Raw genomic sequence first — 144,179 nt, forward strand, 5'->3', positions numbered from 1 at the left:
GTGGCCCACTAGGCTGAAAAGTCTGCTTCATTGTTGTATGTTTCTGCCACCACCTAGGAATAGAGTTGATAGATTATGTGAGGGATTTGTTTCTATAGCAGCACTGTTGTTAGTTTACCACAGGACACTGCACCTCTCTAGTACTCTGAATTGGATGGTATTTGTAAGGAGTTTTACTGAATACGCTTTGTGGACACATCTACAGTTTGTCCTGAATGTGGCCTAACACTCGGGTACTGTTCTGCAGAGGTGTCGAACGCTGGTTTAACTTGCGTCACTGCTCTGCAGAAACTGTCCCCGACTCTAGCAGGTAGTCCCAGAGACTGCCTGCTTGGTTGTTTAAACTGAGGGAAACTCTCCCACACCCTATTCCAGTTCAACAATTCCTGTCCCATACATTGATTATTACAGTAGGCTATTTCCACAGAGCCCTGCTTGCACAGATTTGTGCTGAAGCAGTTTTGTACAGATTTTATTCCATGCTATCTCTCACTGAAGCTGCACCTGAGACTTGACAGCTGGTGACACTTGTTCGATAGGAGTGAGGTGGCAGTCAAGGGCAGCCTTGTCTTCCCCCAACATCCATACACATGCTGCAGTAATGGGTTAATGATTGGCAGGAGGGATTCCAAAATATCTTCATTCTGCTCTGAGCCTAACTCCAGAGGTAGTAAGACCACCTTGCGGTCCCTCTCCTGTTGCCGTTTGATTCTACTTCAGCAAATTAACGGTGACTCGCAAGTCCTTTTATTGTTCAGATGGGCTTGTTGCGTAATTGAGAAATACTTTCAGAAATGAATGAGCTTGCAGTGCAGTATCACGAATATCCTCCATTACCATCTGCTTCCTGATCAAGGTTCCATTTTGGTTCATTTGCTTTCATTACCCAGATGATGGAATTGTTGCCGACATGGGTTTGCCCATATTTTTGCCCTGGTTGTACATTGCAACCATCTCCATTGTCTACATTCCAAGACATTTCCCCACCCCCACTCCCCACCTCCCCCCCCCCCCCCCCCCCCCCAACCTCTGCCCACTGCTTCCCTTGGAGTAATCCTCATATCATAGGAGCTTGCATCATGGTTTATAAAGATGAGGTTCTGCAGTGGGTTTCCCCTCTCTCCCTTGCTGGGCTGTTACTGGCAGAATATTATATTGCTCTGCATTGTCATAGAGATATCGACAAGTAACACTGAACACAACCCAGTTTTTAATTTTAAATTATAAGCAAAAAGAAAGTCCCCCCCCTCTCTCTCTCTCTCTCTCTCTCTCTCTCTTCCCCCTTTAGTAGGGACTTCATTGTTTGCATACCACACCCTGCTGAATTTTTTTTCTTTTGGATCTCAAGACTGTGTCTGGCTGCAGCCTAATGTGGCACACAGCCATAAACCATTACAGGCATTTCACGAAGCTGTGCCGAATTGACTCTCTCACTGTTGCAGCTGGTATGGAGTTTTATTTCATGGATATCCAACAATTTCATTAGTATATAGGCCCTGAAAGCAGGAGGTTCGAAGCTGCCAATGCCACCCGGCAGAATATATAAACACACAAAGCATGAAGCCAGGGAGATTTCCTTCTAACGTCTCTTACAGTACGTAATGCTAGTGTAGCAGAAGCAAGCTCGTCAAGCTGAGGGATTTTTCTGTGCATTGGGCATAGCAATGAATGTCTGGCAGAATGGATCAATATAAGACGGCCATTCTCATTGGCCTGCCGCCTGAGCTCTCTCTGCAACGCCAGTCCCAATTGGCTCGCCCGTTCACCATGTGCAGCTTTATGAAGGGAAATGGCCCTTTTTTAATCTCCAATGGCTGACAGCAAAATACTGCACAGTTAGTGTCTGAACATTTTATGGCATATCGGTACAACTGTCGTTTGATTATCAAGGTTATGAAGGAGAGCTTGTATGTTTTCACGTTTTCCCTGATATCTTCTTTCTTTGTCCACAGGTTGTTGAAAAGTGCCTTTACTGAAGAATCTGCTGCTTGGATTTCTATCCTGCTTTTCCCCTCTTTTTTGGTTTTACTTAAAGCAGCTTTGGAGACGACAATTCACCCATCCTTTATGTTTTGCTGAGCACCCAGTTTTTTTTCCTCTTCCCTGCCTTTTCGAGGTTCAACAGTAGCCTCTCTCTCTCTCTCTCTCTCTCTCTCTCTCTCTCTCTCTCTCTCTCTCTCTCTCTCTCTCTCTCTCTCTATCTCTCTCTCTATCTCTCTCTCTCTCTCTCTTCCCCCCCACCCCCCCCCTGCTCCATCTACATCTTTGACCGTTTTACGATCAGTTAATGTGTGATCTTGGGAACAGAAGCGAGAAATCGTCACCTCCCTCTCCCCAAGAGAAGCAAAGCTTTAACTGTAACCAGAAGCACGGACAACAACATATGCTACGAGAGAATTAATCAGAACCAGTTACTGGAGAGAACGGAATTTCACTGACAGGCTGCTGTCATTATTTGAGCAAGTTCTACCCTTGGCACAAAAGACGATATATATTTTTCTGCCAACGCATATCGAAAGGGGCTAACCCATTGATCAATGCCCACCAATTTGTGTGATGAATTATTTTTAATTTAAGATTAGCTCTTTGACCAATGTCATGAATCTGCACAGTGATCTGACTAACTGAAAACCTAAGTGCTGAGAAGAAAAAAAAGGAATATATTTTTTAACCAAAGGAACAAGTTTATTTGTTGAGTTATAATTTTAAATTACTTTTCTACACTTTTTTCTAAAACTGATACTGTTCTTGGGGGGGGGGGAGGGAGGGGTTGGGGGAAAACAAATAAAGTGGGGGGGATTTTGTTACCCACCTATCCTTTCAGTTTCCTAATATGGCTGTAAATGTTTCGATGATCCGTGACACAAAATGGCTGACTTTGGAAGTGTGTCGAGAATATCAGAGAGGAACTTGTTCTCGTTCCGATGCAGAGTGCAAGTTTGCTCATCCTTCACGCAGTTGCCACGTTGAAAATGGTCGTGTCATTGCCTGCTTTGATTCACTGAAGGTAAGAAGTTGATTAAGTCCAGTAATTTACTCATTTGCTTGCAGGTTAAAGCCACTGACTTGTGGGTACTGATATCACCTTGATTGTTTTCTGTCTTAAAACAACAATGTTGGTAATTCTGATCTTGCTCTCAATGGGTCACACAATATTGCAGTCTGCTTCAGTGCTGCTTAAATGTAAGGCAGACTTTTTCTATCACATGCATTTAAAGGAACAATTGGGACAAATTCCAAAAGCTAGGGCCTTGTGTTTGCAGTTTGGTGCATCAATTTGAGTTCAAAAGTGAAGTCCAACACAGAAGGGGCAAAAAAATTACTCTTAAAGGAACTCAGATTTTGTAAGAGATCAAAACAGATTACCCTTCCCAAGCACCAGCCCTCCCTTCCCCACATTGGGGTTTGCAGGTATTCATGAGCTGAATTTTTTTTTACCAGCATTGCAGTCTCGATCAAAATTGCCCTGCACATTTAAGATGCCAGCACTGAACCTTTCAGTTCCTTTGTGTTGGTGTTTTAGAGGTCTGGAGTTGCACTGGATGTCACCCTTTATTTCTTGGGGTCAGAAATAAAAGGTATGCTCCAGTTGAATGATGCATTGCATCGTACAATCAAAAAAATCTATGGCAGAGAAGGACGACATTCAGTCCAATGCATCATCCTAGCTAAAAGTTGAGCAATTCAGATTATTATTCCCACTTGTTTCTTGGACTTTGTCCTTGACAGGTTTTCAAATGCACACCAAGGTACCTTTTAAATGTAGTGAGAGTGGCCAATGTTTCCCATGCAAGCATCAAGTTCCAGATCCCTCCCTATGGATGAAAAATATTTGCACTTCCTTCCAAATTTTCAGCTTATTAACTTGTAACTCTGTCCATTTATTTATCAACTTTTCAGCCAAAGAAAATAGGTCTTTCCTGTTTATCCTGTTGGTCCTTTCATAATTTTATGCACCTCAAATAAATTGCCTCTCAGTCTAATTTATCCTAAAGAAAACAAATCCCAGTGATGTACAGTCTCTCTTCAAACTTGTAATTCTCCAGCCGTGGTCTCAACCTTGCAGATCTCTTTTGCAGTGCGGTGTGGTGTACCTTTGGAGTGTTGACCCAACATGGTTTACGTGATGTCTTTACCCCGTGTTCCATGTCCACCAAAATGTTAGAGGAACTCAGCCACTCATTTCAGCAGCGATAGGAGAAAAAGATGTATTGCTGATGTTTCAGGCCTGAGCCCTTCAAGGAAAATTCAGAAAAGGCAGAAGCAGGATGCATCAGAAAGTCTTAGAATTCAAACAATAGGGGAGGAATCTAGGCCAACAAAGGGTGTTCGTTGGATGTGATGAAGGACAGGGTGAGAATTTAATCATGTGTGACATGAAATTTATCCATGTACACTACCCAACATGGGTACCTGATGTCTCTGCCCCTGTGCTCTTGCATCAACCCCTTCATCTTGGGATTTGTGGCCCTGCGTCTTTCCAGTGAACTACCATTTATTTTTTATTTCCAAGCCTTTTATTCACCCCAAAGCAATTGCACTAGGTAATCTGGGATTTAAATTCCATTTGTCTCTCTAAACCTAATTTCACAATGCATTCATTTCTTCCCACATTCCTCAATTTTCTTTCTCACCAAAAAAAAACTTGTCAATTTTAGTGTCATCTTCAGACTTCTTACTAATGGACCCTATAATTTGAGTCCAAATAGTTGTTATGAACCACAACGATCCCTGCTGCTAAAACACCACTTGACTTTTACCTTATTCTTTCACTAAGCCTGACTTCAATCTTACCTACCTGTTTACCTTGATATCATTTGTTTTTTTTTTCCCTATCTGATCAAATTGTCCGTAGTCCTTGCTATATTAACACTGTTCAGGTCATCTCAAATGCAGTGCTCATCGATTGTATGTATTATCTCCTCATCAGTCCTGACCTCCCCACATTTGTCCTTGACAGCCCTGATTCTCTCTAAATGCTGATTTAGGCTGCCCTGCAGACAGCTTTTCCAATAAGTTGCCAATGTCATGCCTGTATTTATTTTGACCCTTCCTCCTTCGTTAAATATAAATTCAGAGAGTTTTATAGCAGGGAAACAGGCCTTTCAGATTAACTCGTCCATGCCAGCCACCTTGCCCAACTGAGCTTCTCACCGTTGTCTATGTTTAGCTCCTATTCCCTCTAAACCTATCCCATCCATTTGCCTGTCCAAATGCTTTTTAGACATTGTAATTGTACCACCCAACTACTTTCTTTTGCAGTCCATTTCATATGTCCACCACCCTCTGTGTGGAAAAAGGTATCCCTGAGGTCCCCTTTAAATCTGTCCTCTCACCTTAAACCTAAACATTCTCGTTTGAGACCTCTCCACCCTAACTAAAACACTGACTGCCCAATTTATCCATACCCATATGAATTATTTACCTTTTGTAAGGCCACCCATCTTATTCATAGACTCTCTTTGTACCCCAAGTCTTCCAGTCCCAGTAATGTCTCTTATCATCTTTTTTCCCCCTTTCCAGCTTAATGACCAGAACAATAAAACCACTTTGGCTATTTCTGGCACTCCAGCACCACAATTGTAGCAAAATTGGAAAATGATGGTGCGTCAATACTTTTTCTTCCCTTGGTAGAGTGTCAGTTTGTTTTCATTCTTTCGTAGAGTTGTTGCATTGAAAGAAAATCTATAATTTTGAAATTTAGACTTCAGCATGGTTACAGAGCCTTTTGGCTCACAAGGCTGTGCTGCCCAATTACAGCCAATTGACCTACAACCCCAGTACGTTTTGAAAGCTGTGTCATTGGCTGCCATGAAGGAGTGTTTTATTGGAGTCTGAATTATTCAATTTTAAAGGAGCTGGGTCCTATAGTATATCCTTCCTCCATACAAGTCTTATTCTTATTCCTAGATGTTGATGTAGTTAATTAGAACTGGGTAGAAGAACTGAATAGTCTATTGCTGTTGCCGTCATTGTGGATTTGCATTCTTAATGCTTTTATTCCAAAAAAAACCTCTTGTCCATTTTTTTTGGAATGTTGATTTCACTGACTTGGCCGGCATTTATTGTCCACCTTTGGTTGCCCTTGAATAAATGAGCTTGTTGTGCCATATCAAAGCTGATGGAAAAATGGTTGAAGCTAGACATCAGACAGATGCAGCATGAATTCAAGAATGGCTGGTCCTGTTTGATAAAAATTACCTGAGTTTTTAGAGGCTATAGCAAACTCGGGTGGACATTGTGTACCTGGATTTCCAGAAGGCATTCGATAAGGTGTTAAAGGACTAATCCATATGATAAGGATGCATGGAGTTGAGGGTAATGTGTTAGAATGAAGAGAGGATTGGTAAACCAATAGAAGGCAGAGAATTGGACTAAATGGATGTTTCTCTAGATGGCAATCAGTAGTGAGTGGAGATTTTGGTGTAGGGCCCACAACTGTTTACGATTTTTGGAGTGTAAAGAGTAACTAAAGCCCTTTTTCCACTGGCATCCCCGTTAACTGGCCACGCAGTGTCCCGGGATAGGAAGCTGTTTGTGCTGTTTCCACTGGGCTACCTTTAACCTGGACACTGACTGCTTTTCCACTGAATAACAACTCATCCCTGGTGATCGGAGAGTCCACCTTTGAATGGAATGGATGGAAGTTGCCCTTTTCCCTCTGGTTTAATCAGCCGATGCCGAAGATACGAGTAGGGGTCGAGGCTGTCAATCTCCGACATGATTTGACTCCAGTGCGCTGATTGTTTTCCTTTTCCATTGGACCTGTAACAGGTTAGTTCCCCATTTTAATTCCTGGGACAAGGTGCCAGTGGAAAGGGGGCTTGTGTTTGCTGATGACACTAAATTGATTGGAAAAACAATTGTAGAAGACTCTCTTCAGAGAGATTATAGATAAGTGAGTGAACAAGGGTCAGGCAGATGGAGTGCAATGCATGTTAATATGAGATCATCCATCATCGAAGAAAAAAAAAAGAGGACCAGATTACTTAAATGGTGAACATTGTGGCATACTCTTGTGCAGAGAGACTTGGGATTGCCTGGGTATGAATTATAAAAGTTTGGTTTCCAGGGGCAACTGTTAATCAAGAAGTCCAATGGAATGTTGACCATTGTTGCTGGAGGATTGAATTTAAGAGCAAACTGCTGCAATGGTACAGGGTACAGGTGAGGTTGCACCTGGAGCTCTGCTCTCCTTACTGGAGAAAGGTTGCACTGGCTTTAGAGGTGGTGCAGAGGAGGTTCACTAGGTTGATTCTCGATAAGAGGGTGTTAGTCTCTGATTGCGTCGTGTGGGATTATACCCACAGGAATTCAGAAGAATAAGGGGAGAACTTTGTTGAAACATACAAAATTATGAAATAAGGCAGTGGCAAGGAAGTGATTCTCACTGGCAGATGAAGCTGGAAGTAGGAACATTGCCTCAAGTTTCAGGGGAATAGTTTTAGGACTGAGATGAGGAGGAACTGCTTCTTCCAGAGACCAGGAAATCTGTGCAATTTTCTGCCCAAGGAAGCAGTAGAGGCTGCCTCATTAAATGAACATTTTGGTATTGGAGGTTAATTGTGGGAGGGGGGAGAGAATGGCAGAGCTAGCTCGATGGGTCAGAAAGCCAACCCCCCTACTCCCATTCTTTATGCTCTCATTGCTGGGGATTTGGAGTAACACAATTCCCAGACTAGGTAAGGGTGTGAGCCAGGTTTCAATGGGAAAAAAATTAAAATACCAATTAAAGTTAAATCCCACAGCTACAGTGAGGATTTGACCTGTTGTCGAGACATTGTAGATCCAATCCTATGAGTTACTAGTCAAGGAATTTAAATGTACCACCCCTGCAACACAATAGCATTTCGCCTTTGAAATCCATTTATGTTCCTTCCCTTCAACAAAAAAGCATCAGTATCCTTTCATGTCTAGTGTAACTTTGTGCCAATTGTATTTCCAGTCACAAGAATGCTTTATCTTAAGACTGTTAACCAATGTTTCTAATGGAGAGTACAGATCTGTGAATTAGGTAGATGAACACCAGGACCTGTGGTGTAAAACATTATTATCCAAAGGCATCAAGGCAAGAAGTTAAGTCATATTTCAGCCAGTTATTCACAATCTAAGACATAGGAACAGGATTGTCTTTTTGTCCTTCAGACCTGCCAAGATATTCAATGAGATCCTGGCTAAAGCACCTTACTTACATCTTCCTGTTAAATATACTTTCCTTGCATCACTTTGGAGCCAGTTAGTGATCACTTTCCTGAACTTGCGTATGGCTCTCTGCTTACGGGAATCCAAAAGTATGAGGTTTCTTCCTTAATCATTTATTTTGAAACTGTGAGCCCTGGTTTTAATTTTCCCAATCATTGGATACTGACTAGCATCCACCATGGCAACACCTGAAAAAAGGTCATTATTTCAATGTGACCATCTCTCTTTCTTATGAGCTTGAATAGACATGAAAGGGCAACAAAACTTGAGGACCATTCCACTCATCAACTTAATAAAACTGTTTTGGATATTCTCAAATGTAAATATCTCCTTCACCCAGTCGAGATATAGATTGCATACTGCGTTCCATTTCATGGAAATTTCAGATGGTTGTAGTGCAATTTTGCTCTTAAACTCCAGAACTTTTATAACAATAAGACTGAAAGGTGCAGAGAAGATTTACTAAATGTTGCCCAGACTTCAGGAACAGTTGGCATAGCGGTTAGCGCAACACCTTTACAGCGTCAGCAATTGGGACTGGGGTTAGAACCCCACTCTGTCTGGAAGGAGTTGGTATGTTCTCCCCATGTCTGCATTGGTTTTCCCAGGGGCTCTGGTTTCCTTCCACTGTTCAAAATGTACCTGGGTTGAAGGTTAATTGGGGGTAAGTTGGGTGGCACAGACTCGTGGACTGAAATAGCCTGCTTCCGTGCTATGTCTAAATTTAAATAAAAAAATTAACTGAGTTTCTGGGAAAGGTTAAACAGATTAGGACTTTATTCCCTGGAGCGTAGAAGAATGAGGGGAAATTTGAGAGAGATGTACAAATTATGAGTATAGACTGAATAAATGCACGTTGGCTTTTTCCACTGCGGTTAGGCAAGATGTAAACCAGAGAACATGGGTTAAGAGTGAAAAGGGAAAAGTTGAGGGGGATCTTCTTCACACAGAAAGTAGTGGGAGCATGGAGCGACTTGCCAGCTGAAGTGGTGAATGCTGGCTCGATTTTCACATATAAGAAAAACTTGGATAGACACATGGATGGGAGGGCCATGGAGGGCTATGAACTGGGTGCATGTCAGTGAGACTGGGTAGAATAAGAGTTTGACACAGACTAGACAGGCCGAATGGCTTGTTTTTTTCACTGTGATGTTCTATGGTTCTAACAAAGGTAACGTTCCATTGGCTGGACTGGAGGGCAATAGTTATAAAGAGGAGTGGTCACTGGAGGCTGGGGGTGATCTTACAGAATCATGAGAGGCATAAGGTAAGGTACGTGGTCACAAACATTTCCCCAGGTTAGGGAAGACAAATTAGAAGACATAGATTTAAGGAAAGAGAGGACCTGGGGAGAGGTTTTTCACATTTCTGTGATGAGGATAGGGAATGAGCTGCCAGAGTAACTGATAGAGATGGGGAGAATTGTAACATTTAAAATACATTTAGACAAGTACTTGGATAGAGGGAGATGGGCCAAACACAGGCACGTATATGGTGGACTGAAGGGACTCAGAGATTCTAACTACAGTACATGTATATTAACGTCCTGAGATTTGTATTCAAGGTCAGCTCTTTCCTTCATTTTATTCAGATTTTTCCAACTGAACTGGATAACTTCCCTTTTCTCCTTGCCTTAATCTGCCATCATTTTGCATGCCTTTGTGGGAATCATGGGTCATTCTTCCATTTGGCTGTAACTCTATTCCCTTGATACCAATTCTATCCTTTCTCCTGGCAACTATCAAAGCTAAAGGAGCCCATTACAGCTTTAGATCTCTGCAAGCAACATTTGAGATCCCTCATCCTCTCCTCACCAAGACCACCCTCCTTTAATAATCCCACTTCAAGCCACTCATAGCATGGAGGAGTCACGTGATGGAGTAGTGGCCGGACGGTGAACTCCAGCCCTCTCCAGAAAAGTCGGGAAAAACAAAGGAAAACACAAAGGCACAGAAATAAAAGTTACAGAAAAGTGAGTATAAAGGTGGAAAGAAGATGGCGACAAAAAAAGAAAAATCGAAAGCAACGGTAAGAAGAGAGGAAGAGAAGACAACGGAGGAAAAAGGTGAAGGCCTTACCTGTTCGAAGAGGCCCGCTGCGGAGAGAGAAACCCGCTCCCTCAGGTCGGTAAATAATGGACTACAAAAATGGCTCGCTGAGCCGAGTAAAAGTGCGCAACCGCGCATGCGCGATGCGAATGAAAAAAAACACACCAACGGGAGGGGTGACCAGCTGGGGAGTCGATCTCCACAGCCGGCAACGACAGCTGCAGAACACCTGCAGCAAGAAGAGACCACAAAAGACAATAGAAACAAGAAAGAAGAGAAGGAAAGGGCAACAAAGAAACAACAGATGGCCAACCCAGAGGAAGAAGAAGAGGAAGAGGAAGAGTACAGTGAAATAGAAGAAGAAAAGAAAGGCAAGATAAAGAAGGTACTTTCTCTTATTAAAGGATACATGGAGTCATTTAAAGAATGGCAAACACAGGAATTTAATGATTTAAGAAAAAGAATAAACAACACAGAAGAGAAAATGAATAAAATAGAGATGACCTTAACAGAAATGAGAAAGAAAATGGACAAGATGGAAGAGCAGGCAGTAGCAGCAGAAATGGAGGTAGAAGACTTAAAAAAGAAATTGGAGGAATCTAATAAAAAAACTAAAGAGACACAAGAACTACTAGCTCAAAAAATAGATACAATGGAAAATTCTTTTTTTTCTTTGGCTTGGCTTCGCGGACGAAGATTTATGGAGGGGGTAAAAAGTCCACGTCAGCTGCAGGCTCGTTTGTGGCTGACAAGTCCGATGCGGGACAGGCAGACACGATTGCAGCGGTTGCAGGGGAAAATTGGTGGGTTGGGGTTGGGTGTTGGGTTTTTCCTCCTTTGCCTTTTGTCAGTGAGGTAGGCTCTGCAGTCTTCTTCAAAGGAGGTTGCTGCCCGCCAAACTGTGAGGCGCCAAGATGCACGGTTTGAGGCGATATCAGCCCACTGGCGGTGGTCAATGTGGCAGGCACCAAGAGATTTCTTTAGGCAGTCCTTGTACCTTTTCTTTGGTGCATCTCTGTCACGGTGGCCAGTGGAGAGCTCGCCATATAACACGATCTTGGGAAGGCGATGGTCCTCCATTCTGGAGACGTGACCCATCCAGCGCAGCTGGATCTTCAGCAGCGTGGACTCGATGCTGTCGACCTCTGCCATCTCGAGTACTTCGACGTTAGGGATGTAAGCGCTCCAATGGATGTTGAGGATGGAGCGGAGACAACGCTGGTGGAAGCGTTCTAGGAGCCGTAGGTGGTGCCGGTAGAGGACCCATGATTCGGAGCCGAACAGGAGTGTGGGTATGACAACGGCTCTGTATACGCTTATCTTTGTGAGGTTTTTCAGTTGGTTGTTTTTCCAGACTCTTTTGTGTAGTCTTCCAAAGGCGCTATTTGCCTTGGCGAGTCTGTTGTCTATCTCATTGTCGATCCTTGCATCTGATGAAATGGTGCAGCCGAGATAGGTAAACTGGTTGACCGTTTTGAGTTTTGTGTGCCCGATGGAGATGTGGGGGGGCTGGTAATCATGGTGGGGAGCTGGCTGATGGAGGACCTCAGTTTTCTTCAGGCTGACTTCCAGGCCAAACATTTTGGCAGTTTCCGCAAAGCAGGACGTCAAGCGCTGAAGAGCTGGCTCTGAATGGGCAACTAAAGCGGCATCGTCTGCAAAGAGTAGTTCACGGACAAGTTTCTCTTGTGTCTTGGTGTGAGCTTGCAGGCGCCTCAGATTGAAGACACTGCCATCCGTGCGGTACCGGATGTAAACAGCGTCTTCATTGTTGGGGTCTTTCATGGCTTGGTTCAGCATCATGCTGAAGAAGATTGAAAAGAGGGTTGTGACATATGGAAAATTATAACAGAAGAAATAACATAAAGATAGTGGGCCTTAAGGAAGATGAAGAAGGCAAGAATATGAGGGAGTTTATAAAAGAGTGGATCCCTAAGACCCTAGGATGTCCAGAACTACAGTGAGAAATGGAAATAGAAAGGGCACATAGAGAATTGGCCTCTAAACCACAACCACAACAAAAACCAAGATCTATTGTAGTAAAATTCCTAAGATATACTACAAGAGAAAAGGTACTGGAGAAGACAATGGAAAAAGTAAGAGAGGGCAACAAACCACTGGAGTATAAAGGGCAAAAAATCTTCAATTATCCAGATATGTTTTGAACTCCTAAAGAAGAGAAAAGAGTTCAATACAGCAAAGGCGATTTTATGGAAGAAAGGGTATAAATTTATACTAAAGCATCCAGCGGTATTGAAAATATTTATTCCAGGACAACAAAACAGACTATTCTCGGATCCAGAAGAAGCACGAAAATTTGCAGAACAATTACAAAAATAGACTGAGGGAGGAAGACGGGTAATGAGAGTAAAAATGATCACAATTGATATGTATGTGGGTAAAGACAAAAATAGACTGAGGGATGAAGACGGGTAATGAGAGTAAAAATGATCACGATTGATATGTATGCGGGTAAAGAGGTATAAGAGTGAATAGAGACAATGTGCATACGTGAATGTATCTGTACTTAGAGGAAAATATAGATAGTATAGACAAGAATTAATAAGGGAAGGTAATGGAATAGAGAGAATAAGGAGGGAATTAAAAGAGTGACCTTTGTGACATATGAAAAGTGAAATCTTTTCTGGGGGGGCGGGGTGGGGGGAAATAGCAGTCACTGCAAAATCAGTTGACGCTTGCGAGTGGATTCGCAAATCCAAATGGAGAGGGGAGATGTGGTTGTCCGACAAGGGATAAAGGACAACTCAGGAGGGGAAGGGGAGATTGGGGATAAATAAGATAGAAATAGGAGAATAAGGAAAATGTTGGATGTTGTAGGAATGTTGTCTTATAAAGAGTTGAAAATAAGAAAACAGAAATGGAAAAGGAGGAAAGGTAATGATGGAAAAACGGAAAGAGAAGATAAACAAAATATAAAAGGGCTACGCTGAACTATATGACTTTAAATATTAATGGAATACATAACCAAATTAAAAGGAAGAAACTACTAAATTTAAATGAATAAATGTATTCCATTAGAAAAAATAACATATAGGTTAAGAAATAATATTGAAATATTCGAACAAGTATAGGAGCCTTACATTAAATACAATAGCGAAAACCTACCGGGGACAAACATTACCTAAGTTGATGGAAGGAGAAGGAAAGAAAAGAATGGACTCAGTAGAATTTCTGGTGTATTTTTGTTGAATGACAACATTGTCTGACTGGCTTAATGCAACCTAGATTGTATACCTAAAATGGATGAGAGGGGGGGGTGGGGGGGTGGCTTGGGAGGAGGGAGTGGGGGGGAGAAAAAGTCACTGTATATGTGTGAAAAAGAAATAGTGTATATCATGGCTAATGTGATTTATGGTGTGAAAAATAAAAAAAAAAATAAAAAAGCCACTCATAGCATAACCCATCAATCATTTCAATGCCCGCTCTCCCCTCCAGCATGGTCTTCCATCTCCCTCTCGCCAATATTTGAGGTCATTCAAAAATAAGCTACCTTGCATAATTTCCTCCTTTCTCATTGCCCCTCAATTTGCTCATCACCATCGGCTCCTTACCTAACAGCATCTCTGAATTAAAACCTGATTTTAGAGTCATGGAGGTAAACAATGCAAAACAGACCTTTCAGCCAAACTCAACCGTGACAGCCAAGCTGTCTGCCAGAGCTCATCCTATTTGCCTGCCTTTGGCCCATGTATCCCTATAAAAGCTTCACATCCACGTTCCTGTCCAAATGTATTTTAAACATCGTCATTGTCCCCGCCTCTACCACCTAGTTCTATGTACCTATCACTCTTGGTGTGCCTTTTTAAGTCTTTATCCTCTCACCTTGAATGTATGCCATTTGGCTTTGGACTCCTTTTCACTGGGAAATCAAATATGACCGTTCACCCATCCTGTTTCTGAAATCCCCTTCAGATGCTTTGGATGATCATCCCAACTTTTTTTTACACAGCTCCAACATGGCATCCTGATTTTCATGCTTATCAGTGGCAAGATTAGAGATGATAGCCAATCCCTACTTGGTGTTTGAAAGGGTGTATTTGGTCATTACTGTATATTTTGGTGTACAAGGTGACCTTAAGTTATGGCCTCTTCCATCACCCTTAATATTGATGGCCATGCCTTCATCTGTTTGTCTCTCTGTTTGTAAATGCTCGTGTGAAGTATGTTGGAGTGTTTTACTATGGAAGTTCTAAATGGAAGTTTAATTGCTTTCTGGAATGTGGCCTGATTTAAGCCTATAAAATGTTTCAGCCGTACTTTAGTAGAGCATTTGTTCTTGAGAGAAATGAAAATCACCATGGTATTTGTGCACTGAATCCAGTTGTCATTTGAGTCTTGTACATTACTGTCAGTTGTTTGCAAGGATCCAGGTGCCAACAGATGGGTGGTCCAAGTGCATCAAAATGCTCTCAACAGTTCACACAGCTCCCTGTTGTTGAATTTAGGCATCCAGCATAATCACAGGCCCTTTTGGCCCATGAGACCGTGCCGCCCAATTACATCCAATTGACCTACAACCCTGGTGCGTCATGGACGGTGGGAGGAAACCAGAGCTCCTGGGGGGAGAAAACCCATGCAGCCACGGGGAGAATGTACAAATTCCTTACAGACCACGCAGGATTTGAAACCCCAGTCCTGATCGCTGGCTCTGGAACAGCATTGCGCTAATCTCTTCGCCAACTGTGCAGCTGAAAAGTAGCTGGTTTCATTTTAGATGGGCATTGTAGTGCAAGCTCAGCTGGTGACAAACATTGAGACTCCAAAAGAAGTGGATATTTAATTTGAACTGTATGTTGTGCTCCAAGTGCGATCTAACCAATGTTTTGCACAACTCCAACATGGCTTATCAGTGGCAAGGTTATTTGATATTTCATCCCTACTTGCTGTTTGAAAGAAGATATTTAATAATTACTGTATATTTTGGTGTATAAGTTGACCTTCAGATAAGTTGGGCCTCCATTATCACTTTAATTAATGGTTTTATCCTACATTGGGTATATAAGTCAACCCTGCCCTCCCCCCCCCCCCCCAATTTTCTGCAAGGAACATGCCAAAGACTGCTGTCTGTGCCCCCTAACCCAAACTTTGTTACAACTCTGCAGTCGCCAAGTAACAAATCTGTAAATTAAACATTAAAAAAAATATAAATAAAAATCATTTATATAAAAAAAACCTTTTGCTTCTGGCTGGGAAGATGCCATACGGTGCTGAGTCCATGTCTTCAGCACCTGCTGCAGCCGGAGTAGGTAACAGCAACTCCATTCTCCACATCAGGTGTGGTGCTGTCCACATTGAAGAAGTCTCCTCGCTGCCCAATGGTGCTCGGTGCAGGAACCAAGGCTACGTGTTGGATAGGGGTGGGGGTGGGTACCGGTTTCTAGGCAGGAGTGGGGACCTTGGACTCTACAATTGTAAAATGTCTTGGTGGGTCATGGTGGCAGTGGGGAGGTGTCGGAGAGCGGCGGCACCAGTGGTGGGGAGATGTTTCTGGTCAGTTTACAAGCTGACCAGAGCGGTTTTTTTTTAGTTGAATTTAAGGTCCATTTTTGTATCTGGCATATAAAACAACCCCTGATTTTTTGACTGCCTTTTGAGGGTTTCAAGGGTCAACTTGCACTGAAATATATGGTAACTTTTTTAGTTCATTTGATGAATTGTTTTGTTGTGTCAGATGTGAAGGAATGAAAATATATTTACAATTCTTGTTGATGTGTAAATTAGACAAAAACATGAAGATGACGGTGGGATTGTTCTCTTTTCCTCTGGGAATGAGATTGCAGGTTTATCCAAAGAAGTCTTGGAAAGTTGCTGCAAATGTGTTTATAGATTGTAGAATGGCATGGTGGGACACCCTAGTGATTGATGGCTCTAATCAAGGGAACTACTCCACCTTGGAAGATTCAGCCTTTTTGGAGATCATGTTGGCAAATAACTGAACCTCTTGTTTTATCTGCTTTGGAATGCTGTTTTGCACCTGTTCCACTTTAGCCCCTTTTCCACTAGCTGTGCAGTGTCCTAGGATAGGGAACCCTTTATGCCATTTCCACTGGGCCACCCATAACTGAACACTGTCATCCCTGGGGATCACCCTTCAACTGGAAACGTGACTTTCTGCTGTCCCTTTTCCATTGGTATTTATCAGTATGCCAGCATTAGCAAATGCCTGGGATACGAGTAGGGATGGAAACATTTAATCCCCGGTGTGAAACAATGTCATTTGATGCCAGCATATGCACAGAGTTCCTTTTCCACTGGATCCTGACCCAGCAAATTCCCAATTAATTCCTGGGACAAGGTCCCAATGGAAAAGGGGCTATTTTGTCAGTGGTTTTCAAACGTTTTCTTTCCATGCACATATTACTTTAAGTAATCCCTATGCCATAGGTGCTCTGTGATTAGTAAGGTAGTATGTGAGTGGGAAGGGAAGGTTGAGAATCACTGCTCTAGACCCAATTATTACTGAAATATTTTATTTGAGAAAAATTGTCATTGGTCCATTTCCTTTGGAGTTATGAAACCATGCACATAGTGAGTCAATTAGGTACCATTAAAAGTGGTTTTGAAGCATTTTCTTTCCACTCGCATACCACTTTAAGTAATCCCTTACTAATCACAGAGCACCTATGGCATAGGGAATACTTAGTTTTCATTCCACTCACGTACCACTATTGAAAACCACTGGGTTAGATCATGGTTGAACTATTGTGTACAATTCTGGTTGCCACATTATCGGAAGGATGCGGTTACAGCGAAGTGAATGCAGAAGAAGTTAACCAGGATGTTATCTGGAATGGAGAGCCATAATTATATGGAGAGATTGCACATTTAAATAAACTAAGCATTGAATCTACACAAATCTTCAGGAAATGTACTTAAATAGACATTGTCACCAATTCATCATGAACAATGTAATTTTAAATCTTAACCAGGCAATAAATACAGTGAAGGACTACAACTTGCTTGCATTGTGTTGATAATGTCCCATCTGTACATCCAATTGCTGCATGGTCTGTTAAAATAAAGTGGGTGTATGCAAGCCGTTAAGAATTCCAGGTTGTGTGACTCCTCCCAGGCTTTGGTGATGCTCAACTCTTAGTGACATCTGCTTCATACTTTAACACCGCCTATTTGTTTGATCTTCAGCTTTTGACTTCACTTTTTTAAAAATAAAAGGCAGTTAGTAAATGAGTTTATTAATGACCCGGGAAGAGGTTGGAAGTCAGCTCGATGTCAATCAATTTGCACCTCCAAGTTCTCAGTGTATTGGGATAGCTCGAGCTACTGGTTTGGAAACGTTGAGTGGCAAGGGTAATTGAGTTAGAGGGATACTTGGGTATTGCTGACAGCTGTTTGTAAGGAGGTTCATCCCAATTTATTTGTAACTTTTTCCAAGGTAACAGAAGGGGTTGGAGAGGAGTGAGAAGGGAACATAGAGGTGGGAGGGATGGGGTAGGAAATGGACTGAGGAGCAGAGGATGGCATAGCTCTATCATAAGGATGGCTCCTTATTTAAACAGTCTCCTAGTTCAAGATTCTCTCTCGAGATGAAACATCTCTCCATATCCACTCTTATAGGTTTCAAACAATTCTTTTTCTCTTTTACACTTCCCCCTTATCCAGCTTCTTCAACCTTTTCTAATAATTGAACTGGCCCAGTGGTCTTGTCTGCACTGCTTCCAAAGCATTGACATCCTTCCTTGAGACAACCTCTATACATAATGAGAACAGAATGATCTCCCGCTCTATAACTGATACATAAACTCCCTACATTTGCCTTCAATTCCCCTTGCAATTATCAACAGCATTCTGTCAGCTTACCTAATTGCTTGTGGGAACAGTATACCAGCCTTTTGGGCATCATGGACAGGGACACTTGGATCCCTCTGCAGTCTCTCACCATTAAGATCTATTTTCAAACCTGTCAATATGAACTTCATAATTTCTCACATTCTACTCCATTTGTTCAATTTGCCCTTGACAATCCCTCTCTCTCCCTTAATCCTCTTTGCATCTTGCCACTCTCAAACAGATCACTCGCGTCCATAATCTTTCTATTCTCTGTCGCCAATGTCTCATGTTCCACATCCCCTACCCCTTTGATTCCCTGATCTTTATAGCCACAAGCTGCCCTCCCACCATCATGCTTGCCTGCTCAATCCCTGACTATGAATGGAATATACAGAGCCTGAACTGTCTTCCGTTCCTTTCCAATCATCCCTGGCTTGGTATCGGGTGACTAATTTTGAGGTACAAACACACCAGTATCATAGAGTTGTACACCCTGGAAATGGGCTTGCTTTGGCCCAACTTGTCAATGCTGACCAGGTTGTTTACCTGAGCTCATCCCACCTTTGGCCCACATCCTTCTAAACATCTCCTATCCATGTACATGTCTAAATGTCTTTTAAATGATGCAGTTGTACCCAACTCCACCACTGGCTCTGGCAGCTCATTCCATATACCTACTGCCTTCTGTCAACAAGTTGCTCCTCTTGAAAACAATTGGCCACTTGTGCCTGCTCTTTTATTCCTTCTGACCTTTAACCTTAGTACCATTCTTGTGCCCTAACTTCCATATCCATTTTTTTCTTAAATATCAAAAAAGCTATCATGTTCTTTTGAAGGCCTGTGGCTGTTTGGATATGGAATTCCAAAGAATCACTGAAGCATTTGATACTTTGTTAGAAATGGAAAAAGGCTAAAGGTAGTTGAAATTCTGAGTTAGACGTACAGCACAGAAGCAGGCCCTTTGCCCACCACATTCATGTCAACTTTTGCCCATCCACATTCATTCATATTCTGTCATCCCTATTTATGTTCCTATCCAAATGCCTCTTGAACAGAGTGATTGCATTGATTCCACTATCTCTTTCACAGACCAATTTAAATTAAATTTAAAATTTAAAGGTAAATTTAGACATAGAGTGCGGTAAAGGCCATTTTTCCCCACGAAGCAGTGCCACTCAATTTATACTCAATTAACCTACAACCCCCGGTACGTTTTGAAGGGTGGGAGGAAACCAGACCCCCTGGTGAAAAATTCCATGGAGATACAGGAAAATGTACAAACTCCTTAAAAGCAGTGGGGACTCAAACCCTGGTCCTAGTTGTTGGCACTGGAAAAACAATTGCTTTTTTTAAAGTAAAGCATTCAAATCCCTTTGAAAATTCCTTCCTCTCACCCTAAACCCATGCCTCTTATTTTTGATGCTTTTATCACTACTCTTGTTGGAAAAAGATGATGATAATCTTTGCCTCTCATAATCGAAAATACTTCTCAAGTGTTAACCAGGATAATGATTGTCATGAAGGATAAAGGGTGGAAAGAAAATAAGTTAGCTGGAGAATAAATGACAAAACAGGTCAAGGTGATGGGAAAGAATGATAAGCAGAGAAGAAATAGAGTTTAATTTTTAATTTAGATATACTGCATGGTAACAGGTCATTTCGACCCATGAGTCTGCTACCCAGTCAACCTACAACACTGGTACATTTTGAACAGTGGGAGGAAACCGGAGCATGGAGAGGAAAACCTATGCAGACACAGGATAAACGTACCCACTCATTGCAGACAGTGTGGGATTGAATCCTGATGGCTGGTGCTGAAACTCTAACCATGCTGCTCTAACAAAGTTATTCAAGAGGCTACAGATGCTGAAATCTGGAGCAAAATGCAAACTGCAGGAGGAACTCTGGACTCCTGGGTTGGGGGGGGGGGGGGGGGGGAGTGTGTCCGGGACCATCCACGGTGGTAAATGGACAGTCAGTGTTTTGGGCTGAGACCCTTCCTCTGAACTGAAGGAGTAGAGGAGAGATGGCTTGTGTAAAGAAGTAAGTGGGCAGAGATGAGGCAAGTACAGTCTGGCAAAAGATGGATCCAGATGACTAGCAGGGAAGGATGGAGATGGCAATAAGAGGTGATGAGTGGAAACAATTGCTGGCGAACTAAGGGAAGGATGGAGAGCGGATAGAGGCTAGGGGATCTGGTGGGAGGTCTGTATGAAATGGGAATGCAATAAACGTTATCTGAAAAATTAAAGTTGTGTCCTGGAAAATGTTGAACTTAATAGAGAGTCCAAAAGGCTGGAATATGCCCAGCATAAAAATTAAGTACTGCTCCTCAATCTTGAGTTTCTTTGAACATTGGAGGAGGTTGAGAAGAGGGAGTTGAATTGATGTCACTATCTTACTTCTGTCATTATTATCAACTGCTCCAAATGTCTGCAATACGTGACCTGAGGAACAATAGAGTAGTAGGACCTTGCTTGTCACTTTTATCTTTTGTTTCTAAGGAAAATGAGGTTTGGACTAAAAGTCATTGGATTGGGTTTTTGGATGACCAACTTAAATCTGTTCTGCATAATTTTACAAAGAATGAGAGGTTACCTCATTTTGAAAGCCTAGCTGATGGACTCTTTTGTCAGTTTGGAGAGTCCTAAGCAAAGGTAGAGAATTTGAGGATAAAACACTGGGTATTTCAAATTGAAAACTTGCTCACACTACTATGTAAAGAAGTAAGTGGGCAGAGGTTTTTAAAATTTAATTTTAAAGATACAGCATGGTAACAGACCATTTTGGTCCATGGGTCTGTGCTGTCCAATTTATACCCAATTAACCTACACCCCCCTGATACATTTTGAACAGTGGGAGGAAGCCAGAGTCCACAGGGAAAACCCACGCAGACACGGAGGAGAACATACAAATTCCTTACAGACACTGTGGGATTCGAACCCCAGTCCCAATGGTTGGTGCTGTAAAGGCATTGTGCTAACCACTGCACTAACCCTGCTGTCCTATAGTACAGTGGAATGGTAGAATGCTGACTAAACTCAGGGAATAGATTGACTGAGTTTTCAAGGCAGGAAAGTCGAGCTGAGGCAATCCCACTGTCACTGAAGGAAGGACTAGACATTTTCCTATCCAAGTCTCAGGTCCTTGTTTCACCAGGGGGACATGACCCATATTATGTTAATGCAGAGTCTGATGTCGGATGGGGCAAAAAATGAATTGCTGGCTACCATTTATGAAAGATGGAATTGAACTTGTTCAGATAGATAAAAGGTTCAAGAGCTTTCGATGCTAATTTTTAAATGCCAACCTATGGTGGTATTTCTGGGCTCATCTTTGACCTTTGCTAATTAGTTTATGTGCATGATCTAGGGAATGGAATGATCATCTATTTCAAAGTTACCAACAAGAATTCCTCCTTTTCAAACTTTTCCTGAATTTACCCACCACTCTTCCCCTGTCTCTTCCTCACTGACGATCAACACAGGCACATCTCAACGATGTGTGCTTAGCTACTGCTCTACTTACTATACACCCATGATGGTGTGGCCAGGCACAATGCAAATGCCATCTACAAATTTGTTTACGGCACTACGGTCATTGGCAAAATCACAGATGGCAATGAGGAAGTGTACGGGAGGGAGGTAGATTAGCTGAATGAGTGGTGTCACATCAACCTTGCCCTCGATATTAGCAAAGCCAAGGAGCTGAATGTGGGCTTCAGGAGGAAATCGGGTGAACACAAACCTGTCTTCATCAAGGGGTCAGCAGTGGACAGGGTCAAGAGCCTCAAATTATGGTCTGTCCTGGCTCTTTGTTGATACAAGCATGAAAAAGGCTCACCTGCAGCTATACTCTTGAGATGTTTGAGGAGATATCTATATCACCAAAGATTCTTGCAAATTTCTACAGGTGTATTGTGGAGAGCATTCTATCTGGTTGCATCACTGTCTGGTATGGAGGTGCTAATGCACAGGACAGATAAAATCACTAAAGTGTTGCTAACTCGACCAGTGACATAATGGATATCAGTCTTCACTCCATCGAGGACATCTACAAGTGGTAATGCCTTAAGAAAGCAGCCTCGAACCTCAAGGACCCTCACCACCTTTTCACTCTGCTACCATCAGGAAAAACGTACAGGAACCTGAAGGCGACAACTCAGCAGCTCCGCTTCTTCCCCCTGCCATTAGATTTCTGAATGAACAATGAACCACAGACACTACCTCACTTTCTCCTATTTATTTTTGAAATGTAATTTATAGCAATAACGAGAGGACACAGTCTCAAGATTCAGGGGAGTAGATTTAGGACAGATGAGGAAAAATAGTTTTTCCCAGAGAGTAGTGAATGTTTGGAATTCTCTATCCAGGGAAGTGGTTGATTAAACATATTTAAAATTCGATTAGATAAATTTTTACATGTTAGAGGAATTAGGAGATATGGGGAGAAGGCAGGTAGGTGGAGTTAGGTCATAAATTAGATCAGCCATGATCTTATTGAATGGCGGAGCAGGCTTGATGAGCCATTTTTGGCCTACTCCTGTTCCTACTTCCTATGTTCCTATGTAATGCTATTGCAAAGCAACACCTTTCGTGACAATAAATTCTAATGCTGCTCTTGGTGTATGCAAGTTGTGCCCAGTCTTTCAGTCCACCTTCTTGGTTTAAATGTAGGTCTATGCCCCATCAATATCCATGGTGCAGAACAGAATTTCCATTTAATTTGTTTTTTTTCCCTATCTCATTTCACAATCCCAGTTCATCACAGTTAACACCATACCTCTGAAGTGGCATCAATCTTGGCGCAAGTGTGGCAGCCAATTTGTGCACAGCAAGCTCCCATGAACAGCCATTCAGTCGAGAGACTAGGTCATCTCTTTCAGTGATGCAAACCGATTGCAGTGCCTGGTGAATCTTTGGAATTCCTTATCCCAGAGACGGGTGAAGACGAGATCATGGGTGGCAACAGCTAATTTTTTTTTTTGAAGATCGGGGCTTAAGAATATTAAGGATCTAGCACAAAGAAGTTGGCAGACCGGCGTCGTGATCCTATTGAAGGGTCGGGCAGGCTCAAGGGGCAAACGGACTCCTGCTCTTATTTTCTTGGTGATCTTTGTCAGAATGCTACCATGTGATCTTCTGCATTCACTCAGGGGAGCAGATAGAACTTCAGTGTAACGCCAAGTAGAACTACTGTCATGCCTGAGGCATCTCTCAAGTCAATGTTTAGGCGTTATGATTCACCACAGTAATCTCAGGAATGCAATATTGCAAATAAAATGAGAACTGAGATTGTATTTGCCAGAACCAAGCATGTTAAGCAGAGTTTTGCAAATTGTGAAAGGCTATTTTGAGTGAAAATGAAAACAAACAAAGTGACTGAGGGATGGATTTAGGGTGCAAAGATAACTCATCGAGTCACCTAGTTTGCACTGAAACTGACTTTGGTCCATCATGATCATGCTGACCTTTGTACTTGTCCACACTTAACCCAAGTAGGTGGCTTGGAGCTTCCTGCCGCAAGGTTGACGGTCAGCATTTTCAATGCTTTAAGGGAAAGTAGAGACGGTGATATGATTTAGATTTAAAGGCAGCCCGGTTAGTGTTGTGGCTAGCGCAACTCTGTTACAGTCCCAGCGACTGGCAAAAAGGGTTCAAGTCTTGAGCTGTCTGTAAGGAGTTTGGACATTCTCTCTGTTCTGTGTGGGTTTCCTCCCACCGTTCAGAAATGTTCCGTGCTGGCCAATTGGGTGTAATTGCATGGAATTTCTTTTAGTCTGTTGTAAGGCAAATAAAAATTTATCATCAGCAGAAATTTCCCAGCATCCCTTTCAGCCAGAGAAGGAGGAGCAAAAGAGGATCCCCTCAGAGTCACTGAGCGTCCATGGTTTCACCTCCAACACTCCTGCAGCTTCCACAGACACACAGCTTTCAGTCCAAACCATCAGCAATCCAAGCTTCTGACATGACCAGGAAGCCTTCAGCACCCTCTAACATCTGTGCCCCTTCAGCCAGTCTCCAGCAGTCTGCAGCCCAGTGTGAGTCAGCTGTAGGTTCATCGCCTCGAGTCACCAACAGCCCATCATCTTTGTGTTCTGCAGCCTCACTGGTCTGCCGCTGTGGTCACTGTCCCATGGGTCATCTCCTCTGCTTCTCCTTCTCAAGTGGGGATGGTCTTCCTGTTCTCCAATGCCCTGTGCCAGTCCTCCACTTCCTCGGAGCCTGCAACCTCTTGTGGCTGCTGCCAATTGTAGGTGCCACCATTTTGGGCACAGACCCCGGAGTCATGGGATTTTAAAGTGAACCACTGTTGGCTCCTATAACAGCCTGTACAGAGCTGACAGCAGTCGGACGGGTGGGGACGGGGGGGGGGGGGGGGGTTGGATCCCATGGCTTAGCACTGTGACTTTGCTCCCCTCTGTCCGCAGATCAACACCAGTGGCAGCGCTGCCCTTACAGCAGTTCCGGCAAGGGCGCTATTATTTAAAGAAATCAAAATGGTTAAAGGAGTAGCTGAGAAAAGGGGATGGAAATGGTGGTGAGGTGCAGTCAACACAGGCATAGCTGGCTGCTATGACCCTTCTTGTCTCTCCACTAGCTCTCTTCCCTTTTGCTCTCCTTCATGATGCCAAGTTGCATCCAAAGCAAGGAGAGACAAGAAGGCATAGCTGGCTGCTTGTTCTCTTTCCCTTCTGTGCATTAACCTCATGCATTTGCCCAAAGACTTGTTGGCTTGTATGGGGCACCCAACAATCATCTTGAGTTTGATCAGACATGTCAATGAAACTGATCTGATCCCACCAATTTCTACCTGGAGTGTTGCTTAAAGTGAAGGACAGTCTCCCCTCACTTCCACCTCACCATCCCATGATTTAATGTTACCATAATCATTTAACATGCAAACAGGCCCTTTTGTCTCATCAGAACAGTGCTGGCCACCAGCCATCTATTTACACTCATTCTGTCCTCCCCACGTTCCCATCACCTCACCCTCTAGATATGACCTCTCACCTACGCCAGGGAGATTTTACAATGAACCACCTAATAGATCCTTGGACTTTAAATTTTCTTAATTTTTAAAATTAAATATAGACATACACTCCCTGTATGTTTTGTGGGAGGAAACCGGAGTCCCCGGGTAAAATCCACGCAGACACAGGGAGAACGAACAAACTCCTTGTAGGCTGTGGGATTTGAACCCCAGTTCTGATCGCTGGTCCCTTAAAGGCGTTGTGCTAACCGTGCTACCCTGTGCCAAATGTTGGAGGAAGACTGAGCAATCCCAGGCAGAGCAGCGCCCGAGATCGAGATGGAACCCAGGTCTCTGGTTGAAACACAAAACACTAGTAGATCCTGGTCTCCAATAGATGCTGAAAAAACCAGCTGAGTTCCTCCAGCATTTTGGTGTGCTTTTACCAGGCCTCTGGCACAGGGATCAGCTGCACCACTTTTCCATTGTGAGAAATGAATTGTCATCATTTTCCGACTTGAACGAAGGGGCGCTTGGGTGTGTGTTGAGATGGTTTTTATGTTAAAAACACACTGAAATGTTGGAGAAACTCAACCAGTCTTTCAGTGACCATTAAAGTCTAAGTTATATTGCTGACGTTTATTCAAGGAATAAGCAGAATGAGCCATAAGCAGGAAATCTGAGAAAATCTCAGAATTCAGAGAGTGCCGGCTGGGGGAGGAATCCAGTCCATCAAAAGGTGTTCATTGCATGTGATAAGGGGAGAGGTGAATATTTATCATGTATATGCGAAAGGAGACAGGGAAGGGAGAGATGGAGCTGGGGGAAGAGGTGAAGGGAGGGTGGTGGATTTTTTTTCTAATGAAAGCCAGAGAAGTCGATATTAATGTCATCTGGTTGGAGGGTTCACAATCGGGTGTGGTTCCTCCAACTCGAGGCTGATCTCAGTTTGGCCGTGCATGAGACCACGGGCAGATGTGTCATCAAGGGAATGGGATGGGGAATTGAAATAGATGGCCACTGGGAGATCAACGCTATTGTGGCGGACAGAGCTGAGGTGGTCAACAAAGTGATCTCCTTGTCTACGCCCAGTCTCTCCAACATAGAGGAGACCACAACAGGAGCACCGGATGCAGTAGCCGACCCCTGCAGATTCACAAGTGAATTGTTGCTTCATTTGGAAGGACTATTTTGGTCCCCAGATGGTGGTGAGGGAGGAGGTGTGGGCGCAAGTGGAGCATCCTCTCTGTTCACAGGAGTAGGGGCCAAGGGGATGATTGGCGGAAAGGGAAGAGTGGACAAGGGAGTCGTGGAGGAAGCAGTCCCTTCAGAAGGCTGAGAGGGAAAGAGAGAGGAATGCGTGTTTTTAATGTTGCCCCATCTAAAATGAGACTGAGTTCCAGAAGTTCAACACAGCTGTTGTTATAGGTTTGCAGTTGTTATCCCAGCACCACGCAACTGGTCAGATCAGAACCCAATCAATGGATTTCTTGTTGCTGCTTTCACCTCCTGTCTGTGCAGAAACACCGGCAACTTCCAGAGATCACATTCATTTCATCCATAACATAACTGCTGGAGGAACGTGAGGGTCAAGTAGCCCCTGTAGGGTGGCGGGGGCGGGGGGGGGGGTGGTGGGTAGATGAATTGCCATTGCTTTGGATGCAACTTGGCATCATGAAGGAGAGCAAAAGGGAAGAGAACTAGTGGAGAGACAAGAAGGGGCCTGTTAGTCGGTGATAGGAGTTGTGGATGTTGGGCAAATGGAGGCATGTGGGTAGAGGGATGGGTGCAGGTGGAGACAGGCTGGAGTGTGGTCAGTGGAAGTACAAAAGCTCCCAATGCTGGAATCTGATGTCAGGAAGGTGATAATGAGAACCATTAGTGGAAAAAGTGATGGGCAGATGGAATCATTTGTGGGGATGATGAAATCTGTGAAACATAGAAAAGGGGAAGGCCGTTCAGCCCTTCAAGCTGTTACACCATTCAAGACGATTATGACTGATCAAATTATTTCCGTACCCTATTCCTGCTTTCTCTCCATACCCCTTGATTCTTTTTGCCCTTTAGTGTTTGAAGTAGTTGTATTATGAGCTCCCGTTTTAGTAAAAGGGGATTATCACACTAAGGGATAGTATAGACCAGAGGGACTGAATCATCAGAGTTAAAATTTCACACAAGCACAAGTCGCAGCCCAGCGATAATTTGATGCATTGAAAGAACTGAGGGAAGGTTTGTCACAGTCTGTTCCAGAATTCGATACATTGTGATATTGCAAAGGGAGAATCATTCTGACGGCTGAAGAGGAAGCAGCTCTTAGGGCCAGTTATTGTGGAATTTAGAGCAAAGCATGGTTTGTGAATGGACCTTTTCAATGGATTGACCTTGGGAGGCAAAGTGCTTCATTTTGATTGTGACTCATAGTGGAGGTCACTTGGAGAGACGGCTTCATTTTAAGTGTGACTAGCAGTGAAGTTACTTAGAGGGACCGGTGCCAGGTCTTGGAAGCTTTATAGAGGTCACCCAGTTTGAGTCTTGCCTACAAGAGGACCAGGAATGTTGCGACCACAGCTTGTGTGGGTGGACATTTCTTCAAAGGCAATGCAAGGAGAATTCATGAGTCTGTAGCTGCCACATCTCCAGTCTCCCCAACAATGTATATACACACACTCGCACACAATGTATATATACACACACCCGCACACAATGTATATATACACACACCCGCACACAATGTATATACACACACTCCCACACAATGTATATATACACACACCCGCACACAATGTATATATACACACACTCGCACACAATGTATATACACACATTCCCACACAATGTATATACACACACTCGCACACAATGTATATATACACACACTCGCACACAATGTATATACACACACTCCCACACAATGTATATATACACACACCCGCACACAATGTATATATACACACACTCGCACACAATGTATATACACACACTCGCACACAATGTATATACACACACTCCCACACAATGTATATATACACACACTCGCACACAATGTATATACACACACTCGCACACAATGTATATACACACACTCCCACACAATGTATATACACACACTCGCACACAATGTATATACACACACTCGCACCTGTGCAGAGTTTAAAAGTTAATACTATGGTTTAAGAGTTAGAAATAAAATTAGTGTTCTAAAATTAAACACTAGTTCATTTCTATTGTTGGTCATTACATGCAGTTCGTAACAGTGGATCGAAGAGGAGTGGAAGTGGCTAATGGGGGAGCTGGAGGAGGATATTGGAAAAGGGACAAAAATGAGAAAGCTGGAGGTGGCTCAAAATGAGAGAGAGGGGAATGCAGGAGGTAAGGATTACCTATAAAAATTCAATGTCCATACTGTTGGGTTATAGGTTACCCAGGCAGAAGGTGAGATGTTGTTCCTCTGGTTTGTGTTGTCTGTCACCCTGGCACTGGGGAGGCCAAAGAGAGTCAGGATAGTGTAGGACAGGTAATACAAATGCTGTACAATCGAGAGCTCAGGTTGGCTATTGCGGTCATAGTGCTGTAGAAACTGGTTGATTAAGTGTGCGCTTCCTCTTGCCAATATAGAGGAGATCATATTGGGTACGTTGAATGTTGTCGGTGAGGATGGGGGAGGGGGAGGGGAGAGATGCACATAAACCTCTGCCTGGCAGAGCTGTTTAGGTCCCCAGATGGTGATGAGGGAGGAGTGTAGGGACATGCATTGCACCTCTTGAGGTGGTGGGAAAGTGTCAGGGGCCATTGTGGGATGGGATGCACGGACCAGAGAGTCATAGAGGAAGCGGCCCCTGCAGAAGGCAGGAAGGAGTGGGCAGTGGAAGAAGTGGCTAATGGTGGGATCTCATTGCACCTGGTGGAGGCCTAGTGGGGTGAAAGGTGGGGACTAGGGGAACTGGAATGAGAAAGTTCATCTTGAGAACAGATGCAGCGGAAACTGGAAGAAATAGTGGGCATCCTTACAAGAGACATGATGTATTCCAGGCAGCCTTGGATGTCAGTGGGTTTATAGTAAATCTGAGTGAATAATTTGGCCTCCTCTGATGGAGACCGAAATGATCCAAGTGAACTTGAGAGCAGGGTGAAGTTAGCAGGGAAGTAATAAAATTGCTGAGTTCCTCACGGGGATGGGAAGTGGCACCAATGCAGAAATCAGTGTGGCAAAGAAATAGTTCAGAAGTGGTTCCAGAGGAGGTTTCGAACAAGGACTATTCCACGTCCCGAACAAAATGTTCCATGTCACCAACTGTATTGCAGAGTCATTTTGTTTACATTTCATATCTGTTTATAGTTCTTTATTTGTTTAAATGTGTACCTTGTGCACAGTTTTTTTGTACTACCAATAAGACTAATTCTGCCTGGCCAGCAGGAAAAAGAATCTCAGGGTTGTATGTGATGAAATGTATGTTCTTGGACAATAAATCTGCGAACTGAAAATAATCTGAAATTAAACCTTTTGAGTTTAATTTTTTTTGTGACATATAGCATGGTATCAGGCCCTTTCAGCCCATGCTGCCCAATTACATCCAATTGACCTACAACCCCTGGTATGTTTTTTTTTAACACTAGGAGAACGTACAAACTCCTTACAGACAGCGTGAGATTTGAACACCAGTCTAGATCACTGGTGCTGTAACACTGTTGGTCTAACCATGCTGCCCCAAAATGAGAGGCAAAAAGGGAACTTCTTCCTGTTAACATGACGTTCTGTGGGGAGGATGAGTTTGTTGGTGGAAAGGAAATTATTGGATCTTTGTGGCTGACTTTTATTCCACCTACACACTTCACCCACCAAATCCTTTCTCATCTGGTTCCATCTACCCTTCACCTCTCCTCTAATGGTTCCCATCACCACTGTCCTTGTATAACAGATTCCAGTACTGCGTTCCCGCTGATCCCTCTCCAGCATTTTTCTTCACCTATATCAGCCACCCCATTGTCTGACTCCTGCCTTTCTTTCCTGGTTTGCTTCCACCTGCCTCTGTCTCCCAATGTCACCTCTTCCCCACCCTCCTTCCAGCTCCCTCTGCCCATCATCCTTCTCTCATTCCACTTATCATCTACTGGCCCCTGTCCCAACCCTCCCTGTCTATTTATATTAGCTATTTACCTACCCCTTCCCCCCCCCCCGCCAACATCACAAATGCCGCTTGTCCCACTGAGTTCCTCCAGCTGTTTTATTTCTCCAGGTTCTCTGCAGTCCCTTTTCATCCACTAATGGCCGCCAACCGATGGCTGAAGTTGGCAAAAACTATCCTTTTCCAAGTAAGAAGGCGTACAAGTCCAGCCTCATTTTGTGACATTCGACCCTAAATAACAACTTGTGTCTCAATTAGATTTTTGGGAATCTGCTTGCTTAAAGCATGATGTGTAAACTAGTGGCGGGGGTGAAGTTGTCAATGTTACGCTGGAAATTATGCAAGCTGCTGCAAACATGGAACCTTTAGTGAAAGGGAACAATCTTAGTTGAATGGAGATGTTGCTTTCTCTCCTGTAATAGGTTTGAGAATTAATGACTCTAAAAATGGATTCTTCAGAAGATGCAGGTATTTTTCATGAGTCTTCTCCACCACTTATTAAGTGACTTGAAAATGTTATTATCTGTGCCATGAAGACATGAGAAACCTGCTCTTGTTCTTTATTTCTGGGCGGCCCAGTTGGTGTAGCGATTATCGGAACGCCTTTACAGTGTCAGCAGTCGGGACCGGACAGGGGTTCGAATCCTGTGCAGTCTGTAAGGAGTTGGTACGTTCTCCTGTGTCTGTGTGGAGTTTTTCCAAGGGACTCTGGTTTCCTACCACTGTTCAAAATGTACCGGGGGGTGTAGGTTAATGGGGTGTAAATTGGGCAGCACAGACTCGTGGGCTGAAATGGCCTGTTACCATGCTGTACGTCTAAATATAAATTTAAAATTTAAAACAGGGGTAAGAATAAGCCAATTCAGTTCTTCTGACCTTCTCTAGTGTTCAGTAAGGTAGAACCGTGCTGCACAGGAACACTTCCTTTGGCCCACAATGTCTACACAAAACACAAGATCAAATTAAACTAAATCTCTTCAGTTTACACACGATCCAGATCCTTCCATTCCCCGCATAGACATGTGTCTGTCTAAAACCTTCTTGGGTAATGGAGGATCTTTGACCTCAATTAAACTTTCCCACCACCCACTACGTGAAAAAACTGGCCCTCAGACCCCTTTTTAAATTTTTCCCCTCTCCTTAAATCTGTGCCCTCGAGTTTTAGACTTCTCTGCCCTGGTATAAAGACTGTGACCATTATATAATCATGCCCCTCATTCCTCAACCTCCTTTACTCCAGGTTAAATAGTCTCAGCCTGTCCATTTTCTCCCAATAATTTAAGCCTTCCGCCCATTGATGCAATCTGAGGAGAATGTGTAGAACCACAGGAGATGGACAACGGCTGACATGACTATTTCTCTTTTGAATTTTCTGTTGAGAAGTTCACAAAAGCTAAGGAATTCAAGGAAAGGAATAATGTCTTGAAATCTATCCACATTACAAAATGGTGGGTGTTGGATGTCTTAAAGTGCATAAAGGTGGAGACTGACCAAATGTCTGCTTGGACACTATGGGATCCCAGCGAAAATGTTGCAGGAACCTTGGCATCATTGTTAGCTAATGGTAAAGTACCAGGAGACTGGAGGGTGGCTAATGTTGTAAGTTTATTCAAGAAGATTGAAGGCATAAGCCAAACAACTGCTGCCTGCAACACTGGATGAAATACATCTGATCCCATCATCTGCCAATGGGAATTTTCCAAAAGGTGTCTGCAACCTTGGGTATACTACTTCAGAATCATGATTTATTGTCACAAACATGTCATGACATTGGTTGTTTCATGGCAGCATCGCAGTGCCTATGAGGTACCTTCCAATTTGAGGGTTGTGCTCACTTTGTGACAGGTCAGCAGGTTGATGACCCTCTGTACAGAAGGGAACAAGTGAGCAGGCTACCCTGGGATGTGGCTGGAGAGGTTGGCCCTCTCCCAGGCACAGAGGCACCATTCTAGTGGCCGGAGTGGAAGAGGACAATAAATCATTAAAAATGCACAGCACATGGCGACCTCCAGTGTGAGTGGATTTGGGAATAGAAGATTGCAGCACAGTACGGACCCTTCACACCACCATGTTGAGCTGACCCATATAAACCTACTCCACCATCAATTTAAACCTCGCATCCATAACCTTTCATCCATGTGCTTTTCTAAGAGTTTTAAATGTCCCTTTCGGACCAACCTTCACCACCACCTCAGCAATGCTTCCAGTCACCCACCATGATCTATGTAAAAATAAAATGCGTACTTCTGACATCTCCCCTGAACTTTTCTTCACTGACCTTAAATTGATGTCCTCTGATATTGGCTGTCCACTCTATATGTCCCTCATGTAATCTTACACATCTCTATTAAGTCACCTCTCCATCACTCGAAAGAGAAAAGTCCTTGCTCGATGAACCTTTCGCGTGTGAGGTGCCTTTCTGCATGGATGAAATGTACAACTTCATGGACATAAACATAGGAATTCAAGAAGTTCTTGCAGGCCCGGGCCAACTTGTTAGCACTCAAACCACTGCATTTTGCCCAACTTGTCCATACTAACCAAATTGTCCACCTGAGCTTGTCTCATTTGCTTGTAATAACTCATAACCCACTATCCCTTTCCAATCCATCTACTCTGAGAAATCTTTTAAACATTGTAATTACCATATATAAGTATGTAAAAGTCAATTCTGTGTAAAGGTTGACCCCCCCCCATGTTTGGGCCAAAAATCTGATATTTTCCATTTATCGTGTAAAAGTCGACCCCCCCCCCCCCATTTTTGACCCCAGCTGCCCACCCATCCAAGTTCCCAGCCCCCCAACCGCCTGCCCTCTTGAGCTACTGATGCCATGATCGCGGACTCTCACCTAGGCTCTAGCCTCCTGCCTATCTGAGCTCCCAATGCCACAAATGCACACTTACCACCCTGTGCCTGCTGCTCATCCAAGCTCCTGATGGCTCAAACATGGACTTGCCACCCAGTCCCAGATGCCCAATCCCCCCACCCCATCCAAGCTTCCAACACACCGAACACACAGGTAATTATCGTGCTCAAAAGTAGTATCTGTGTAATAGTCAACCCCCTAAAATTTACCCTTAAAAATTGGTCAACAAAATTCAACTATTATATGGTATCCCCACTTCTACCACTTCCTCTAGCAGGGCTTTCCATGCACCCACCACTCTCTATGTGAAATAGCTGCCCCTCAGGTTCCCTTTAAAACTTTCCCCTCTCATATTAAATCTGTGCCCTTGAGTTTTAGACTCCCCTACCCTGGGGAAAAAGACTGATTGTTTATCTTATCGATGCATTTCATGATTTTGTATGCCTCATTAAAGTGTTCCAACCTCCCAGCCTTCTATTCCCAGTCTATCCGGCTTCTTATAACTCAAGCCCACCGATCCCAGTAACATTCTCATGAATCTTTGATGCACCTTTTTCAACTTTATGGCATTTTTCCTTTGGCTGGGTGACTAGAAATGCATAAAGTATTCCAATTGTGGCCTGACTGATGTCTCTTCTCCGTCACTCAATGCCCCAACTGTGATGGCAAGCATGCCAAACGTCTTTTTCACCACCCTGTCTACCTGTGTCATCGCTTTCATGGAACGATGTACCTGTTCTCCCAATTCTCTGTTCTACAACGCACATTAGGGACTATTCTTCACTGTAGTACGGTATGTTAGGATCTCGGTTTATTTTGGGTTGGATGTGGACAGTTGACACTGCTGTTCTTCATGAATGGAGGAACCATGTTTATTGTTCTCCAGTCAACTTGTACCCCTTTTATGGCCACAGGAGATTTATCTTCTCTTCTTTAACAACCTCAAGTACCCTCCTTCAAGCCACCAACCATCATTCCATGGAATAAATCATTGTGAGGCACTGCCTCAAGAAGGCAGCCAAATTATAAAGGACCCCCCACCCTAGGCATGCTCTCTTCTCACAACTAATTTCAGACAGAAGTCAGACACTTCTAGGTTTAAAAAAAGTTTTATTTTCCAACAGCTATCAGGGTCTTGAACATCCCAAAACACCTGAACCATAGCACTATTCTAAGCCCACCTGACTGCATGCTTGAATGCTTGAAACAGCTCATTTCTCTTCACACGCCGCAATTGTGAATGGAAATCTTATTTGTGTAAGGTGATGCCTTGCACTGTGTAACTCTTCTCTTTAATACTACACCGTGTATTTTTGTTAAATTGGACCACTATGTTTTGATTCTTCCACTACTTGCTATCTGAGTTACGTTGCCTGGATAGCACGCAAAATATTTTTCACTACATCTCAATACACATGACTATAAACAATTCAATTTGATTAGCTTTCCGGCCCCTCCCCCCCCCCCCCCCCCCCCCACTTCTTATTCAGACGCACCTAAAGAAGGGCATAGGCCTGACGTTCATGGTTGCTTCATGACCTGCTGAGATTCTTCAGCATTTTTTTGTGTACTGCCCTAGACCAAGGCATCCACAGATTTCCTGCTTACCTCAGTTCAATTCAAACCTTGCCATAGTGCACAATGGTCACAGAGAGCCTGGCAGGTGAGGACCAATGGTTCCCTGCTGGTCTGCCCTTACACTTTAGTGGAGTCCTTCAAGTGGCAAGGCCTTCCTTGTGGCACATCTCAGTGGCAAATGGCTTCTAACGTACCAATCTTGGACTTTGTTCGATAATCTCCTTTGACAGCTCCAAGGACAGAGGGATTGCTACAGTGTGGGCCCTTCACCTTAGAGCCTGGTGTCTGCCTGACGCCTGCCAAACCATTCCTTGTGGCTGCACACTAGCTATACTTCGATGGGATGCACAGCACCTGTGAAAAGGCCGTTCATCAGTCCTTGCTGCCTGCCATTATCATGGGATGAAGCTAACTTAATTGCTGCCTTTGGACATCAATGCACATGACATTTGTCTTTAGTGACTACTGAAAGAGAGAACTTGGCAGGTCTCCAGCTGTGACTTGGAGGTAAAAAGAGTATTGAGGCTAGTGGTACCAGCAAAATGTGGCTACTGGATTTGACAAGGAATGGGTCATTTGAATTGAAATGTTTCTTGTCGTGTGTCCTAAGATGCAGTAAAAAGCTTTTGTTTTCCGTGCTATCCAGCAAGTCAGCTTAAACAACAGGTAGTGCAATATCAATAAATAAATATACAACCATGTCGGGAGTAGTACTACAATAATCCAGTTCAGGGCATCATGATTGGCAATGCCTTTTCAGCACCAGTGATCAGGACCGGGGTTCGAATCCCGTGCTGTCTGTAGGGATTTTATATGTTCTCCCTGTGTCTGCATGGGTTTTCCCCAGGGCTCCTGTCTCCTCCCTCAAAATGTATGGGGTTGTATGGATGTAATTGGCTAGCACAGGCTCGTGGGCCGAAATGGCTTGTTATCATGCTGAATGTCTAAATTTTAACTTCTAAGTCAAGTCAGGAAGGGAGAGCCAGGGGTTTACAATCGAGTGAACTTTGGGGATCAGAGGTGCAGAGGGTGAGCAAATATAAGTTCTTGGGAGTCACTATCTCGGAGCATCTTTCCTGGACCCAACACATTAATGGCATCAAGAACAAAGCACATCAGTGCCACTACTTACTCAGGAGTTTGCTGAGGTTTGATACGACACCAGAAACCCTGGCAAATTTCCACAGAGGTGTGGTGGAAAGTGTGCTAACCAGCTGCATCACGGTCTGGTATGGGGACACCAATGACCCTGAGCATAAAGCCCTCCAAAAGTTAGTGAAGACAGCCCAGGGCATCAGAGACAAAACCCTCTCCACCATCGAGGACACCTACAGGGAACGCTGTCATTGGGAGAGCAGCAGCAATTATCAAGGATCCACATCAACTAGTTCATGGTCTGTTCTCACTGCTGCCATCAAGAAAGAGATCTAGGTGCCACAGGGCTCACACCACCAGGTTCAGGAACAGCTGTACCCCTCCACCATCAGACTCCTCAACAACAAACTCAAATCCGGGACTCATTTAAGGAGTTTATTGATTTTCTTTTTATTTTCTCTGTATTGCACAGTCAGTTTGTTTACATTTATTATCTGTTTACATGTATATATGCTGTGTACAACTTTTTTACACTACAATAGTAGCGCCTGCAGAGAAAAGAATCTCAGGGTTGTATGTGATGTCATGAATGTATTCTGACAATAAATCGGAAAACTAAAGTTGTGTGGGGTAGAGAGGAAAGAACAGTTAAAACAGTGCAGGAGGATGTTTTTATAAAAAAATGTTTTTCCAAGAAGTTTCTGAGATCTGATGCAAGATCAATGGTGCATGCTCAGGGAAGTTTACCTCCCAGTTCCTGCGATCCTCTTGCCACCAGCCCTGTTGCCTTTAAAAGAGACTGTCATGGTTTTGCATTCATTGAATCTGAGTGGACAGATTTACTTAAACGATATCTTACCACTTGATCCTTGGGAAGGACGAAGTGCTGGGAACCAGTGCCTTGTTTGCAGCCTATTTCTGCCCACAGAATAGTTAACAGGGAGCCAGGCATCCGTTTCTGGAAGTAGCAGAAAATTTGCACAAACCTGCCCAAGTTAAAGAATCACAATGAGCCATTCACCTTGTTCGTCTCACAATGGCGAAGCTGTCTTTGACCTCGGATCGTGGAGGCAGAAAATTATTATCGGTCAGACTTGCAAGAAGCTCTCTGCCCTGCAAAGGTAGCTGTTTGCTTTTGATTGTTTACTTTGTAGGTAAGACCTTCAAGCTGTAACTGCAGCCACTGCTTGCAGAATCATCTGCATCGGTCAGCAGGGTAATTGTGGAAGTTTAGCTGAACATCTTCAGAACCTGTGAGAGAGAGCCAGCTGTTGTCCTTGAGGCTGTGGAACCTTTTTGGAATTCCACTCAACATTGCACTTTAATAATTATCCTTCCTCTTGGACTATGAATACAGTTTTAGCACAAGTGTAACATTTGCTCCAGTTGAACTGTTTCCTCTGGGTGGGGGAATCGAGGATCACCTTAAAGTGAGAGCCCCGTTTCAGAGTAATGGCAGGAAGCACTCTTTCCTGCAAAGTGTCATGGGAATTGCTGCATGAGATTGCAGTGTTAGGAAAGCAAAGCAAATGGAATAACCAGAATCAAAATGGCAGTACATCCTCACAGGTCAAGCAGTCTACACTTGTCCTTCACTCCAGGACCAAATCCTTTCCCCCTCTATCTCAAGCAGCAGCAGCCTTAGCCTTCATTAAGGGTAGGTTAAGACTGCAATAAAATAGCCACGTTATGGTTATAGCTGGTGGAATGAAGCCTCAACACTCTTTTATCCCCAAGGCACAGCTGGAGACTTCAGCCAAGTTCTCCCACTCAGCAGTCGCTAAAGACAAATGAGACGTGTATTGATTGACAAAGCCAGCAACTATGTCACCTTCTTCCCATGGTGATGGCAGAATTTGACACAAGGGCAGTTTCCACAGAAGGCAGAGACTGATTTCCATTCTTTAGAAGAAGACTCACCTGCGTACCGTGTTCTAGCATAAAGCTAACCCATTTCAAATTAAATCCGAGCTAAATAATTGCCTTTATGATCCAGCACCAATACATTCTGCCCTTTCAGATAAATAACTGCAAGGTATTAAGCATAGTTGAGAGTTACCATTGTGTTTTCATATCAGTAACTATCAGTTATCATATCATTGTTTGTACAAAAATTTTGATAACTAGTTGATTAACTCGTAGTCAAATACCTTTTTGTTATGTGCACTTCTCTATTCTCTTTTGGAAAGTTACTTTTGAGTCACTTCCAACAGGCCTTAAGTCAGCACATTGCAATGTCCAAAGTTCACTCCCATTTCCCCCCTCCTGTTGCATTGGTTACAATGCCCTCTGAACCACCCTGGCAGGTTGGGTGAAAAGATAACACCTTTGCTTGAACAAAAGCAAGTCTACCCCAGTGGAGCATCACAGAGAGGTGAAAAGAAAACACGCAGCAGATTTCATCACGGGTTTTCTTAATCTGGGATTTGGTGTCTGTGAGCCTGTTGCTGGTTGGTAGATCGCAAGCACCATGTTGACTGCAAGCCAGGATTGGCAATCAACGCCAAACTAGACTAGTCTTCATCACAACCTCAAATTAAATGGACACACTCTTGGAGTATTGTGTGCAGTCCCAGTCAAGAGGAAGGATTTTATTAAATGGGAAAGATTGCAGGATGGTACCAGGACTGGAGAGCTTGAGTTATAATGAGATGAGTAGGCTGGGCCTATTCTCCCAACGGTGAAGTAGGCTGAAGGGGGACCTTGTATAGAGATTTACAAGATCATGAAGGGCACAGTTAAGGTGTCATGATGTACAACTCCATGACTCTCTCAAGAAGACTGAAAAATTTAGGTTTCTGTAAGATCTTGAAAAGGTGCACATGAAGAGGATGTTTCATCTTTTCATTGTTTCCAGAACTGGGAGCCATATTGGAAGATAAGAGGATGCCTATTCAACATTGATTTTCTTTTTCTCTGTGGAACTCTCTTTCTGAAAGGACGGAGGAAGGAAAATCTGAAGTATGTTTTAGGAAGACAGGCAGATTCATGATCATTGAGAGGTGAAACATCATCGTGGGTGGACAGAAAAAAAAGGGTGTGGTTACAATCAGATCAGCCACAGAGACGTGCATGGTAAAGCAGATTCAAGGGTCAAATTACCTCCTCCTGCCCTAAATTTGTGAGTGTTAGAAATTGAGAATGAGGGCACGCAGTGGTGTAATAAGGAGAACGAAGGTTCACCACAACCAATTAAAGGAGAGGGAGGAAAGTTTAATCTGACCGTGATGCTCATCAGATGATTCTGGGCATTGACCCTGTGAACCTGTCGCTGAAAGAGTAGACTGGTATGTAGATCAGGATAACTCACCAACAATAACAGAGAGTCGGCAAAAAAAAAAAAATCCTTATAACCATTAGAACAATCTAAAACTTTATAAATCCAAGAAATAAGAGACAGGGAATGGAGTGTTCGAGGATTTTTAAAAAAAAACACACATGAGATGAAATGAGGACAACGAAGAGATTGTAGAGGCAGGAGGAAGGAAGAAACCCAGCCATCAAATAAATATACTGTACCCACAGTGAGTCTCAGTGAACATCACTGGAATCATGTCGAGATTTACATTAAAATCTTGGCACAGAGCAAGGCCACTTTCCACTAACACCACAACCACAGCAGGGCAGTTTGACTGTGCTGATTACCAACCACCCCCAACTCCCTTGCGCAGTGAGCTGAGCGGACCCTCCACAGACCTCGCCCTCACCGTGAGCAAACACGGGAAGATGCAGTCACATCGATTATTCTTCTTGTGACAAGATTCAGTGGCTGAGGGAAGACAAAGGGTGGGCTTAGGTCAGATAAATTAAATAATTAAATGCACATTTATTTCACAGTTTGAGCGCAAGTATATTGTTCTAAATTATGTGGTTTATAAGTAAAGTGGAGCCTCAGATATGATTGCAAATGCGTAAATCTCGGAGATCTGTGTTCATTAGTGTAACCAGACCTTGTAAGCTCGATAGGAATGAAAAGACTGCTCAGTCCACATGAGTGTTTTGAGCAGATTGTTGACATGCAAAATGACCAGATGTTGGAGAAGGTCAGGTCAACTTGAACTCAGGGCTCAGTTGTTGCCTTTGCATGGTGTGGATAATTAAGTTTCTAGGTGAGTAATGCAAAGGCTTTGGGTTAACGATGGAAATATGTGAATTCCCAAAGGCTTTAGTTAATAATCTGAGATGTAACAGTTCATGTCAGTAATGCTAACATCAAAACCTATTCCTATCATCCAAAAACAGTTGGCTGGAGGAACACAGAGGGTTGAACAGAATCAGTGGGAGGAAAAGAATGGTTAACACTTCAGATTCATCAATCTCTTACCCAGTTGAACAACACTTGGAAGAGAAGGACTGAAGGTAGCAAAGGCACACAGCTTGCTTTGAATGGTGGACTTCCATGTGCAAGGGTGGCTTCATAGAATTCCACTGAGCTAACTGAAGGGGTTAGTGACCACTCTCAGTTGCCATAATGCTACGATGAGCCCACACATGGGATGAGGCCACATGACCTTGTCCCCACCAATCCATTGGTGTGAGACGACTGCATCTGAAGGGTGGCTTCCTTAGACCACCAGCAGCAGGAATGTACGTTATCACCATCTGTAACCGTATGGCTCAGTGTAGCTTTCACTCCACTGTTAATCTAGCTGGTTAGTGGTGAATGCTAGGAAAAGCACTGCATAACCCTAAAAATGGGGAGCCAGCATAGTGAAGCTGCATGCAAAAGAGAAAAGCAATCTCATAACCAGTGGGTTCTCCCAAGCCTCTGTGTTTCAACCAGATCTGGTAGTGGTGGACGACGAAGCAGACTGTGGCAGCTGTCTCCAAAAACATCAGTGTCCTCAAGGTTGACACACTTGCAGTGGGTGATCCATCTTGAAATTCCACCATCCCACCAGGGACAGAGGTGTGAAATGGATACCAAAAGAAAAAGTTGGAAAAACCCATCAGGTCAGGCAGCATCCACAGAGAGAGTTAGACAGATAGTCAGATGTCTTATGTTTTCTTTTATACAGCAGAGAAAGAGGCCCTTTTGCCCAACCATGTCCACGCCAACCAAATTGTCTCCTTCAGCTTGTCCTGTATCCCTCCGAACCTTAACTATTCATGTACCTGTCTAAATGTTTGTAAAATGCTTTAATTGTAGTCACCTCTACCTACAACTTCTTCAAAGAGTGTGTCATGCATGTGTCTAATCTGCCAGAGGACTAGCTCAGGTGGGAAATTTGACCAAAGAGACTTTGTCGAGACTCATTTATTGAGTGCATTCAAGGGAGAAAAGCTAGCACAGGAGAGTGATGTCGAGATAAAAAGATCGATTATGATCTTGTTAAATGGTGGAGTAAGACAGAACATCTAACTTGTGTGTTCTATGTTCGTACATAACCAGAAAATCACCCTCTTATCCAATCGCTTTGTTTTCAGTTAGTTGGCCAGTCCTCAGTGCAGGATGAAATATTAATCCTGGTTCCATGAGGTTTGTTTCTAGGGAAGAATCCTTTGAGTGCCACCTTATGGAAAGCCTTTTGAAAATACAGAACTGCCACAAAGGCAAATGTGCACCCATCAGCACAAAGGAAGGTTCCTCTTGAACTTCCTCAACTGACAGGTCAGAAACAGTTAACGTTTCAGGTTCAGACCTTCCGGCAGAGCTGGGAAGGAAAGAGGAAAATGTTCAATAAGCTGCAGGGAGGGAGTATAGGATGTTGTGACAAGGTAATATTGGGGTGACCTGTGGGTAATGCTGTAAACAAGGTTATTTGGTCAATGAGTGAATAGGATCAGTTAGAGATAAGAATGTGGAAGTTGCAAAATAAAGAACAGAGCAGTTAAGGGCCCTTTGCCCCACCATGTCTGACTCTGATGGGAACTCCAAATAACCGCATCTATCTGCATATGATCTGTATCCCTCCACCCTCTGCCTGTTCATGTGCCTGTCTAAATGCCTCTTAAATGTTACTATTGTATCTGCTTCCACCATCTCCCCTGGGAGCACATTCCAGGCACCCCCATTCTTTGTGGGAAGAAAAAAAATGCCTAAAAGGCATCCTTTAAATGTTCCCCCACTCTCATTCAACCTGTGCCTTCCAATATTTGACAAGACCCTATCTCTGCCTCTCATAATTTCATAAATTTTTAGCGGATCACCCATTGGCCTTCAGTGGTCTGGCGAAAATAATGCAACCTCTCCATATAAATGCGGAGCAGAAAGTTGTCCAGCAATCAGCCTGGGCTTGTCCTCCACTTCCAGAGATATAAAAAAAAGTAAGGAGAAAAATGTAACTCTAGGTTCAAGAACAGTTTTTATGCAACGGCTTTCAGGCCCTTGAATCTGACCATACTGCTCTAACCCTAACCAAAAACTGCAAAAACCTGTTCTCATTGATAACCATCCCTATTTTTATGCATTAACTGCCCTGTGAATATTTATTTATCATTTTTTTTGTCTCTTAGCATCTTGTGGTAATTCGTTTCATACAATAGTTGGTGTATGTTGTGTACCCTGTACCTTATCCTCACATATATGACAATAAACTCTCAGACTCGAGCTGTTTGCAGCTGTATAAAATTTTGGTTAGGTCATATTTGGAAGATGGTTCGAGGTTCCTTTTTACTTTCACGTAATAACACATAAACTCCAATATACCTGAAAGAATTCAAATTTTGGCAGCCATAAGGCAAAGAAAGAATCAGAATTTATTGTCAAGAACGTCAGGAAATTTGATGTTTTGTGGCAGCATCAGAGTGCAAACATTCACATTATAAACCATCTTACAACTTTATATATAAAAAAAAATAACAATAATAGTGGACAAAAAGTGAGGCTGGGTCTTTGGTTCATTAATTATTCAGGAATCTGATGGCAGCGGGGAAGAAGCTGACCCTGTACCGCTGAGTGCTTGTATTCAGGCTCCTGTACCTTTTTCCTGAAGGTAGCAGAGTGAAAGAGGGCATGGCCTGGGTGCTGGGGGTCTTTGAAGATAGAAGCTGCTTAACGTAGACGTCTTCAATGGAGTGAAGTCTGGTGCCTGTGATGTCGCCGGCAGAGTTAACTACCCTCTGGAGTGTAGTTGTCCTGAGATTTGGTGCCTCTATACCAGGCAGTGATCCAGCCAGCAAGGATCCTGTCCACAATACACCTGTAGAAGTTTACGAGAGTCTTCAATGACATACCGAAACTCCTCAGACACCTCACAAAGTATAGCCGCTGGTGAGCCTTCTTTGTGATTGCATCAATGTGGAGGCTCCAGGACAGATCCTCGGAGATGTTGACATCCAGGAATTTGAAGTTCTTGACCCTCTCCACTACTGAGTCCTCGATGAGCACTGGGCCATATTCCCCTGACTTCCTCCTGAAGTCCACAATCATCTCCTTGGTTTTGTTGATGTGGAGCACAAGGTTGTTGTCTTTACACCATTTAACCAGCTGATCACTGCGAACATTGCCCGATGCCCTTAATAATAAGAGAAGGAGAACAAGAAGAGAGTCCCTTCAGAGATACAGTGTCTGGGAACAGTTCTTGTCTTTGCTTTACAGGAATTGTGACCATTGGGGTTTTGAAGAGGGTGCAAGATATTGCCTGGATTAGAGACTATTTGGTAGTTTCCATTGAAGAACCTCCCTGAGTTTCACAGCTTTTCGCTTTAATGGTAAAATTTTTAACCAAGTTCGACTCCTTCTCCCCGTTTTCATTGATTGTGGCAGAAATCTGCTTTTAACCTTATAAGGTCAACAGCCTGAAGCCAGTTTCAACCATTCACTGGTTGAGATTCTGTCAGCTCCCTGGCCAGCAAAACCTTTAATTTACAGTGATCAGTTTCCGTCCGCTCTCCCTCCAAGCCTTTCCAATCTCTGACTTTCTTTGGCCTAATGTCTTCCTGACATGCCTCTGCCCAACACATTCCCTTCTTTTCATGTTCCAAGCTTGAGGCTTTCTACTTCCTTCCATTTTGAGTTGAACTTTAAAACCTCCCTTTCTCTCCAAACCCTTGCTCACTGATCTGAGAAGAGTAAAGCTTCAGTAGGTTTAATGGGAGCATGGGATCCAGGTCCCCATTGTGTTTCAAGAGAGGGTGGGAAACAAAATGAGTCCAGGTTGAGTTGGTGGTAAAGAAAGCGAATGCAATGTTGGCATTCATTTCTAGAGGAGGATTGTAATGTTGAAACTTTGTAGGGCACTGGTGAGACCTCACTTAAGAGTTTTGGGGGCCTTATTTGAGAAAATGTGTGCTGGAGTTGGAGACGGTTCAGAGATGATTTACTTGAATGAGACCAGGAATGAAAGAGTTTGCATATGTGGAATGTTTGTCGGCACTTGGACTGTACTCATTTGAGTACAGAAGGATGAGGAGGAACCTCATAGAAGACATCTTGAATGCTGAAAGGCCTGGATGGAGTAGATTGTGACAAGGTTGTAAAGTATAGGACAAGATGGCACAATGTCAGAATAAAAGGGCCTCAATTTAAAACAAAGAAGCCAGAGGGTCGTGAGTCTCTGGAACTCGTCGCCACAGGTGGCTATGGAAGCGAGGACATTGGATGTATTTAAGCCAGAGGTTAACATGTATTTGATTAGTCAGGGTTACAGGAAGAAGGCCAGGGAGTGGAGGTGAGTGGGAGGATGGATCAGGTCATGATAGAATGCCCTACTTCTCTCCTATAACTTGTGATGAGATACCAAATTATTGACGGTGGATTTTGTGCAGCTGGATAGCACGTTTTGCTTGATAATGTTTGAAATACCTCATGGTATTGTACTGCATTTGAAGTTATGTGTATATTATATCTTTCTTTTGGCTTGGCTTCGCAGACGAAGATTTATGGAGGGGTAATGTCCACGTCAGCTGCAGGCTTGTTTGTGGCTGACAAGTCCGATGCGGGACAGGCAGACACGGTTGCAGCGGTTGCAAGGGAAAATTGGTTGGTTGGGGTTGGGTGTTGGGTTTTTCCTCCTTTGTCTTTTGTCAGTGAGGTGGGCTCTGAGGTCTTCTTCAAAGGAGGTTGCTGCCCGCTGAACTGTGAGTCGCCAAGATGCACGGTTTGAGACGATACCAGCCCACTGGTGGTGGTCAATGTGGCAGGCACCAAGAGATTTCTTTAGGCACTCCTTGTACCTCTTCTTTGGTGCACCTCTGTCTTGGTGGCCAGTGGAGAGCTCGCCATATAACACGATCTTGGGAAGGCGATGGTCCTCCATTCTGGAGACGTGACCTACCCAGCGCAGTTGGATCTTCAGCAGCGTGGATTCGATGCTGACGGCCTCTGCCATCTCGAGTACTTCGATGTTGGAGATGAAGTCGCTCCAATGAATGTTGAGGATGGAGCGGAGACAACGCTGGTGGAAGTGTTCTAGGAGCCGTAGGTGATGCCGGTAGAGGACCCATGATTCAGAGCCGAACAGGAGTGTGGGTATGACAACGGCTCTGTATACGCTAATCTTTGTTATATACGCTAATATATAACCATATTATATATATATTATAGATATATGCAAACTTTTGTCTTGTGTAGTTCTTAGCAAGGTGGAGAATCTATTGTTTAACTTAGTCAACAAAAAGATCTGGTCTCAGGGTTAAAATTAATTGGGCTGGGTGCAACAAGACAAAAATTGATTGTTTATGGGATGTGTTGGATTAGTTTACTGGCTTATTAAGGTATGAAATAGGATATATTCCATGATATACCAATATTTCCATGCAAGCCTGAATATTTTCTAGTTCACTGGCTTTATTCGGCTGTCCCATCGTCGAAGCCACGAAGCTGGGTTCTGCTTATCCCTCGTGACGCATAAAGTCAGCACCTGAATGACTACCATGCCTCGACAGACAAACTCTGCCCTCTTCTAGTGATCAAACAAGGTGTTTCATAATGCTGTGGACATTGCATTCCAGAAATGCTGATGTACTCCGTGATTTAATCTTCAGTCACTGGTTAATGCAAACAAATTTCATGCATTTTTTTTATTGGTGCCTCCTATTTTCTTTATGTTCCAATTCCTGGAAAGCATATTTAGGATCCATTTTGGGCCGAGGTTAGAGTGGAATCGCAATTGTGTTCGTCCCATTTGCTGCATCATCTTCTGCACCACTGATCCTGCTCCTGAATCCTGACTCAGATCATTTTACAACACTATTTGTTAAAGGGTGTGGAGTGTGGGTCATTTTCTTCCTTAATTATTTGTCCATCATACATCACTGAAAAAGCAAATCACCTGCTTATTAATACTCCCTAAAGCACATAATGGCCTGCTGCATATCCCATATAACAGATCATTGTTGACCTTGGCAAGTGGTCTCTCTCTAACTTGAAGTTGCCTTCAGAAGTGACAGAGTAAAAAGCTTTTGGGAGCACTGAGGACTTGTGTATAAATACCTTTCTTTTTCCCTTCCAAAGAGCTTACCATTTTGAACTCAATTCTTGTAAAGGTTCACAAGATCAGGAGGTTATCTCATATCGAAGCTTCAATGAACTTAACTGTGCCGCCCTGCCTGTTGCCTTTTGGGGTAGGGCCCCTTTATATATGAATGGAGAGTTTGTTTCAGCTTCAGATTTTCCATCCATATGTCATTCAATAGGAATATTGGAGCTGGAGTGCTGAGCAAATCTGAGTGGGATGACCTTTTGATCAGCCCAGAGGTTGACAAACTGTTGAACATGACATTGTAATTTGTCCTTTGTTTATCAAATAAGGTGAATAGTTATTCCAAGTTATTAAAGAAGATTATAATAACACTGCACAGTTCAACAATCAAGTCAATTTCTTCTTAAGATTTTATTATATGGCCACATGGAATTTCGGCAGTTCATGTCACTGCCTCGCAGACCAAAAGACCTGAGCTTGGTCCTGACCTCTGTCTCTGTGGGGAGTTTGCTCATTCTCCCTGTGGCCATGTGGGGTTCTCCCGCTGCTTCCACTTCCTCCGGTGACCCAAGGACATGTGGGTTCGTGGATTAATTGGCTTCTGACAGTTGTCCCCTGCAGCTGACGTGGACATTACCCCTCCATAAATCTTCAACCGCGAAGCCAAGCCAAAGAGAAAAGAAGAAGTTGGGTGCAGGAGAAATTTGGAGCAATAGATTCGGGTCCAAGTGAAAAAATATGTAACTGGGGTGAAGTAGTCAGCAACAATGCAATGGGCCAAAGGGCCTGTTTCCGTGCTATATCACTTGGTGGGTGCGTCTTAAAGTTAGGATGTCAATCCAAGTTTCTGAACTTGCTCTAAGCATGTCGGGAAACCTGGACACAAGGCAGACGAAATGTTGCAATCCATTTTTTAAAATATTATTTTATTGCAAGTAATCAATGGGCAAATTTAAAACAACCGGAGCGGCGTGGTTTGCGTAGCGGTCAGCACAACACCTTTACAGTGTCAGCAATCGGGGTGAGGGTTTGAACCCTGCTCTGTTTGTAAGGAGTTTGTAAGTTCTCCCCATGACTGTGTGGTTTTTTTCCCCCTGGGAGCTCCGGTTTCCTCCCACCCTTCAAAACGTACTGTAGGTTCATTGGGTGTAAATTGGTAGCACGGACTCGTGGGCTGAAATGGCCTGTTTATGTGCTGTATGTCTAAATTTTTAAAATTTAAATTTAACATTCAATAAACCATTCACAATAGAGAAGAATATAGATGGTGTAAAAAGAAATGCAATTCCTGTTATTTCTTGGCAATAGTTTCAGATTAATCAAGTTAGATCAAGGGATGAGGGATTTACAGCATAGAAGCTTCAGGAATGGAGGGTCTTCAGGACCGTGATGGCACTTGAGAGGGAAGGCAGTGAAAGGTCTTTTTTTGTGCTTAGTGAGTGAGTGATGTATGAGCAGTAAATGGGAATCATAGACTGAAGAGTGAGAGGGGAGGTTGGAAGAGAGATTTTCAAGTGGTGGATTTTCTGAAATGTTTCCACTTTTAAGTGGTAAGGGTGAGATTAACTTGAACAGGGAGAGGCAGATTCTGGGAAAGGAGACAAAATGCAGCTAATAGAGATACTGCCTCACAGCATCGGAAACCAGAAGGGTGGGGGGGTGGTGGTGGGGGGGGGGGGGGTGTTAATTGACTGCTGTAAATTTCCCTAGTATGTTGGTGAGTAATAGAATCTGGGGGGAGTTGATAGGAATGTAGGATGAAATACTAAAAGAAATGAGATTGGGATACGGTTAGTGTAGGCTGGTATTTGTTGAGGACTCGACGTTGTTTCATTCTGTCTGAAGCAGGAGAAAATGCAGAATTGTTGGGAGCGAGTGGGGCAGTGCAGTTACTTTTAAGTTTCCGAAAAGTAATCATCCCCAGAACAATTGTCCTAAAATGAGTTTTAATTAATATTAAAAGCAAGAAAAATCTCTGTCAATAAACTTTCTTGAAAGCTGCAAAACTCGAGAATTCTGTTAGTCCGTCTGCTTTCATCTGTGAAGATTTCCATTCCATGTTTTAGGCAATATATTTCTTCTAAGTTCTCCATTGCTTAAGCTGCCTGCCTTTTGTAGACTGCTGTGAATTTCATTTTCTCAAGAGTTTTTATGCAACTAATCCCTATAATCTGCAGGGCTGTGGCTCTCCTGCTTGCCTAAATTGACAATGGGTCACAACTGAAGCATTGTTACACGTGCAAGTGTCCATCCCAGGGATTGAGTAAATGACAGCAGACAAGAGTTGTTTATTCTGTGAAGATATCCTTGGGATATGTTTGCAAGAGCAACATCTGGAACTACATGTCTTCCCCCTCCCCCCCCCCCCCCCCACCTCTCCCTCCCCTCTACCCACCTTCTCATTACTACCTCTGATCTACAATAGATATCACACTGGGGTCAATCCCCTGACAATCAAGTGAAGCACAACTTCCTGTAACTGACCAGGTCACCCTTCCCTGAAAGCTGAGAGACTTTACTGTTATGGCAACATCTTGCCAGCTGTTACCTAAATCCCAGTTGATTTTTCACTAAATTTTGTCCTCCTTCCTGTACATCCTCACATATTGGCTCCCTGGAGCTGAATGGGAGGCCACCCAAGAGCAAGTGACGGCAATGTTAACTACTGCTGAGTCAACAGGCGCGAACCTCATAGTCATGGAGTCACAGTGCCATACAGCCCATTAGCCCATCACCTCAATGTCACCCTGTTTCCCCAAAGACATCCAATTCCAGTTGCCCACACATTATCCTTCTATCTCTTAACTATTTAAGTACCTCTTAAGCATAGTTATCAGTGGGCTGATAACGCCTCAAACCGTGCATCTTGGCGCCTCACAGTTTGGCGGGCAGCAACCTCCTTTGAAGAAGACCGCAGAGCCCACCTCACTGACAAAAGGCAAAGGAGGAAAAACCCAACCCCAACCAACCAATTTTCCCCTGCAACCGCTGCAACCGTGTCTGCCTGTCCCGCATCGGATTTATCAGCCACAAACGAGCCTGCAGCTGACGTGGACTTTTTACCCCCTCCATAAATCTTCGTCCGCGAAGCCAAGCCAAAGAAAGAAGCATAGTAATTGCATTTGATTCCAGTACCTCCTCTGGCAGCAAGCTCCAGATAACAATCTTCTCTGTTAGAAAAACATACCCCTCAGATTTAAACAAGAAAGTCTGCAGACGCTATGATTGTAGTTCAATACACAAAAGAGCTGGAGAAACTCAGCAAGTTACACAGCATTCCTTATGTAGCTAAGATGTGCAACCAACCTTTTGGGCCTTAGACCTTTGTCAATATCTCTATCAGATCCAAGCTCTCATCTGAAATTGTTTCCCCCTTTTTGCTTTTAATAATCCTACCACGGGAAGCGAAGCTTGCTGCTCAAGCATCAGATTAGCAATCCTTTCACAGAATATGAAATTGGTTCTGATATTATCATTGATCTGCACTTGCAGGCCCTTTGAACCCCCACCCCCTACTTTGTGTACATTCTCTTCTTTCAGGTAATTGGTCAGTTGGCAAGTATAAAGCATTTCCAGGTGGCAAAAGCCAAATGATGTGGGGAAGGATGAGGGGGTTGACCATTTAAGGAATCGGGGTCAAGTGCAACGAGTGGGCAGGACATGGTGAGGGACAGGATGCATCAGAAGAATTTTGAAAGGTGTGAAGTTGAGAGTGGGCCTTGAACAGAAGAATTTTGGAGTAATTGATGAAAACATTTTTGAGGGTTTGAATGACAAAATTAGGAGTTGATAGGGGAAGGATTATATAGAAGGTGGCAATTATTGTGATGGGAAGGACATGGATTTAGAAGGTCATTTGGATGAAAAGAACATTTCTCTGCAGACTGCTCTGAGCTGAGGCACTGGCCAGGATAGACCTGGGAGTCACATGAAGCTCATGATAGAAGTTAATAGCTGTTCATTTGTGTAGCTGTCCTCAATATCATAATCAAACTTCATCCCCAGTGATGTCATCCATTAACCAGAGTTCCCTAGGGTGGCTTAAACATGATAGCTTTTCCACTGACCTGGTCTTAACTTGCCTTCTTGGAACTCTTGGATTGAGGGGGTGGATGGAAAAGGCTGGCCATGGTGGACCATGCTTATTTGGTGCAATGATGTGCCCAGTGAGGTGGGACATGCTGATGGGGAGGTGAAAAGATCATGCTTTCAACCCTTCTGTTAGTTTCGTGTTCTTGTCCTGACAGGGGCGTTGCACTCGGGAAAACTGCAAGTATCTCCATCCACCGCCGCACTTGAAAACCCAGCTGGAGATCAATGGAAGGAACAACCTCATCCAGCAGAAGACTGCGGCAGCCATGCTGGCGCAGCAGATGCAGTTCATGTTGCCTGGCACGCAGCTCCAGCCTGTGGTGAGTAATGGCACCCTCGTTCATCCTCACTGTGGCCACACACTCACACATCCACAGTCCTGACTCAGTCAACTCTCATCCCAGGCTTTTATTGCCTCGGTCCAGTTCATTAAGCCACAGAGATGTAGCAGGACGGAAGCAAACCTTTAGGCCCATCTCATCCTTGCCAGCCAGATTGCCTACCTGAGCTTGTCCATTGCTCGAACACTTTCTTAATTTAAAAAAAATCTTTAAATTTAGACATACAGCACGGTAACAGGCCATTTCGGCCCATAATCCCGTGTTGCCCAATTACATCCAATTAACTTATGACCTTGGTACATTTTGAATGGTGGGAGGAAACCAGAGCCCCCAGAGAAAATCCATGTAGACTTGGGGGGGATGTTCAAACTCCTTACAGACAGCACGGTATTCAAGCCCCAGTCCCGATCACTGGCACTGAAACAGAATTGGGCTAATCGTTACACAAACTGTGCTGTCCCTGCATGTCTAAATGTCTTACAAGCACTGCATTTGTACCTACTTCCTCTGGCAGGTTGATCCACATACCAACCATCCTTTGCGTTATAAAATATCCCCAAAAAAAAAACCGCCTTTCGGGTCCACATGAAATCTTTCCCCTCTTAATCCCTTTGCCATCTAATTTTAAATTCCCCTTTCTTGGGGAAAAAACTGAATGTTCACCTTATCTCTGCACCTTATGATTTTATAAACCTTTGGAAGGTCATCCCTCAGCCCCCTGCGCTCCGGGGAGAAAAGTTCCAGCTTCTCCTTGTAACTCAAGCCCTCCAGCTCTGGCCACATCCACGTGAGTCTTTGATGCATCCTTTCCAGCTTGCTAAAACCATTCTGGGGCTCTTTGCCCTCTCATCTTCCATCTCTGAAAAGCAAAGTCCATGGATCATGACCCAGTGGATGCCGAGCCCTTTTGCTCCCATCATGGTGATTGGTGACGATCATCATTTCCAATTGCTTCTAGATCTGTAACCTCTTGTAATCCTCTGACCATTCTGTCCTTCTCCTGTGCTCACCTCTCAACATAAGAGGTAGGAGCAGGAGCTGGCCATCTGGCCCGTCGAACCCACTCTGCCATTCAATAAGATTGTGTCTGATCTGGCCGTGGACTCAGCTCCACTTGCCTGTCCTTTCCCTTAATTCCCACATATTCAAAAATCTAACCATGTCTTTCATGAGGGCAGCCTCCACTGCTTCATGAGGGAGAGACTTCCACAGATTCACTATTGACTGGGGGAAGCAGACCCTCCTCAGTTCTGTCTTAATTCTATCCCTCCCCAACAAACCTTGAGACTGTGTCTTAGCTCTAGTCTCATCTGTCTCTTCCCTGCTCCCTTTCTACCTTATCCATTCTTTCCATAATTTTACGTTTCTTTAAGATCCCCCTTCATGCTTTTAAACTCCAATGAGAATAGAGCTAGGTCACTCGATTTCTCCTCATAAGATAAGCCCGTCATTTCTGAACCTGCTCTTCACTGCCTCCAAGGCCAGTGTACATCTTCACTCGACTTGTGAGTACTCCAAGTGCAGCCTCATCACTACCCTGTACAGTTGATCTTGAAAGTTCTTTGTTCCCCTCATTCGTGTTACGATAATAATTGATAAATAAAATGTTTATGTTAAGGGATTTGTGCATGAAGGAGAAAGAAAAATGGAAAGTTAGAAAAGTTAAGGGAGCGTTTATTTTTAGTGTTGTTGGGAAATTTTTCAGACTTGGTGGCTTAATGCTCCACCTTTCCAGGGCTGTATGTTGTATGTGTGGTCATGTATGTACTCTGACAGTAAATACGCTCATTCAATTGTTAACATTAAATTAGATTTTTGGGGGTGTGGGAGCTGAAGTGAAGAGACCGAGGAAGGGGCTGTTGGCGCATAAGTAGATTCAGCTGGAAGAGAGTTGGTGTAGAAGGATTGGAGCCATTGGGATGAGTTGTAATACAACAGGGACACAGACTCAAAAAACCTAACAAATACAGGGCTAAAAGTTTTTGTATTTAAATGCACACAGCATAAGATATACAATGGATGACCATGTAATACAGCTACGGATTGGCAGGTGTGATGTGGGGGCCATCACGGAGTCGTGGCAACAGGATGGATGTCATTGGGAATTGAATGTCCAAGGATACACAGTGTAACGAAAGGAAAGCAGAGGGAGGTAGCACAGCTCTGTTGGTAAAGAATAACATTCTTTGGCTTGGCTTCGCGGACAAATATTTATGGAGGGGTAATGTCCACGTCAGCTGCAGGCCTGTTTGTGGCTGACAAGTCCGATGCAGGACAGGCAGACACGGTTGCAGCGGTTGCAAGGGAAAATTGGTTGGTTGGGGTTGGGTGTTGGGTTTTTCCTCCTTTGTCTTTTGTCAGTGAGGTGGGCTCTGCGGTCTTCTTCAAAGGAGGTTGCTGCCCGCCGAACTGTGAGGCGCCAAGATGCATATTTTGAGGCGATATCAGCCCACTGGCGGTGGTCAATGTGGCAGGCACCAAGAGATTTCTTTAGGCAGTCCTTGTACCTCTTCTTTGGTGCACCTCTGTCTCGGTGGCCATTGGAGAGCTCGCCATATAACACGATCTTGGGAAGGCGATGGTCCTCCATTCTGGAGACGTGACCTACCCAGCGCAGTTCGATCTTCAGCAGCATGGATTCGATGCTGTCGGCCTCTGCCATCTTGAGTATTCAATTTTGGTGATGAAGTCGCTCCAATGAATGTTGAGGATGGAGCAGAGACAACGCGGGTGGAAGCGTTCTAGGAGCCGTAGGTGATGGCAGTAGAGGACCCATGATTCGGAGCCGAACAGGAGTGTGGGTATGACAACGGTAACATTAAGTGATTAGAAAAAGGTGACAGAAGATATAGAATCACTGTGGGTTGAGTTAAGAAATGGCAAGGGTAAAAAGACACTGTTGGCTGAAAGAAACAGACCTGCAAACAGTCGGGGTTTACAAGTTGCCACTTTGGTAGGTTATCTACCTGTGTGCAGGCTAATTGGTGGGCAGAATTTTTTTTAAAACTGCATGGGTAGGCAAACCACCTCGGAGGTGGATTATCTACCCATGTACACACACCGTGTAGCTGCTGCTGGTCAATTTGTAAGCAATTGATGGTTGCCAAGGTAGAAAATGATGTCAGCACTTGCGTGCAATGGCTGTCTTCCTTACCCATAATCCCCTACGCCGCTGGAATGCCAAAATGGTTCCCCTGCAGCATGGGGGATTATGCGTAAGAAGGATAGCCATTGATCCTGCCCCAGATCCACTCCCCGCCGGCCCAACAGCTTTTGCCCACTGGCCTGAGAACATGTAGGCAGAAGATGGGTAACTATCGGCCAGTTAGCTTAACTTCTTTAGTTGGGAAAATGCTTGCAGCTGTCATTAAGGATGAAATAGCGAGACATTTAGAATGAAGGGGTTCCATCAGGCAAATGCAGCATGGATTCAGAAAGGGCAGGTCTTGTTTTACAAACTTGCTGAAGTTCTTTGAGGATATAATGGGTGCGGTGAGTAGAGGGGAACAGGTTGATGTTGTACATTGGATTTCCAGAAGGCGTTTGATAAGGTGCCGCACAAGAGACTTATCAATAAGATACAGATGAATGGAGTCGGGGGAAGTATATTGACATGGATTGAGGATTGGTTAACTTTCAGAAGTCAGAAAGTCAGGATAAATGGGTGTTTTTCTGATTGGCAGACAGTGGGAAGTGGGGTCCTGCAGGGGTCGGTGTTGGGCCCACAGGTGTTCACCGTTTACATTGATGATGTGGAAGAGGGGACAGAGTGTCGTGGAGCCAAGTTTGCGGGTGATACTAAATTGAGTAGAAAAGCAAATTGTACAGAGGATATGGAGAGGCTGCAGAAAGATATAGTTCAGTTAGGTGAGTGGGCCAAGGTCTGGCAGATGGAGAATAACATTAGTACATACAAGGTCATCCACTTTGGCAAGAAAAATAGAACAGCAAATTATTATTTAAAAGGTGAAAATCTGCAGCAAGCTGTAATGCAGAAGGACCTGGGAGAGCTTGTGCATGAATCACAAAAAAAGTTGGGTTGCAGGTACAACAGGTTATTAAGAAGGCAAATGGAATGTTGGCCTTCATCACTAGAGGAATTGAATTCAAGGGCAGGGAGGTTGTGCTGCAACTATACAAGGTACTGGTGAGGCTGCACCTGGAGCTCTGGTCTCCCATACTTGAGGAAGGATATTCTGGCCTTGGAGGGAGTCCAGAGGAGGTTGATCCCGGAGGTCAACCCCTCAAACCTACAAGGAGAGACTAAATCGTCTAGGATTATACTCGCTCGAATTCAGAAGAATGAGAGGAGATCTTATAGAAACATATAAAATTATGAAAGGGATAGATAAGATAGAGGCAGGAAAATTGTTTTCATCGGTAGTTGGGACCAGAACTAGGGGACACAGCCTCAAGATTCAGGGCAGTACATTTAAGATGGAGATGAGGAAAAACTGTTTTTCCCAGAGAGTAGTGAATTTGTGGAATTCTCTGCCCAGGGAAGCAGTTGAGGCGACTTCATTAAACATATTTAAGGATCAGTTAGACAGATTAAGGGATATGGGGAAAAGGTAGGTAGGTGGAGTTGAGTCAATGATCAGATCAGCCTTGATCTTATTGAATGGCGGAGTAGGCTTGACGGGCTGGATGGCCAACTCCTGCTCCTATTTCTTATGTTCTTATTTCAGTGGAGTAAAGGGAATTATGGTGGCATGAGAGTAGCTGGCCAAAGTGAATGGATGGGGAGAGTAGTAGAGAGGATGGCAGAACAGCAGCGGATGGATTTGAGAAATGAGGAATGTGCAGGATAAATGCATGCCAAAAAAGAAGAAACATTCAAATGTAAAATATCACAACTGTGGCTGACAAGGGAAGTTAAAGCCAATGTAAAAGCAAAAGTGAGGCCAAACAAAGAAGCAAAAAATAGTGGGAAGAGACAGGACTGGGAAGCTTTTAAAAACTTGCAGAAAGCAACGAAAAATCTCAAAAGGAGGGAAACGATGAAGTGTGAAAGTAGTCTAACAAATATATCAAAGAGGATATAAAACACTTCTTCAAGTGTATAAAGAGTAAAAAGAGAAGTGAGAGGAGATATAGGACCACTAGAAAATGACGCAGGAACCATAATAATGGGAGGCATGGAGGTAGCAGAGGAGCTAAATAAGTATTTTGCAGTAGTCTTCACTGTGGAAGGTATTAGCAATGTGCTGGATGTTCAAGGTTATGAGGAAAGGAAAGTGAGTGCAGTTACTATGACAAATGTGCTCAGAAGGCTAAATGGTCCAAGGGCAGAGAAGTCACCTGGACCAGATGCATTGCACCCTTGAGTTCTGAAAGAAGTAGTTGTGAAGATTGTGGAGGAATAGGTAATGATCTTTCAGGAATCAATAGATTCTGGTATGGTCCTAGAGGATTTGAAAATCACAATTGTTACTCCATTATTCCAGAAGGAAGGGAGGCAGCAGAAAGGAAATTATAGACCAGTCAGCCTGATGTCAGTGGTTGGGAAGATGTTGGAGTCGATTGTCAAAGTACTTGGAGGCATATCACAAGATAGGCCACATGGTTTCCTTAAGGGAAAATATTGATGATGAACCAATTAGAATTCTTTGAAGAGGTGACAAGCAGGGAGGATAAAGGAGATGCAGTGGATGTTGTGTATTTGGATTTTCAGAAGCCATTGTCAAGATGCTGCTCATGTGGCTACTTAACAAGATTAGAGCCCATGGTATAATAGGAAGCATACTAACATGGGTAGACCATTGCCTGACTAGAGCCCATGGTATAATAGACCAAGATTAGAGCACATGGTATAATAGCCCAAGATTAGAGCCCATGGTATAATAGGAAGCATACTAACATGGATAGACCATTGCCTGACTAGAGCCCATGGTATAATAGACCAAGATTAGAGCCCATGGTATAATAGGAAGCATTCTAACATGGGTAGAGCATTGGCTGACTAGAGCCCATGGTATAATAGCCCAAGATTAGAGCCCATGGTATAATAGCCCAAGATTAGAGCCCATGGTATAATAGCCCAAGATTAGAGCCCATGGTATAATAGCCCAAGATTAGAGCCCATGGTATAATAGCCCAAGATTAGAGCCCATGGTATAATAGCCCAAGATTAGAGCCCATGGTATAATAGGAAGCATACTAACATGGGTAGACCATTGCCTGACTAGAGCCCATGGTATAATAGACCAAGATTAGAGCCCATGGTATAATAGCCCAAGATTAGAGCCCATGGTATAATAGGAAGCATACTAACATGGATAGACCATTGCCTGACTAGAGCCCATGGTATAATAGACCAAGATTAGAGCCCATGGTATAATAGGAAGCATTCTAACATGGGTAGAGCATTGGCTGACTAGAGCCCATGGTATAATAGCCCAAGATTAGAGCCCATGGTATAATAGCCCAAGATTAGAGCCCATGGTATAATAGCCCAAGATTAGAGCCCATGGTATAATAGCCCAAGATTAGAGCCCATGGTATAATAGCCCAAGATTAGAGCCCATGGTATAATAGCCCAAGATTAGAGCCCATGGTATAATAGCCCAAGATTAGAGCCCATGGTTCTAATAGGAAACATACTAACATGGGTAGAGCATTGGCAGGAAGCAGAGTCACAATACAAGGATCACATTCTTGGTGATTCCAAGTTGCTATTGGTGTTCCCCTGGGTCTGTTTTAAGACTGCTTCTTTTTTTTCAATGACTTAGATTATGGAATGAATGGCTTTGCCGTCAAGTTTGCAGATGATAGGAAGATTGGTGGAAGAGCAGGATGTGCTGAGGAAACAGGGAGGCTGCAGAGGGCTTGGACAGATTGGGAGAATGGGCAGAGAGGTGGCAAATGAATACAATGTTGGAAAATGGGCAGTCATGTATTTTGGCAGAAGAAATATATGGGCAGACTATTTTCTAAATGGGGAGAACATTGAAAATATCCAGATGCAAAGGGACTTAGGAGTCCTCATACAGAATAGCCTAAAGGTAAATGTGTAGGATAAGACTGTGGTGAAGAAGGCAAATGCAATGCTGGCATTCGTTTCAAGAGGAAGAGAATACAAGTACAGGGATGTGATGTTGAGGCTTGAGAGGACACTGGTGAGTCCTCACTTGATGTATTGTGAGTAGTTTTGGGCACTTCAAAAAGGATGTGCTGTTTGTTAGAGAGGGTTCAGAGAAGGTTCACAGAGGTGATTCTAGGAATGCAGGGGTTATCATATGAGGAGTGTTTGACAGTTCTTGGCCTGTACTCATTATTTCTGCTCCTGTGTCTTACGGTAGTATTTGTGTTTGTGATTTACAAACCCTGTTCCACATTCTGCGAAAAGCAGCCCCTGCATTGTAATGCCCATGTTGCATTCTCCACAGCCTTTCTAACATAAAATTTAACTGGAAAAAAAAACAAATTCCTTTCATAAAATCTTGACCATTTAGTCATTTTCCGACTATGTCATTCTCCATTAAGAGGAAAAGGGAACAGTCAGCTGGCGAGCAGCTCATGGAATTCTTGCATTTCAAAAGAGAGGTCAAAGTAATTCAGGAACAAGAGACTTGTTAGCTCAGTATCAGTCAGTGATTCTCCACCATTTTTTCCACTCACATACCACCTTAAATAATCCCTTACTATTCACAGAGCACCTACAACATCCTATCTCATAGGTGCCCTGCGGTTAGTAAGGGGTTACTTAAGGTGGTATGTGAGTGAAAAAAAAGGTTGAGAACCACTGATATTACAGTGTGTTTCCAATTAACCGAAAAACGAACAACTGAAATTCCAAATAACCAGAAGTTTTCTTGGGTGAGACATGATGTCACAATTTGAAAGTTAAAAAAAATTTCCCCACCATGCTCAAGTGAGACTATAGGGAATTAGTTTTACAAAGGAGACACATTGACGGGAAGGATAGCACTGATTATTTATTTATAAGTTGGCATTCTCAGAATTTGAATTGAATATCACAATCTCTCCCCACATGCCCAAGCCACGCTCTCTCTCCACTTCTCTGCCTGAGATGCGCTCTCTCCCCGCTCACCCACCTGAGCTGCGCTGCCGCTCTCTCTGCTCATTTGCCTGAGCCGTGTTGCCACTCTCCCCACTTGCACGCTCGCCCGCCCGAGCTGCACCCTCTCCCCGCTCGCCCACCCGAGCAGTGCTGCCGCTGTCTCTCTGCTCATTTGCCCGAGCCACGTTGCCGCTCTCCCCACTTGCAAGCCTGAGCTGCACTCTCTCTTTGTTCACCCAAGCCGCTCCCTCTGTCAAATACCCTTTCAGGGGATTGCTGAAATTCTGCTGGACTACCATCCCTGTGCAATCTTCTACCACTTGGGGGTGAGGTGAGACCTCGGGCTCCTGGGCAGGAATGGAGACAGCGGTGGGGAGGTGTTGGGGATCGGTGACAGCAGATATAAGTATTCTCCTGATGCTACTGGGCTGCTTTAGAGAAAATTCAGGAATATCCAAAAAATCCACTTAACTGAGATAGGTCCGGTCCCAAGCATTTCAGATAATCGGAAACATACTGTGCTTAATCATGTAACCAAATGTAGAACAAAAAAAAGTAATTCCAATGCAAAAGCAAAAGTTGGTAAATGGATCTAATTCTTTGAAGACGTAATGGAAAAAGTAGACCAGGAAAGCAACATATATAATATACTTGGATATTCAAAGGCGGTTGCTACATGAGACACATTACAAAATGTGAATGGAGCACCCCCATTGTTTCCTGACAACACAGGAAACAAGTTAAAGGTAATTACTCAGACAAGAAGAAGGTGAAAATTCCCACAAGAATCAGCCTGTGAACAATGTTGCTCATCGATATAGATGACTTCAGATTGGGAGTGTAACTAATAACGAGCAAGAATGCAAAAACAGATGAGATGATTTATTAGGGTTGGAACCATAAAGCAAGGTACTGCTTGGAAAATAAGAGGAGCAGAATGAACTTGGGATTCAGATACACAACCTACTCAAGATGGGGATGCAAAGTAGTTAGGTTGTACAGATGCTCCCAACTGACAACCATAATTCGGAACAAAGGATTGGTCGTATCTCGGAATGGACATATGTTGGAATTGCGTACATTTATTTAAAAAAAAAGTAAAAGAAAGAATTTACAAAGTTTATGTTGTATTTGACAAACTATAACAGGGATACAGGGCATGGAAGAGCCAAAATATGCCTACTTACTTTGTTAGTCAGTGTCCTGGTCTTCCGTTGGCGCACATTTGGTGGGTTCGCATATTGGAGTTCAGTTGGCACATGCGCAAGAGTTAAGCGCCCTAACGATATTGAATTCATGCCCTTAACTTTCGCACATGCGCCAACTGAACTCCAATACGCAAACCGCGCACAAACCAACCAAAGACTTGCGCATGTGGATAGCAATCAAGATGGCAGCCTCAAGCCTACAGACCCAGGATGCTGACTAACAAGGTAAGTATGCACATTTTGGCTCTTACATGCCCTGCATCTCTATTATAGTTTGTCAAATACAACATAAACAGAGTAAATTTTAAATTTTTTCTTTATTTTTTTAAACAAATTTTTGGTTGTATGTGCAGATGGTCGCAAGTTGAGGAGTATCTGTAAAATGACAAACCAAGAACTTGGGTTCCTAAATTGCTTTGCTCTTCCCTAACTGGGTAACCTGCACCACTTCAGATCTCTCCAACTCCGGTCCTTCTTCAGTTTTTCATTTTCCGGCCTTACGAGCATCTAGGTCCCAAATGTTGAAAGTCCTTTTCAAAGATTTTTTAAAATCTATTGTCATCCTTTTAGCTAATCCTTCAAACCTATAATTTTGACGATGTTGCTTGTCTCAATGTTTCCTTTGTAAGTGTGACAATTCTTGACTGAGTTCAGCCTGTGGAATACTGTGAGTTATTTTACAAAGTTAAGAGGTGCTATCTGGATGTATGTTATTGTCATCCCTTGTTTTTCATGTCGATGTGTCTACATCGTGAAAGAATTGCAGAGAATTATGGTGGTGCTTTTACAGGAGCAGGTTACTCTTGTCATGGCCAGTTTAGCAGCCTGTGGTCATAGCTCAGCTGAGCACATTTAGAGAGTTATTGCCAACACTCTGAGGCTCACAATTTATAACAAGGTGTCATGATGCTCTTGGCAACCCTTCAACAAGCAACCCTGTTATTCTGCCCAAACCTCACCACCAATTTCCTACTCCAAGCCTCGCCACTTTCCAACATTAACGTCTAGATGTTTTTGCGTATTTTGATCCACACTGGAAACAATATTCTCCCTTCTTCCTTTTCCTAGTCTGTAGCAATGGGATTTCCCACTGATTCTTATTCATGGGCACGAGCCCACATTTTCAGTGATGCAGATCAGATTTTGGGTGAAGGAATCTGCCATGGGGGCTATTGAACATTCCACCTGCCCAGTTTTGTTGTGGTTGTGAAGGTCCAATCCTGACCATACTCTGACTGCAGAACCAGGGAATCCAAGTCCCTAATGTTTTTTGGACTGCAATGTCAGGAAAATCACTGAAACAAATGAACATAATACTGCCCTTGTGGTCATTCACACTGGGTGCCTTTATAGACTGCAAGTACCTGAGTGGTTGGGCGTGCAGTTGAGTAGATGACTGATAACGAATTTTTCCTGTACAATTTACACTACAGGCTTCCTCCAAAAAAGTTGTTGGGATTCTGCAGGATAAATCGCGGGACAGGAATTGACACAAAATTTCTGCACATTCCTTCTTAGACGGCCCACGTAGCGGCGAAATTCCTAGACTCTGCCGTTACGTGCCTGTAGTCTAAAAACCATAACTGCCGTCGTCATCTCATTTTTGCAAGATTTTAGGTGAGCAAGTTAGTATTGTAAAGCAGGTTAATGATAAAAAGAATCTGATTAAAACAAATAACGGATTAATCAGGTCACCTGGACTAGTTTTGATCGAGTCGAAGTACGAGAAGGGAATTTCCCATATGCTTCATTCGTGTAGGCCTGGTTGTTAACTTGGTGTCATGGCACCCTCAAGCTCATTTTGGATGGAGGGGCTTTGATGATGTACGCAGTGGGACAACTCCCTTACGTCTGTGGTGTGTTTGCAAGTTCTTGCTGTGACTGCATTAGTTTCCCACAGGTCCTTCTGTTTCCTCTCATATTGGTAGGTTGCTGTCAGTTACCTCTGGTGTTTGCTGTTTAGTGGCATAATCTTGGGGGCAGTTGGTGGGAATGTATGTGCAATTAATGTAACTTGATGGTAGATGTGTACTTGATGAAGTACACTATCATTCATAGATTCACATAGTTGTACAGCCCAGAAGCAGGCCCTTCAAACCAACTCATCCATACCTACCACAATGCTTATCTATGCTAATTCCATTGGCCTGCATTTGGCCCATACCCTTCTAAGCTTTGCTATCCACGTAGCCATCTAAATGTCTTTTAAAAGTTGCAACTGTACCCACCTCTACCACCTCCTCTAACAGCGTCTTCCATAAACCATGTACTGTGTGAAATAAACTGTCCATCAGGCTCCCTTTAAATCTTTTTCCTCTCACCTTAAACCAGTGGTTTTCAACCTCTTTCTTTCCACTCACACACCACTTCAAGTAATCTCTATGCCATTGGTGCTCTGTGATTAGTAAGGGATTGCTTAAGGTGGTATATGAATGGGAAGGTTGAGAACCACTGCTCTAGATCCAAATGTAACTGAAAAATTGTTATTAGCCCATTTCCTTTGGAGTTATGAAACCATTCACATAACGAGTCTATTAGGGATGATTAAAACAGCGATTTTCAAACTTTTCTTTCCACCCTCATTCCATCTTAAGTAATCCCTTACTAATCACAGAGCACCTATGGCATAGGGATGACTTAAAGTGGTATGTGAGTGGAAAGAAAAAGATTGAGAACTACTGCCTTAAACCAACACCCTCTAGTTTTAGACTCCTCAACCTTGTGAAAAGGACTGTAATGATCTATCCTGTCAATGCCCCTCATAAATTTATAATTCTCTATAAGGTCCCCCCGGCTGCTATAAACTCTGACTCCATGACTTGAATTCCGTAAAAAGTTGATTGGTTCAACAGTAGTATTATCATAGAGTTATACTGTGCCATAGAGCCATACCTTCATGAGTTATACTGTGCCATAGAGCAATACCTTCATGAGTTATACTGTGCCATAGAGCAATACTTTCATGAGAGTGATGATGCAGTTGGACAGAGTCAGGTACAAGACGTATGAGTAAACCATAGGTTAGGCCTCACTTGGAGTATTGCAAGCAGTCCTGGTCATTCTATTAGAGGGAAGATGTGATTAAGCTGGAAAGGGTGCTACGTACTTCTAATCTTTTCTGCACCCTCGATCTCCTGAAGATATGATGCATCTTAGCACTTATAAATTTGGATAATAAGAATCAAATTCTGATGTGCTATAAATGTGTTTTCTTTTTGCTTTTATCTACAGACCACGTTTCCTGTAACTCCATCTTTAGCTACAAATCACACAATGGGTCTCAATCCCTACCTGAGTCACATGACCCATGGGATGGGATTGGTTCCAACAGAACTTCTACCAAACACACCTGTCCTGGTGTCAGGAAATCCCACTGTTACAGTTCCAGCAAACACAGCTTCACAAAAGTTAATAAGAACAGACAAATTGGAGGTACCTGTGTTTTATATGTCTGCATGTTTTAAATGCATATGCAACAGAAAAATAGCTTCCTTGAATTCAACTATTACAATTATATGTGAAGTACAATAATAATCTTATGTCTCATCATTTTGTCAGCTTTTTCCATTATAAATTTAAATTTAGATATACAATATGGTAACAGGTCCTTTCAGAACATAAGCTTGTGGCGCCCAATTACATTCATTTGACCTACAACACCCAGTGTGTTTCTGAAGAGTGAGAGGAAACCAAAGCCCCGGGGAAAACCCACGCAGACACGTAAAAACTCCTTGCAGACAGTTCAGGATTCGAACTTCGGCCCCGATCGCTGGCGCTGTAACTGCGTTGCGCTAATTGCCACGCCAACCATGCCGCCCCTATAAATTCCCATGTCAACATTCACCACTTGACATGCTGTAATTGCTCATTCCCACCATTAGAGGCAAAATGCAGTGCTGTGACTGGCAGGAAGGTGTAAACGCAGGCTGGTAACTTTCCTAAAGATGCTTCTGTTGCAAACACATCTTTACTCAAAGTTTAGAGAAACCCAAGTTATTCTGTAATTATACCCCTCTTGTAGAACAAGTGAATCTGTAGAAAAAATTGTTGGATTCTTGTGTATTGTGTTTACATTCTTAATTTCCATTATAAGTATTGACAGAATAAATTATCGAAAATAATGGAACATTAAGGGCAGTGTGCACAGCTCTTGTGCAGCTCAATGCTGAGGTCCAATTATCCTTTGGCCAACATGAGTGACCATTCCTTTGCAGTCTCTTAGAGGAAAGCAATAATAGCTCACTCAGCAGGTTTGTGTCTGACTTCTCCAAGAGAAAGAGACCAACTAGACTGGGCATGGCATATGAGGAATTGAACAATATTGGGAGGAGCTGTCTCCTGATCATCATAACATAACATAACATAACAATTACAGCACGGAAACAGGCCATTAGGCCCTTCTAGTCCACACCGAACCAAACACCCCTCTCTAGTCCCACCTCCCTGCACAATGCCCATAACCCTCCATCTTCTTCTCATCCATATACCTGTCCAACATTTTCTTAAATAATACAATTGACTCCGCCGCCACTATTTCTCCCGGAAGATCATTCCACACGGCTACCACTCTCTGAGTAAAGAAGTTCCCCCTCATGTTACCTCTAAACCTCTGCCCTTAATTCTTAACTCATGTCCTCTTGTTTTAATCTTTCCTCCTCTTAACGGAAATAGTCTATCCACATCCACTCTGTCTATCCCTTTCATAATCTTAAATACTTCTATCAAATCCCCTCTCAACCTTCTACGCTCCAAAGAATAAAGACCTAATCTGTCCAATCTCTCCCTATACTCTAGATGCTTAAACCCAGGTAACATTCTGGTAAACCTTCTCTGCACTCTCTCCACTCTGTTTATATCCTTCCTATAATTAGGCGACCAGAACTGCACACAGAACTCCAAATTAGGCCGCACCAACGTCATATACAATCTCAACATCACCTCCCAACTCCTATATTCCATGCAATGATTGATAAAGGCCAGCATACTAAAAGCCTTCTTCACCACCCTATTCATGTGAGTTTCTACCTTCAGGGAACGATGTACCGTTACTCCTAAATCTTTCTGCTCTTCTGTATTCATCAATGCTCTCCCATTTACCACGTATGTCCTGTTCTGATTCTTCTTACCAAAATGAAGCACCTCACACTTATCAGCATTAAATTCCATCTGCCATTTTTCAGCCCACTTTTCTAAGCAGTCCAAATCCCTTTGCAATCCTTGAAAACCTTCTTCATTATCCACTATTCCACCTATCTTAGTATCATCTGCATATTTACTAATCCAATTCACCACCCCATCATCTAGATCATTAATGTATATAACGAACAACAATGGGCCCAATACAGATCCTTGAGGCACACCACTGGTCACCGGCCTCCAACCTGACAGACAATTATCCACTACCACTCTCTGGCCTCTCCCTTTCAGCCAATGTTCAATCCATTTGACTATCTCAAAATTTATACCTAAAGACTACACCTTCCTAACTAACCTTCTATGTGGTACCTTATCGAAGGCCTTACTGGTCCATATAGACAACATCCACTGTGCTACCCTCATCCACATTCCTAGTCACCTCTTCAAAAAATTCAATCAGATTGGTCAAACATGACCTTCCTCCCACAAATCCATGTTGAGTGCTCCTGATCAGACCCTGTCTATCCAGATGTTTATAAGTACTATCTCTAAGAATTTTCTCCATTAATTTACCTACCACAGACGTCAAACTTACAGGCCGATAGTTGCCAGGCTTCCTCCTTGAACCCTTTTTAAATAACGGAACCACATGCGCAATGCGCCAATCCTCCGGCACTATCACCATATCTAATGACATTTGGAAAATTACCACCAGAGCCTCTGCTATTTCCTCCTTCACTTCTCTCAATGTCCTGGGGAAGATCCCGTCTGGTCCCGGAGACTTATCCACCTTTATATTCTTCAAAAGCCCTAAGACTACATCTTTTGTAATCTCTATATTCCCTATATTTACCCAATTTGCTTTTTTTATCTCACATCTCCCAATATCCTTCTCCTTAGTGAATACCGAAGAAAAGAAACTGTTCAATATCTCCCCCATTTCTCTAGGCTCCACACACAGTTTTCCCCTCTGATTTTCTAAGGGACCAATTTTGTCTCTAGCTTTCCTTTTACCATTAACATATTTGTAGAACTCTTTTGGATTAGTTTTCACCCTGCTTCCTCGTACCTTCTTTTAGCTTTCCTAATTCCTCTCTTAAGATTCCTCTTACATTCAATGTATCTTTCAAACATCTCCTTAACTCCATGCTTCTTATATCTAATGTACGCCTCCCTTTTTCTTCGAACCAAGTTCCCAATATTCCTTGAAAACCACGGCTCTCTCAAACCTTTTGCCCCTCCTTTTAACCTAACAGGAACATAAAGCTTTTGCACTCTCAAAATCTGATCTTTAAAAGACTTCCATCTCTCTACTACATCCTGCCCATAAAACAAATTGTCCCAATGCACACCCTGCAAGTCCTTTCGCATCTCCTCAAATCTAGCTTTTCCCCAATCAAAAACCTCAACCCTTGGCCCTGACTTCTCTCTTTCCATAATGACATTGAAGCTGATGGCATTATGATCTCTGGACCCGAAGTGCTCGCCAACAGTAACCTCCGTCACTTGACCCATCCCATTTGCCAACTGTAGATCTAACACTGCTCCTTCTCTGGTCGGCACCTCTACATATTGTTGTAAAAAACTATCTTGCACACATTTCACAAACTCTAACCCATCCAGTCCTTTCACAAAATGTGTTTCCCAATCTATATGTGGAAAATTAAAATTAAAATCTCCCATAATTACAACCTGGGGGGGGTGGGGGGGGCAGATTGAGACATCGGAAGGCAAAGAAAAATGTGGAAACTGTCTGATGTTCAGTGGATTGCTGCAATCCAACTCCTCTGAAGAGATGCACTGAGAGACTGTTCTCTGAGAGCCGGACAAGGTGCACCCCCTAACTCTTTCCTTGCTTGGATCACGATACATAGTTACTCATAATATAAGTTAGTGGAAATGACCTCATCTGTGACCGCAGGTTGTGAAAGAAGTGAGCTCGGGTAAATACAAAAGAAAATGGATTTTAAATTCTCCATGGTTGTTTTCTGAAAAATTCCTAGGCATTTTGTCCACCACTAGCTTTTCCCACTTTATGTATTTTAGCTTTCGACTGAATATTCTCTTTGTAACAAATGTCAACCATCTGTGGTTAACAAAATAGTCAAAGTCCCTCCTTAGCAATGGGATAAATTTTTGTTGAGTTTTAGGAAGCGTTTCCTCAACCACTGTTCAACGACTCTCCTTTCCTACAGTCTCTTTAAGCCACCTCTGGACAACTCTTCAGTTCCAGTTTGTAATTGCCCTTATTTAAGATGAGGACACTGCTTTTGGCGCCAAGGTGTGTATCCTCAAACTGGAATTCTATTATTCCCAAAGAGTACTCATTATCATACCTCATTATATATTACCCAATCTGAAATATTCTTTTCCAAGGTGACTGTAATTTATTGTTCTGGGAAATATTTCCAGATGGGGGTACCAATAACTCTGAGCCGAAAGCCCTGCAAATGGTAGTGGATGCAGCCCAGTACATTACAGGCAAAAATCTCCCCACCATCTACAGGGAGCACTGCCATTGGAGAGCAGCAGCAATTATTAAGGATTCCCACCACCTAGCACATGCTCTGTTCTCACTGCTGCCACCAGGAATGAGGTAGAGGTGCCACGGGACTCATACCACCAGGTTCAGGAATAATTGCTCCCCCTCCACCATCAGACTCTTAAACAACAGACTCAATCAGGGACTCATTTAAGGACTCTTCCTTTGCACTTTATTCATTACTGAATATGTACTTTTTCTACAGTTTGTTTACATTTTTTCCTTTGTTTACATTTCTCTCTTTTGCATATATATCTTCTTTCCTGACTACAGTGTCGTTACTGATAAGTAGAAATTCTACCTGGCCCGCAGGATAAAGAATCTCAGAGTTGTATATGATGTCATGCATGTTCTCTGACAATAACTGAACTTTGAGCAGATACACTCCACAATTTCCTCTTCCAATATACCCTAGTTAGTTTAATTAGTCTAATCAATATGTAGATTAAAATTACCTGTGATAATTACAGTTCTCGTCTTAAACCTCTTTGATAACTCCCATTTATGCTTTGTTTTCTTGTGAGGCAAAACTTTGGAGGCTCTGAGTTCTGTCCCCTGCTATTCCTAATATCTACCCAAACTGATTCCGCATCACCATCCACTGCACCTACCTCATTGCTCACTGCGACATACATTCCCTGAATATCAATGCCACCACACCTTCTTTCTGCAGTGTTGAATGACATGGAATATTGAGATCCCAATCCTGCTCACCCATCATCCCAGTCTCGGTACAGGCTATATACTATCAACTCTTCCATCACTTCATAATGCTGCCCACATTCAGGTCAAGGACTTTAAGCTTTCACTTTTTACTCCAGTTCCAATTTCTCCTGCATCCTTTGTTACATTTTCCACCCTTTGATTTCATTCCCCCTTCACTACCCTGCGGCACTGTGTCGGTCAAGCTCACCTCCCACTCGTCAGTCGAAGGTTTTCATTACTCTGTTACTGATGAGACGTCAGCTTTTCTGTTAAAGTCTGACAAATAATAGTCATAGCATGAGGTTTTGACTGAAATCTATCCAAGCACGGGTTTCATCTTCAGCAAAGACCAGGAGAGTGTAGAAGGTGGAGTCTGGAATAAAATAAACCAATCTACTCGAGGAACTCCAATATATGAATGGTTCTGAAATGTCACCCATTCTTTTTTGCCCACTGAGGCTACTTGATCTGCTGAGTTCCTCCTGCAGATTGGTTTCTCGCTTCGGCTTGAGTGCAGATTAATTCAGGACAAGGTTTTGACCCGAGATGTTGACTGTCCATTTCCCTCCGTGGATGCTCCCTGGCCAATTGAGATCCACCAGCTGTCTTTTTTTAATAGCTTCAGTTTGCCAACTGGGGATTTCAAATTTAATTGGTTCAATCAATTTGGAGTACAAGCCTGCTACCTGTTACATGGGTATGAAATTATTGTAAGGTTGTAAAACCCTTTGGATTTGCTCATGTCCTGGGGGAATAAATCTGCCATCATTATCCAGTCTGGCTTGCATTTAGCCCAACACTCTAGTTGCTTCTTTACTCCTCTCTAAAATGATCTTTGAGAGCCATTTAGTTGAAGAAGTGCCCTCCTAACATTAACCTTGGCAGCCACTTCCACATCTTGGGTTTCTCAAACTCAGCTCTTGACCTCAAGTCCAACATTGGAAACCACTCCACACAATTTGTCCAATGCACTGAAGATTGAGCACTACAGGCTCAATCTTTGATCCCTAGTCTATATTAGGTTAGGTTATCTCAATTTATCCAATGACAAATGGGTTGATAGGCTCATTCCCAGTCATCCTGGAGTTCGGTTGCATGTGCCAACGGAAGACCCCGGATGCCGACTGACAAGGTAAGTATACACATTTTGGCTCTCACATGGCCAAAAATCATAATCTTTACTGTGTGAGGAATTGTGTTAGATTTGGTCCCCACTGATTGATGTGTCATTATGAAACAAGTTGCCAGAGGAAGTGGTGGAGGCAGGAGCTGTTAGAAGACATATAGACGTGCTTGGATGGGAAATGTTTACAGTGAGATGGGACAAAACACAGGCAAGTGGGTCTAGCTCAGATGGAGTGATGGTTAACTCTGTGGCATATAACTGATTCATATTAAGGTAGGGAGTCCAATTTGCACTCCAGCAACATAACCAGGCACCAAGCTGTGAAAGATCATTTGCAGCAGTCATTTGTTTTTAAGTTACTTGATTGCATTGCAGCCTTTTCGTTTGAGAGAACAAACATGAATCCTCCATTGAAATCCGCCAGAGATCTATCTGAGAACAAACTGAACAGCCTGTCTCACTTTAGAAACAAAAATAGGAGATGCTGGAAGCATTCAGTGGGTTAGGCAGCATCTGTGTGGAAAGTTAATGTTTCAGGGGTTGAGTTGTCCCAGCATCTGATATGAAGCCACATTTGCAGTGATCATTTTGATCACTTTTGTTTGAGTCTGTCTCAGTGGGAGTCTGCAGTCTTTATGGTCTTGCTGGGGGATGAACCATGACTGAGAGGTTTCCATCCTTCCCCATGGACTTTTAGCAAATTGACAGTCTGCAAACTGGTGATCAACTGCCTCCGCCTCAACAGGAGTTGTGATATTCGGTCGTACAGCAAGGATCTGACTGATCAGGTCCTGGTGCTTGTTTGTGAGCCCTGGTGATGAAGCATTCTGCGAGGTGACCTGGACAGTCTGCACAGGGAACCATCCCACAGTATCCATTGAGACCTCATCCCGTTGTGACTGCAAGATGCTCTTTGTTGACCATTGTTTGATGGACATGATCAAAGGTGTTTGGAAGAACTTTCCAATGGAGGATAGGGACTGGCTGGGACATTGTGTGGCAACGGGGCCAGGTGCATCTGTTCCAACATCTCGGGCAGGTAGAACCTCAGCACATAGCGGCACTTGGTGCCCTCAAACCTTAGTACCACACACAACCAGATGCAGCCACACATGAAGGTGGTCATCTGAGAAAGAGCCATGTGGGGTACGCCCTACCCTCATTATTTCAGTGGAGTCATTCCATTGTGGATCCCCCCAATGAACAAGAGCACCTCACCCCTGATGATCCCATTCTTCCCTTTTATTGGGGAGAGCTCCGCTTCATAGCCCCAATTCCTAGTTGATCTTTACCATCTGTCCGGCTAATTTTTGTTACATGTCTTGCTCCTCCAAACCAGATCCCCAGCACCTTTAGGTAGTCAAATTCAACTATGAATGGGATGGTGAACCGGACAGACCAGTTACCAAAAAGCATTGCCTCACTTTACCTCAGGTTTAACCCTTGCATCAGATAGCATCTCAAACTGGCCGCAGATGCTGATCAATCTGAGGATGACTGATCACGTGACTGGACAGAAGATGGCGACGTCCTCCAGGTACAGGGAGGCTTTGGCTTGAGCTTCTCGCTGCCTGGCAACATCAGTCCTCATATTGCCCTGGTCTTTCCTGATGGATTCAGCAAAGGACCCTCTGTAGTGCACAAACAAGGCAGGAGAGAGCGGGCAACCCTGCCTGGCTCCCATCTTGATGGGGAAACTGTCTGCTTTCCACTCATTGATTTGAAATGCACCATGGATGTCTGTTTCAAGCAATTGAATCTAATTTCACATTTCCGCCCTAAAGAGTATAGCCATTGTGTGTTATATCCTGTTGAAGACCTTCTCATGGTTCAAGCTGACCATACATATGTATCTTCTTTCCTGACTACAGTGTCGTTACTGATAAGTAGATATTCTACCTGGCCCGCAGGATAAAGAATCTCAGAGTTGTATATGATGTCATGCATGTTCTCTGACAATAACTGAACTTTGAGCAGATACACTCCACAATTTCCTCTTCCAATATACCCTAGTTAGTTTAATTAGTCTAATCAATATGTAGATTAAAATTACCTGTGATAATTACAGTTCTCGTCTCTCTGTCCTGCATTTAGGTAATGGCATCCCTGAGCCAGAACTATTGTTTCCCGCACTCCATTTAAACTCACCGAGACCCTGCTTCCTCCACTATTTATTTCCCATACTCCCTTTAAACTCACTGAGAATCCTTTTCCCACACTCCCTTTAAATTCAGATGATTGCCTTATCCCATGCTCATTTTAATCCAACTAGAAAATTCATTGCAATACTGTGTTACATCTTTTTTTAAAAAATGAGTTAAAGTGTGTTTTGGCATTAATAAGAATTGTATCCAATAGCCCAGGAGTCTGGCATTCTGGCCCCATCAAAGCCTTGAGGGTGCCAGATTATCGGAGTCCAGGGGAAGCCTACTCAGCCAACTCCTGTGTACGTGCCCCGGTAAGGGTTTTGATTCCTGGGCGTACCACTGAGCGAATTGCTGATGACTGCTCTCATTAGGTTTGCAGGGAATTTCAGCGCGGAAACTGTACTCGGGGAGAAAACGACTGCCGCTACGCGCACCCAATGGACATGGGAATGATCGACTCGAATGAAAACACGGTCACTGTTTGCATGGATTACATCAAGGGTCGCTGCTCAAGAGAGAAGTGCAAGTACTTTCACCCGCCTGCACATCTGCAAGCCAAAATTAAGGCTGCCCAGCACCATGTGAACCAGACTGCAGCTGCTGCCATGGTAGGTGAATGAGATCCATCGGGGAGATCCCCCCTCCCACTCCCAGTCTGAAGCCTGTCTGAGATGCCTGGGTTCATTAAGACCAATTAAAATGACAATCTGCCCATGTTCATCTATAAAATGTGTGTGAGAGGATGATCCCTTTGCTTTTCTTTTACTGGTCAAAGAGGAGACACTTACACTCATGTTGGTCAAGCAAGCTCCTTGAGGGAATCATCCTTCTGAGCACAGGACTCACTTTGAGCACTGACTATATCACTGGAAAACACTGTTCTTTTGGCCCATCATGAGGACTATTAAACACTCATTTCTTTTTGCCCTAATCCTACCCCACATTCCCTTCCAATTCTTCCCGGTTTCTGCCGTTCATCTACGTAATGAAGGCAATTTACAGTGGCCTGGAGCTGGACTGCCCCCCTCAGTCTTGGAACAAGTGTGGAAACTGGAACTCCCAGGGGAAGCCCATGCTGTCACGGGGAGAGCATGCAGGTGGTGCAGGATACTACCCTTAATGCCAGGATTGAAGCAGCCCTAATCCTCTCAGAAAGGTCACCTGTCCCTTTGCGTTCAGTTTCATTGGGCCACATACCCACAGAGAAGGACATGGTGAAGGTGCCACTATACTTGCTCGTTGATTGTCTCGGGGATAGGATGCCATTTTCCTGTGAGCATCTCCAGAGTCAGGGGAAAGCAAAGGAGCCACAGCCAATTTCCCCCACATCTCCACCCCCACGTGGGGGAGCTGCATCATCGTTATGTGAGGTGGCCCATCCCCAAACCTGGGCAGAATGCTTCTCCCATTCAAAACACTCACAGAGAACCATAGAACATTACAGCACAGGAACAGGCCCCTTCGGCCCTTCTAGACTGTGCCACTCCATTTTTCTGCCGTCCCACTGACCTGCACCCAATCCATAGCCCTCCATGCCTCTCCCATCCATGTACCTGTCCAAATTCTTCTTAAATGTTAAAATTGAGCCTGCATTCACCACTTCAGATTCAACTCCGTACACACACTCACCACTTTCTGTGTGAATTAAGTTCCACCTCATGTTCCCCCTAAACATTTCGCCTTTCACCCTTAACCCATGTCCTCTGGTTTGTATCTCACCTACCCTCAGTGCAAAAAGCCTATCTCCATTTACTCTGTCTATCCCCCTCATAATTTTAAATACCTCTATCAAATCTCCCCTCATTCTTCTACATTCCAAGGAATAAAATGCTAACCTTAAGCAATCCCTTACTAATCACAGAGCATTTATGGCATAGGGATTGATTAAGATTGTATGTGACTTTAGGGGGGCAGTTCAAAATGAACAGAGATATTAGGACAGTGGTTCTCAACCTTTTACTTTCCACTCACATCCCACTTTAAATATTCCCTACATCATCGGTGCTCTGTGATTAGTAAGGGATGTGGGTGGAAAGAAAAAGTTTGAAAACCACTGTTTTAATCGTTCCTCATTGACTCGTTATGTGCACGGTTTCAGAACTCTAAAGGAAATGGGCCAAGGACAATTTTTCTCAAGCAAAATATTTCAGTAACAATTAGATTTAGAGCAGTGATTCTCAACCTTCCCTTCACACTCACATCCCACCTTAAGCAATCCCTCACTAATCACAGTGCACTTATGGCCTAGGGATCACTTAAAGTGGGATGTGAGTGGGAAGAAAGTTGAGACCCCCTGTTCTAGGAACAAGAGCAAACAAAAAGCTGCAGATGTTGGATCTTGAATAAGAATCGAATTGCTGGGGCACTCAGCAGGACAGATAGCATCCATGGGTAGAAACAGTCAGAGAGATGAGGAACCGAGGCAGGCCCCTCAACGCCTGGGCCTCACTCACCATTCAGTGGATTATGGCTGATCTGATTGTAACCTCAACTCTGCACCTCTATCAATCCCTGATAAACTTTGACCTTGTTTGTCAACAGCTATCTCAAAAATACCCAAACCCTCTGCTACTCCCATCCTTTGAGGAAGAGAGTTCAAAGATTCATAAGCCACTCAACTTCCCTCGCACACGTGGCCGGGTTGGTGTAGCGGTTAGAGCAATGCCTTTACAGCGTCAGCGATCAGGATCAGACCGAAGTTCGAATCCCGTGCTGTCTGTGAGGAGTTTGTACGTTCTCCCCGTGTCTGCGTGTGCTTTCTCCAGGGGCTCTGGTTTCCTCCCACTGTTCAAAAATGTACCGGGGGTGTAGGTTAATGGGGGTAAATTGAGCAGCACAGAATGTCTAAAATAAATAAAAAGTAAAAATAAAACTCCTTAACACCGGGACTAGACTAACGAACCGGTTCTTGTAACCAGTCACTCTAGTCCTAGAATTGGTCGTATAAACCTTCTCTTGAAATGCGTAAACATCTTTCCTTAAATAAGGTAAATACAGCGCTCCAGATATGGTCTCATTAATGCCTTATAAAGCGAGTATGACATGCATACTTTTGCACTCATTTTCTTTAAAATAAACAAGAGCATTCCATTAAATTTGTGTGGAAAGTTTAAGAGATTTGTGAGGAAAATTCTTTTTACATAGTGAGTGGTAGATAGGTGTCTGGAACAAGTTGACAAGGAAAGTGGTGAAAGCCAATATGATAGCAAAGAGACATTTAGGCAGACCGATGAATAGAAAGGCAGGGTTTGGATGGATATAGAAAATGTGCAGAGAGGTGGGATTCGTTCAAAATGGCATTATGGTTGGCTCAGACATGTTCTAGTTTTGGCCCTGGGGTAAGTGTTGGATTCATGCTATTCAAGAGACCACCCATTTTCATCTCTGTAACAATAGCTGTCCCTGTCTCTGTCCCAGTTCACCTGCTGCTTGATCTGCCAATCATTCCTTTGATACTTCTGGACCTGATTGCTTAATTCACCCTCTCATTCTCCCTTTGAAGTCATCCAAATCTCTACTGCTTGTCTTGCCTCCCTCCAAGGCACAGAAGGCCATTCTGTACATCTAGTCAATGTTAGCTTGGAGTGCAATCCAACTTGTTTCATTCCCATACTTATTTGCCTGGAAACTATCTCCTAGAGCAACCTGGAATAAATCTCATCTGACCTAGGCGATTTATCCATCTCTTAGATCCCCAAGTCATCAAGTACCGCCTCCTTATTTATGGAGACTTGCACTAGAATTTCACCATCAGTGTGTTCTTCAGCTACAAAATCCATTTCCTGAATGAATTCCGATGAAATATACTCATTTAGGACCACCTCGAAATTCAAGATTATTTTGTTGTCATGTAATAAAACAGAAAACGTGATATTGCACGCAATTTTCTTTAGTCTCCCATAAGACAAACAAAGATTGGCCATCCACAGAAATTGCCCGGTGCTCACAGTCCGAGAAAGAAAAGGAAAAGAGCGTCCATCCCAGAGTCACTGAGTGTCCGCGGCCCTTCTACCTTCTGCCTCCAAGCATGGTTTGAGTCTTAGTCCGTAATGGGCCCCACTCTTTTCTTGGCTATTCCATTGCCTTTACATGCATAAAGTACCTTCAGAATTACTCCTCCAGTGCTATTTGGTGACCCCTCTTTACTGTCCTGGTTTCCTGGCATCTAAGTGCACCAATGGCCATTTATAGCCACCTGGGATGTGGGAGGTAACTGGAGCACCTGGGAGAAACCCTTGCAGTCACGGAGACAGTGTGCAAATTCCACACTTTGAACCCAAGTCTCTGGAGCTGTGAAGCAGTTGCACTACCTGCTGTGCTACCTGGAAGCCCCTCCTAAGACCTCATCTCTCCAGTTCCATTCTGGTCACCTCATTGCAGGAAGGATGGAGATGCTTTAAAGAGGGTGCAGAGGAGATTTAGCAGGAAGTGGCCTGGATAGGAGAACATTTCTTAGGAAGCCAGGCTGACAGAGCTATGGCTTTTTTGGAGCAACGAAGGATGAGAGCTTACTTAATAGAGGTATGTAAGATTATGAGGGACGTAGATGGGGTGAACCGCCAGCACATTTTTTCTTGGGTGATAATAGCAAATAACAGGGGATATCTATTTAAGGTGAGTGGGGGAAAGTTTAGAGGAGATGTCTTTTACGCAGCGTGTGGTGGATGCCTGGAATGTATTGCTGGGCATGGTGGTGGAAGGTGGTAGAATAGGAATATGTACTAGACTCTCAGATAGGCACATGGAATCAAGAAAAATAGAGTGTTGTAGGTTTGAGGTAGAGAAAGTTTAGATTGTTGTGGAGGAGATTTACATAGGTCAGCATCACATCATGGCCAGAAGTAAAACATGAAAGTCTGCAGACACTGTGACTGAAGTAAAAACACACACAGCAGGTCAAACATGTCCTTTAGAGAACAAAGATAAAGTTAATAACCAATGTATACAAATATTATGTGACTTTATCTTTGCTCTATAAAGGACACGGTTTGACCTGCTGATTCTCCAACAGTTTTGAAAAAAATTTAGACATACAGCATGGTAACAAGCCCTTTTGGACCACGAGCACGTACCGCCCAATTACATCCAATTGACCTACAACCTGGTACATTTTGAAGAGTGGGAGGAGGCTGCTGCACCCAGAGGAAACCAGCGCAGGCGCGGGTAGAATGTTCCAGTTCCTCACAGATCGCGCGAGATTTGAACCTCGGTCCTAATCACTGGTGCTGTAACAGCGTTGCACTAACTGATATGCTAACCATGCCACCCGATTTGTTTTTACCATGGGCTGAAGGGCCTTTTCTGTGCCGTAAAGTTTCCTATCCTAATCCTACAATCCTCAGGCTTTTCCAATCATTGAATTGAGTTCGCCCTCCCCTCCTCTACTGGCGACTGTGGTGCCCAAGACCTTTGAGTGGGAACTCCCTCTTCAGGGCTGATTCTTTTTTTCTTCTTTAAGAAACTCCTTCCACCTCTAACTAGAGTTTTATTTTTGTATAGTTTTTGATTGAATACAAGGCCACGATGTTGGGCTGATGTATATAAATCTATGCCACAACAATCAAATCCTTCCCTACTTCACACCTTTAACTCTCTATTTTTCTTACATCCATGCACCTATCGAAGAGTACTTTAAATGTCCCTGATGTTCCAGCCTTCACCACCACCCCAGACTCTAGGACCTACCAGAAGATTTCCCTAGGATGACCCATCTTCTAATATTTCCATATTTAATATTCCCTAAATAATTAGCAAAAGGATCCAAATGTTGTTCAATGTGAAACCAAGAGGCAAGTACAGTGAAACCTTGTTAGAACGTGATTTGTTAATCGGCAGAATTACTTATAACGCGGGTGTCTGTGGACCCCAAACATTGATTTTAGGAGGCCAGGCTAACAGCCACAAACTCAAACATGGGCTCTTATGACTCATTTACATGATGTGTATGTTAATATGTGGAGTTTAAAGGTCTTAAAGGACTTATTACAGAGTTTGAGTCACAGTATTCTATTTCCTGGTTCCTGAATCATGACATAAATGCATCTGTTCCGCGACTCGGCTGTAACGCGGTATGAAATCTTAGACCACCAACTACCGTGTTCTAATGAGGTTTTACTGTACTTAGCATCTTGCACACAGATGCTCAGTGCTAAGGGTGGACTGATCATGGGCAGCATTTGGCCAACTGTGGCATTGAGACATTCCTGGGAATCAGAGGAAATCTCCCCATTTCCAAGAGTCAGCCCGTGGACAGAGGAAGGTGATTGCGAAGTCAGTCGTCCAAACCCCCTGCCTTCACTGCTGGAGTGGTTTAAGCCACTCTCCTAGACCCAGCTATTTCCCACTGCTTCATCAGTGATGCTCCCACCATTGAGGAGGGGGATCATTCACTTCCATCAGAAAAATTTACCAGTGGATGTCTGTCTGTGGACGACATTGCAGGAACCCAGCGCTGTTTGTCCACAAATGATCATCTCCATCAAGAGATGGCGTAGCCTCGTCACAGAGAGACTTTTCATCGCCATTCCAAAGCCCCAACCTCAGAATACTGGCTGTTATACTGACCAGAAACTAAAGTGGGCATATGAAATAAATCCATGGCTGTAAGAGAGAGTCAGCAGCTAGATATAGTAGAGTCACAGAGTGAGCCAGCATAGACACAGGCCCTTCAGCCCACTATATTCCTGCTGACCAAGTTTCCATTGATATTCTTCTTCTTTCTTTGGCTTGGCTTCACGGACGAAGATTTATGGAGGGGGTAAATGTCCATTTAAATCCCATTTAATCCCATTTAAAAGCACCTAATTTACCTTGGTGACTCAAGTGCTCATCTAATTGGTTCTTAAGTGTTGTGATAGTCTGGTTCCACCACTCCCTCAGCAGTGCATTCTGGTTTTCAACCATCCTTTGGGTGAAAAATATCGTCCTCTGATCCCCTTGAAATCGCAAGTGCCTCATCGTAAACCCAGACCCTCTTAGATATTTCTGCCATGGGGAATAGTTACCACTATCTACCCTCATCATTTTGTACGTCTGTCAGATTGCTCTCAGCTTAATCTCCTCCAAGGACAACGAGCCCAGCCTCTCCAATCTCTCCACATAATTGAAACTTTCCCTTCCAGACAATATGCTGGTCAATCTCCTCTGCCCTCTCCACAATGCCATCACATCCTTCTTATAGAGTGGTGATCTAAGCAGCACACCACACTTCCACAAGGCTGAAGTGTGAGAGAGTCTCTCATCCTTGCCTTGATTATGCTCTTTGGTAACACTTGAGAAACTTCACACCGTCCACACGAGGCAGAATATGAAGTTGCTAGCCGCTCTACCTTACACATTTGCGCCCTCTACCATTAGTGGACTTGGACTGCAGTGTGTGTACTGCAAAAGATCGCCAAGTTGCCTTCAATAACTTAACCTGAGTCCACAGCAAGTGCCACCTGCAAGAGCAATAACATCAGGTGTAAGAGAAAATGACCACCTGTAGGTTTTCCTGCTCCATCCTTCTTCACTTGCTCCATCATCCTCACTGGAGTCCACAGCCACTGCCCACCCTCTCCCCCAGCTAACATCGCTGCAGCTGTCCTTCGCAATAAGGAGTGGAGCATTTTAAGGCTCTTTGGGCCTAGATATTCTGCACAAACCAAAACCGTGTCAATGCAATGTTAGCCAATTTTATAGCGAAGTTAATGCTAGTTTTAATTTGGTTTTATCGTGCGAAGTTTTCATCCCCACTGACTGGGTAACATTACATTTCACCTTCCCTAAAGGCAATGAGTGATAACAACCAACTGACATGTTTTGCATATTCACAAGATAATATTATTTGAGGGTGGGATAAAATGTTTGCTCAGTTTCACCTGAAACAAGAGCCCAACGTCACGCCAATAAAATTGGTTGTATATTCTGCCTTAATGTAGAAATGCTTTGACCATTAAGCCCTTCCACACTCAATGCTTTGAAGTGTGCATATTGCATTTTAGTTTCACTTTAAAGATAGATTTCTAATAGCGATTTTAACCTTTGGTGCGGCCATGACCGGTATAGAGACTGTTGTAATTATAACCACTGGAGTAAACACCTTTAGTTATGCATGGTTCTTGTTTTTAAGATGTTGTATAATGCATTCCGATTCTTCTCTTTTTCTCCACCTACCACACTCATTGTTGTCCCTATGGCACACCTCTGCTTGCTGTTTTTGTTAATGCGCTTGAACCCCATTGGTCCATTGCCATCCATGTGCTCGCTGCCTGCTAATTAAGACTCAGCCAGCTGTCAGATCACTGAAGCGACCCCTCGAGTCAACCTTTGACCTGGTACTTGCACCTTTCACCTTCTTGCTTTGCACGGGGCCTTTTTTTTTGTGAACACAATGCTAACATGCATGAAAAATTTTCATTTGCCTGGTGGCGTAATTAACCCTTAAGGACGGTGCAGTTAGAAATTCCTCTCCTCAGAATGTGCAATTAAATATCCTGAGGGTTCAACATGAAGAAAGGTAGCCAAAGGGAAACCTGTTTCTTTAGACTGAGAATCTGGTTACTGCATTACCTCTGTGGGTCTAATTACAATGTGATTCACTTAATGAAGTGAGTGTTAGTGAACATTTACAGAAATTGGTGATTGCTCACGTGTGTGAGTTAGTTCTTTCTAACTTGGGTTGGAGCAACACAGAGCAAAAATCTTCCAAGAAATTGGAATCGGTGCTAGGCAAATTAAGCAGTGCATTAGATAAGGCGACTCTGATCAAAGAGTTAATGCTGTATCTAAAACAGGTTTGACTGTTGTCATGTGATGTTGGCAGTGAAAATGGGATCTTGTTACTTTGCATTAATTCCAACCAATAACATACTAACTTTTAATATAAAATCATAGTGCATTGTATCAACAGCACTGAGGTGCTTTGCCTGAAAGGATAGTGGGATCAGATTCATGATCATTTCTAAAAATGGAATTGGATAAATCTTTGAAAAGAAATCATTTGCAGGGCTATGGGGAGGTGGGTGGTGGGGTGGGGGGGGGGGAGGGGAAGGTGGTGGGGGGGTGAGGTTTAGAGAGATTGGGAAGGCGAAGGAATTGGAACTCTTGGCTATCAAAGGGTCGCCACACATCCTTCTGCTGAGCAGCCTTTTGAAACACTCAGTCAAACCCCAAAAAGTTACAAATTCTCATAAAATGCTGAATGTTTATTGTAGAAATCCACAATTCTTTAACACAGAGCAACAGCCATTACTCAGGTTGCAAGACATTCATGAATCTGAACTGCACAATTCTAACAGGGTGAGTTAAATAAAGGTGTCTTTCCTCTTTTACCCCACTTGCCATAATCACGTGTCATTTCAGTAAATCAGCTACCATTCCATGGGCTGAGAAATTCATCTGCACTGTGCCCAATAAAAATGTGTATGCAGACAAAATTACTCCTAAAGTTAGCCCATTTTAATGTTTATTTTTAAGGATGCCATTGCTGCTTCCTCACCTATCATCTCCTCCCAAATAGCATTCTAAAATTGATCTCAAGTGAGACATACAGCATGCTGCCCTGAGTCATGACTGATCTGGATCCCTCACTGTGTGGCCAGCTCTTCATGGTGTGGAACTCCCAAGGAGTAGCAGCCTAATTCTGCACCTAAGTCTCATAGTCCAAACACAATGTTATTTAGGTGGTCAAGCAAATTTCTCCTGCAGTCACACGCTGAATTCTCTGCCAAGTAGGCTGGCACAGATTAGGGTCAAGGTCATCACATCTTCAGGTGGATTCAGCAGGCTACCCCTTAAAAGTAAGTGGCTATATGGGAAATCCTGCAAAGAGAGATGTGGCTCCTTGTGAGAACTTACAACATCCGAGATGTCAGGTGGTGGGGAGAGAGTGCAAGTTCTTGGGAGTTGTCTATAAATGCCTGCACCCTGAGACCCTTACACTGGAGCCGTTGCTGTGGGAATAGAACTATCACAATCACTAGAAAACAGAAGGCTCCCTGCCTCATCTCTGCAGCTCATTTTGACTTCTTCATTGCATACAATGAGCAGCAAGATGTTTGATGCTCCCCCCATGTTCCCCAGCACGGAGGACCCAGAGAGTGGTGCAATTCCCTTAAAGAACGGCCAAAGTGCCCAGGGTTTGTTCGCTGGGCAACTTCCCCACCCCTTTTCACAAGTGCCCTCATCACTCTTAAGGAGTTAGTGTCACACTCCGAAATCTGACCACACGATCTGACAAGAGAGCTGCAGAGTGGGAGCCTTTCCACTGTTAGAGAGCGTGACTTTGCATTCAGAGCAGGAAAGGGCCTTTGTCTCCATTGAAGAGCTGCTAAACATCCAGGCATTCAAAGAGTGGCCTTACTGCCACCAGATGTCCGCCATGCCCTTCTGCACTCTCTTTGCCAGCTACTTCTGGGCAAAGATGCCCTTTGGTGCTGGGAACCTGCAGAGTGCCCTGTTCTTCAGAAACTGTGCCTCTGGCTGTCCACCACTCAAGACAGCATTGCTGTTATTGCCACTGCTCCTCTGCCACCCTCCACCATCACTGCAGCAATGCACTTGTTTCTTGCCAGCATTCCCCAGTGCCGGAGAAAGAGATGGTTGCAATGTGAGTATGACTCTTTAAGGTCTACTTCCTGATGTCAAAGCTATCCCCACCTTCCCCCCCCCCACCCCAAAATGCTTCTGGACCCTGAAACTGAATGGTGTTACCTGAGGAAGCCCACTTGTACTGTTTTAGAATTGACAAGTCAATGCCATAGAGTTTTAACGTGCACAAACAGGCACTTAAGCCCAATTACTCCATGCTAACCAGTTCGCGTGCCTAAACTGGTCCTATTTGCCTGCGTTCACCCAGTTCCTCTAAACTTTTCCCATTTATGCACCTGTCTAAATGCCTTTTAAATGGCACAGTTGCCTAGGTCACTTCCTCTGGTAACTTGTTCCATATACCCACCACCTCTGGGTACAAAAGGTGCCCCTCAGGTTGCTAAATTTTTCTCCTGTAACCTTAAATCTATGCCCTCTAAATTTGGAATGGCCCACCATGGGGAAAGATTGTGTCTATTTACCCTATCTCTGCCCCATTATCAATCCCACATTTGCCTCATCTATGCACCATTTCTCCTACTGTTCATATTCAAGAACAGAGTAACACATTTTAAAACTGGAAAATTGTCGCAGAAAAATTTCTGGTCCATGGATTTCTGGGAACAGCTGCTTTGTAATAGGCATTTATGTCTTTGCTTTATTTGCTTCCCAACACTTGTGGCTGCTTGTCAGGTTCCCATTGATGCAAACCTTGAATTTTGCTTCCTTCAGCTTTGCGAGGTTGACAAGGGTGTTGATCATGGTTTACAGCAGCCATTCTCATCAGGGGCCAAATAGACCCCTGGGGGCCAGAGCACATTTAAGGGGAGGCACGGACTAAAATCATGAACTATTTTTTATGTCATCAGTAGAAGTGAGGTGGGGGGGGAGAAACAACTAAACAACTGCTTCACAGGGAAAGGGTCCCATAAACTGAGCAGTGTCCTAAGGGGGGCCGTAGCCAAAAAAAAGGTTGAGAATGGCTGGTTTTCAGTAATTGGGCTTTGTGTGGGTAGTGAAGGGAAATACATTTGCATTAATCTTGAAAGCCACTTGTATTTAATTGAACGGAAGATACAAGTACCCAAATCCATGTGGGGGTTTTCGTTCAGGACTGTGATATTTTCAACATTTGTTTTAATGAGGTAAACCATGGGACTTGAAGCCTCCATGACTTTCCTATCCCTCTGCCAAGAACCCTGGCTTATGCTATTATTTTGCATGGCGTATTAAAGTCTTCACAACAATCCGCTGCTAAGCCAGGAGTGGACCACTTTTGTTTTCTCATTTCATAGCTGTGGATCTGCAGCCCACCCAACCTCCCGCATCTAATGCGCGATTAACTTTGACCCGCTCCTCAGTACCAAACGCTGTCACGTGAGTGTGCAGCTTCGCTCCTGGTTCTCAGAAAGCTTCACGCTGCTCTTGCACTCTGCTCACAGTGCCTTTAGTTTGCTTCAGTCACTGTCTTGCGTTTAGCTTTTGCAAGTCACAGGAGAATGGCAGGCCAGTCCTGAGTGTGAGTGAGTGTGTGTGTGTGTGTGTGTGTGTGTGCGTGTGTTTGTTCTGTCTGTCTGCGTATATGCACAGTTTTGGTGCATGCATCATTTATTTTCTACTTGTCTTAATCAATCCCTCATCCCTAGGCCCTCCAGCCTGGTGCTCTGCAACCTTTACCAAAGAGGCCAGCACTTGAAAAAACCAATGGTGCCACCACAGTGTTTAACCCCAGTGTTTTCCACTACCAACAGGCTCTAGCTAATATGCAGTTACAACAACCAACATTCATCCCAACAGGTTAGTCCATTATCACTTGAGCTCTTGAAGCATTCTTTTGTTTGCCTTTTGGAAGCCATAAGATGCCCCCAGTGTTGGGGTTCATTCCAGAAACATGCATTGCCTTTGTGTGTTCGAATGGTTGTAACTTTTAACTATGCTGCCCTCTTATTTAAGATTTTATGGTGAAATAATGTTCTGTTATTATATGCTGCACAGAGAATGAGAAGCTGGAGACACCTGTTGAGTCAGGCAGCATCTATGGGTAGAACTGGTCAGTCAACATTTTAGGTCGGGGCCCTTTATTGAGATGAAAGAGAGTGACATGAAGTCCATCAAGGTGGGAAAGGAGGGGAGGGGGGTGCGGTTAAGAGGTGATAGGCTATCATCAGGAAAGTGAAGGAGGAAAGCAATGTGAGAGAACTTCGCAGAACTCCCTTTGGAGAGAAGAAGTCATAGCCTGAGATTTCACAGTGGAGTAGTTCGGCAGAAGCCACAATAGGTACTGGAATCTTAGGCAAACAATGAAAAACTGGAGGGACTCAGCAGCTGTGTTGGCATTGCCCTACATTTTGTGGTAAGCCAGGTGGGTGGTGCTCGAGGCAAGAGGTTGGGCTCTTCAGGATTATGGCTGCTGGCAGACATTAGGCAAACTTAATTTTCACCGTTCCAAGAGGCTCCAGAACTAATAGGGAACTTCCTGAGGGCTGGGCAGGCTCTCTGATCACCACGGATTCAGGAATGGATTCATTGGGTGCAGGAAGAACCTTCCGACACTCACTGCCTGGGTGTTGCCCACTTACGTGGCTGAGGTCCCACAAGGCGTCCCATGCCCCTCACTCTGGAATACCAAATGCAGGGTCAGAAACATTCAGCTGGTTCTATAATTCAAATATCTTTACGGTCTGTTTGGGCATTGTGATACAATTTTCAGAAAACAAGTTGGATAAAGAAAATGTTGCAGCTATCTTTTGGGGTATATTGTAAAGTTTGCTTTTCAAGTCCCGTTTGCGCTAGATTTGATATTTTAAAGAGTGTTGGATTAGACTTGGCCTGGAATGTAAATGACATGGGACTGCAACAGGATTGTTCTATGCCCTGACTTGTGAGACAAAAAACAGTCCCGAGTCAGTACTCCCAACGAGGTCCGACTTAATTGCCTCACTCTCCTCTGTGAAGCTGCATGTATCTATAAACGTAGGAAGGTAATTAGACCTTGCATCCTCTGGGCAGGAGGCAGGATCATTCTACCGCTATGCTTGCTGAGGTGTCAGCCACTGATTCTTGCTTCACGTCAGCTTCCCAGTAAATTTGATAAGGTTGGCTAGATTGAGGTCCTCCTCAAAACTAAACTCTAACCTTGCATGTGCTGAGGTACTCAACGGAGCGGTGTGAGAATGTGTATGCGTGGGTGCGTGCGCGCGTGCGTGAGCACTAACTGTTTCTAACCAATGTTTTCTTTTGTTTATCCTCTCCATGCTTCACTGCATGGTCAGCAGGCTCAGTGTTGTGCATGACCCCCACTGCAAGTGTTGGTAAGGTTGCAGCTTTTACTCTCTCAAACGTTTTGACTTTTCTTTAACTCCTTCACTTTTGCAATCTGTGCTGTGCGTCTGTGTTTAAAAGTGTTGGCTTCATTCAGTATTTCAATTCATTTATTTCCTCACACAAGAACGTAAGGGACTGAAGCAGCAATAGGGCCATTTAGGTTCTGACTCCCCTTCTGAAATTCAGATGGATAATGGCTGATCTTTTGCCCTCAGCACTGCTTTCCTGCCTTAACCTAATCCAGAAAGAAATAATCAATGCCTAACATGGCTGGTAGAGCGACTGTCTCACAGCACCAGAGACCCAGGCTCAATCTAACCTCCAGTACTGTCTGTATGGAATTTGCACCTTCTCTCGAGGCCAAGTGTGTTTCACTCCAGGTCCCTAAGACTGCAGACTGGTAGGTTCCACAAACACTGTAAAGTGTGTGGGACAGGGGCAGAATCCATGGGAGATTGGGGAGTATAAATGTGGGATTAGCATAAATGGGTGGTTGATGGTCAGTGTGGCCACAATGGGCTGAAGGGCCTGTTTCCATGCTGCGTGACCCCATGGCTAATTACGGTGAGTGGTCAGGAAATCAGTCAAGGTCCACAAAATCTCCCTCAGTGAAATGTACAAGAGGGAGATTGAAGGTTCCATTGTGAAGGCTCATTCACTGGGAACTCGAGTTGATCAATTTAAGCTGTGCTATAAACTTGACTTTATCGAATCTGTGCTCTCATCATTGGGCTCACTGAACTGAGCTTAATGCTGAATCCAGCAACCATCCACTTTTTGGAATTGCAAGATCTGAACAGATGGCTGCAGGGTTAAGATATTAGGAATGTTTACATAGATCAGGTATGTTTTCCCTTGATTATGTTATCTAATTGAGGTATTGCAGCTCAACAAAACATTTGGCTATTGGATACATGAAGGAAAGCTTTTTCCTCTGTTAACAGGATTAAAAACAAGTCATGAAGGGAATTGTTAGGTAAAGGTAAAGGTTCCATTATTTTCATGTAGAACATAACATACATGAAATTTTTTAACCTTTGTCTACTGTAAGGCAGAGAGTCGCCACTTTGTCCAGCGCCCCTCACAGAAACCGACAACTAAGCAGTTCCTCAGGTGAAATGTCTTGCCTTGGTATGCGGGATAATCCCACAATCCACAAAATCTAGAGAGAGCCCACACCAAGACCACCAGGCCTCAAAAAGGTGAAAGCTGACTGCACAATCAGAATTGTTCAGCAAATGTGTTAAAGACCATTTCTGACAACTGTCACAGTCAAGGTCAATGCAGGGGGTCACTTCATTGAGCCAAATGAGAAGTCTGCTGATGCTGGGGTCTATATCGATTCATTGAACTCTCTTCTATTGACCTTTACCTATCCCTCCGTCTCCTTTACTCCAGCTCTCCATTCACGGCGTCATCCCTGTCTCCTGATGAATTCTCACTTTCCCCCTCTTCCTATCCTTCTCCAATTTGGTGCTTTTGCCTGTAGCCTGTCACTCCTGCCCTTCCTTCCCTCCTCCCCCTGCCCTTTCTTCCCTTCTCCCCCTGCCCTTTCTTCCCCCCCTCCCCTGCCCTTTCTTCCCCCCCTCCCCTGCCATTTCTTCCCCCCTACCCCTGCCCTTTCTTCCCCCCTCCCTCAGCCCTTTCTTCCCCCCTCTCCTGCCCTTTCTTCCCTCCTCCCCTACCCTTTCTTTCCTCCTCCCCTGCCCTTTCTTCCCTCCTTCCCCTGCCCTTTCTCCCTCCTCCCCTGCCCTTTCTCTCCCCTCCCCTTTATCTCTCCTCCCCTGCCCTTTCTTCCCCTCCCCCTGCCCTTTCTCCCCTTCCCCTGCCATTTCTTCCCTCCTCCCCCTGCCTTTTCTTCCCCTCCTCCCCCTGCCCTTTCTTCCCCCTCCCCTGCCCTTTCTCCCCTCCTCCCCTGCCCTTTCTCTCCCTCCCCCTCCCCTTTCTCCCCACTCCCCCTGCCCTTTCTCCCCCTCCCCCTGCCCTTTCTCCCCCTCCCCCTGCCCTTTCTTCCCCCTCCCCCTGCCTTCTCCCCCTCCCCTGCCCTTTCTTCCCTCCTCCCCCTGCCTTTTCTTCCCCCCTCCCCTGCCCTTTCTTCCCCCCTCCCCTGCCCTTTCTTCCCCCCTCCTCCTGCCCTTTCTTCCCCCCTCCCCCTGCCCTTTCTCCCCTCCTCCCCTGCCCTTTCTTCCCCCTCCCCCTCCCCTTTCTCCCCACTCCCCCTGCCCTTTCTCCCCCTCCCCTGCCCTTTCTCCCCCTCCCCTGCCCTTTCTCCCCCTTCCCCCTGCCCTTTCTTCCCCCCTCCCTCTGCCTTTTCTCCCCTCTTCCCCCTGCCCTTTCTCCCCTCCTCCACCTGCCCTTTCTCCCCTTCTCCACCTGCCCTTTCTCCCCTCCTCCCTCTGCCCTTTCTAACCCCCTCCCCCGCCCTTTGTATTCAGGCATCCCCCTGCTTTTTACTCCTACTTTGAAGACTGGCTCAGACCCAAAATGTTGATGATATCTTTACCTCTGTTGGACACAGCATGGCCTGCTGAGCCCCTCCAGCATTTTTGTGTTTATAATACAATCGCAGCCTCTGCCAACTTTTCTGTTTCACTCCAGATCGTCCTTGCATGATGCAATTCTTGCTATTCTCCTATTTGGTGCAAGCTTGTGGCCATTTAGATACACAAGATTTGGTCTATGATGTTTGGTGGCAGGTTTGAGTTCTTGGCCCAATGATTAGGGAAGATATTTGAAGGTTTGCCTGTAACCTTGACAATGGGAAAGAAACTCTTTCGAATCTCCCCTTGGTGACTCTCAAATTCTTCACCTTCTCCCATGTTTATTTTTCATTGTGGGAGGCTAATCGGCCCATCGAGGCTATTGGTAGCTCCCATTCTCATTCTCCCACTTATTTGACTGAAAAGTATACTTCTCACATGTCAAAAACTCACCTCCAATTCTCCCGTCACCCTTCCATGCACTTTGTGTGGCCAAATCTCCGCACTTTGTGAATGAGGCCCAACAGGGTTACCCGGTGGCGCACAGGGTCGAGCCACTGTCTCCCAGCACCGGTGACCCGGGTTCAACCCCGAGGGAAACTCATAGGGAAAACGTGCAAACTCCACATGCGGACCACACCCAGGGACGGATTGAACCGAGGTTACTGGAGCTGTGAAGCAGAGGCTTCTAGTAGATGCACTGCTCTGCTGCCCGAACCTCACTGCTCTGCCACCTTTGGAGATTCAGCACTAGTTGGTTATAATTACTAGTTATAGTTTTACTATATTCTTAGTTCCACCACTATTGATAATCAGCCATCTACTGTAATTACTGTAATTATACCAGCATCTTGAGTGTACGTGGGAGGTGCAAGTACATGTGTGAACCAGAGCAACGTAGGACGCTTCAGCAAAGAAACAGACCCTTCTAGTCTGTGCCAAACTATTAACCTGCCTAGTCCCACTGACCTGCATCTGGACCACAGCCCTCCATACCTCCCTCATCCATGTACCTGTCCAAATTTTTCTTAAATGTCAAAATCAAGCCCACATTAACCAAACCAGTTGGTAGCTCATTGCACACTCCCACCCCTCTCTGCATGAAGAGGTTCCCTTTAAACTTTTCTCCTTTCACTCTTAGTGAAACACAAAAGTCTGCAGACGCTGTGATTGTAGTAAAAATACACTGAATTTCTGGAGGAACTCAGCTGATCTTGCAAGTCTATAGGAAATAAAGATATATTGCTGACGTTTCAGGCCTGAACCCTTCAAGGAATAAGCAATTTTTTTTTAAACAGGAAATCTCAGAATAGAGACAGTGCTGGCTGGAGGAGAAGTCCAGACCAACAAAAGGTGTTAATTGGATATGGACTGGAGGAAAGGAGACGGAGGGAAAGGTGACGGGGAAGGAGGGTTTAATGAAAGCCAGAGAAGTTGATGTTAATGCCATCTGGTTGGAGGGTGCCCAGACTGAATATGAAGTGTTGTTCCTCCAATTTATGGGTGGTCTCAGTCTGACAGTACATGAGACTATGGACAGACAAGTCATCAAGAGAAAGGGATGGGAAATTGAAATGAGTGGGGTATAGAGCCAAAACTATCCTCTAGTTTTTATTTCACCTAACCTCAGTGGAAAAAAACATGCTTGCATGTTGCATCTATCTATTCACATCAAGATTTTTGATTCCACTGTCAAATCTCCCCTCAGGGGACTTTATCCAGGGGTCAGGGGATAAAGTCCTAACCTGTTTAATCTTTTCCTGTAACTCAGTTCCTGAAATCCGGGCAACATCCTAGTAAATCTTCTCTGCACTCTTTCTACCTTATTGATATCTTTCCTGTAGTTAGGTGACCTAAACTGCACACAATTTTCCAAATTTTGCCTCACCAATGTCTTATACAACTTCACATAACATCCCAACTCCGAAATTCAATACTGTGATTTGTGAAGGGTAATGTATCAAAAACTCTATTTACAACCCTATCCGTCTGTGATGCCACTTTCAGGAAATTGTGTATCTGTACTTCCAGATCCCTCTGTTCCATCGCACTCCTCAGTGCCCTACTGTTTTCTGACTATGTTCTACGTTGGTTTGTCCTTCCAAGGTGCAACACCTGACATTTGTCTGTATTAAATTCCATTTGCCATCTTGCATCCCATTTTTCCAACTCGTCCCGATCTCTCTGCAAGCTTTGAAAGCCTTCCTCACTGTCCACTGCACCTCTATTCTCTGCCTCATTTGCAAACTTGCTGATCCAATTTACCACATTATCATCCAGACCATTTATATAGATAACAAACAACAATGGACCCAGCACCAATCCTGAGGCACACCACTAGTACCAGGCCTCCAGTCTGAGAGGTAATTATCCAGCACCAATCTCTAGCCTCTCCCGTATAGCCAATGTGTAATCCAGTTTACTACCTCATCATGAACACCGAGTGACTGAACGTTCTTGACTAAGCTCCCATGCAGAGCTTTGTCAAAGGCCATGCAGATAACATTCAGGGCCTTCATCAAAATTCCTGATAAACTCCTTGAAAAATAAGATGGGTTAAACATGACCTACTATGCACAAAGCCATGTTGACCATCTCTATCAGTCCATGTCTATCCAAATATTTGTACATCCAATTCTTAGAACACCTTCCAATCACTGGCCTATAATTTCCCAGGTTATTTTTGACACCTTTTTTAAACAACAGAAGATCGTGAGCTAGCCTCGGGCCTATTTCGGATAAACGATTTTTTAAAAAACTGCCCAGTAGCAACAGTATCATTAAAATAATGTTTAATTCGTATCAAAAAAATGCTGGTCACTGCTGATCACCGACACTTCCCCACCGAGGCCCCGCTGCCACAAGGAGCCTGAGGCCCCACTGCTGCCAGGAGCCCGAGTTTCCCTGCTGCCACTGGGAGCCCAAGGTCCCCATTGCTGCCGGAAGCCCAAGGTCTCGGGTCAGTTCAGCTCTGAAAATTTTTCAGATAAATTCCTGATTGCTTGGGATATCCTCATTTATCCAAATTTTTAAAAAATTTTGGATAATTGAGTATTTTGGAGAATCCAATTTCAGATAATTGGAGTTTAACTGTATATAACAGCATTGGTTTGCCACAGGTTAGAAGAAAATAAAGAATACACTCGGTCCTTTCAGCGCACCATGAAGTCAAATTCCTTTATTATTCACTAGACACAACATTGCATTCTTCAACTCCCCAAACGCCAACCCGCTAAATTGATCTGACCCTCTCATGGGCTCACCGTCACACGGGTGATCCTGACTTTTCTCCTGACAAGGGTAAGTATGCGACTGGAACAGATATATTTGCCAGGGCCCCTGCAATTTCTGCACTAACCTCTCTCAAGGTCTGACAGAGTTACCTTGTCAAGCCCTGGGGATTTATCTAGCTTTACTTGCCTTAAGATAGCAAGCACCTCCTCCTCTTTAATCTGTATAGGTTTCTTGACCTCGTTGCTTGTTTGTCTCACTCCTTGTAGACCCTGTGCCAGTTTCCTGAATAAATAAAGATGCAAAAGATCTTCCCCCAGATCATTTGGCTCCTTAGGTAGTCGACCACTCTGATCTTCAAGAGGACCAATTTTGTTGTTACTCTCCTTTTGCCTTTAATATACCCATCGAAGCCCTTAGTGACCTTTTTGGCCAAAGCCACCTCCTGTCCTCTTTAAGCCTTCTTGATTTCTTGGGTTTTTTTCCCTGTATGTTTTATATTCCTCAACTATCTCTTTTTCCCCCTTGTTGCCCATACCTGATATACACCTCTCTCTCTTCTTCTTACCCACTTTTGCCTTTAATCCTGACAGGAACATACACCCTCTGTACTCTTAAAACAGTGGTGCCTATGAAACAGATCTTTCCCAATAACCTAGGGCATTTCAGAGACAGCATGGGGAATCGGCCCTGCTGAGACCATACCAACCACCAGTCATCCAGATATGGGTAAATGAGACCGGTATAGATGGACACTCGATACGATAGTCAGTATCGACATAAAGGGCCAAAGAGTCTGCATCTGTGCTGTGTGAGTGGGAAATGGCAGCATGAAAATGGTGACTGATAAGAGACAAAATATCAAGTGGAGTTTGAACGGGAGGTCAGGAGTCTTCGTATCTAACGCTCCCTACAGCGGGGAGGGGCAGGATGAAGAATCCAAACAGGCGTGACTTCTGCAGACTAGATGTGTGGCTGAGCACCCTTGATTGGGATTGGCACCTGCCCCTCTGATTCCACTCTTGCTGGATGTGCGCACCTGTGATCTGACACCAAAGTTGCTGGCTCAGTTCAGATATAATCTTGAGCTCAGTGCACATATCATTCCACCTACTTGCCCGTGATTTCAGTACCCAGATCAGCACTTGGCAATGGTCCTGTTCAGTTCCATCGAATGAGGAGCAATTTCAACTGTTCCCATCAGGAATATGACCTGGTTAGTGATGGCACTTCGTTTTATCTCCTCTGATAGTGTACTGAGCATGGTGTAGAGATGAACATGGCCCACCCTCATCTCACGTGTTCTCCTCTGCACCATGAAGCTCTGCACTGGAATGAGAGCCGTTTCTGTGACACAGTCACAGTGCCATTCAATGTGGAAATAAATCCTTCAGTTCACTATCAGCCACCCATTCATATTATCATATTTTATTCTCCCTGTAATCCCATTAACATCAACCCACCCCCAAGATTCAACCAGATACTAGGAGACACTTTACACTGGACAATTAACCCACCAGCCGGCTGTCTTTGGGATGTGGGATCACCGGGGTGAGAGACCCATGCGGTCATGTCCGCACGACACAGACAGCGCCCGAGGTCAGGATTGAACCCAGGGTCTCTAGATGCAGTTCAGGAATGTGCTTGGATATCCAGCACAGTGGAGCTGATGCAACCCCGCTAAAGGGCAATATATATTTCCAAGTTACATTGGTGGGTGACCTGTTGGGGAGAGGTGTGGAGGCTTGCAAGGATCAGTGTTCTGATGCACCCGCTGTTCTTGTCCAGCTGTGTTCTGGAGAATTTGGTAGAAACTCTTCCCCCACTGAAGCAAGTGGCCGTGTGGAATTTGGGGAGAGTGTTCATGGAAACGGACATGGCAAACAGGCAGAGAACCTTCACGTGCAGGAAAGGCAGGGAGCTCAGGAGATGCAGATGTTCCGTGACCTGCTTGGATATCTATGTGTGGGTGAGGGGGTCCGTGTGTGGGGGGGATCAGTGTGAAGGTGGATCAGTGCAAGGGGGGGATCAGTGTGGAGGAGGGATCAATGTAGAGGGGGAAATCTGTGAGGGGGGATCAGTATGGAGGAGGGAAATCAGTGTGGAGGGTGGTCAGAGTGAGGGGGTCATTGTGGAGGGGAGATCAAGTGGAGGGGGATCAGTGTCAGATGGGATCAGTGTGAAGGTGGAAGTGCAAGGGGGGGATCAGTGTGGAGGGGGGTCAGTGTGAGGGGGGATCAGTGTGGAGGGGGGATCTGAGGGGGATCAGTATGAAGGAGGGATGAATGTGGAGGAGGGAGATCATTGCGGAGGGGGATCAGTGAGGAGGAGGTTCAGTATGGAGGGCGGTTAGTGGGGGAATTAGCGTGGAGGGGGGATCAGCGTGGAGGGAGATCAGTGCGGGTGAAGGTTCAGTACGGAGGGGGGATCAGTATCGGGGGGATCATTGCGAGGAGGGGGATCAGTACGGGGGGTATCAGCACAGGTAGGGAACATCACTGGGGGTTCTGTGTGGATGGGGAACATTATGAAGGGGAGATTAGTGTGGAGGGGATCACTGGAGGAGAGGTTCAGTGTGGAGTGGGATCAGTGTTGTGGGGGTGTGGGGGGGTGATGCTCAGTGGAAACTGCACAGGGTAGAGCATGGATTTGTAAATTCAGGTGAACAGAAAATTATTCTGAAAGTAAAACAACTACAGATGGTGAAAGGTCAAAATGCAAACAGAAGATACTGGAAGTCCCCATCAGATCAGGCAGCATTCCTCGGTAGGGAAAAACAAGAAGCATTTCAGGTTCGTGATTTAATGTCATCTTAATCTGATTTTCTGATTCACAAATGCCTTGACTATTTCCACTCGCTGTTTTTATTCCAAAGTAATTCTGTTCATCTTGAACAGCACCACAAAGAAAGCGGTTTGCATTTGCATCACAATTTTCACACAATAATGTATTTACGGGGGTATTGACAGGGATATAGGAACGGCACCCAATGTTCTGTTCGAAGTGGGTGCTGTATGTAGTGGGGCTGGGGCTTGCAAAGTGAGAAATATGGAGAGGAAAAGCCAGAGTCTTGTGCCCAACGATAGACGGTGCAGCTCCCACAAGAAGGCAAGATGAAGAATGTTGACCTTGCATTGAATGAGGCTTGATTGTGTGTTTTGTCCAAGGTGGGCTTCTGTATGAGTGTGTGTGGAGAAGCATGTTTTTGAAAATGTAGGTGTGATTGTCCATGTGGGCATGTGTATATACAACTGTATGGTTGTGCATATGTGTGTGTATTTCTGTGTTTTTCTCTGTATCTGCATGTTTTAGTGTGTGTCCAGGTGTTTTGGTTATGTGTATGTTTGTGTGTGTAATTTTTATTTCTGCTTGTATTCATTTTGCTTGTATGTGTGGTGTGTGTGTTTCTTTGTGGATATCTACTGAATGTCTGCATGCAAGGAACAAGGGCAGTAAATAGAATAGCTTTATTATTCTCTAATCTGAGATCTATGGTTGTTTTGTATGTGTGTATGTTCAATGTGATTTTTCATGTGTGTGTGTGTGTGTATGCGCATGTGTGCTTGTGTGTGTGTGTGTGTGTGTGTGTGTGTGTGTATACAAGAGATAAAGAGAAAACAGGTTGGTGTAGACATTCTCTGACCTTCCATTGTTCTAATTTAGGATCTGGCAAAAATGGAACTAAATAGGCCCCTTTGTTTTGTAAGCAAACCCATTTCTCCCTTGCCTGTCCTGTGTTTAGTTCTGATGCATGTCCAGTGAATTGATTTTTAAACAGAACTGCCAAAGTGGATCTTTAATTATATTTAAATAATTTTAGACAGAATTTTTTCTCAATATACATGTTAAATACATTGCTTCAAAGTCTGTGTTTTATTTTATATAGTTGCACAAATGCATCATTATGTGCCTGATAATGTACAAAGTCTTTTAGAGTGTTTTAAGTTCTCTTTAATTATGATTGTAATAAGCTTTCTCTTTTTTTTTCTCTTCTGTTTTTGTTATTTCTTTCAATGCTGTCTTGCTATTTGCACCATGATTGCATGCTGGTATCACCCTTCATGATGATGTCACATGGCTTGTTGCTGTGATACCTGCCACGCCTGCAATCCACACCACATGTTGCCATGGTCACCATAACGCTACACCCTTCCCGTTTGTTGCTTCCATGGTGTCCCCTACTGAAAGTACCCATGATGCACGGCGCTACGCCCACCACTGTGTCTGCAACAACAACACCTGCCACCAACGTTCCCTTCGCAGCAACAGCCAATCAGGTTTGGCTCTTTAAATAGCTTTTATTTGACATTTCTTGCTCCAAGTGAGTTGTTGCATTAAAATCAGCGCAGATCTCAGAGTATTTCTGTTTGCAAAGTTTAAGTCAAGGAAAGTTGTCTTAAGTCGAGTATTCTTTGATCGCAACTTCAGTCTGTGTTACAATCTGGATGTAGCTTTGCATAATTCTAATGACATTATTTTCCCCTTGTTTTAAAACCGTCAGTTAATTCATTCACTGCATGCGGCTATTTATGTAATGTCAGTGCTAGGATGTGAAGATAATTCTGTTTAGGATAAGTTGTTTTTGAAAGACCAAATTTTAATTTTAAATCTTTTCTACCTTAGATGCCCATCTTATCAATCGATGAACTCAGTAGCAGCATGTTTGTTACACAGATGTAGACCTTACAAATAGAACAGTAAGTTTCCTTCAATTACTAATCTGGCTACTTAGAGCTGCCAATGTTTAAAAATGATCGTTTTATTCTTTCTGATGGAAACCAAGTAATTTATTACTTGAGAATTTGTGTCACAATGGTCCATTCTGGGACTCGCCTTTAAATCCTTTTTAAACACGGGATCTGGTATGTCAACCTGTTGCATGTAGTTGATATTTTTAATTGGCTGATACCATTTCATTGCTAGGCATGAATTATAAGGATGTGAGGTACACTGTTCTGAAGTAATTCTGTCGATTGTGCTTTGACCACACAGAGGTACGATCACATTCTGCAAAAACCAGTCCCCGGGTACTCTGATTTCCCTCTATGCATGTTGGTATAAATTGCTTCTGGTGTGGGTGGTGTGCAGGAGAATTGGAGGCAGTTGATTGCCCTGTGAGAGAGAAGATGTTGCATTAAAAGAAGTGGAGGAAATGGGACTGAGAGAGACAATGATTCCATTAACCTCCCAACCCCATAACTCAACTCTCATCGAAGGATACCACAACCAGGATTCTCCACTCACTATGACAGACCCCTTCTTCCTCCTCCTGGACACCTCGTTCTAGTCTTCTACCTGCTCTGGACCTTTACATTTCCAACTGCCACCAACACATCAACTACGTTGACTTCATTACTCCCCTCACTCGTTTCAATCTCACTCTTTTGGAACACCTGGCCCTCCACTCTCTATGCACTAATCCCAAACTCACCACCAAACCCACAGGCAGGTGTGGCACTATTATGGTCTGTTGCACTGACCTCTATCTGATTGAAGCCAGACGACAATTCTCAGACATCTCCTCTTACTTACCCCTCCACCAGGACCCCATGGAAACTCATCAAATCTCAGACATCTCCTCTTACTTACCCCTCCACCAGGACCCCATGGAAACTCATCAAATCTCAGACATCTCCTCTTACTTAAGAAATAGGAAACAAAGGGTTGGGGTAAGCGGGTCTTTTTCAGGATGGCAGGATGTGACGAGTGGAGTGCCGCAGGGATCGGTATTGGGTCCTCGGTTGTTTGTAATTTATGTAAATGATTTGGATGAGGGGATTATTAATAATTTGAGCAAATTTGCAGATGACACGAAACTGGGTGGCGGTGTGGGGTGTGAGGAGGATGTCAGGAAAATGCAGAGGGACTTGGACAGGTTAGGGGAGTGGGCTGCTGAATGGAAGATGACGTTCAATGTAAGCAAATGTGAGGTTATCCATTTTGGGGGCAATAATAGGAAAGCTGAGTATTATTTAAATGGAGACAAGCTAGGGAGTGGGGAGGAGCAAATGGATCTGGGAGTACTTGTTCACCAGTCACTGAAGACTAGCATGCAGGTTCAGAAAGCTGTGAAGAAGGCTAATAGCATGTTGGCTTTCATAAAGAGGGGATTGGAGTATAGGAACAGAGACGCCCTTCTGCAGTTGTACAGGGCCCTGGTGAGATCCCACCTGGAGTATTGCGTCCAGTTCTGGTCTCCAATTTTGAGGAAGGACATACTAGCTATAGAGGGTGTGCAGCGCAGATTTACAAGGTTGGTTCCAGGGATGGCGGGGTTGACATATGCTGAAAGGCTAGAAAAACTGGACTTGTATCCGATGGAGTTTAGAAGGATGAGGGGGACATGATTGAGGTATATAAAATTATCAGGGGGATAGACAGGGTGAAGTCGGATTACTTGTTCCCAATGATGGGGGAGACGAGGACGAGAGGGCATAGTTTAAGAATACAGGGTAGGCCCTTTAGGACAGAGATGAGAAAACATTTTTTTACCCAGAGAAATGTGAATCTGTGGAATGCTCTGCCACAGAGGGTGGTAGAGGCAGATTCACTGATTATGTTCAAAAGAGAGTTAGATAAGACTCTAGTGGGCAAAGGAGTTAAGGGTTATGGGGATAAGGCTGGAAAGGGGTACTGATGGTAGTGATCAGCCATGATCTGTAAAATGGCGGTGCTGGCTTGACGGGCCGAAGGGCCTACTCCAGCTCCTATTGTCTATTGTCTATTATTGTCCTCCACCAGGACCCCATAGAAACTCATCAAACCACTGTATCGTGTACTATCTTGGAACTCATTGCTTACAGTTATCTCACTAGCACAGCCTCCAAACTTATTGTTTCTCAACCCTGTACCACCCGTTTCTACCTCCTACCCAAGATCCACAAACTTAATTGTTCCAACACACCGCATACTCCTGCCCCATTGAATTAGTCTCCACTTACCTTAACTCTGTTTTGTCCCCTCTGGTCCATTCACGCCCCACCTACATCTGGGACACTCCACACGTCTTCTTATCACTTCAACAGCATCCAATTCCATTCCACATTATCAGAGATGTCCTCCTTCAAATAACACGGCTTTCCCTCTGCTACCATCAACTCAACCACATATCTTCCATTACCCACACATCTGCCCTGGCCCCCTCCATCCTCACACACAACAAGGACAGGATTCCTCATCCTCACCTACAACCCCAGCAGCCTCTGTGTCCAACATATCCTCTGCCACCCCTTCCGCCTCCTACTAGGTGATCCCACCACCAGACACATATCCCCTCTCAGCCTTCTGCAGGGACCGCTCCCTCCATGACTCCCTTACCCACTCCTCCCTCCCCACCAATCGTCCCCTTCGCACTTAACCCTGTGACTGCAGGAGAGGCTCCACTTGATCCCACACCTCCTCCCTCACCACTAATCAGGGCCCCAAACAGCCCTTCCAAGTGAAGCAACATTTCACTTGTGAATCTGCAGGGGTCATCTACTGTATCCGGTGCTCCCATTGTGGTCTCCTCTACATCGGAGAGACTGTGCGCAGACTGGGAGATCACTTTGTTGAGCATCTCGGCTCTATCTGATGCAGTAACATGGATCTCCCAGTGGCCACCCATGTCAATTCTCCATCCCATTCCCATTGCTGACATGTCTGACCATAGTCTCATGCACTGCTAGACAGAGACCATCCACAAATTGGAGGAACATAACCTCATCTTCTGACTGCGCACCCTCCAACCGGATGGCATTTACATCGACTTCTCCAGTAAGCCCGCTTCCTCCCCGTGGCCTTTCCCCAGTTCTCTCTCTCCCTCCCTCACCTTTTCCCCTGGTCTCCTTTCACAGAAGCAATTAATTCTCACCTTTCTTCTTGTATCCAATTAATGCATTTTGACTGTTGATCTGGACTCCTCCCCCACCCGTTCTTCAGTCTTTATTCAGATGCCTTCCTGTTTTATTTTTGCTTATACCTTGAGGAAGGGCTCAGGCTTGTAATGTTGGTAAACTATTTTTACCTCCTCTGGACGCTGCGAGACAGGCTGAGTTCCTCCAGCATTTCCATGTGTTTTTACTACAATCACATCTTGCTTTTGCATCAATGGAACCTTTAATAAAAACAAAGCTTTCTATCTATTATAAAGTCGCCACAGCAGTGTAGCCTATCCGCATACTTCTTTGATAATGCTTTATAAGGCATTGGATACATGATATATATAGCATATTGTAATATGTTAAAACAGGGCTTGCCAAACTTTTTTGCTCACGGAACCCTTTTGGGGGTCTCTTGGAAATCGTGGAACCCCATAGTTACGAACCAGGAGTGGTTGAATCTAGCCCAATTTAACATATTACAATATGTTAAATTAAATTATTTTTCTTAAACAGTTAATAATCTGAGGCAGTGCTTGCAAAATCCCATTTTTTCAGTATTTGATTATTTTGTTTCAACTGAATATTAACCAAATTGCAAATACAAATCTCACTGACCCCAGACCTCAAATGCCCACCATCATCTACCTTCCAGATTATTGAAGATTATTGGTTTGCCAGAAGGTATGGAAGAACAAGACTCTCTTCGTTTTTTTACAGAATGGATTCCACAAATATTGGGGCAGAATTTTTCTCTAGAGGTTTGGTATTGGAAAGAGCTCATAGAGCCTTAAGAAGAAGACCTCTGCCTGGTCAGTCACCCAGACCCGTGATAATTCGATGTTTGAATTATTTGGACAGAGAGACAATACTTCGTTTAGCAGGTTTCCAATGCCTCTGACATGGGTTTGCATCCTGCCCCTTGCTGTCCATAGGCCCAAGTTTACAACACCTCCATCACCAACCTCTGTCCCCGCCGACCAGGTGCTGTAGCTTCCATTGCCTCCGCCGGTGATCCCGACTGCAAACATACCTTAGCTCCCGACGCCTCTGTCGACACAGGTCCTAGTCCTGACCAACACCATTCCAGCAGCGCCCATGCTGTCTCCATCACTAGTTCCCACACCAACCTCAGCAATGGGTGGGGGAGGGGGAAGGTAGTGAGCAAAAGCCATTCCTGCTGAACTGCACACGTGGAATATCTTTCAGTTTAAATTTTTAAAATGTGGCCAGTCTCACGCCAAAAGAAATCTGAGTCTCATTGGTTGAAAATGGCATCCTGAGTCCTGACGTCAGGCCTCAAGATGCCATTTTGTTTTGTTAGGGTCAAGGCAACTGTTTGCTGCCGTATCAGAAATGCAGAGTTAAAGATACAGGTAAAAAGCAATTTAAAGAAAATCAGTTAGAACTGGTTATATTTATTACAACCCATTTCTTCCATGGACCGTTTGAGAAACGCTGTGTTAAAGTCACTGAAAATACAAACGAAATACCTTATATGCCATGATTTCTCATTAGACATTGATTCCATGGGGGGGGGCGTGGCAAGATGGCGTAAGGATCAAACGTGCCTTCCAGTCCTCTCCTGACTCTATCTTATTGTTTTGTCTAGAAATGCCCGTTAAAATTCTTTAAAAGTTTAGATCATTTCAGTGCTGTTAATTTAACTTATGATGGTACAATTGGTGGAAAAGAGCAAAAAAAAAACGACAACAGATCATCAAAAAACTACATTTTCCAAAAGTTCAAGTTTTGGAGCCTACCTACAGGAAAGACACCGGGACTCAGCGTGAAATGGATCCCAGGAGAGAGGTACAGTGTTTGGATGTAGAGCTCTATGTTACATCGGTAGAGCCCCCTAAAGAGGGTGCCAAACAGCCTTTAGAACAAAGAGTTACTCAAAGGCATTTGTCAACTGTAGAGGTGGCGCTGCAAACTGCATCTTTTGAGATAGAAGAACCTATACAACTTGATGTACTGGGAGAACTTAATACATTATGCACTGGGGAAAACCTCGGCCAGCGTCCTCCAGTCATTGCTGGAGAGGCTGTGGCTGGCGTTTCCACACGCAGTCATACTACAAGGAAGGCAACCAGAATGAAGGAAGGAACAGAAGATCCTTTGGTTATGCAGAAGAAGCAGGAATCTGTTGAGCCAAAATCTCTTCCAATTGAAAAGATTTTTGTGAATCTTGAATCTAAATTATCTTATACAATGCAGGGATTATCCAAGATTATGACTGAACTTGGTACTAGATTTAATACTCTGGTGAAAATACATTCTCAACAGATGGCTGAGTTTGGAGCTTTTAAGCTTGAAGTGAGAGATAAATTTAATTCGTGTGAAGAAGATATAGACGAAATACGGGATCAAGTTTTTGATGTGACCAAAATGGTCGAAGACTTACAAACTCAAAATAAAAATTTGGTGAAAAAGATTGATTATTTGGAAAACCAATCCAGACGGAACAATATAAAGATTATTGGTTTGTCGGAAGGTATGGAGGGACCAGACCCAAGAAAATTTTTTACTGAATGGATTCCGCAGGTGCTGGATCAAGAACATTTTCCGGAAGGTATAATACTGGAACGTGCTCACAGAGCCTTGCGTAGAAGACCTACTTCAGGTCAAAGTCCAAGACCTGTTTTGGTTCGTTGCTTGAATTATTACCACAGAGAAATAATTTTACGAGTGGCTATTAGAAATGCACAACAGAGAAAATCACCCTTGATGATTCAAAATAATCGAGTTTTCTTCTATGCGGATTTGAGTCAAGAAGTTATGTTCCAACAACGGGAATTCAATCCTGCTAAAGAGTTGTTGTGGAAGAAAGGTTACAAGGCAACCTTTAGATATCCAGCTGTTTTGAAGGTTTTCCAAGATGGTTGCCAACCAAAGTTCTTTGATTCTCCAAAGGAAGCTATAGCATTTGCTCAAGAGCTGCCAATTACTCAGTTTCAACTGAGACATAGTCCGCCGCAATCTCTAAGGAGACAAGAGATGGAAGAAAAGAGCCGTGCTCCAAGAAGGAATGGTTGTAATGGTGACTCGGCAGTTGGAGCTGATTAAAAGAAGAGTTGTCCTTTTTTTTTCTAATTTTTTTTTAAAAAAGGGATATTAAATAATGATGATGTTAGTTTAAGATGAAGTGAGAGTTGGGGGAGAGAACTGGATAGGCACTATTTCCTGAAAGTCATCTGCTACGTGTGAGTTATCTCACACCCATTTTTTTTTGAGAGTTACCGCATTGCGTGGTTTAGACGGGAGGGGGTATTTTTAACCTCCTACCCGTTTTTTTTCCTTTTTTTTGTATTATTAGATTAAAGAGTGAAGGGGTTTTTTTTTGTTTAAATATAAAAAAAAGCATAAGAAAGTATTTGATTGTTTAAAAAACTAAAAATTGATGTGGTTTTTTTTGTAAAGTTTATTCAGTAGATAAGGAATATCTGAAATTTAAATGTGAAATGGGATGGATAAGTTTTTTTTAATATTTTTTCTTTAACTTTAAGGTGAAAGGAGTGGTAATTCTGGTGTATATTATTTTGCTATTTTAGTTATAGAACGAAGGGAATAATGGTGAAAGTTATAAATTGAATTGTACAATTCTTAATGAGGCTTGAATTTTGTTTGTGGTTTATGCTCCATTTGTTGAAGATATAGATTTCGTTGTAGATGTGTTTTTATTATTTGGATACCTGAATTTTAATGTAATGATTGGGGATATTTAAATGTGGTATTGGAGCTTTTATTGGATAACTATTCAAGAGTAAAAGGGAAAAGTGGTGGAAGAGTACTAAAATTGAATTGTACAATGCTTAATGAGGTTTGAATTTTGTTTTAAGATGGTGGTTTATGTGACTAATATGATGATAGATGTGAAGTTAGTTGATATTTGGTGAAGGTTTATCTCTATAGAGAAAGTTTTTTTTCATCTTTTTTTTCATGCTACAATTTTTTTTTAAGAATTGATTATTGTTTAAGAATTTTTGATAGATAATGTTACTAACTTTACTATTTTTTTATATTAAGTTTAAGTTAAATATATGTTTCATCTTAACTCTGTTTGTTAAATATATGCATTTAAGTTTGATTTAAATATGTTTTTTAAGTCTGATATCTAGTATTAATTACTTTTCTTTTTGTTAGTATTTTAATCGGTTATGTTTTTGTTTTTTTTGTAAGTGGGTTTTTTTTCTCATATATTATTAACTTTATTAATTCTTCACTCTTTATTTTTGGGGGGAAGGGGGGGGTTGGAGTTTATTTAGATTACTGATACTGTATTGTAATTTTATTATTTTATTCTTAATTTTTTTTAAATGTAATCCTATATGTTATTCATGTTATAAAATCTTAAATAAAGTTTAAAGAAAAAGACATTGATTCCACTAAATGGATTTGCAGGTATAATCATACATGTTGGACTTGGGGGCGTGGCAAGATGGCGTAGAGTCTCAATGTGTAATCTCGACCTCTCTGGTCAGACTTTTAAGAACCCGTTTTTAACTCTTTGTTTTCAGGTTTAAATTTTTTTAAACTTAGTTTAAAGTATCAAGGAACTGTTTTGGCTATTAATGGTAAAAAAGATTAAACCTCAAATATAGAAGAAACTACATTTTCGGAGTGTTGAAGATTTAGGGCCTAAACAGTCTGCTGCAGTTTCAAGTTTGCTTTCTTCAGTCCCTAAACCGCAAAGATTGCCTGTGGGAGCTGATAAAAAAAATTACTACTACTCACCAGGAGGACATCGCTGGAATTACCCGTTCTCAGGAGGAAGGTGCGTGTGCCCCTGATATGGATCCTGATCCTGGCAGCCTGCCGACTTTAACGGAGGGAGCACGCAAGAAGACGACTCCATTGCTTAAGGGTTATGGGGATAAGGCTGGAAAGGGGTACTGATAGTAGTGATCAGCCATCATCTGTAAAATGGCGGTGCTGGCTCGACGGGCCGAAGGGCCTACTCCAGCTCCTATTGTCTATTGTCTATTGCTTGAAATGCCCCAGGAAGTGTTCCAATCTGAATATTTTGGCCTTTTTTGTGAGTTTTTGCAACAACAACGGGTTGCGGGGGGAAGAACAGCGTTGGCCCCCTGAGGAAGTCGGGATGCCGTCGCTGGGAGTCCAGACCCGCAGTAAAACTTTTAAAATGCCTGTTGTTGAGATGCAGCAGGAGCTGCAGTTACCTGGTTCTGCCACTACGCAAGAGAAAGCAGGGCTGAGCTTTTCTGAATTACAATGTAAACAGCTAAGCCTTATCATTCAGCCTATGCTGAATGAAATGTCTCAGAGGCTCAGTTTGGAACTGGATACAGTTAAAATATGTGTGGAAGCATCTTGTGAGGATTTTAAACAATTTCAGGCTGATTTTTTGAAATGTCAACAACAAGTGGCTTCTAATACAGCAAAAGTGCTGGAGGTGGAAAAATCCATTAAAGAATTGCGAGAACGTGAGAAGGAGTTAGAGAGGAAAGTAGATTATTTGGAGAATCAAAGTAGAAGGAATAATGTGAAGATTATTGGTTTGCCAGAAGGTATGGAAGGACGAGATCCTCTTTGTTTTTTTACAGAATGGATTCCACAAATATTGGGGCGAGAATTTTTCTCTGGAGGTTTGGTATTGGAAAGAGCTCATAGAGCCTGAAGAAGAAGACCTCTGCCTGGTCAGTCACCGAGACCCATGATAATTCGATGTTTGAATTATTTGGACAGAGAGACAATATTTCGTTTACCAGTGCAAAATGCGAGATAATGATTCAGAATAGTAGAGTTCTTTTCTATCCCGATTTGAATCAAGAGGTTATTCAGCATTCAGCGTCGCTTTAATCCAGTTAAAGAAGTTTTGTGGCGTAAAAGGCCATAAATCTACATTTTGCTATCCGGCAGTGTTGAAGGTGTTCTGTGGAGACTTTCAATCTTGGTTTTTTGAGAATGAGTGTGAGGCTGATTCGTTGCCAGATGTAAGAGGACAAATTGTCTCCTAAAGAAAAATCTGGTTGCTCTGGAAATGGAAGAAATGGTAGAATTGGAAGAAATGGGAATGGAAAGAGTCCAACTTCTTTTGAAATGGGGTCATCGAGTCTGGAATCTCTTGGATGAATAGAAGAACTTTTTTATTTTTACTTTTTATGTCATTATGATATCTTGTTGTTAGTCAGTCTTTGTTTGGCTGGGGAGGGAGAGATTTGCTCTATGTTCTATTAGTCATCAGGGTGATCCACACCCAAGTTTTGTTTAGGGATTACTACCTTTTGGTAGTTTTTTTTGGGGGGGGGTTCCCTTTTTTTTTACTTTCATTTTATTTAGACTTTAATTTGTGGTTTATTTTTCTCCTATTGGAGGGCCTATTTCCGTTGATCTGAGTTTTTATATATTGATATTATTAGTTCTTAGTTATATTAGTAGTTATGTCAAAGTTGAAGTGTGCTACTTTTAATGTTCGAGGTTTAAACAGTACGATTAAGCGTAAACGTATTTTGGCGTATATTAAGAAAATGAAAATTGATATCGCTTTTTTCCAAGAAACACATCTGAATGTCAAAGAAAGTATGAAATTGAAAAGGGATTGGGAAGGATATGTATATTCTTCTTCATTTAACTCCAGGGCTAAAGGTGTAGCAATTTTGATACATAAGAATTTATCTATTGAATTACAATCAATGGAGGAAAAGGCAGGATGTATTCTTAAATTAAGCTGTAAGATTTTTAGTGAATTTTGGACTTTACTTAATATTTATGCCCCAAATGAAGATGATGAAACATTTATTTCTGATGCATTTTTATGTCTGGGTCAGGCTAATGAGAATGTTTTAGTTGGTGGTGATTTTAACTGTGTTTTGGAACCATTATTAGATAAGTCCCCGAAGAAAGTTAAGAAATCTAAAATGGCGGTTCAGGTTCAAGTGTTGAAAGATCTCAACTTAGTGGATATTTGGAGACGTCTTAATCCAATAGAGAAGGATTTCTCTTTTTATTCAGCTAGACATGAATTGTTTTCAAGGATTGACTTTTTTTTAGTATCGGCACATTTACAGGGGAAAATACAACAAGCGGAATATAAAAGTAGGGTGATTTTGGATCATTCTTTGTTATACTTTACTTATATCACTTCTGAGAAAGTTCAAGTGGCTTATCGTTGGTGATTTAATACAATGTTGTTAAAAAAATACAGAATTTATTGATTTTTTGAAAGAACATATTAATCTTTTTTTGAAAGAAAATTCTAATTCTGTCCAAAGTAAATTTGTAATATGGGATGCTATGAAAGCTTATCTAAGAGGACAAATAATTAGTTACACTGCTAAAATGAAAAAGAATCGATTAAATCAGAGTCTTGAATTAGAGAAATGGATTAGTGAGTTAGAAAAGGAATTTCAGAGAGACGCTACAGAAGATCAGAAAAAGAATTGTCTAGGTTGAAACTGGAATATAATACTTTGCAATCTTATCAATTTGAGTGTATGATAAACAGGACTAAACAACGATATTATGAATGGGGAGAGAAAGCACATAAGGTATTGGCATGGCAATTAAAGAAAGAACAGGTTTCGAGGACTATTAATGCTGTTAGATGGAATTCGCTTATTACATATAAACTTCGTGAGATTAATGATGAATTTTGTTCATTTTATAAAAAGTTATATACATCTGATGGAGAACAAGAAAACGGATCGATTGATCTTTTTTTATCACAGTTGAACTTACCGACCTTAGAGGATGTAGATATACAGGAGTTGGAAGAACCATTTACTGATTTGGAAATTAAGATGGCTATGATGGAAATACCGAACGGTAAATCGCCTGGTGATGATGGATTTTCAGTTGAATTTTATAAAATTTTTTACGATGTCCTCTCTATAGTGTTTGGAGATGTACTACGTCAAGTTGGCGAACATCATGAATTACCTGAGTCTTGTTCTAGTGCTTTAATTACGGTAATTCCAAAGAAAGACAGAAATCCTTTGAAAGTATCTTCATATAGACCGATTTCGTTGTTGAATGTAGATTATAAAATTATAGCCAAAATTTTAGCAAATAGATTGGCTAAGTTTTTACCTAAGTTGATTCATATGGATCAAACAGGTTTTATAAAGGATAGATATGCCTCGGATAATATTTTACGTGTGATTAGTTTGATTAATAGATTTCGATATTCTCCAGACTATCCGATGGTGATATCTTTAGATGCTGAAAAAGCATTTGATAGAGTTGAGTGGAATTTTTTGTTCAAAGTTTTGGAGAAATTTATGTTGGGTCCTTTTTTTTACTGGTTGGATTAAGGTTTTATATAGTAAGCCGGTAGCTAGAGTACTGACGAATGGTTTGATTTCGGAACTGTTTAAACTGACCCAATCTACTCGTCAAGGTTGTCCTTTATCACCAGCTTTATTTGCGTTAGTGATTGAACCTTTGGCTCGGTTGATAAGACAGAGTACACAGATACAGGGTATGAAAGTTTTAGATGAGGAATATAAAATTAATTTATTTGCTGATGATGTATTGGTGTACCTGACAAATCCAGCTCAGTCACTTTTGCATTTGAAGGAGTGCTTGATGCAATATGGACGTCTTTCTGGATATAAAGTTAATTGGGATAAAAGTGAAATATTACCAGTGAGTGAAGGAGATTACTCAGCTTATAAAAATATTCTTAATTTGAAATGGACAGATCGAATTAAGTATTTGGGTGTAATTGTGGATGTTCATTATCAATCTTTATATAAATTAAATTATGTTCCATTAATGAAAAAAATTAAGACTGATTTGATTAAATGGAAAGATCTACCTATTAATTTATTGGGTAGAATAAGTACAATTAAGATGAATATCTTTCCGCGTATACAGTATTTATTTCAATCTGTTCCGTATTTACTTGACAATATTTTTTTTCGAGATTTGAATAAAATGGTTAGGGAGTTTTTATGGAGAGGTAAATTTTCAAGAGTAACATTGAATAAATTAACTTGGAAATATGACCTAGGGGGATTATGGTTGCCACATTTTTGAAATTATTATGAAGCAGCCCAATTTAAATTTATTAGTTCATTGTTGGATTTGGAACGGCCCCCTAGTTGGGCCAAAATTGAGATGGCAAATATTTATGAATTTGAAATACATCAATTTTTGTTTAGATTAATGTAAATTTGTTACAGCAACATAATGTGCCTATATTAAAACATTTAATGAAATTATGGACAAAGAAAAAGAAATTGATAGGTTCTAGTGGTGAATTGTTGGCTTTGACTCCGTTGTATAATAATCAACTTATTCCTTTCTCAATACATAATCGGAGTTTATTACATTGGAGATTAAAAGGTGTGGAAAATTTGGGAGATTGTTTTAAAGACGGTAAATTTTTATCTTTTAATCAGATGAGGGACAGTTATGGTATTGATAAGAATTCTTTGTTTCTTTATTATCAAATTCGATCTTTGGTAAAGCATGTGTTTGGTAGAGATATGATTTTACCTGAAATGACTAAATTTGAGACTTTTCTTATGAAGGTACCAGAGAAGGGATATATTTCAGTTATGTACCAAATATTACAGGATGGTATGGATAAAAAGGGTTGGGATAAATCTAAAGGTAAATGGGAAGTGGAGATTGGTTTTATTTTTTCCAAGGATGATTGGTCAGATATTTGTTATGATACTGTAACTAAACTGATAAATGCTCGTTACGTAATGATTAATTATAACTTTTTATCAATTATATTTAACACCAGAAAAACCAAAAAAATATGGTTTTCATGAATCAGATTTGTGTTTTAGATGTGGTAACGCGGTTGGAACTTTTTTTCATGTGGTTTGGTTCATGTATACATATACAATCTTTTTGGAAGAAAATTCAATTGTTTTTAGAATACTTGTATAAGATTAAAATACCTTTAGACCCGACAATATTTTTATTGGGTAGCTTGAAACCTTTGAAAGGTTTGGGATTAGATCAATTTCAACTTTCTTTTGTATATTTAGCATTATCTGTAGTGAAAAAATGTATTGCTAGTATGTGGAAAAATATGAATATTATTGATATTAATAGGTGGCATAATGAGCCCCTAAGGCTAGAGCTGGATGAGGTCCTCACCCTGGATGAGACATATAAGGCAATCGAACAACTGAAAAGTGGCAAAGCAGCAGGTATGGATGGAATCCCCCCCAGAGGTCTGGAAGGCTGGCGGCAAAACTCTGCATGCCAAACTGCAGGAGTTTTTCAAGCTTTGTTGGGACCAAGGAAAACTGCCTCAGGATCTTCGTGATGCCACCATCATCACCCTGTACAAAAACAAAGGCGAGAAATCAGACTGCTCAAACTACAGGAGAATCACGTTGCTCTCCATTGCAGGCAAAATCTTCGCTAGGATTCTACTAAATAGAATAATACCTAGTGTCGCCGAGAATATTCTCCCAGAATCACAGTGCGGCTTTCGCGCAAACAGAGGAACTACTGACATGGTCTTTGCCCTCAGACAGCTCCAAGAAAAGTGCAGAGAACAAAACAAAGGACTCTACATCACCTTTGTTGACCTCACCAAAGCCTTCGACACCGTGAGCAGGAAAGGGCTTTGCCAAATACTAGAGCGCATCGGATGTCCCCCAAAGTTCCTCAACATGATTATCCAACTGCACGAAAACCAACAAGGTCGGGTCAGATACAGCAATGAGCTCTCTGAATCCTTCTCCATTAACAATGGCGTGAAGCAAGGCTGTGTACTCGCACCAACCCTCTTTTCAATCTTCTTCAGCATGATGCTGAACCAAGCCATGAAAGACCCCAACAATGAAGACGCTGTTTACATCCGGTACCGCACGGATGGCAGTCTCTTCAATCTGAGGCGCCTGCAAGCTCACACCAAGACACAAGAGAAACTTGTCCATGAACTACTCTTTGCAGATGATGCCGCTTTAGTTGCCCATTCAGAGCCAGCTCTTCAGCGCTTGACGTCCTGCTTTGCGGAAACTGCCAAAATGTTTGGCCTGGAAGTCAGCCTGAAGAAAACTGAGGTCCTCCATCAGCCAGCTCCCCACCATGACTACCAGCCCCCCCACATCTCCATCGGGCACACAAAACTCAAAACGGTCAACCAGTTTACCTATCTCGGCTGCACCATTTCATCAGATGCAAGGATCGACAATGAGATAGACAACAGACTAGCCAAGGCAAATAGTGCCTTTGGAAGACTACACAAAAGAGTCTGGAAAAACAACCAACTGAAAAACCTCACAAAGATAAGCGTATACAGAGCCGTGGTCATACCCACACTCCTGTTCGGCTCCGAATCATGGGTCCTCTACCGGCATCACCTACGGCTCCTAGAACGCTTCCACCAGCATTGTCTCCGCTCCATCCTCAACATCCATTGGAGCGCTTTCATCCCTAACGTCGAAGTACTCGAGATGGCAGAGGTCGACAGCATCGAGTCCACGCTGCTGAAGATCCAGCTGCGCTGGATGGGTCACGTCTCCAGAATGGAGGACCATCGCCTTCCCAAGATCGTGTTATATGGCGAGCTCTCCACTGGCCACCGTGACAGAGGTGCACCAAAGAAAAGGTACAAGGACTGCCTAAAGAAATCTCTTGGTGCCTGCCACATTGACCACCGCCAGTGGGCTGATATCGCCTCAAACCGTGCATCTTGGCGCCTCACAGTTTGGCGGGCAGCAACCTCCTTTGAAGAAGACCGCAGAGCCCACCTCACTGACAAAAGGCAAAGGAGGAAAAACCCAACACCCAACCCCAACCAACCAATTTTCCCCTGCAGCCGCTGCAACCGTGTCTGCCTGTCCCGCATCGGACTTGTCAGCCACAAACGAGCCTGCAGCTGACGTGGACTTTTACCCCCTCCATAAATCTTCGTCCGCGAAGCCAAGCCAAAGAAAAAGAAAGAAAAAAAAAATGAGATGAAATATTGTTTAATAATGGAAAAAAATACGTTTCATGTGATAATTATAATTTTTTTCTTAATAAGTGGTTGTTATATTCAGAATATTTACATTTTGATTTACATTGATTAGATTTTAATATGTATGCTTCATTTTTCTTTAATTTTTTTTTCTTTTTTTTCATGGCTCTCCTTAGGAGAGTTGGCTGAAGGGGGTAGGGGGATTCTTTTTTTCTCTTTTTTTTATAAAATATAAAATGTAATGTTCATGTTTAGTTTATTGTTATATATGTTACTTATTACCTGTATCTTGAATGAATAAAAAAAGTTTAAAAAATACATGTTGGACTTGGGTGAGGGGAAAGATTTAAGAGGGACTGAGAAGGATTTTTTTTCTCTCAGGGTGTAGTGTGGATCTGGAATGAGTTGCCAGAGGTAGCTAAAGATATGGGTACAATTACAACATTCAAAAGATATCATTAGGTCACAAGCTATAGGTGCATGCATAGGCCAATTGGCCCATTGAGTCTGCTCTGCCATTCTATCATGAGCTGATCCATCCTTCTGTTCACCACCCCCCCACCCCACCCCCACTGGCCTTCTCCCCATAACCCAACTTGGACCCTGCTGTTCCTCATGTTTCTGGCAGATTGGCCTCATCCTTTCTATTACCAGTTACCCATAGCCCTAATTTACTTTGACCCAAATGTCAGTAGCAGTGTCCAAATATATTTCACAAATCTGCCCTCATGAAAATATCCATAAAACTAGTTTTAATGGAATTCAAAAATACTGCAGGAGGCCAATTATCACTCAAGACCAGTTTCTCTTGCAATCAATGGAATAAACGTTCAGATCAAGAAGCAGCAAATTCTGGACAGATGTATGGATAGGAATGGTGTAGAATGATATGGGGTAATTAAGACTAGCCAGAATATCAAATTTGGCTTCATGGACAAAGTGAACCCAAGGGCCAGTTCTCCACTGTATTATCTTCTCCATTGAGTGTACAAGTAGAATAGTTCAGTAGTCCTGAATTCAATTAATTTTCTTAACTTCAAGGTAGTCAATAGATTTGTAGCTGTCCGAGATTCTGATGTACGTCGCGCAAATATTTGGGTGTTTGCTTGAATGAGGAGTGTGGTCCCCACAACCACATAAAGACAGAAACATACATGTTTACCAACACCCCTGTGTTCTCCGCCATTACCTTCCGTTGAAAGGACTCGTGATAGTTTACAGTTGGGAGACAATGATCCTGAGAATTCTAGAAAAAAAACCACCGCAATGTTGGAGGAACTCACACGGACATTGCCAATGTTTAGACCTGAGCCCTTCTTCAAGGAATAAGGAAAGACTCTTTGCAGGATTTTATTTAGACAGACCTTGTACGCTCTTAAGATTTGTACACTCTGCCCAAATCCCTGCACATTCTGGTTCTTGCTATTACTTTTTCCATTTACTTCATTTTTTTCCTAAATACTCCCTCATATTTTTAATTCATCATTGCTATTGGATAAAGATCCTGGTACAAACTGCTTAACAGCAGTATTAAGTCCTTTTGTGCACCTCCCAAGACATTTTATATCTCCTTATTTATTTTTTGAGGCTTAGAGTAGCGGGGAGTAGCTACGTCATATCCCCTAGACTGGCAGAATGGTCCCTTTCTAGTGAGCCATCCTCTGCGAGCGAGCGAGCACTGAGCTTCGGGAGGGATGCACGTGGAGTTGCTGTGAGGTGTTAAGCTTGGGCATTAAGTGCTGTCTTGGCTGATGATGCCCATACCCCATGAAAGAAGTGAGTTGATGTCATACGCAAACAGTACAGAGGTGGTGACAGGTGGGGGATTGCAAATATGGGAATCTGAAGCTAGACACAATCCACTGGAGGAGCTCAGCTGGTCGAGCAGCATCAGGGGGAGAGAATCTTCCACCACTCTTTTTCTCCCCTGATGTTGCTCGACCTGCTGATTGTGTTTAGTCGTGCACTTGCTCCATATGCAAACTGCTGTGTAGATCAAACCGCATCCACCTAATAGCCTGAATATGTCTGAGATTGATTTTGGCTCAGGATGACAGGGGAGACCACCCAGAAACACGAGGTGCTGTAGGTTACTGTGAGGGATGCTGGACAAAGAGGCGACTCCCTGTCTGCCTTACGGTAGACAAAAGTTAAAGAATTTAATGCATGTTACATTCTAAATCTAGTATTATGAGACAATAGTATTACCTTTACATGCCTGGAAGCTGATGCCCTTGTATAGGGACCATCAAGTTTTAAACTTGGAAACAGGTTTTTTAGTCTATCCCATCAAGTTGCTAACCAAGTTTTCAGCTGAACATCTCCTATTTCTCCCTCCTATTTGCATTTCAGAGATCAGTCCAAATACCTGTTAAATGTTGCAATAGTGCCCACCTCCACCTCTTCTCCTGGCAGCTTGTCCCATGCACCCAACATCCTCTGTGAGAAGAAAATGCCCCTCATGCCCCTTTTAAATCGTCCCCCTCCCACGTTAACTCTATGCCCTGTAGTTTTTGATTTCACAGGTGTATAGTTTGGTTTATTTTCCATGGTTACTCAAAGATGTTGGCAGTCCTTTCCATCAGAATGTCTTCCAGTAACTTTCCCAACACTGATGTTGGGCTCGTAAGCTTATAGTTCCCTGGATTATCCTTTGCAGCCCTTCTTAAATAAAGGCACACCATGAGGCACCCTCCAGCCCTCCAGCCTGCCAGATCCCCAACAATGTCCTTGTTTCCCATAATGTCTTCAGATACCTAGGTTGGCAGGCAAGGCCAAGCTTGACCAGAGAGCGCACTATTGACAGCCATTTGTCCATGAACATCCAATTGGCAGCCAGTGCAACATAGCTGTTGGGCATGGGCTCTATTTGTTGGTGTGTGGGTGGGTGTGTGTGCACACTACTGGAAGAACCATGTCCCAGATGAAGAACCATTCCCTGGCTTTGACCAAGTGAATGAGATTATTGAATTGACACTTGTACCAAGATAGGAAAAACTTTGTTCTGCATGCCATCCAGCCAGTCGGTCAATCTATTCTTAGTACAACATATAGTGCAAGGATCAAAACAAAGTGGCAAGGGATAGTGTTACAATAAAAAAGAGTCCAGAATAATAGTGCCAAAGAAAAACAACAGTCAAAGAGTACAAGACATCATCTTTTACTAATGAGAGGTCCAAGAGTCTGATAACAGTGGAGTAAAAACTGTTGTTGATATGGAAATTCATGTTTTCAAACTCGTGTATCTTCTGCCTTTGAGCGAGATGTGTCCTTTAATATGTTGTCTGCTTTCCTGAGGCAGAGGGAGGGATGCCCACCTCCTGAGTTCTCTCTCATTCTAGTGCTTCTCTTTGTCAGACCTACTGGCCAACTCACCCCAACCCAGGTAGAGAGATTGTACTGGTCCTCTCTGTCCATAAAACCATAGAACATTACTGCACAGAAACAAGCCCCTTCAGCCCCTCTAGTCCACTGACCTGCAGCCAGTCCATAGCCCTGCGTACCTCTCCTGTCCATGTACCTGTCCAAATTATTCTTAAATGTTAAAATTGAGGATACATTCTCCACCTCAACTGGCAGCTCATTCCACACTCCCACCACTCTCTATGAAGAAGTTCCACCTCATGTTTTCCCTAAATGTTTCTCCTTTCACTCTTAACCCATGTCATCTGATTTGTATATCAACTACCCTCGGTAGAAAAATCCGATCTACATTTATTCCATCATCCCCCTCATAATTTTAAATACTTCTACCGAACTTCCCTCATTCTTCTATGCTCCAGGGAATAGAGTCCTAACCTGTTTAACCTTTCCCTGTAACTCAGTCCAGGCAGCATCCTAGTAGATCTTCTCTGCATTCTTTCTATCTTATTAATATATTTCCTGTAGTTAGGTGACCAAAATGGCACACAATCATTCAAATTTGGCCTCACCAATGTCTTATACAACTTTACTATAACATCCCAACACCTATCCTCAATACTTTGATTTATGAAGGCCAATATGCCAAAAGTTCTCTTTACTACCCTATCCACCTGTTATGCATCTTTCAGGGAATTGTGTATCTGTATTCCCAGATCCCTCTGTTCTACAGCACTTCACAGTGCACTACCATTTACCGTGTACCTCCTTTCTTGGTTTGTCCATCCAAAATGCAACACCTTACACTTGTCTGCATTAAATTACATCTGCAATTTTTCATCCCATTTTCCCAGCTGGTCCAGATCCCTCTGCAAGCTTAGAAACCCTCACGGTCCAAAACACCTCCAGTCTAAGTGCCATCTGCAAACTTACTGATTCAATTCACCACATGTTCATTGATAGAGATGGTCAACAATGGTCCCAGCACCAACCCCTGAGGCACACCATCAGTCACAGGCCTCCAGACTGAGAAGCGATCATCCACCACTACTCTCTGGCTTCTCCCCTCCAGCCATTGTCAAATCCAGTACACTACTTCATCATGAATACCCAGCATCTGAACTAACCTCCCATGTGGGACCTTGTCATAGGTCTTACTAAAGTCCATGTAGACAACATCCTCAGCCTTTCCTTTATCAACTTTCCTGGTAACTTCCTCGAAAAGCTCTAAGATTGGTTAAACGTGACCTACCATGCACAAAGCCATTGTACCCTATTTAGTCCATGGCTATGTAAAAAATTGTATATCTGATCTCTTAGAACACCTTCCAATAATTTACTATGAATTTTGCTTTGTTAATATATTACATTAGTTCCATGCAGAGTATCGGGTTTGCAGTGAGGGTTGAAGAACACGTCAATGTGGCACCATGGTCTGTGCTCTCTAACTCTGCTCCTTCTCTTCCCTTCTGCTGCAGGACGTCAGGCTGAAATAATGAACAGCAATCTGGTGGAGTACCAGGACATCTCCTCGGGAGCTGCACATGGCCTTTCTGTACATACACCCATCATTTCCCTCCTACCACTTCCACAGTAAGCCTACCACAGCCTACATGCTAACCAAAACCAAAATGATGGGAATGTCAAGAAGAAAAAGAAAAAGCAACTATAAAAATGTCAAGTATATTTACTTACTCCTGTTAGACACTACTTATGTGTAGTAATTACATGAGGTATACTACTTCTTATATCTCATTGCTGTAATACATTTATAATCAATTCATGTTAATAGTGGAAAGCATTTTCAACGTATGAAAACTGTTGGTTTAATGTATATTATCAATGGAAATTGTTTATCCGTCTCAATTTTTATGTGTTATCTTAACTGAATGTTAAGTTTACATCAGAATTAAAAAAAAATAGTTTTGGTTTTAAGGAAATGTCTTTCGTGGAACAGGCTCTCCAATAGCCTCCTATTTGATCATGTTCCCTTTTAAATCCTTATTACAAAGAAAATATAATTGAATGTCAATGAGAAACAGGACAAAAATGATTGAAGTAGAGAATGAGGTTGTCTGGACCTATGTACCCCCTTTCTAATTATGCCTTGTCTCCATAACATCAAATTTTATAAACTTCTAATACCACCAGATTTAATGGACGTGTTTTGTATCGCAATATTTTCAGTGTAAATATTGATGCATGCTTCACAATTATACATGTGACATTAGCTAGTTATGATCAGGGACATTGTGCAGTACTCAACCATATAAAAACATCATGCAAAATCTTATGTAAGTACTATCTGTGTGGTCATATTAACAAATGATTCAACTAATATTTAAGTGGTAGGTTTGTGCTGGTCAATCTAAAACAGTGGAAAGTTACAGAATCACGGGAGCAGACAGAAGAGTGGCTGTTCTGCGAACGCCATGCTTTCTATTGCAAATATTTTTGTCCTGTTTTTCCTCCTGAACCTGCTGTGATGAAATAGGCCAGGCTATTGTGGAAAGGCCTTGCATGTATTTGTGTGTAATCTCATTATATTAGCTGGTCAGAACTACTTCCTTTTCATTGTGTTCCAGTGCCTCAGAGAAAGTCAGGTGAGCATCAGTAGCCTGAATGAATGTTATGTACTGACGTGATTTTGAAGAGCCCTGCCCAAATTAAACTGAGCCTCTGCTGCTTCCATAACAGAAGGATATATATCATGTTTAAGTAGCTGAATTTAGGTTTCATTTGGGCATCATGTTCAGCACAGACATGGTGGGCTGAAGGGTCTGTTCCTGTGCTGTACTGTTCTATGTTCTACGGTTCTTCGAAGCTGAAACAAAATAACTTGTCCCAGTCATTTACTGTGATTTACCATCAAGGTATGGGTAGTTGTTTTTCACTGTGATAGACCCTAGGGGAGATGTGTCACCTGGTGGCCTAAGAGGCTGCCATGGACCTACACATTCTTTAACAGCCTTGGCTAGGCATGCAGGAATAATAAAGAGCAGCTCAGTAGCGGGATTTCAATTACCAAGGATGCACTCGTCCATTTGCTCGAGTTGGAAGGCAGTTGGAAAAGATCCAGGTTAATGCAGGAAAGGATCTGGAATCTAACGAGGCAGTGCACCCATCCCGAGATCACAGGAAACTAACGTTGGCTGAGTCAATTCAAGCACCCTCTATTTCAGCTTCTCTTGACGATCCTGGGCTTGGGTTAATTTGGTCAAGTCATGTTGCACTGTGTAACATCTAAGGCCATGCCATTAAAAGCCAGGACTGTTCATAACCAATTGTGGATCTCCACCTGTGTGCTAAGATGCAGAGCATCAATGCAATGTAAACCAGTGATTTTACTAGTGTATTAATACAGGGAGGAGAAAGTTGCTGTCTGAATGTTAGAGGTAGGTAACTGGAATAAGTCCATTAATTTCAATGGAAAATTCAGATTTGGGTGGATAACCAGCAAGTAACATTCAAATCACACAAGTGCCAGGCATGTCCCAAATCTCCCTAGACAGTCAAAGCTCATTACCAAATCCAAATCAACAATATTCTGGAGGGAAGGGGTCATCTTTATTGGGCTACCCCAAATGAATACCTTCTCTACCAAAACAGGGCAGTGTTTATCGAGCGACTCCCCACCTGACCCTCCAAAACCTTTCCGGAAACTTCCGATCATGTCTGGAGGTTAACGGAAGACATTTTTCTGGGCAAATTCTGCTCTCACATTCAAAACCCCTGATGCCACTCAGGACAGGATACCCTGCTCGATTGGCACCCCATCCACCATCGAACCCTCTCCACCATCAATCCACCCAGTAGCTGCATGGTGCATCATCTGAGGCACCAGACAAGGGGAAGAAAGTGCATGGGAGCAATGTCATGTGCAGATTCCCCTACAAATCACACCCAATCCTGATTCAAACATGGTTTCTCAGATGAGTCCTGAAACGCTCCACCAGATTTATTGCACTCTCTTCAAATAGGGGGTTCACCATCACTTCCTCAAGGGCATTTAGCATTGGGTAGTATATGCTGGTCTTGCCAACAACAACTTTTGGATGAATATTAAGTAAAGAATAATCCTTTGAACTGGTTTGTACATAAAACTATCAAACGTTCATTCACACTGCCACTCCCGAAACCCTCATGAATGTAAATTTGGAATTTAAAGTAATTTTTCGTCTCAAAAAAAGGTCAGAGGTTCTAATTAATAAGGACTACATGGATGTTTAGAGTAGTTTATTGAGATGCCACAGATGTTTTAATATCGCAGGCAGATTACAAAAGAAAGACTTAAAAAGGAACGTAAGCTTAAGTCACTAGTGTCACCAAATAAAAAGGAAAATGTGCAAAAAATGCCACTTTTAAAGCCGCACTATTGATAAAAGAATATTAGATGTGCAATCAGTTATCCAGTGATTTGTTTAACTAAAAAAAGAAAGTCGCCAGACTATAAAAGTCATTATCTCATGTGCATTCTTCATGATAGTCACATTGTCTGAAAGTGACTCTAAATAAAAAGTTCCTGCTTCAAGGAATCATTTCTTTGTATCACAGATGTGGGAAAGGCTGTACACCAATGACAGTTAGCACTGGTTTCAGTCCCCATTGAATTTCAAGTCACCTTATCACTGAAACATCTCTTTCACATTATCCAGAGTTTCATTTTTCTTTTGTTTAGTTCTCTCAGCCTTATGCAAATGATATGCAAGAAATCCTGAGTCTTGGATAAAACGGGTCACACGAGGAAAAGAGGGAAGAAGATGGTTGAGGACAGAAACAGGGAATTTTCTAGTTAGGCTGGATTAAGATATTGACCTTCTGTTTCCATTATTGTGTGCCTCAAAGCTAGGTTGATGACAATTGTCATGCCTAGCTCAGGTAGGCAACTTGGTTGGCATGGATGTGTTGGGCTGAATGGCCTGTCTCCATGCTGTTTCACTCTATGGCTCTATAATCAGAATAGTGCACTGGTTATAATAATTGGGGTAAGTCGTCGTAACCAGCCATTAACTACTTGGAAGAGTTTAGTTCACGTAAATTGAATATCTGTTAGCGAATCTGACAGGACTATTGTACGAATTTCTTCACCCCTTGTGCATTTCACAATAGTGTACAATGAGAACAAAAAAATTGACGGAGAAAAGTTCATTCCTCTCAGAAGGGTCTCAGCAAGAGAATGAGATAATTAAACAGTGCCTGTCAAAGGCCTTAGATACTTTAATGGTTTTAAACAATATATTCTTTAGAAGTTTGAGCCAATAATCTAAATATATAACAGCACATCAGTGCAAGACTCAAATCTAAAGTTTTCTCCTTCTAACCCTGATTGCTGTAGTTTCTCAACTTTTTTGTGTCGATTGCTTAATTTTAAATACAGTCAGGTAGGAACTAACAATTTAAATCTGAGGGACTGTTAAAATAAGTTTGGTTTTAACATTTGTATTTGAAAACATTTATTAATTCATTAAAAGTTAATTATTTTAATGCTAACCTTCACTGGGATATGGTAAAAGTTTAATACAATACATACCTAGTTTCTGTAGTTTACATTTTAGAACAAAATTAACTTTGTATGTAACTTAACAATGATAGATTCATTGTTAACTAATTATGATATTGAGTTGTTGCTATGGCAACAAAACTACAACATGGCTACCTTTGTATAAATTATTTGTGAATTTTCACTTGTAATTTTAAAAAATGTACATCGGCATGAACTTTAAAAAAAAGGTACAGTTAGGCACACTCAGGCAAAGAGAAATGATATCCTTTGACTATCTTGAATACCCAAAGTTCACTAAAAACGTACGTGACCTGAATCTGTGTCTGTACATTTTATTTCTCAGTCAGAGGTTTACAACACATTGATTTAGAACCGGGTTTTATATCTAGAAAGTGTGGTTTGGTGTTGTAAAGAAAAAAAACTCTGGAAAATCTGAGACTGCTGCAGTTTAACTGATTTGACCTGTTAGTGTGTGATTGTGTGTGACACATCTTTTTTTTGCACTTATGTACATAGTTATTGAAAGAAAAATTCAGATCTTATTTTGAATAAAAAAAAGGATTGTGTTAAATATGGGAAAGTTTGTTACGGTAAATAAGTTTGGCATTGCTAAAGGTTTTGGGGGAAAATAAAAGGAACAAAGAATGGTTTTTGCTATAAACATTTATCTGCCAGCATGATGGCGCTGTGCTATTAAGAAAAGCTTTGTAGTTCTGCCATAGCTTTACAGTGTATGAACGGTTCAAGAGGCTGAAATCAAGCCCTCACCAGCCTGATATCCGACTGTTGAAATACTCTAAATTGTAAAAACAGAAAACAAATTAAATCATCAACACACAAAACAAACAGAAAACCAAACATGTTACACACTGATCTGAAAGTTCCAAATTCTACAATACTGTACACAGACACACCCTGACGGTGGAAGCCTTCTGATTTTGTTGCCATGGCTGCTTTTTGGTAGCAGCTGAGGGATGAGGTTCACTGCTGGCAGTCGCCATGCCGCACCTTGTAAATGGCGACCCTCGCGGTTGCTCATTTAAGGTGCACTGGGTCACTTTTGACATTTTTGTCCTGCGCCTCACGGTCTTTTTTGCATGTGGAACTCCAGTTTATTGTGTGAGTGTGTGCGTGCATCTAAAGGGTTCTTTCTGTAATGGGTCAGAATGTGACTATAACCTCGCACTTTACTCCATCCCACCCTTCCTGAGTCTGTCAGCCCACGTTACCTGACCTGACCCATCCCTCGCTGTGAATGTAAGTGAATGTAACATTCCCCCCCTTCAAAGCAAAGGCCTCAAAATCGCACAGAAGTTGAAGCTGTTTACTCCCTCAACTGCTACGAGCAAGTTAGTAGCTTTGAATTTCTTTTTTCTTTAGATTGCTGCCAAATTAGCTCGCTATAGTGCTTGTGTGTACTTTAGATAAGATGTACTGTATGCTATATATTTCAGTATTTTACCTTTTGCCATTGATTAATTTCTGACCTTTTAAAAAAAATAAAGTGCTTAAAATGGTCAGCTGTCTGTAAATTAATTTTACTCTCACTGACATCAGAGCGTTTCTGAATCTTCTTGTTACCCTGCAGACACTTAACAACAGCTAGCCAGTCCCAGTGTGAAGGAGACTCATTTTCACACTGAGGCTGACCTTCCAAAATGGTGCCAGACTCATCCAGGAGGTTTTCATTCCTCCGTGGTTATTGGTGAGTCTTCAGTATTAAGCTCACGCCAAACTCTAAAATGAAACTGGCTGAAAAGTCTCGATGTTCATTTTTCTTTTTTTTTGGAGTTCTTCAATACTGTGGGAAACTCCCTACAAATCTGCCGCTCCCTTTATCACCCTGCCACGATTGCCCTTTCCCAAATCCCTGAATGCCTTTACGATTAGATCACTCTGATTAAGTTGGGATCACTCTGATGTTTTTAATTTAATTTTATTTAAATTTCATACATGGATTAATATCCAAATACAAAAATGTCCTTCAGTTTTATATTCACACTCATAATACATAGTACATAATATTCCCCCCCTGCACCTCCCAAACACTCCCCCCCTAAATAATGAGCCCATAGGATTGAAAAAGGAAGAAAAAAAAAGAGAAAAGAATATCCGATTACAACAATTTACAATAATTAAATTATTTTTGCCTTTAACCTAAAATATATATATATATAATCAACAAGGAATTGGGAAGGATTGAGGCTCGGAATCTTTCATAATGTAATATCTACTATATGTAAATACGGGCACCAAATATTTTTTTAAATTATCAGACCTATTTCTCAAATTATTTGTAATTATTTTTTCAAGAGATATGTTATTTCAGAGTCCCATTTATCTATTCCCAAATTTGAATTAATTTCCATGAGACTGCTATATTTTTCCTTGCAACTGCCAAAGTAATTTTCAGAAATTGTATTTGATAATGATTAAGCTTTAATTTTGGCTTAATTCAGGCACTGAATTAAGAGTCCCATTGCCCCAACATCTGTGGGGGAAAGAAATTAATAATCTGGGCAATTTGACTAAGCAATACTGCCCATCACTGATCTCTCTGTGGTCTGGTCCACAACATTCCTTTCCAATGGCTCCCCCTTGCCCTCGTGGCTAGGACTGCAGTCTCCTGATTCCATGATTATTTATCCAAATTTGACCCACTTAAAATGACCTGTTACGACTTGTCTTCCCACTACTGCCTGGTGTCTTCTAGTCTTCTTTCCCCTCCTATCTCTTACCCACTCACTCCATCTGAGGAAATTCAGATAGTCGCCTACACTCCTAAATGGCTTTCACAGATGCACCTCTGAGAGTATCCTTTCACTGCGTAGAATGGGAACTGTTCCGTCCAAGACCACAGGAAACTGCGGAGGATTGTAAGTGTAGTTTAGGCCATCACACACACACCCTCATCCATCAACTCCCACTGTCCTGGAAATGCTGCTATCATGTTAAAAATTAAAAACACAATCAGTCTTGTAGCAGCCATAGAAGGTAAAGATATATTACTGATGTTTCGGGCCTGAACCCTTCTTCGAGGAATCAACCAAGAACAGGAAGGCATAAAAATAAAGACTGACTGAGGGAGGAGTCCAAAAAAAGGTGTTAATTGGATATAATAAGAGTCTCTGTGAAAGGAGTCAGAAGGAAAAGAGAGAGAGCTGGGGAAAAGGCGACAGGAGGAAGGAGGGAGATCAAGAGAAGTCAATGTCATCTGGTTGGACCATGGCCAGATGGAAGATAATGTGTTGTTCCTCCAATTCCTGGGTGGTCTCAGATTGGCAGTGCATGAGACGATGGACAGGCATGTCAGTAAGGGAATGGGATGGGGAATTGAAGTGGGTGGCCACTGGAAGATCCACACTATTGTGGCGGACAGAACCGAGGTGCTCAACAAAACAATCTCCCAGTCTGCGCCCAGTCTCTCCGATGCAGAGGAGACCACAATAGGAGTACTGGATGCAATAGATGATCCCTGCAGTTTCACAAGTGCTGAGGGAGGAGGTATGGGTGCCAGTCGAGCATCTCCTATGGTCACAGGGTAGGTATGAAAGGAAAGATGGGTGGGGAGGGATGAATGGGCAAGGGAGTCACAGAGGGTGTGGTCCCTGCGGAAGGCTGAGATAGGACGAGAGGGAATATGTGTCTAGTTGTGGAATCGTGGCGGAAATGGCAGAGGAGATGAAGCCTGGTAGGTTGGAAGGTGAAGACAAGGGGAATCCTGTCATGAGTGGGGATGGAGGAGGCCAGGGCAGTGTGTGGGTAATGGAGGATATGCGGGTGAGTTCTGAGTTGATGGTGGTAGAGGGTAAGCCATAAGTAATATGATTGAAGAAGGAGGACATCTCTATGATCGGGCATGGAAGACCTCATCCTGGGACCAGATGGGACGGAGACGGAGGAATTAAGAGAAAGAGATGGAATCCTTACAGAAGGAAGGGTGTGACTCCTGAGTCCACCCATTTCAATTCCCCATCCTATTCCCTTGCTGGCATCTCTGTCCATGACCTCCTGCAATGACAGACCGGACCACCCACAAATTGGATGAACAACACCTCATCTTCCATCTAGGCACCCTCCAACTGGATGGCATTAACATCGACTTCTCCATTTTCTGTTAATGCCCTCCCCCTTCTTTCCCTGTTACCTTTCCCCCAGCTCTTTCTCTGTCTCTATCTCTCTCTCTCTCTCTCTCCACCTCTCTCTCCTTTCACAGAGCCAAAATCAATTCTCACCTCTTTCTTATCATATCCAATTAATACCTTTTGTCTGTTTGACTGGACTCCTCCCCAGTCAGTCTTTGGTCTTTATTCTTACACCTTCTCGTTCTTTGCTTATTCCCTAAAGGAAGGTTCCAGCCCGAAATATCGGTAACATAACTTCACCTCCTCTATGGTCGGCTGAGATCCACCTGCATTTCTGTGTGTTTTTACAACAGTCGCAGCGTCAACTGACTTTTGTGTTTCGCAACATATTAAAAGACTTGTCCCTCCCTGCTTCACCTCCCCATCACCCACCCATCCCCTCCCTACTCCATCCCTTTTTTGGAAGTTTCATGGAAATGAGAACACAGACCACCAGAATCAAGGACAACTTCTTTCCTGCTTTTATCAAACTCCTAAGCCAACCTCAAAATTTAATCTAGTGCTGTCATTGCTCTGTACTCTATGAACTCCATCTGTAACTCAACACTTCTGCAGTCAATCGGATTTGTGTATGAGATGTCTAGATGGGCCCATTCACAAAACAAACTATCACTTCTTCGTGGTACATGTGACCTTGAAGTTGAACTCTTGTTCCACGTGACGACTAATAACTGCCAGTTCTGACGAGCATCCCCTTCAGAGTGTCAAAGAATGAGAATCAGGAGTAGGCCTTTTAGCCTCTTGATCCTGCTTGGTCAATTGGTAAGTTTGCCGCTCGTCTGACACTGCCTTCCTTTACTGTCCCTCTATCCCCTTAAGATTCAACAATCCTCTCGACCTCTTTCTTGAGGACATTCAGTGACTGATCCTCAACATCTTAGAGAGAGAATTTCGGAGACTGGATGAAGACATTTCAGAGTGGTCAGACCCTCATTCTAAGTCTGTGCCCCCAAGATTTGGGAGACAGCGATCCCTCGTCTATCTTGTAGTTTTTGTACTTTTTAACATGATCACATTTCATTTTTATAAACTTTAGAGAATACCGGCCTGGCCTACGTCTTTGGCTTGGCTTCGCGGACGAAGATCCATGGAGGGGGTAAAAGTCCACGTCAGCTGCAGGCTCGTTTGTGGCTGACAAGTCCGATGCGGGAAAGGCAGACACGGTTGCAGCGGCTGCAGGGAAAAATTGGTTGGTTTGCCTTTTGTCAGTGAGGTGGGCTCTGCGGTCTTCTTCAAAGGAGGTTGCTGCCCGCCAAACTGTGAGGCACCAAGATGCACGGTTTGAGGCGATATCAGCCCACTGGCGGTGGTCAATGTGGCAGGCACCAAGAGATTTCTTTAGGCAGTCCTTGTACCTTTTCTTTGGTGCACCTCTGTCACGGTGGCCAGTGGAGATCTTGCCATATAACACGATCTTGGGAAGGCAATGGTCCTCCATTCTGGAGACGTGACCCACCCAGCGCAGCTGGATCTTCAGCAGCGTGGACTCGATGCTGTCGACCTCTGCCATCTCGAGTACTTCGACGTTAGGGATGAAAGTGCTCCAATGGATGTTGAGGATGGAGCGGAGACAACGCTGGTGGAAGCGTTCTAGGAGCCGTAGGTGATGCCGGTAGAGGACCCATGATTCGGAGCCGAACAGGAGTGTGGGTATGACAACGGCTCTGTATACGCTTATCTTTGTGAGGTTTTTCAGTTGGTTGTTTTTCCAGACTCTTTTGTGTAGTCTTCCAAAGGCGCTATTTGCCTTGGCGAGTCTGTTGTCTATCTCATTGTCGATCCTTGCATCCTTGCCGAGATAGGTAAACTGGTTGACCGTTTTGAGTTTTGTGTGCCCGATGGAGATGTGGGGCGGCTGGTAGTCATGGTGGGGAGCTGGCTGATGGAGGACCTCAAACATTCCAGGCCAAACATTTTGGCAGTTTCCGCAAAGCAGGACGTCAAGCGCTGAAGAGCTGGCTCTGAATGGGCAACTAAAGCGGCATCGTCTGCAAAGAGTAGGTCACGGACAAGTTTCTCTTGTGTGTTGGTGTGAGCTTGCAGGCGCCTCAGATTGAAGAGACTGCCATCCGTGCGGTACCGGATGTAAACAGCGTCTTCATTGTTGGGGTCTTTCATGGCTTGGTTCAGCATCATGCTGAAGAAGATTGAAAAGAGGGTTGGTGCGAGAACACAGCCTTGCTTCACGCCATTGTTAATGGAGAAGGGTTCAGAGAGCTCATTGCTGTATCTGACCCGACCTTGTTGGTTTTCGTGCAGTTGGATAACCATGTTGAGGAACTTTGGGGGATATCCGATGCGCTCTAGTATTTGCCAAAGCCCTTTCCTGCTCACGGTGTCGAAGGCTTTGGTGTGGTCAACAAAGGTGATGTAGAGTCCTTTGTTTTGTTCTCTGCACTTTTCTTGGAGCTGTCTGAGGGCAAAGACCATGTCAGTAGTTCCTCTGTTTGCGCGAAAGCCGCACTGTGATTCTGGGAGAATATTCTCGGCGACACTAGGTATTATTCTATTTAGTAGAATCCTAGCGAAGATTTTGCCTGCAATGGAGAGCAGCGTGATTCCCCTGTAGTTTGAGCAGTCTGATTTCTCGCCTTTGTTTTTGTACAGGGTGATGATGGTGGCATCACGAAGATCCTGAGGCAGTTTTCCTTGGTCCCAACAAAGCTTGAAAAACTCATGCAGTTTGGCATGCAGAGTTTTGCCACCAGCCTTTCAGACCTCTGGTGGGATTCCATACTTAAAGGGCAGTTATCCCGGGTAGTTTGATGTGTCTATTGCAACCTCTCGATATCTGCTTGAACAAGCCATTCAAAGACCACGTGTGCGAGGAATGGAATTCATGGATGTCGAATGCAGAAAAGTCATTTACAAAAGGCGGGGAAATGTGTGCTGCATCACTTGGTGATGTGTAACTTGCATCCTGTGTAACTTCATGCTCAAGGCATGGGACAAAGTTAAAGTGGAGACTGTGACAAAACCAGTTTTTAAAAAGTATCTCGTGCAATTGATGGCATGGAAGATGGTTTGTTGTGGGACACTGATGACGAAGCTCAAACCACCTCATCAGATAAAGACTGGGAGCCATATGATGACTGTTTAAACAATCAGAGTATGGATGTGCTTTCCGTCATCTTTGCCTCAGATGATGATGGCGAGAGTGATTTTGTAGGGTTCCAAATATGTTGTTTTCAATAAAAATATTGTTCTAATACACTGGTAGAATGCAAATATGTTGTAGTTGGTGTTTTTTGGTTTTTCAAGGTTCGACTTGTATGCCAAATTGGCATCGAGCAGTATTTTGAGGTATATTTATGGTCTCTAATGTATATCTGTTGTATCTCAACCCCCATTTTTTGATAGATTTTTGAGAGTAACTAGACTCAACTTATATGACAAAATATACGGTATATCTCTTTTCTGATGGGAGCAGCGAGAGCAGAGAATGTACTGGTCAGTGTGGATCTTTGATGATCGCTGCTGTCCTCTGATGGCCGCATTCCCTGTCAATAACCTTGTTACTGGTGATGTCCTGGGATGTGTCCTCTACCTTTTGGAGGGCTTTACACTCAGGGGTATTGGTGTCCCTATACCAGACCATGATGCAGCCAGTCAGCACACCTCTGTAGAAATTTGCAGGGTTTCTGATGTCATGCCGAACCTCTGCCAACTCCTGAGGAAGTAGATGGGCTGAAATACTTTCTTCATGATGCCATTGGTGTATTGGGTCCAGGAAAGATCCTCCAAGAACTTAAATTTGTTCACCCTCCCCCAATGTTCACTGAATTGAACAGCTCTGGCTTTCCCTTCCTGAATTCAACAATTATCTCCTTAATTTTGGTGACATTGAGTGCAAGTTTGTTGTTGGTGGACCATTCAGCCAAGTTTTCAATCGCACTTCTGTACACTGACTCATCCTTCTTTCTTTATTACTGTGGTATTGTCAGCAAATTTGTAGATGCTGTTATGTTGTACTGATCCACACCATCATAGGTGTAAAGTGAGTAGAGGAGGGGGCTAAGAGCACAGCCCTGTGGTGTCTTGGTACTGAGGGAGATCATGGCAGAGATGTTCTTACCAATCCTCACTGATTGTACAGTGGGGTGTTGGAGTTTGCTGATAAGTTTTGAGGGAATCTTTGAGATGTCCGGTGAGCTTGATATCAGTAGTAGGTAAATTATTAGTAGAAGGAGTTATGAGAGACAGGATATATGTATTTGAACAATTGTGGGCTGATTAAGGACAGTCAGCATGGCTTTGTTTGTGGTATGTCATGTTTAATGAATCGTGTAGAGTTTTTTTGAGGAGGTTACCATGAAGGTAGATGAAGGAAAGGCTGTGGATGATGTCTACATTGACTTTAGTAAAGCCTTTGACAAGGTCCCACATGGGAGATTAGTTCAGGAGGTTATGACACTAGGTATCCAATGAGAGGTTGTAAACTGGATTCATAGTTGGCTTTGTGGGAGAAAACAGAGAGTGGTAGTGGTGGTAGCTTCTCAGACTGGAGGCCTGTAACTAGTGGTGTGGCTCAGTGATCCATGCTGGGATCATTGTTGTTTGTTGTATATATCAATGATCTGGATGATAATGTGGTAAATTGCATCAGCAAGTTTGCGATGAGAGATGCTGTGGACAGCGAGGAAGATTTTCAAAGCTTTCAGATGGATCTGGACCAATGGGCTAAAAATCCAAACAAGTGCGAGGTGATGCATTTTGGAACATCCAACCAAGGTAGGACATGCACTGTAAATAGTATGGCACTGAGGAGTGTGGAGGAACAAAGAGATCTGGGAATACAGATACATTGTTCCCTGAAGGTCGTGTCATATGTGGACATGGTTGTAAAGGAAGCTTTTGATATCTTAGCCTTTATAAATCAAAGTATTGAGTATCGGAGTTGGGATGCTATGTTGAAGTTGTTTAAGACATTGGTGAGGCAATATTTGGAATATTGTGTGCAGTTCTAGGTGCCTAACTATACAAAATATATCAATAAGATTGAAAGAGGGTAGCGAAGATTTAGTAGGATGTTGCCAGGTTTTCAGGAATTGAGTGACTGGGAAAGATTAAACAGGTTAGGAGTTTATTCCACGGAGTGATGAAGAATGAGGTGAGACTTGATAGAGGATGACAAGATGAGATAAAGTGGCTTTTTCCACTTAGATTGGGGGAGATAAATATGAGAGGTCATAGTTTTAAACTGAATGGGGAAAGGTTTAGGGGGAACATTAGGGGGAAGTTCTTCACTCAGAGAGTGGTGGGAGTGTAGAATTAGCTGTCATCTAATGTGGTGAATGTGAGCTTGATCTTGTGTTTTAAGAATAAATTGGATGCGAGAGGTCTGGAGGGTTATGGAGTAGGAGCAGGTCAGTGAGACTAGTGAGATGATAGCACAGAATAGAGGGGCCAAATGGCCTGTTTTCCATGCTGTAGTGTTCTATGGTTCTATGGGATGATGATGTTAAATGCCAAACTGTAGTCAATAAAGAGCATCTTGATGAATGCGTTTTAACTGTCCAGTTGTTCCAGGACTTTGTGCAGAGCCAGTGAGACCTGTTGCTACAATAGGCAACCTGGAACATATCCATATCACCAGTCAGACAGGAACTGATATGCTTCACACCAGCATTTTGAAACACTTCATCACAGTTGATGTAAGTTCTACTGGTCGATTAGTCACTAAGGCAGGTTACTACATGCTTTTAAAAAAATTTTTATTTTTCACACAATAAACCATACTGACCAAAATACACACAGACATTTTTCTCTTGAATATATACAGTGTCATTTTCTCCCCTTTATCCCCCCTCCCTTCCCTCCCTCTCTCACCCCCCTTCCCATTTATTCAAAGTTCAATCTATATGATACATTAAACCTGTTAAACAATGTCGTCACTTAATAAAAATAAACAAAAAATGTTTGTCTTTTACTTTTACATACTGGGTCAGTTCATTTCGTTGTCTTCTCCTTCTGTCATTTTAGGTGATGGAGGTTCGTAGTAGGATTTCTCTATTGTATTTCATGTATGTTTCCCATATTTGTTCGAATATTGTGATGTTATTTCTTAAATTATATGTTATTTTTTCTAATTTATTCATTTCTATGTACCATTGTTGTATTCTCAAGTTGTCTTCTAATTTTCAGGTTGACGTAATACATTTTTTTGCTACAGGTAGGGCTATCATAATAAATCTTTTTTGTGCTCCATCCAAATTGAGTCCAAATTCTTTTTCTTATATTACTTAGAAGAAAGATCTCTGGGTTTTTTGGTATATTGCTTTTTGTGATTTTATTTAATATCTGGGTTTAGATCTTCCCAAATTTTTTTCACTTTCTCACATGCCCAAATTGCATGTATTGTTGATCCTGTTTCCTTTTTACAGCGAAAACATCTGTCTGATACTGTTGGGGTGTGATGTATAGCCTGTGTAATCAATTATATTGTATCATGCGCTTTAGTTGCCCATTCAGAGCCAGCTCTTCAGCGCTTGACGTCCTGCTTTGCGGAAACTGCCAAAATGTTTGGCCTGGAAGTCAGCCTGAAGAAAACTGAGGTCCTCCATCAGCCAGCTCCCCACCATGACTACCAGCCCCCCCACATCTCCATCGGGCACACAAAACTCAAAACGGTCAACCAGTTTACCTATCTCGGCTGCACCATTTCATCAGATGCAAGGATCGACAATGAGATAGACAACAGACTCGCCAAGGCAAATAGCGCCTTTGGAAGACTACACAAAAGAGTCTGGAAAAACAACCAACTGAAAAACCTCACAAAGATAAGCGTATACAGAGCCGTTGTCATACCCACACTCCTGTTCGGCTCCGAATCATGGGTCCTCTACCGGCACCACCTACGGCTCCTAGAACGCTTCCACCAGCGTTGTCTCCGCTCCATCCTCAACATCCATTGGAGCGCTCACACCCCTAACGTCGAGGTACTCGAGATGGCAGAGGTCGACAGCATCGAGTCCACGCTGCTGAAGATCCAGCTGCGCTGGATGGGTCACGTCTCCAGAATGGAGGACCATCGCCTTCCCAAGATCGTATTATATGGCGAGCTCTCCACTGGCCACCGTGACAGAGGTGCACCAAAGAAAAGGTACAAGGACTGCCTAAAGAAATCTCTTGGTGCCTGCCACATTGACCACCGCCAGTGGGCTGATAACGCCTCAAACCGTGCATCTTGGCGCCTCACAGTTTGGCGGGCAGCAGCCTCCTTTGAAGAAGACCGCAGAGCCCACCTCACTGACAAAAGGCAAAGGAGGAAAAACCCAACACCCAACCCCAACCAACCAATTTTCCCTTGCAACCGCTGCAATCGTGTCTGCCTGTCCCGCATCGGACTGGTCAGCCACAAACGAGCCTGCAGCTGACGTGGACTTTTTACCCCCTCCATAAATCTTCGTCCGCGAAGCCAAGCCAAAGAAGAAAGATCATGCGTAACCTCGTGTTTATTGTATTTCTCATAGTTCCAAAGCATAGCTTTTCCCATGTTTCATTCTTTATCTTTATGTTTAGATCTTGTTCCCATTTTTGTTTAGGTTTACAGTTTGTTTCCTCGTTCTCATTTTCTTGCAGTTTGATGTACATGTTTGTTATAAATTTTTTAACTATCATTTTGTCTGTAATCACATATTCAGAATTGCTTCTTTCTGGTAACCTCAGACTGTTTCCCAATTTGTCCTTCAAGTAGGTTTTCAGTTGGTAGTATGCAAACCTTGTATCATGAGTTAAATTACATTTGTCCTTCATTTGTTCAAAAGATAATAATTTATTTCTCAAAAAACAATTTTCTATTCTTTTGTTCCCTTTTCTCTCCCATTCTCTGAAGGAAAGGTTATTTATTGTGAAAGGGATTAGTTGATTTTGTGTCAATATTAATTTTGGTAGTTGATAATTTATTTTATTCCTTTCTATGTGAATCTTCTTCCAAATGTAGAGCAGATGGTACAATACTGGTGAATTCCTATGTTGCACCAATTTTTCATCCCATTTATATAGTATATGTTCAGGTATCTTCTCCTCTATTTTATCTGGCTCTAATCTGGTCCAATCTGGTTTTTCCCTTGTTTGATAAAAATCTGATAGGTATCTTAATTGTGCTGCTCTATAATAATTCTTAAAGTTTGATAGTTGTAAGCCTCCTTCTTTGAACCATTCTGTTAATTTATCTAGTGCTATCCTCGGTTTCCCCCCTTTCCATAAGAATTTCCTTATATACATAGAATTTCTTTAGCTCCTTGAAGAATTTCTCTGTTAGGTGAATTGGTAATGATTGAAATAGGTATTGTATCCTTGGGAAGATGTTCATTTTAATACAATTTATCCTTCCTATCAATGTTAGTGGTAAGTCTTTCCAGTGCTCAAAGTCGAAACAACACCGAGCAAATCTCCACAGCTGAAACAGACAAGTATAACACGACAGCAAGACTCCCAACAGGAAAACATAGAAATTAACAGGAACAAGAAGGAAGAGAATAAAAAAAGGAAATCAGAGAAACAACAGATGACCAACCCAGAGGAAGAAACCAACACCAAGACACCTCTAATAAAAATAATAAAAACAAAAATACCCAACAAAATAAAATAAACAACCCAAGAAGAAAATCAGAAGAGACAGAGGTAAAGGACATAGATCCTGGACTGGACTCAGAAGAGGAGGAGGAAGAACACAGAGAAATGGAAGATGAAGGGAAGGGCAAGTACATGGATATATTTTTTTTAAAGAATGTATGGAAACATTAGAAGAATGGCAGTCACAAGAATTCAGTGAAATAAAAAGAAGAATAAAAAGTACAGCAGAAAATGTGAATAGATTAGAGATGATCATGACAGATATAGGAAAAAGAGTAGACAAGGTGGAAGAACGAGAAACAGCCATAGAAATAGAAGTAGATTACTTAAAAAAGAAATTGGAAGAATCTGATAAAAAAAGTTAAAGATACACAGGAGCTGTTAGCTCAGAAGATAGATATAATGGAAAATTATAATAGAAGAAACAATATAAAGATAGTGGGCCTTAAGGAAGATGAAGAATGTAAAAATATGAAAGAATTTATAAAAGAAAGGATCCCCAGGCTCATGGAATGCCAGAATTATAGGAAGAAATGGAAATAGAAAGGGCACACAGAACATTAGCCCCAAAACCTTTTCTTTGGCTTGGCTTCGCGGACGAAGATTTATGGAGGGGGTAAATGTCCACGTCAGCTGCAGGCTCGTTTGCGGCTGACAAGTCCGATGCGGGACAGGCAGACACGGTTGCATCGGTTGCAGGGGAAAATTGGTTGGTTGGGGTTGGGAGTTGGGTTTTTCCTCCTTTGCCTTTTGTTAGTGAGGTGGGCTATGCGGTCTTCTTCAAAGGAGGTTGCTGCCCGCCAAACTGTGAGGCGCCAAGTTGCACGGATTGAGGCGATGTCAGCCCACTGGCAGTGGTCAATGTGGCAGGCACCAAGAGATTTCTTTAGGCAGTCCTTGTACCTTTTCTTTGGTGCATCTCTGTCACGGTGGCCAGTGGAGAGCTCGTCATATAACACGATCTTGGGAAGGCGATGGTCCTCCATTCTGGAGACGTGACCCACCCAGCGCAGCTGGATCTTCAGCAGCGTGGACTCGATGCTGTCGACCTCTGCCATCTCGAGTACTTCGACATTAGGGATGAAAGAGCTCCAATGAATGTTGAGGATGGAGCGGAGACAACGCTGGTGGAAGCGTTCTAGGAGTCGTAGGTGATGCCGGTAGAGGACCCATGATTCGGAGCCGAACAGGAGTGTGGGTATGACAACGGCTCTGTATATGCTTATCTTTGTGAGGTTTTTCAGTTGGTTGTTTTTCCAGACTCTTTTGTGTAGTCTTCCAAAGGCGCTATTTGCCTTGGCGAGTCTGTTGTCTACCTCGTTGTCGATCCTTGCATCTGATGAAATGGTGCAGCCGAGATAGGTAAACTGGTTGACCGTTTTGAGTTTTGTGTGCCCGATGTAGATGTGGGGGGGCTGGTAGTCATGGTGGGGAGCTGGCTGATGGAGGACCTCAAACATTCCAGGCCAAACATTTTGGCAGTTTCCGCAAAGCAGGACGTCAAGCGCTGAAGAGCTGGTTCTGAATGGGCAACTAAAGCGGCATCATCTGCAAAGAGTAGTTCACGGACAAGTTTCTCTTGTGTCTTGGTGTGAGCTTGAAGGCGCCTCAGGTGAAGAGACTGCCATCCGTGCAGTACCGGATGTAAACAGTGTCTTCATTGTTGAGGTCTTTCATGGCTTGGTTCAACATCATGCTGAAGAAGATTGAAAAGAGGGTTGGTGCGAAAACACAGCCTTGCTTCACGCCATTGTTAATGGAGAAGGGTTCAGAGAGCTCATTGCTGTATCTGACCCGACCTTGTTGGTTTTCATGCAGTTGGATAATCATGTTGAGGAACTTTGGGGGGCATCCGATGCGCTCTAATATTTGGCAAAGCCCTTTCCTGCTCACGGTGTCGAAGGCTTTGGTGAGGTCAACAAAGGTGATGTAGAGTCCTTTGTTTTGTTCTCTGCACTTTTCTTGGAGCTGTCTGAGGGCAAAGACCATGTCAGTGGTTCCTCTGTTTGCGCGAAAGCCACACTGTGATTCTGGGAGAATATTCTCAGCGACACTAGGTATTATTCTATTTAGTAGAATCCTAGCGAAGATTTTGCCTGCAATGGAGAGCAGCGTGATTCCCCTGTAGTTTGAGCAGTCTGATTTCTCGCCTTTGTTTTTGTACAGGGTGATGATGGTGGCATCACGAAGGTCCTGAGGCAGTTTTCCTTGGTCCCAACAAAGCTTGAAAAACTCATGCAGTTTGACATGCAGAGTTATGCCGCCAGCCTCCAGACCTCTGGGGGGATTCCATCCATACCTGCTGCTTTGCCACTTTTCAGTTGTTCGATTGCCTTATATGTCTCATCCTGGGTGAGGACCTCATCCAGCTCTAGCCTTAGGGGCTGTTGAGGGAGCTGGAGCATGGCGGAATCTTGGACTGAGCGGTTGGCACTGAAAAGAGATTGGAAGTGTTCTGACCATCGGTTGAGGATGGAGATCTTGTCGCTGAGGAGGACTTTGCCATCTGAGCTGCGCAGCGGGCTTTGGACTTGGGGTGAGGGGCCGTACACAGCCTTTAGAGCCTCGTAGAAACCCCTGAAGTCGCCAATGTCCACGCTGAGCTGGGTTCGCTTGGCGAGGCTAGTCCACCACTCATTTTGGATCTCCCGGAGTTTGCGCTGAAGATGGCTGCATGCGCGACGGAAGGCTTGTTTCTTCTCTGGACAGGACGGCTTTGTAAGGTGAGCCTGGTGGGCAGCTCGCTTCTTTGCCAGCAGCTCCTGGATTTCCTGGCTGTTTTCGTCGAACCAGTCCTTGTTTTTCCTGGAGGAGAAGCCCAGTACTTCTTCAGTGGATTGCAGTATGGTAGTCTTCAACTGATCCCAGAGTGTTTCAGGGGACGGGTCCATGAGGTGGATTGCATCGTCGAGCTTTGCTTTGAGGTTTGCCTGGAAGTTTCCTCTCGCTTCGTCTGACTGCAGGTTTCCAACATTGTTCCAACAACCACAACAAAAACCAAGATCCATTCTAGTAAAATTCGTAAGATTTTTTTTTCTTTCTTTGGCTTGGCTTCGCGGACGAAGATTTATGGAGGGGGTAAAAGTCCACGTCAGCTGCAGGCTCGTTTGTGGCTGACAAGTCCGATGCGGGACAGGCAGACACGGTTGCACCGGCTGCAGGGGAAAATTGTTTGTTTGGGGTTGGGTGTTGGGTTTTTCCTCCTTTGCCTTTTGTCAGTGAGGTGGGCTCTGCGGTCTTCTTCAAAGGAGGTTGCTGCCCGCCAAACTGTGAGGCGCCAAGATGCACGGTTTGAGGCGATATCAGCCCACTGGCGGTGGTCAATGTGGCAGGCACCAAGAGATTTCTTTAGGCAGTCCTTGTACCTTTTCTTTGGTGCACCTCTGAAACGGTGGCCAGTGGAGAGCTCGCCATATAACACGATCTTGGGAAGGCGATGGTCCTCCATTCTGGAGACGTGACCCATCCAGCGCAGCTGGATCTTCAGCAGCGTGGACTCGATGCTGTCGACCTCTGCCATCTCGAGTACTTCGACGTTAGGGATGATAGCGCTCCAATGGATGTTGAGGATGGAGCGGAGACAACGCTGGTGGAAGCGTTCTAGGAGCCGTAGGTGATGCCGGTAGAGGACCCATGATTCGGAGCCGAACAGGAGTGTGGGTATGACAACGGCTCTGTAAATGCTTATCTTTGTGATGTTTTTCAGTTGGTTGTTTTTCCAGACTCTTTTGTGTAGTCTTCCAAAGGCACTATTTGCCTTGGCTAGTCTGTTGTCTATCTCATTGTCGATCCTTGCATCTGATGAAATGGTGCAGCCGAGATAGGTAAACTGGTTGACCGTTTTGAGTTTTGTGTGCTCGATGGATGACAAGAGAAAATATATTGGAGAAGGCAATGAAAAAATAAGAGAAGACAAAAAACCACTGGAATACAAAGGTCAAAAAAATTTTTTTACCCAGTCATAGGAAGGAGTTTAACGCAGCAAAATCGACCATATAGATAAAAGGTTATAAATTTATGTTAAGATATGCAATGGTGTTTAAAATAGTTATCCCAGGGCAGCAAAGCAAACTGTTCTCGGATCTGGAAAAAGTACGAAAATTTGCAAAACACCTACAAAACATTCTGAGAGATGAAGAGATGTAACAAGATGTAACAAGAACAAAAATGACAACAAACTATATATAAAGAAGAATAAAGTATAAGTAAGAACTAAGAAGGGAAAGAAAGGGAAGAAAGGAAGTAAGGAGGGAATTAAGAGAGTGAGCTTTGTTATATATGAAGATTAAAATATTTTCTGGGGGTCTGGGTGGGGAAGAATAACAGTCACTGCAAAATCAGTTGACGCTTGCGAGCGGGTTCACAAATCCAAATGGAGAGGGGAGATGTGGTTGCCCAACAAGGGACAAAGGGAAACTCAGAGAAGGGAGGGACTATTGGGGTTAAAGGAATTTTAGATATGGGAATAATGGAAATATTTTATGTTTTAGAAGTGTTGTCTTATAATGTGTTCAAAAAAAGAAAACAGAAATGGATAAGGAGGAAAGGTGGTGATGAGGAAACGGAAATGAGAGGTAAACAAAGTATGAAATGGCCATGTTGAACTATATGACTTTAAATATTAATGGAATACATAACCAAATCAAAAGGAAGAAGCTGTTAAATTTACTGAAGAAAGAAAAAATTGATATAGCATTCGTGCAAGAAACACATCTAACTGAAGTGGAACACAAGAAATTAAAGATAGATTGGATAGGACATGTAACAGCAGTATCATATAATTCAAAAGCCAGAGGAGTAGCTATATTAATCAATAAAAATGTACCAATCAAAATAGAGGAGGAAATAATAGATCCAGCAGGGAGGTATGTAATGATAAAGAGTCAGATATATTCAGAATTTTGGAATTTACTAAATGTATATGCACCTAATGAAGAAGATCAATAATGTATGCAAGATATCTTTTTGAAGATCGCAGATATGCAAGGGAATATTACTAATAGGAGGGGATTTTAACCTTAATTTGGACTCAAACATGTATAAAACTGGGAAAAAGACTAACAGAAAGAACAAAGTAATCAAATTTATAATTAAATCGATGCAGGAAATGCAACTTTTGGATATATGGAGGAAACAACACCCAAAGGAAAAGGAATATTCATATTATTCAGGTAGACATAAAGCATACTCAAGGATAGACCTATTCTTGTTATCAGCCCACATTCAAGGAAGAGTTAAGAAAACAGAATATAAAGCTAGATTGTTATCGGATCACTCACCCCTGTTATTGGCAATAGAGCTGGAGGACATCCCACCAAGAATATATAGATGGAGATTAAACTCAATGCTACTTAAAAGACAGGATTTTAAAAAATTCATTGAGCGACAAATTAAAATGTACTTTGAAATAAATACAGAATCAGTGAAAGATAAGTTTATACTATGGGACACAATGAAAGCGTTCATCAGAGGGCAAATAATAAGTTATGTAACTAAGATGAAGAAGGACTACAATCGAGAAATAGAACAGTTGGAAAGGGAAATAACAAATACAGAAAAAGAATTAGCAATAAAGGAAGATACAACTAAAAGAAGAGAATTGACAGACAAAAAAATAAAATATGAAACACTACAAACAAGGTGGAGAAGAACATAATGAAGACAAAACAAGTATTATGAGCTAGGAGAAAAAACGCACAAAATACTAGAGTGGTAGCTTAAGACAGAACAAACTTAAGACAGAACAAACGGTATTGACATCAAGGAAAAAGGACAAACAAATTACATATAACCCAACGGATATCAACGAAAACTTAAGGGAATTCTATGAACAACTATCTCAAACTGAAAATGAAGGGAAAGAAGACAAAATAGATGAATTTCTAACTAAAATTGAACTACCGAAGTTGCAAACAGAGGAGCAAAATAAATTAATAAAACCATTTGAAATAGAAGAAATATAGGAGATATTAAAAAAACTCTTGATCTTTCTTTGGCTTAGCTTCGCGGATGAAGATTTATGGAGGGGTATATCCACGTCTGCTGCAGGCTCGTTGGTGACTGACAAGTCCGATGCAGGACAGGCAGGCACGGTTGCATTGGTTGTAAGGGAGAATTGGTTGGTTGGGATTGGGTGTTGGGTTTTTCCTCCTTTGTCTTTTGTCAGTGAGGTGGGCTCTGCGGTCTTCTTCAAAGGAGGTTGCTGCCCGCCGAACTGTGAGGCGCCAAGATGCATGGTTGGAGGCGATATCAGCCCACTGGTGGTGGTCAATGTGGCAGGCATCAAGGGATTTCTTTAAGCAGTCCTTGTACCTCATCTTTGGTGCACCTCTGTCTCGGTGGGCAGTGGAGAGCTCGCCATATAACATGATCTTGTGAAGGCGATGGTCCTCCATTCTGGAGACGTGACCCACCCAGCGCAGTTGGGTCTTCAGCAGCATGGATTCGATGCTTGCGGACTCTGCCAGCTCGAGTACTTCGATGTTGGTGATGAAGTCATTCCAATGATTGTTGAGGATGGAGCGGAGACAGCGCTGATGGAAGCGTTCTAGGAACTGTAGGTGATGCCGGTAGAGGACCCATGATTCGGAACAATAAAACAATAAAACTCCAGGAGAGGATGGACTCCTAATAGAATTCTATAAAACATTTAAAGAGTTATTAATTCCTCCTCTCCTGGAAGTAATGAACCAGATTGAAAAATCACAAAACATACAAGATTCATGTAAAACAGCAATAATTACAGTAATACCAAAGACGGGGAAAGATCCACTAACACCAGCATCATATAGACCAATATCTCTACTTAACACAGATTATAAAATAATAACTAAACTATTAGCAAACAGATTGGCTGACTGTGTACCAAAAATAGTAAAACTAGATCAAACTGGATTTATTAAAAAAAGACAAACAATGGACAATATCTGTAAATTCATTAACTTAATCCATGGAGTACAAGGAAACAAAACTCCAACAGTAGTGGTTGCTTTAAACGCAGAGAAAGCCTTTGATAGAGTAGAATGGAATTATTTATTCAAAGTACTACAAAAATTCAACATACCAGAGAAATATATTAATTGGATTAAAGCATTATATAAGGGACCATTGGCGAAAGTGACAGTAAATGGATATATATCAAACCAAATTAAATTAAGCTGATCAACAAGGCAGGGATGTCCACTATCTCCCTCACTGTTCGCATTAGCTATAGAACCACTAGCAGAACTGATAAGAGCAGAAAATAAAATAAGAGGGATAAAAATAAAAGAGAAGGAATATAAAACAGTCTATTTGCAGATAAAATTATAATATACTTAACAGAACCAGAAATATCAATAAAAGAATTACATAAGAAATTGAAGAAATATGGAGAAGTATCGGGGTACAAGATCAACGCAAATAAAAGTGAAGCAATGCCAATGAATAATGCAGATCTCACAAAGTTTAAGAAAGAATCACCATTTAGATGGCAAACACAAGCAATTCGATACCTAGGTATACAACTAAATAATAATCTCGGCCATCTATATAAACTAAATTATCAGCCATTAATAAAAAAGGTTACTGCAGTCTTGATGCCTGTTTGAAACAGATGGGTACCATGCCCTGATGGAGTGAGATATTGACAATATCCATGAATACCTTGGTAAGTTCATCAGCACAGATTTTTAATACTCGCCCAGGTACTCCTTCCGAGCTGGATGCTGTCCTCAAATTCACTTTCCTAAAGGCAGCATGTACGTCATCCTCAGATATGGACACAATGGGATCACTAGGGGACATGGGGGGTGCGGAAAGGTGCTTTATTGGTGTTACTGTTGTCAAATTGGACGTGGATGGTATTGAGATCCTCTGGAAGCGAAGCTTTGCGTCTGCTACTTCACCAGTTCTGGTTTTGTAGCAGATTATGGTAATTAGGCCTAGCTTAATGGGTGTCCCTACTTGTTTCCATTTCTAAATACCCATTTTCAAATATCCATTTCCAAATGCCCCTGTGACCCAAAGGAAACCATTCAACCTCTAGCTTTCAAGCAATCTCAATCCCCCACTAATTTTCTCTAACCTATTCTCCCCACATTCCCATCAACTGCCCCACATTCTACTGCTCACCTTTATATCCAGGGAAGTTTGCAGCAGCCAATTAACTGACTGTCCCATGTCTCATCGGGATGTGGCAGGGATCCAGACCATCTGGGGGAATCACGCAAGTCTCAAGGAGAGCATGCAAACTCCGCATGCACCTCACTGGATGTTAGCATGGGATCCAGGCCTACTACCCATGCCACAAATGTATCTAATCCCAGGTTCATATGCCCACCTGAGTTGCTATTGCCATCTCCGCTCAGATGTCAAACGATGAAGGGTAAACAATTCCTGATGGAGAGTTTCAGCCTGAAATGTCAACCATCTTTTTCCCGCCATGGATGCTGCTGGAACCCTTGTGTTCTTTGTACTTTGCCCAGTTTCAGTGATGTAGAGTCATCAAGGTATCTCCCTTTCAATTCTATTCTTATGTTTCTAAATCAAACTCAAGTCTAAGTTTATTGTCTCATGCACCAAATAGCAATGATAGATATTGTTCAATGAGCAGAAAAATGGACATCTCATACATAGTAGAACAAATAAGATATAGTACAGAGATTAGTTGGTATGGAGCAAGGTCAACATAATTATATGATATTGAGGCTCATTCAGGTAAAACAATAGTAAGGGACAAAATTCGTCCCCTAGAACAGGGGTGTCAAACTCAAATTCACGGAGGGCCAAAATTAAAAACTTGGACTAAGTCGAGGGCCGAACTAAATATTTATTGAAAATTTTCAACAACATCTGCATGTTTTCTCTTCTTTCAACATATGTAATGTTAAACTTTTTCTTATTAAAATAAATGTTTAATAATAGTTTTGGATAAACTCTTTCCAGAAGCATTAACAAATGAGAAATAAAATATTCAATAAATAATATTTCTCTATAGAGGATTTGTCAAATGTTGCTAGTCTGCTGTCGAATAGTAAAATCTGAGGGCTATTGAGAATGTGGGAAAATAACATGATTCCTGAAACAATCAAATGGGTGACTGATTGTGGGCATGAACTCTAGCAGGGTTATTTGCCATGCCCTTTTTCCATTGATACAGATATCTTTTGATTTCAAGTTTTATGCCTAATGAGCTTGTATCCAGGTGCAGGACCATTTTTAATCAGGAATATATTTATCACTGTGACATGAAACTATTGGAAGATCGTTTAATCCTGAGATTAAAGTTCATAATACTTACTCAGGCCTGTGTGCGGGAGGGCGGGGTTTGCGGGCGATCGGGTTGGACAACTACAGTGCGGGGGCATCGGCTCTCGCTGCAGGGCGGCATCTCGGCGGATCAGCAGCCCCGTCACCGTGAGTCGCGAGTCGGCCTGCGGCAGGGAGGGGGAGTGGTCAACGGTCCTGGCGAGGTCAGGCCCGAGGCCTCCAGTTCTGGGCGCTGGGAAGCGGCCTTGGCTTCCCTTGACACCGGCCAGGCCCCAAAACCAGAGTCCACGGTGAGACCCTGCAACGTAAACAGAGGAGGTGGGGGCAATTAGTGGGCTGACACCAATGCATTCTGGGATTTGTAGTATTAGCTGTGCATGCGCTATACTGGGGTGGCGGCCAGCGGGCCACCTCTAATACATTTTTGAAATGATCTTGCGGGCCAAATATAATTGGGCCAGAGTTTGACATGTCTGCCCTAGAAGATCAAAGTGGTCATCTATGCGTGGAGCCTAATGAGATGGGGGAGATCCTAAAAAGTTTTTTTTTTAACATCAGTATTTCCTCAGGAAACTGGCATAGTGTATAAGAAGGGAAATGAGCAGTAGTGGGATGGAACATACAGAGATTAAGGAGGAGGTGCTCACTGTCTCAGAGTGAATAAAGGTAGATCAATACCCTGAGCCTGACATGGTATTCCCTTGGACCTTGAGGGAGACTAATGTATAAATTACAGGGGCACTGGCAGATATATTCAAAATGTCCTTAGCCACGGGTGATGTGCCAGATATTGGAGGGTAGCTCATGTTGTCACATTGTTTAAAAAAGGCTCCAAAAATAAACCAGGAAATTACAGGCTGATGAGCCTGACGCCATTAGTGGGTAATTTATTGGAGGGTGTTCTGAGAGGTATGATATACAAGTATTTGGACAGCCAAGGGCTGATTAAGGATAGTCGGGATGGCTTTGTGCATGGTAGGTTGTGTTTAATGAACCTTACACAGTTTTTTGAGGAGGTTACCAAGAAAGTACACCATAAAGAATGCATACCAAGCCATACCACAACCATATTTCAGAAAGTCTGATCACCTGGCTGTATTTCTACTCCCACTGTACAAGCAGAGACTGAAGACCACAGCACCAGAGGTGAAGATGACAAAGGTGTGGTCGAGGGAGGCGGAGGAACATTTGCAGTACTACTTTGAATCAGTGGACTGCAATATATTCAAGGACATCCATAGACTTGAATGAATATACAACAGGTGTCACCGACTTCATCAAGACCTGCATGAATGAGTGTGTGCCCATGCGTAAATGCTTGGTGTCCCCCAACCCGAAGCCCTAGATGAATCAGAGAATTCGCAATCTGTTGAGGGTGAGGACAAGGGTGGGGATCAGGATCTTTACAATATGTCCAGGTACGACCTGCGGAAGTCATCTCTGAAGCAAAGTTCCGGAGGAAGCTAGAGATAGAGAAAGATAGATGCCAGCTATGGCAGGGAGTACAGGCCATGACAGCCTACAAAGTGAGGGCGAGCACTATAGATAGCTGTGATGCTTCACTACCCGATGAGTTGAACAACTTCTAAGCCAACTTTGAGAAGAAGAATGAAACAGTGCCTATTAGAATCTCTGAAAGGGTCAAGGACCCTGTGATAAGTCTCTTGAGTGTATCGTCAGAACATTTGTGAACCCTCACAGGGCATCAGGCCCTGACAGTATACCTGGCAGGGTACTGAAAATCTGCACCAACCAACTAACTGGAGAGTTCACAGATATTTTCAACCTCTCCTTGTGGCAGTCAAAGGTTCCTACCTGCTTCAAAAGCGCGTCAATCATCCCGGTATCCAAAAAGAGTAGCGTGAGATACCTCAACGACTAATGCCCAGTTGCACTAACTTCAACTGTGATGAAATGCTTTGAGAGGCTGGTCATGGCCAGAATTAACACATACCCAAGCAAAGATCTGGATCCACTGCAATTCACCTATCGTCACAATCGCTCCACAGCAGAATGGTGTAGCAGCAACAACCTTGCGCTCAATGCCAGCAAATCCAAGGAGATGATTGTGGACTTCAGGAAGAAGTCAGGGGAATATGGCCCAGTCCTCGTCAAGGGCTCAGTAGTGGAGAGGGTCAAGAACTTCAAATTCCTGGGTGTTATCATCTCTGAAGATCTGCCCTAGAGTCTCCATGTTGATGCAATAACAAAGAAGGCTCACCAGGGGTTATACTTTGTGAGGTGTCTGAGGAGGTTCGGTATATCATTGAAGACTCTCGTAAATTCCTACAGGTGGAGAGCATACTTGCTGATTGCATCACTACCTGGTATGGAGGCCAACTCTCAGGACAAGAATAAACTCCAGAGGGTCGTTAACGTGGCCTGCGACATCACCAGACTTCACTCCATAGAGGACATCCACATGAGGTGGTGTCTTAAAAAAGCAGCCTCTATCCTCAAAGACCCCCACCACCCAGGCCATATCCTCTTCACTCTGCTACCATAAGGAAAAAGGTACAGGAGCCTAAAGACAAGCACTCAACGGCACAAGGATAGCTTCTTCCCCGTTGCCATCAGATTCCTGAATAATCAATGACCCAAAGAC

The 144,179-nt window shown here is 43.1% G+C and overlaps 1 protein-coding gene across 17 annotated transcripts; it reads left to right on the forward strand.

The window, feature by feature from the left end:
• The first annotated feature begins 2,779 nt into the window (after nucleotides 1-2,779).
• On the forward strand, nucleotides 2,780-121,121 carry LOC138740690 (muscleblind-like protein 3). Of its 17 annotated transcripts, none has more exons than XM_069893693.1 (10): nucleotides 2,780-3,007; nucleotides 50,306-50,470; nucleotides 62,954-63,154; nucleotides 71,750-71,986; nucleotides 79,640-79,693; nucleotides 83,594-83,744; nucleotides 85,220-85,258; nucleotides 95,171-95,259; nucleotides 95,606-95,679; nucleotides 108,880-108,955. In XM_069893693.1, exons 1-9 carry the CDS (start codon nucleotides 2,834-2,836, stop codon nucleotides 95,660-95,662), a joined length of 1,167 nt encoding a protein of 388 aa, XP_069749794.1. In that variant the 5' UTR covers nucleotides 2,780-2,833; the 3' UTR covers nucleotides 95,663-95,679; nucleotides 108,880-108,955. The 17 variants fall into 17 exon arrangements, with proteins under 17 accessions (XP_069749794.1, XP_069749795.1, XP_069749793.1 ...); XM_069893694.1 differs by lacking the exon at nucleotides 108,880-108,955 and adding an exon at nucleotides 99,497-99,574; XM_069893692.1 differs by lacking the exon at nucleotides 108,880-108,955 and adding an exon at nucleotides 115,579-121,121 and having other exon boundaries at nucleotides 2,781-3,007.
• The last annotated feature ends 23,058 nt before the right edge of the window (nucleotides 121,122-144,179 follow it).

Source organism: Narcine bancroftii, chromosome 8 (genome assembly GCF_036971445.1).
Source record: "Narcine bancroftii isolate sNarBan1 chromosome 8, sNarBan1.hap1, whole genome shotgun sequence".
In the NCBI taxonomy this organism is placed as follows: domain Eukaryota; kingdom Metazoa; phylum Chordata; class Chondrichthyes; order Torpediniformes; family Narcinidae; genus Narcine; species Narcine bancroftii.

Bases quoted from the DNA above. Each gene is read 5' to 3' on its own strand.
- LOC138740690 (XM_069893693.1), top strand. From the start codon at position 2,834: ATGGCTGTAAATGTTTCGATGATCCGTGACACAAAATGGCTGACTTTG. The intron at 63,155-71,749 runs GTACCTGTGTTT...TGCTCTCATTAG, and splicing joins TAAGAACAGACAAATTGGAG to GTTTGCAGGGAATTTCAGCG. The intron at 71,987-79,639 runs GTAGGTGAATGA...CTGCTAATTAAG, and splicing joins AGACTGCAGCTGCTGCCATG to ACTCAGCCAGCTGTCAGATC.